General features: G+C 42.1%; 1 protein-coding gene and 1 long non-coding RNA gene across 10 annotated transcripts; both read right to left on the bottom strand.

Annotated features, from left to right (window-relative positions):
* Positions 1–8,611: 8,611 nt before the first annotated feature.
* On the bottom strand, positions 8,612–83,766 carry IRF2 (interferon regulatory factor 2). 9 transcript variants are annotated; one of them, XM_074329850.1, is made up of 11 exons: positions 83,560–83,760; positions 74,898–74,971; positions 48,775–48,870; positions 40,341–40,440; positions 38,843–39,019; positions 38,499–38,545; positions 29,569–29,686; positions 28,345–28,443; positions 18,709–18,873; positions 11,272–11,318; positions 8,612–9,955 (listed from the first exon to the last, which is right to left on the bottom strand). In XM_074329850.1, the coding sequence occupies exons 3-11, from the start codon at positions 48,859–48,861 to the stop codon at positions 9,647–9,649; spliced, it is 1,149 nt and encodes a 382-aa protein (XP_074185951.1). In that variant the 5' UTR covers positions 48,862–48,870; positions 74,898–74,971; positions 83,560–83,760; the 3' UTR covers positions 8,612–9,646. The 9 variants fall into 9 exon arrangements, with proteins under 9 accessions (XP_074185951.1, XP_019591679.1, XP_074185952.1 ...); XM_019736120.2 differs by lacking the exon at positions 74,898–74,971 and having other exon boundaries at positions 83,560–83,766; XM_074329851.1 differs by lacking the exons at positions 74,898–74,971; positions 83,560–83,760 and adding an exon at positions 83,283–83,406.
* A 5,532-nt stretch (positions 83,767–89,298) lies between these two features.
* LOC141571052 (uncharacterized) lies at positions 89,299–93,535 on the bottom strand. Its single transcript, XR_012495552.1, has 3 exons — positions 93,409–93,535; positions 92,555–92,674; positions 89,299–89,429 (listed from the first exon to the last, which is right to left on the bottom strand). It is a non-coding gene; the product is annotated as an uncharacterized LOC141571052 (long non-coding RNA).
* Positions 93,536–109,875: the final 16,340 nt, after the last annotated feature.

The raw sequence follows: 109,875 nt of genomic DNA, 5'->3' as shown, positions 1-109,875 counted from the left end.
TTCACAATGATATATATGTATGTAAATGCATCTTTTGCAGCTGTTTATGTTAACTAGCCATCTCCAAGCACAGTCTTCTTAAAATAACTACTAATTTTTGAGATAGAGGCTGATACCTCTTTAGCAGATTTTGTCCACAGGTTTTCTTGTAGATATCAATCGCTGCAGTCCCTTGCTGGATGGGAAACGTCTACAAACATTTTGTGCAAATTACATATTCATCATCACTTTCCTTGAGAATCAAAGAGATAGTAATCATTTTTTTTTCATTAAGCATGCACTTCTTTAAAAAAGAATCGTGCTCAAAATAAACAGTTCTAGATTTAGGCCACACAATAAATGATAAAAACCACTGCAGCAAGCGCATTCGGGGTACTTCGTAAATGCTCCATGGAAGGAGTGCTCAGCTTCTGTTTTCGACACACAGTTCATGTACAAATAATTTAAAATTTCCATGTTTCCCCCTGACCTTGCCACATGGCAATGTGATGACGTCGTACATCTCACAGACCACAGCACAGACCACACAGCACAACTGACGGGCATGGCAAGGAGTCAGCAGGAACAGCAGCACGAAACCCCTCTGCAGAGGCCCAGAGACTGTCTATCCCCAGACACTGGTGTCTGAAAGCACGTTTTATTTCAAGCATTCCACACACTGTCCTTAACAAGGAGATATTAGCGATGCTGTGTCTGGAAAGGGTCAGGGATACATGTCAAAGTGAGAACTATTTGCACAGCACATGCATCTCCTACTATGAGATAAAACCATGGAGAAACTACAATAAAGACAGAGATCTACCAAATTTATCCAGGTTAATTTAAGGTCACTATAAATATGAATATACGATCAATTTTTCAAATTCATCCTTGTTCATTATACTTGAAAAGAAAATATAATCTCTATTATTAAGGCAAAGAATTGAATATACATGCACAAGTTCTACCTTATTTATTGAATTATTTAAAACACTTATACCTTTATTTTCTTTCCATTGGACCTGCCATGCTGAGGGTGGCGTTAAAGTCTTGTTACTAATGTGTTTCTATCTATTTCTATTCTCATCTCACATAATTTCAGCTTTATATTGGTGGTTGCTGTGTTATTTGGTACATATATGTTTATAATTTATCTTCATTGTGAATTGTAGCTTTCAACCTTATATAGTATACTTTTTTGTCTCATTACAGCTTTTTGGCCTGAATTCACTCTGTCTGATATAAGCACCCCTACCCTGCCTTCTTATTGTTTTTATTTCTCTGCTATATCTTTGCCCATTTCTCATTTTGGATCTTTTGAATCATTGTTTGAGGTGTGTCTATTAAATATAACATGGGGTCAGGTTTTGTCTTGTGAGCCAATTTGAGACTTGGCTCACTTGTCACTATACCAAGAAAAGAGAACAAGCCTGCAAAGTCTATTCCATTTATTGATATGACTCATAAGTTTAGTCTCAAGACTATTATTTTATAATTACTGTGTGCATTATATCTAATGTATTTCCTTCTTTATTTGGCATATTTTCTTTGCTCTTCACTTTTTTTTTTTCATTTCTTTTGGTATCAGAATGTTTGTATGTTTGCTTCAGTGGTTGTCTCTGTATTTATTCCATTTATAGTGCCCTTAATCTCTTTTTTTTCTTACTGAGCATTTACTATCTGATGTGTCCATTTGTATTATTCTCCTTCACCTATTATTTATGCAACTGCCAATTTTACTGTTCTAACTTCCTGTTTCTGTCTCTTTCTTCCCCTCTTTTTTTTTTTGGTTGTATGAATTTTTCACTTTTCCAGAACATATAATATATAGATACTACACTTCAATCCGTGTGCTCACCCTTGTTTTAGTCTTAGCTATACAAGTAGTATAAAATTGTACAATTATACATATTTATATATAAAATATGTGTAATGCAATTATGTAATATATAATACATAATTAATATAATGTAATAATATATTACAATAAAATTCCATCATCAAATATATTTTCACCACCAGTCCTTTTATCTAATCAGAGATTACTTGGTTAGATAAATTTCATCCTCTAGAAGAGTCCTACTGCACATGTGCCCGGTATCCCCTGACTTACTGCATGTTGGAACTGTTTCCTTTAACCTTGATACTTGAAGGACAGCTTGGCTGGATAGAAAATCTTTGGCTCCCATTCTTTGCTTTGAAGTCTCTTAAGAAGGCGGCCCCATTATTAATGGCTTGATAATTTGCTCATGAGAAGTCTGATGCTAATTTAATATTCTTCCCCTTATAAGTAATTTGACCTTTCAGCTTGGAGGCCCTGTGGTGGATGCAACAGATATGTCCATGTCCAAATCCCTGGGACATCTGACTGTCACCTTTTTTGGGAAAAGGAGCTTTGCAGATGTAATTCAATTGAGGTTCTTGAGATAAGGTCTTCCTAGATTATCTAGGGGGTCCCTAAACTCAATGACAGTGTTCATATAAAAGAAAGGTACAGGGAGGCAGATTTGAGACAATGGAATAAATATGTGGATTCAAGAGAAGGCCCTGTGAAAACGGAGACAGAGATTGGAATGATAAGACCACAGTCCAAGGAACCCTGGGAGCCACCAGGAACTGGAAGAGGCCAGGAAGGATTCTCCCTTAAAGCCTTCAGAGGGAGCAAATCCCTGTTGACACCTTCCTTTTGGAGTTCTGGCCTCCAGAATTGTAAAAAAAGTATGGTTTTAAGCCACCAAATTTGTGGTACGCTGTTACAGTGGAACTAGGAAATTAATACAGGCCCTGAAGATTGTGTGTGTGTGTGTGTGTGTGTGTGTGTGTATGTGAAGCTTTAAAACTCCCTAGTTCACTAACAAATGTCTCAAAGTTGCTTTTTCTAGATATATAGTGGGCCGTTTCAATAGGTAGATTTATATTTTCTCTTATTTCTGGAGTTTTCTGGATAACCGAATCCATATTTGTGTGATTTCAAAAACCAAATCCCCTCCCAATACAGTTCCCATATACGCTGGAGTGTACAGGATGAAGATTCCATTCTCTGGATACTCTCACCTTAGATTGTTTACTTCCTTTGGTATTCTTGTGAAAGAATGGTTTCCTTGAGATTATGCATGTCCTAAATAGGTACTCAGTACCCACTCCCACCTCCTTCCAGTGTGCCTTCCTCTACTGCAAAGGTAGGAAATCCAGAACCATGTTTCCTAGACTTTCTTGCAGCTGGGCTTCTAACTATGACTTAGGTTCAACCAGTGATATGCACTTGCATGAGATTGAAGTAGGAATTGAAGCAGAAGCCACCTTCCTGCTGATTTGGCCGTAACCATTGGCAATTGTGATAGTGGAGACATTGGGACTCTCTAAAGCTGTGTTCCAATGTCCAACCACTAATTGAATGGGTGTGGAGACAGAGTTAGGGTGCGTGTGACAGGGATTTCCTGATTCTCACATGTCACCCACAGCAACATGTTCTCAGAGGCAATACTTCCAGTGGTGGCCTCCTGATGTCCAACCTTCATGGTATGGCAGAGGTGGAGGCAACCCCAATGTCGGCCCCTCCCGCCTTCCCAACAACATTGTAAACACCGGCTTCGCTCTATTCAATGCCTTTCTGCTTAAAATAGCTAGAGTGGTTTTCTGTTTCCTGCAACTGAACCCTGCTGATACACACAGTTTTCCTCTTTTCCTCTAACTGCTGCTCTTTGCAACTGCTAAACCTTTAATTGATCCTTTAAGCTCTAAAATGAAGGTCTTGAATATCTTCCTCACTCCCTATCTCCCTTATCCGGCTTTATTTTTCTCTATAGTACTTACTGTCACTCAAAGAATATTTATTGGTTGAACGTCCACCCCTGCTAGAATATAAGCTCCATTAGAACAAGGACTCTGTTTTGTTCACTTTTGAATAGCTCTCTAACACTTAGATTATTACTGGCAAACAGTGGGAACTCAATAAATAGTGTTGAATGAATGAATCTACTTTTCTTCACAGAACACTACAGCTAAATTAATGCATTAGTAACAGACTCATCAATAACACACCCTCTGTAATGTCTCCTCATGAAGCTTTCACCTGTGTTTAGAAAATCCCCAAAGAATGCAAAATGACATGCCATTCTTTGGATCTTAACATTGAATTGTAAGGTGACCAACTCTTCCCAGTTTGCCTGAGACTTTCCCAGTTTTAGCACTAACGTCCCATGTCCTGGGAACCCAGACAGTTCTGGGCAAACCAAGATGATCGGGTACCCTGATTAAATTCATGAGGTGCTCAAGAAAGGCCTTTGGAATTACATTACTTTAAATCAATCTTGCAAATAAACGTTTGCAAACATAAATCTACTAAACCAGCCTGTGATTTCCTTCCCATATTGCAGCCCTGATGTAAATGATCCCTGAAGCCATCAGGTGGAATCTGAGCAATGGCTTCGGGCTATATTTTACATTTTCACTAAAATTTCTATTTGCCTATCCCCTGAATATGTTAGGGCTCAGCCTGTGAAATCTCATCCGTGTTTCATAGTTCTATTGAAAACACAATACATAAGCTTCCCAGAGAAAAGACGCTGTGGCATTTATGTACTAGATCTTGCAGGGAAGCCCAGAGTCTCAGTTTATAATCTTGTTGGAAGACAGAAGAGTGAACTCTGTAGAGAATTTTTATCAATGTTAATTCTAGCAATAAATAAAGGCTTAGTCATCACTAACCATAAGGAACTCACCCCCTCTAGCTGCTAACGTTATCCTGAAACTCCAGACAGCGTGTCCAAGCATAATTTGTGGATTTAAAATGTCAACGCCTTTGAACTGGTCCATCAGAGAGAATTTGGGGAATATGAGCATTCTCAGATCTAAACGCAAGCTTCCGGCAGATAGAACATCATGAGTATTTTCTTTCCCCGAAGATTCATGTGAATGGACGTTTGGGTGTTTAGAGATTTTAAAACGTTCTTCTCAACCAAAACTGAAACTAAGAGCTGCTATCACCCTGGAATTTTTTTGCACCTGCAAAAACAGTTCTGTTACTAAAATCAACTGTTTTTGCTGCACAGGCTGTTGCATGTGACGGTGGTGTTCCTCCAGCCATGTGTGTAAGGGGTTAACCGAGCGGCAGTTGCACAATCCAGCACAATCCGTCCCACAGAGCCAGCAATCTCTGTTTGAACACGTTCATAAAGCAGATACAGAGAAACAGATCAAGCCGCCAAAGGGCAGCTTGCTTAGAGGAACAGAAGCACGCAGGCTGCTCTTCTTCTTAAGAAATTAGTCAGAGGACTCCAAAAAATGCTCTTTTCAGACTGTATGAACTCTGAAACGTCCTACATCTTCATCCTTCCACAGCATGACTCAAGTTCTTGGACAGACTTAACATTTTTGCTAAAACCGGCTATTAGCCCTGGCCACTTCCTTCCTTCCAGGCACTATTTTCAGTAGCAAAGACGTGGAGCCCCAGCACCTGTTGTTTCTGTGGCTGCAGAAGGCAGCCTCTACAAAACCCTCACTTGCCGGCAGAGCAGGGCCAGCAATGCTCATGCCAAGGCAGGGGATGGTCACAGTGTCCAGAGGGCTGGTCGGGGCCCAGAGGCCAAGCAGCCTTAGGAGGGAACGTCTCACCCACCATTGTCTGTGTCTCCTGACGCCAAGCTATGCACAACCGGCTCTCCAGCCACCGGGTCTGTGGCTGGCCATTTCTCCTAGTCCTGTTATTTTGACACTCGTGTGGTGATCCCAGGGGAGGACACGATCCTGGGGGTGACTGCCTAATATGTCGCCAACCTCATTCCACATGTTGGTAAGCAAACGTGACTGAGACACCGCCTCCAGAAGCTGACAGTCCTGTGGACTGTGACACCCTTGGAGGAGGGCATCTACTGCAGCCTGGGAACAGATGGAGAGCTGGCTCCCAGTCCCGTGGCTGGTCAGGTTCAGGTCCCATTGGCTCTGATCATCCACGTGCCATAGGATGGAATTTCAGGATGAGGTGGCTGAATACCACCAGGTAAAAACCAGTTTCTGCCTGCACTCTCTTCCCAAACTAAAACGGGTAGAGATATTGGATAGCTGACACTGTATTCCAGGGACCCATCTTGACTACCTGCTCACAAGCCTCTTCCTAGCATGTTTTTTTGTCTTTCTTCAGTAGAAATTTGGCAGAATGGCGGGGTTCTTATTTTCACCTTTTATCTGGGTCTGTTTGTCCATAGCTAGAATAGCAGGGGGCTTTTAAAGCCTACTGAATTCAGTGTTGGAAGAATGGTCTCAAGCAAATGGAATGTCTAATGTTCCACCTCTCAGGCTTAGGGCAGGAGGCCATTTGGGGCTTAACGTCTTTTTCATTCACATGCAAAATACTTCCCAAAAGCACACGTTTGAAAACACAATCCTGAAGCCGAATCACTCATCTTCCTCATTCCTAAGATTTTCATCTTGGTAGCACTTACTAAGTTGGTGCAAATTTAATTGTAGTTTTTGCAATTATTTTTAACCTTTTAAACCGCAATTACTTTTGCACCCACCTAATACTTGGTAGTTTAGTACACTTTAGATTTGGGGGGGGAAAAAGATACTATTTTAGGGTTTTAACCTCCAATGGACTTGTGTTGTATTTCTTATCCATGTTTATTTCTTCTTCTCCACAAATACACTGAAATACACTAAACACCTTCTTTGGCAGTTACTTCACCAAAACATGGAAAAAATGTTATGCTTGAGCATGGATTTATTTGGAGACTTGCAAATGGTGTTCTGGAAGCCCTTTGCGGTTCAAGGATGTGCCGGTTTCTCTCAACCTTATAACGAGGCGGAAGTTCCTGTCACTGGAGTCACAGTTTACAGCTGTAAAACGCTCCTTATTAATCAGGGAGGGACCTACGTGCTGGCAGCAGAGACTGGAGACTCTTGTTCCAAAGGTTGTCACAGTGCACTTGCTACTTAAAACACACACACCACCAAGCCCATCATAAAAGCGTATCAGCTCGCACAGATGCCAACCCAACAAAGCACGTGTCCCTAGTACTTCCTCTAACTGACAAAAATAAGATCTGAGGCTTGAGTCCTTGAGATGCCCCATCTCAGTGGTTTTTCTTCCTCATGTCACCCCTAGGCATTGCATTGTATAACTAGCTTGTTTTCCTACACTATAGGCAAGTAGCCCTTAGAAACAATACAGCCTTTCTCAGAAATACTTTAAAGGTGATTGTTTTTCACAGCCTCATTAGCAACGGATGGTCTTTAATACTGCAACTGTGCAGTTCCAAATCCTGAACTTTCTTTCACCTGGTAAGGTTCTATAAATCTGGTTACAACCACAGAAGTGGAGGAAGCAAGTGGGATGGACTTTGGGACCTGCACAGCCGCTGAAAGGGGAAGAATGTAAGCTGGGTGCTCCTTCTGTGTTTGGAAAAGGGAACAGGGACAGGCAACAGGCCGTGGGACTTAGGGCCACATTTGAAAACAGGATGATTAAAGAAAAGGATTTAGACATAAGTCACAAAGAACGGGACTGATTTATTTAGGACGTGAGAGAGGAGTAGGGCTTAACTGAAGAGTGCTAAGGGGGCTGAGTATCTCTGTCCTCCTCGTGACACCTCTAATCACTAAGAAAGTGAGGCTTTCCTGTGGAATTGACGTAAACACACGGTCAGCAAAGTACTTCACACAGAAGCAGTCAACCACTTATGCGGCATTTCAACGACAACATGTTAAGCAGTAAAATGCTTCAGTTAATTTTTGTTCAGGGTTGGATAATTTTATGACCCCTAATTATATCTACAGGCACACACTGGAGAGAGGAATAAAGACAGCCCTTTGTTCTTTCACTGAAGGCACCTTTTCAAATATTAACTTAGTAATCTCCTCTATAACACCCCAGAGGTAGTCGGTAGGCAGCTAAGTCTTAGTATCCTGATTTTATGGATATCATAGGAGCAGGAGAGGTTAATACAATGGCTTTCCCAAGGTCAGAGATACACCTTGAAATACCAGATGGGTGATGGAGTCTGGGTCTCTTCCATTCACATTTCTCACTTGAAAAGACATACCTTAAGTTCTGAGAGCACGTACTATGTCTAAGGCCCCAGGTTTTAGAAAGAAGACGGACATGGCGTAGGAACCCAACAAACATTTCCCCTTCTTGCAAAATATCTTATCCATGGGCCTGGTATGTGACGAAAATACAAATTTTAGTCATTCATGTAAGCCTCTGGATAAGAACAGGAAAAGCACAGAGGTGGGTGGCACTTGCTCACGGCAGAGGAGAATAGCGGAGTGGTTAAAAAGACTCCTTCCATAGTCACCCCAGACTCGGGCTTAATGCAGGCCCTTGACTCTCACTACATATGTAACCTTGAGTAAAGGCATTTTCAGTTTAAGTCTCCACTTCCTCCATGTGAAATGAAGATAAATTCCCTACCCTGTCCACAACCTTGATGAGTGCTGAAGGTAACTCTTGTAGAACAAACAGTGCAGCGCGTGGCTCAGGATGAGCCCTTAGTACAGGAAGCCATTTGTATCCTGGTTTCTTGTGGTGGAAAAGGGAAACATTTTTGGTCCTCAAGAAGAAAGGATACTTTGTCAGTCCTGTTCTATGATTGTGCTCTAAAGTAGATACAGACAAAGCCAGGCATGATGCCCATTAAAAATTTAACTATATATCATATTCATTTATTATCAATCCACAGGATAATTTGATTGCTACATGAGCTCATAAAAGCTTTTTCACCTTTACAAAATTAAAAAAAAAAATGTGCCACAAGGATGTAATAACAACTGCTGATAAACAAGAAAAGGAATCTTAAAATTATAAATTTGCTGTAGAAAAGATAAAAAACAATTATATTTTCTTTAGAATTTTACCTTGAATAAAATATTCCCCTGTATAAAAAATAAAAAAGCTTGCTCTTGTTAGAATTAGAGTTATTTTTTTGTCTTCAAATCTGGGAATTTGCATAAGGTCTCCATGACAGTTTTCCTTTGTACCGCGTGGCATTCAAGCATAGCAGACTAGAAAGATTTTCTCTTTTTTTTTTTAAAGCAGTCTTAACGTGGGGCATCTGTGGAGAAGTTCATTTTCTTCTTCTCCTCCTCAGGGATGTGGAACACAGCCTTTGAGGGAGGAAAAGGAGGAAAGGAACTGGATGGGATGGGATGGGAGGTGTGACGAAAGGCAGGGAAGGGGGTTGCTGACTGTGCTGTGAAATAGAGCAAGATCACGAGAAGGTCTATCTGTAAGTGCTTTAAGATAAGGTGCAGAAGCCGACTGCAACGTCGCTAGTACTGCCCTATGTACATATTCACAAGAATAAAAAATTCCAGCTAGTTCACATTTTCTCATCCATTCTGAGGCATCCACTCCACCATGCTGGCCTTGACCGCAGGCAATGCAGCACCTCGCTGCCCGTGTGGGTGTTGGTCCTATGACGTCCTTGAACTTGAGGGAGCAGCCCTGGGAGATCCAGCAGGCTCTAGAGATACACGTCTACCAATGGGCTGGAGTCCTGAGTTAAAAAGAAGCTCCAGTACTGGAGTTGGACACAGCAATCAATGTTCTATTGTCAAGGCTTTTTCCCTTAGATTTGTCTAAAACAGGTGTCAGAGAGAAAAATAAAATACAAACAAACAACAAAACAAAGCCAAGAAATCCCAACAACCACCAGGGGAAGTCAAAGGCTTAACAGCTCTTGACGCGGGCCTGGGTGATATCTGACGTTTTCTTGATGACACTGGCCCTAGTTTCCCGGTCTGGCCGACTGCTGCTGGGTGCTGGGGTCACGGAGGAAGTGAGGGGGTGGTCTGGGTAGGGGGGCCAGGAGCTGCTGAAAGGCAGCGGATAGCTCTCCTCTTTGATGGTGACCTGGAGATCAGGCTTGTTGGAAGTCACGAAGGTAGCCATGCTGGGCAGCAGGTAGGTACTCCGTGTCCCCATGTTGCTGAGGTACTGTTTGCCTTCAATGTTCCTCTTCCGCCAGTGTGGTCGTCCCTTTCAAAGAAAATAATTAAAACATATATGTTTTTTTTTGCCTTCTATTGAACGGCTTTTAAAAAAAAAACAAACAAAAAAAACGCACCACTGTTCCCACGTGTTGGTGTTTAACTCAATTTCATAAGAGTGGTGGAAGCAACAGAAGCTTAGCAACTCTACGCCCCTCAACTGAAATCCATACCCAGCTCTTCATACCCCAAGCAACGGTTTCTCTTCCCTTTTTATAAATTCCCATTTGCTACCTCCCAGAAATACAGCCAAGACTGTTCTATGAAGGCAGGAAAACAAGGCAGCAACTTGGTTTCCGGTTCCGCTCTACTCTGGCTGCCCAGCCTGGTCATTAGATAGGTTTTAGGCCATGCTGGCGGGTTTGTCATGGTGACTTGGTTCCTCATTGACGGCCCAATCTGAGCTTTGAGTCAACCTGCATTTTCAGGGGGAGGGAAGTGAGAAGCTCAGTACCAGACAGTGAATGCCCCTTGATTGCTTTCAAATGGGTGCAGCTTTAGAGCTCCAGTGTGCCAAGTAAGTAACTGGCCTCAAAGGTGGCTTCATTCAGAGAAGGAGCTGGAATTCTGACCTTGAAGAAACAGGGTCAGAATCTATGTGAGCCTCTACACCTAGTATTGTCTTTTCAGAATTCCTGGGCTATACTTCAAAGTATTTAGTACAGTGGGAAATCACTAATTCAAACAACCATTAGTCAGTCTCGCCCTCTCTCTCTCTTTCTCTCAAGCACAGACACAAAGCAGGCTTTAGCAGGAATATTTCCATCACCATTACAGCCATTTCCTGCCATTGTGTGGGCCCAGCCTAGAGGAGGGAAATGGAAGGGGAGAACTCAGAATCAAGACTGAACACACACCTGGCCTCTGGGCAGGGATCACAGGAGGAAGGGATTCCAGGTACTTGTGGAGATGCTTCTGCTTAGCACTTTCCGACATTTACGTCTGGTCACTGCTTTTGGCCACTTAGACATCCTATTTCTGCTTGTGAATTAGGATGTTTATAGTGGTGAGAATATCAGCATTTCCTGCCCTCCACTTCAGTTTCCTTTTCCTGCCGTCATAGCCTCTCTAATGGTAACATCTTACTCCCTTTCCTCCCATTCAGTTCCCAAAGCTTAATTTTATAATTCAAAATCCAAAAGTATGGTAAGTTTTATGTTCTGTATATTTTACCACAAAAAAAAAGAAAAAAAAGAAAAATCCAAAAGTAAAACTTGTGATCAAAACAAAAGAAACTTAACTAGCAGCAAGGAAACCACCTTCCCACTGCGTCTGCGGGAGCTGAGTGGCGGCAGCCATGCTTACCTCGGTGCTCTCTTCATCACTGGGCACACTATCGGTAGTTTCGCTTTCTGTTCACAGAGAGAAAAACACAGGGCCATCATTCCTGCCACGCAAACTGTTTTGAGGCTCAGGCAGTGTTTAAAAAAATGTATCAGCACTTCTTTTTTTCAAAAGAGAAATGAGTAACTAAACTCATTATCTCTGTCCCCTTTGTAAGGTTAAACACTTGTACTTAGGAGATACTAGAATGAATTAGATTTCTCTAATTTTGGCCCTTCAGAGGAAGGTTTTGGAGCTGAGGAGTAGCTCCCTTTCCATGGGCCAGGCTACATTTATTCACAGCCACCACTTCCCAGGATGGGGTGTTGGTCCCCGTAGTGCCAATCTGCCTCCACACCAGGCCTGGTCCTCACCACTGCTCTCTACACAATGGCCCACGCTGGTCCTCTCTTCCAGTCTGTCAATTAGTTCATGTAAGCCCCAACTCAGAGTCTTCCTAGATCACCCCCATTCGACTCAGATCCCTCCTTTACCTCATACCCTTCGATTTCTAAGTTCAATTTATACTCATAATTTCGATTTGTAAGTTGCATCTTCCACCCGGGTTACTGTGGGTGGACAGACTCTAGGTGGCTGCCAGGACCCTCATCTCCTGGTGTTTACTTTCTTGTGGGATTCTCTCCTTGGGAATGTGGGTGGAACCTGTGACTTGCTTTGAACCAACAAAACACCGCGAAGGCAATGGGATGTGGGTGATTATACAACGTAAGATTAAATCCTGTCTTGTGAAGAGGAGACTCTCTTGCTAGCTTCGAGGAAGCGAGCAGCCATGTTGGGAAGGTTTGCACAGCAAAGAACTAAAGGCTGTTTTCAGCCTTTGGCAAGAAACTGAGGCCCTTGGTGTGACAACCTGCAAGGAACTCCATTCTGCCCCAAACCCTATGAGCCTGGATGAAAATTGTCCCTCTTCAGTCCTCAGATAGGACAGCAGCCCTGGACTGTACCTCAACTGCAGGTCTGTACAGGGAGTACCTTGAGCAGGGGACCCAGCTCAGCCATGCCTGTATTCCTGACACTCAGAAATGGCGGAATAATAAATGTGTGCTGTTTTAAGCCACTAGGTTTGTGGGTTAGATTGTTATGCAGCCATGGGTAACTAATTCTGTTCCCATCCTGATTCAGCCTGCCAGCTGTGAGACACGGAACAGGGTACTTCACTTCACTGAGCGGCAGTTTCCTCATCTGCAAAACGGGAGCATAACACCTTCCAAAGAGGATTCTGCGATGAGTGAGTGAGAGGTAGGGGAAGAGGCCTGGCACACGGCCTGGCACACGGCACACACTCAGTAAATGTCAATGTGCCTTTGAACTGAGTTACTAGGCCTTGGTCAACATTGGATTGGCACATGCTAGATTAACAGAGTCAAAGTTAAGAGCTAGTGATTACATATCTCCTGTACAAATAGTACAGGATTTAAGTTAAAATATACATATATATTTTTTTAAGTAAACAATTTTTTTAAGTAAAAAATATTTTAATTTATTTAGCAATATTAAAAAAAATGGAATAGAAAAATTGATGGTGTACAGTTGTTCAGTGTTCATAGCTTTGAGAAACGAAAGTATAAAGGGTAGAACTTCTGAAATACACAGGACCTTTGAGATCCCTGAGTCTGGGTCATTCCTTTGACAGAAAGTCCGAAAGAGAAACTGTAACATTAATGAAGTGCCGTGTGCCAGGGCTGCGCCGGTGCCTTTGTAGGCAGGTCTCGTTCAGGCCTCCCCAAAATTCCAAATAGAAAAGTAGCTCCTATCATCCCCTATTAAGTGGAAGAGCTTGTGTGCTCTAGTGCTTTTTACCCCCTTTCACTCGAACCTACTGAGGGACTGGCCTCCAGTCTCACATCTTGCTGGTGGCATGTCTGGGACAGACCCAGCCCAGGCAGAGCCCTTTCGACTAGCCACAGACCAGGCTCTCTACGAATTAAAGGCTAAGGAACAAACAGACAAACTGAGCCACGGGTTCATTCCTTAAACAATGAAAGTGAGAATGCTGACCACGCCGGCCCCACCCTGGAGCCTTCCTGCACGTTTCTCAGTCACCCTTCTGCAGTGACTTCTCCTGGGCATGAGTGATCACCAAGGGGTTACCATGAGCAACTGGAGGATGGGCCTCTCCTCTCCTCTCCTCACCTCAGACTGAGCAGATTTCCCCAAAGCCTCCACGACTGGGAGCAACAGACCCTTGGCTGGCAATGGCACTAGCTATCAAGATAAAGTGGCAACGCCAGGCACAAGAAATGTTTCCACACAAAAACAAATTCAACAAAAAAGGAAAGTCTCCCCCTCATGTGACCCTCCTGGTAGCCTGTATCCTGAGGAGGCAGGAATCAGTCTACCACTCCCAAGAAAAACAAGGAACAGAGACGTTGAGAAACCTGCCAAAGTTGCAGACTGAGTCAGCAGAGAGGAGAAAACAAAACTGCACTTCTGATTCCAGGGTCTTGTGTACCGAACGCAGCAACTGCTTCCTGAAGCACTCCTGCTGCTCCTGCCTCTGACGAAATTTCAAGATCCCCTTTCCATTTTTATGCTTAGCTTTCTCTGCTCCGAAACCAAGGTTTCTCTTCCTTTCGTCTACATCTAGGATCCTCCACTCCTAATCACCCTCCACAGATACCATCATCTTCTGTTCCTTTCCCCTTCAAGTAAAAACAAACAGACGCCAACAGGCATGCTGGGGGGGGGGGGGCAGTTAACACCAAGGGTCTGGGATTCTGCCATAGCCCAAGTCACAGTAGCGGGGGAGGTTGGAAGGCAGGCCCTGGGTGAGACTCCTTGGTAAGAAGACCTTGCCCAGACCATGAACATGAGCAGAATGTTAACTGCCTTTAAGTTCCCAGTTTTCAACTTCAGGGAAATAGTTGGAGACAAGAAAAGACACAACATGGTTCTAAGCTAAGACCAACTGCCTCTGAAGTAGTTATGAAGACTCTCCACATTAGCAAACGTGAGATTTCTAATTGTTATTGTTTAGAAGAATGGCCTTGAGTGCCTTTGGCGGCCTAGGAAGAGATGCTGGAAGCTCCAGCCAGAGGACCCAAGACTCTTCTCTCTAGAGTAACAGTGGTTCTCACAGCTACCCCTGAAACATGGGCTCAAAGTGCTTTGCTGGGGGTACGCATGACCTTTTGCCTCTGTTTCCTTGGTTTTACTTCACCATTGCCATTTTCAAGGTCACTTCTTATACCACAAATGAGCTCACTGCAGCTGCTGCTTCCAGATCAATATCACTGCCGAAATATCGAGTTATTTCATTTTCCCTTTTGATCAGTTTGGATTTGGTTTTTAATTGACTTTGAATACAAGAGAATAAAAAAAAAAAATTGGGAGTTGCTTCCCTAGCATTGTCTGAATAAACTGAAACAGCAGTAACAGGTCGATGAGTAATTCGTTTCATCTTTCTGGCCTCAGTTTCCCTGAAAGCAACTGGGGAGGGAGGAACGGGGGAGATTTGGATTAGATGACCTCAAAGATTGTTCTTCCCGAGCTGGAGTTCCAGGATGACACTCGTCTTAGGTCCACACTCCACTTCCGCCCAGTTTTTACCGTCAAACCATCTCAGGAACATTAAGGAGGCGGAGATAATCTGTTTTACAATAAAGCCTTTCTGCACTTTGACATCCTGGTACATTTTCTGGAAGGCTCTTGTTCCACAAGTTTTATTAAGATCGACCAGGATTTCTTTCCCTTGATCATTTCCTCAATTACTTTCACAAGAAGTCTTGTTTAGAAGGTTCAAATCAGAGTCATGTTAATCTCAAAGCACTTTTATCTCTGCCACACCCAACAGAAAGCAATGGTTTCCATAAGGACCCAACGCAGCCACTCCTGGCTTCTGGTCAGCAGGCAATCTCTGTTCCTCGGTTATCACCAGTTCATCCTCGGCAGCATGCTCTCTTCCCCAGCTACGTAGTCGTCTCCGTCCTCTTCTCCAGCCTTCTCCAAAATGTGTGTGGCTTTCTTTTACAAAACGTCAACAGCTTAATAAAATTCTGGTGCCACACATCAGGCCAAAGGCCACTGTATGATAGACCTTTAGAAATAAAATGACTCTCCTCCAGCTTCTCAAGGTTGGGCTTTGGGACACCCTGCCCCAGGAATGAAAGTTTTATGAATCCAACCAGAATTTTATGTTGTCTTAAAACACCCAATGCAAGTACTTCCACTCAAAGAAACTGTCTCTTTTCTTGCTCACCATAATATTTAGACCATAGAGAAGACAGATTTGCAAAACTGAATGTGGTTTTGTAATACTGCTGGAATTATATTTCAGTGTTCAGTAGGGGGAAAAATTGCTAACAACAGCCTCCAAACACCAGTTTCCTAAACAAATGAATGGAAGTGGTTAGAGGAGGTTGAAATTCAGTTGAATAATCCAAACAAAAAAACCCTGTCATGGAAAACAGGCAAACAGCCAATCCTACTGGTGAACATGAAGGTAGAAAGGTGAATACAACCAAAAAGCTCCCTTTCCTAGCAGCATGCTCTAAGATTCCTGACTAAATAAGACAAACTAGCCATGGTCAGTAACAGATAAATTTCTTATGTGTCTGCAGACTCTAGCAAAGTAGCAGTGATAAAACATTTTGGCACCAACCAATAAGCCTCCCTCCAAAGGGTTCTGGAGAATTCAGACAATGAAAACAACAGAAAGAGCTAAAAGCCAGGCTCCAACAAAACCCTGCTGCCTGCCAGCCTGGCACTGAAATCCTTTTTTTCAAACCTATGCAAATGTCCTGAAAAGGGTAATGAAATTTTCATTTCTCTCTGCATGAATCAGCTGTTCTTGGGCTTCTTCTGCTAAAGCAAAATGCCACTGCTGGCAGAACAGCAAGAAGAAGTCTTTCGTGAATCCCCAAGAAGACTTTAGAAAAGTCTTAACACATAAACAGAAAAGTGTATTCTAAAGCTCCAACCCCTTAAAACACACACACACACACACACACACACACACACACACACACACACACACACACACACAGTGTGTAATGCCTGTAGCCGTTTCTTGATATAAAAGAAAGTCACAGATTTTTGGCCATAGCTATGTAAATATAAGCTGAGTACCTTAGTATTTCAAGCCTCAGTTATCTCCACTGTAAAGTTAAATCAGAAACATTCTGCTCTGCCACCCTTGGTGGGTCCCTGATACCCAGATGTGGCTATGTTCTGATGCCAGAGACCTGTGCAGCTGTGCAGGGCAGCATGAGGGTTAAGAGCAGAACTTTGGCATAAGCTACATGTGGGTTCTAACTATGCTACCCTGTTGTTCATCCCTGGACACACTACTTTACCCACATTGGCCAGAGATTCCTAATTCTTAAAAGAGGGAATAATGATGGTCCCCAAGCTGATAGGGTTATTCTCATGTTAATTAAGGCAGTGGATGCCAAGTACCAGCACAGTTCCCAGGGCACAACAAGCATGTAAGAAGTCGTAGGGGACTGGCCAAGATCAATGAGGGACTCACACATAGGAGTTCAAAATATGCTTGATGAATAAATAACTGATGACAAGTTTATCCTGTCTGACAGATTATAAGCGTCATGAAGCCAAGGCTTGTTCTCACATTCCTTAAGGCTCGTTCTCACATTCCTTTAATGTTCTTAGCACAAAAGCAAGTTAGGACCTTGAGGACATAATGCTAAGTGAAATAAGCCAGTCACAAAAGGACAAATACTGTATGATTCCACTTATGTGAGGTACCTCGAGTAGCCAAATTCATAGAAAGTAGAATGGTGGTTGGCAGAGGCTAGGGAGACGGGGGAGGGGGAGTTAGTGTTTAATGGGCAGACTTTCAGTTTTGCAGATGAAAAAGTTCTGGAGATTTGGGGGGATGGTGGGGATGGTTGCACAACAATGTGAATGTACTTAATGCCACTGAACTGTATGTACACTTAAAAATAGCACAAATGGTACATTTTATGTTTATGTATATTTTACCACAATTTTTTAAAAAGTTAAAAAAACAAGAAAGTTGTGGTTCAGGTTATTGAGTGACTGATAATTCACAAACAAACTGTCATTTGAATCAACCTAATTCTCATGCGGATTCTGTGCCAATCACTGGGTGGCACCTTATCTGAGGGACACTCTATCTGGCAGCACATAAAAAGGACACTGGGAAGAATTCCTGAACTATTTATTACAGCTGAATGTAGTTACTCATGACAGGGCTTCTGTTTTTTTAGTTTGAATGTTTGCAAGCAATAACAGTGGCTCGTAATTTATATTTCCTAATTATAATCGAGACCCAAACAATTAAGTGGAGATCACCGGGAAGAGAGGAGAGATATGATGATGTAATGTTGGTGGGAAAAAGAAGCCATCGCTTTATTCTGTAAAGATGGAAGAACCAACTGAACTGGGTTCTCATCCTCTGCCTGTCTGGGCGAATCCCTGCAATTACGTGGCCATGCCCTGAGAAATTAGAAATGGGCTCGGCTGCGTGGCCCAATTAGAAGCTGTACTAAATCGGAAAAAAAAGAAGGACACATGTGGAAGGGAAAGTAAACCTGGTGGAATGGTGTGGGGACAGAGTCCCAGAGAGCAGTTCCCAGGCACTCGGCCTCATGTGGAAAGGTGCTGGCTCGGGTAGTAGATGGCCGTCAGCTGTGGCTGGCTGGCCATCAGCTGTTACCGGTTAGCCATTAGCCACTGATATAACTGCCACGGCTGCACTGGTTGGTCAGTTGGTTGGTTGGCAGGCAGAGAAGTGGACAGCAGGTTGCAGGTCGTGTGACTCTAGCCTCCAGTGAGACTATAGTGGTATGACTCCCCTTCCTATGGCTCCGTGGGTGTTCCTTTTTGGCCTCACCATATCCTGCATTCTTATGTGGGGAGCGGGAGCTGAGACCTCGCAGGCTGCCTCACACAACAAATGGCGCAGCGAGAAGTGTCTCCCTAACGACAAATGGAATGGAGCGTGGGGTCTGAAGGTTGTGTTCAAGTCCTGACCCAAACACTTACTGGTTGTGTGACCTGGAACAAGTCCTTTCATCTCCCAAAATGAAAGAACTGTTAGAGATGATCCGTAAGGTCCCACCCAGCTTGGTCAAACTCAGATTCCATTCCAAGTGCCCTTCCCAATTTCTGATAATTTGTGCAAACAAAATAGAGTCAGATGAACTACTTCCCCAAAGAAATCTTATTATTTGTTAGTCATGCATTAAAATGTTATAGATGATCAAGGAAAGCAATGCCGTGACCAGGTCTTCTAACTGAGAACAAAAGTGCCCAAGATGGTGCTCGTTGAGAAAATCAAAGCAAGAACAATTCCCAGGAGAGAGAAGAGCTTCTTTGCTGTGTGGTGAAACGGGTGGCCTTAGACTAAAGGACTGCCCTCCCGCCCTCCTTTGTTCCTTGCTCAGTTCCAAAGTTTCCCTCCAACCTCCTTACCTGCGTAGGAAGACACAGGGGAAATCTGCAGAGGGTAGAGCTCACTCATGCTGACCGGCTGCTCATCGCTCTCAGTGGTCACCTCCACAACTTGGCAAATATCTGGCGGATTAGTGACAATCTCTTGATCCTCAATGTTGCTGTCCAGATGTGACTGTCCTACAACTTCAAAGAAAAGACAGCCATTATGCACCAACGTTGCCTGACTTCACAATTCTAGCACACACGCTCAGGACAAAAAAAAACACACAAACTTTCCCCCAAAAGAGCTAAATAGCCAGGAGTCAGATTCTCAGTCACCACATGTCATCTGCCATGAAACCGAAGAAAAAGCCTTAGCTTTGGGTTAATGTCTCCAGAGAGGCAACTTGACAAAAACCTGGCTCCCCAGGACTGTTTCCAGCATGCCTGCCAATGGGGCTTACATGTGGCAATGTCCCAAACTCAATGCAGTCACAGCCAAGGCTGTAGGACCAGAAGCTGCATCCGGACCTAGCCCCAGAGCCAGCCAGACAGTGCTTTGAACCTGACCCAGTTCTGTTCTCTGCTTTTGTTCTGAAGGAGGCTGCTGTGCTATTTTCCGTGTCCTGGGGTCCAGAGAGACAATATCAAATCTCAGTGAGGAGCAAAGACCAGCAAAATCCACCCCACGGTGTCATTTCTAGCTGTGGGGTGCTCTGTGCGTACTCCCAGCCCTCTTACTCTGCAGGCAAAACGACCTCTGGATGAAATACCAGAACAATGGACAGAATGGTTTCCCAACTCTAACACACATTAGTAGCATCAACTCCTCAGCACACTGACGAGATGCATTCTGACCACCTGGCTCTGAATCCTGCCTCAATTTTTTTTAAATCAAACTTTTTAGTTTGAGATTATTATAGACTCACATACAGTTATGAGAAATAATACAGAGATCCTGTGTACCCCTTTATCCAAGTTTTTCTCCTCCAATGGTAACACCTCACAGAATCAGTATATCGGGATATTGACAGCAATCCACACACCTTGCTTGGATTTCCTCAGTTTTACCTGTACTCTTTTATGCATGTGTTTATGTGTGTGTACTTAGTTCTGTGCAACTTTATCACATACGTAGTTTCATGTACCCACCGCCAGGGTCAAAAAAACTGATCATATCATCACAAGCATCTCCTACGTAACCCTTTGGTAACCACATCCACCTTCCTTCAGCTTCCTCCCCTTATCTCTAACCCATAGTATCTACTAATCTGCTTCCCATTTCTCGAATTTTTGTCATGAATAAATTCACATAGTCATCTTTTGAGATTGGCTTTTTTCATTCAGCATAATTCCCTGGAGATTTATTCATTCAAGTTATTGTGCGTATCAGTAGTAGTAGGTTTCATTGCTTGAGTAATATTTCAAGGTATGGATATGCCACAGCTTGATTAACTAGTCTTCAGGGTTATTTCCTGAAGAAGGACTACAGGGTTATTTCCATTCTTTGGCTATTACAAATAAGGCTGCTATGAACATTTGTGGACAGGTTTTATATAAACATAGGTTTCCATTTCTCTGGGACAAATGCCCAAGAGTGCAATTGCTGGATCATATGGTAATTACATGTTTAGTTTTATAAGACACTACCAAATTGTTGTCCAGAATGGCTATACCATTTTACATGTCCACCAGCAGTGTATGGGTGATCTAACTTAGGCACATTTTCGTCAGCTTTTGGTACTATGACTTTTTTTTTTTTTAATTTAGTCATTCTGATAGGTGTGTAGTAATATCTCAGTGTGGCTTTCATTTGAATGCTCCTAATGTCTTGCCCTACTTTTAAACAGAGCTGACTTTGTATGTCAGTTGGCAATTAATTAGATATACTTGAAAACTGGCACCAATAAATGAATGCGAACGATGCTGTTTTCCCAAGGACCTCAAAGCACATTGCCATCATAATCAATGCTTCACTCCTGCTTCATGTGTAAGTTTTTTTTTTTAACATTTCATCCCACGAGAATGGCAGGGAAAGCATCATTACCCTGCTATAAATGAAGAAACTCGGGCACAGAGAAGTAGAGTGACTTGTCCAAAGTCACGTGTTTGGATGATGTGCCGTGCTCCACGTCCCTGCCATTTCCTAGGCCGTCTGTAAAATGTTCAGGGTTGGGCAGGAAGGCGGCTGCATTCCAGTCTCCTTGAGAAGTCAGCCATCACGGATGAGTTCCTGTTTTCACTGCTCAAAGCATTCTAATTGCTCGAGTATTTTTGTTTATAAATGGGTTCCTGTTTTGATTGCTTTTTGGGAAGTGACAAAACAACTAGCATAAGGTAGGGAGAACATTACCTGATTTCTACTCAGGGAAGGTTTTAGAAGGGAGTGAGAATTCATGGGTTCTCTAATGAAGAAAGGAAAGGCACCAAAGAGGCTGGGAAAGGAGATTTGGGGATGTGATAAAAGAGTCCACAAAGCCACAGCATACAGAAAGGAAGGGAAATTGGATGCTGCTTAGGTTTTCCTGGAGGGGATAAAATGAAAGAAAAGGAAAGCAGGCTAAATATGGCAGGCAGACACCCAAATTCTTATTTTATCCTTTGGACTATCTATTTGAGCATGAGAACATCAATTATGCAGGCCACTAGACACAGGCTGAGTGCCGACACCGACCTCGCTCAAGTTTCTTCTGCCTCTTCTCCCAAATAAAACAAAACAGCAGGAAAACGAGATTTCACGAGTTCTAAGAAGCAGTTAATGGGTGGAGATAGAACGGGGGGGGGGGGGGGAGAGAGAGAGAGAGAGAGAGAATGTGTGTGTGTGTGTGTGTACAGGTACAAGCAACACCCACTCTGAGGCAATAAAGGTCTTAACACAAATGTGATTTACATCAAAGCCACTTTAACTCCCAATATTCCAAAGTTCATTTCTCTTTCACACTGTTACTCTGAATAGCAAGCTAACTAGGAGTATAAACAATGGCAGCCGTACAAGCATTTTTCTAACTATATCCCTTTGTTCTGGCTAACAGTTCCCTCCCTCACTGTTTTTCCCCACAATGCCTAACTCAGTGATTCAACTAATAAAGATTTATTTGAGCACCTACTTTGTACAGGACGTAACTGTCAAGTACTAGGAGGGGCAGAGAAAAGTCAACCCAGTCAAGGATCTGGTTCGTAGAAGCCCAGTAGGGCTACAGACCAGCACATACTAACCTAGAGAGTAAGTTTAGGACAGTAGTGGAAAAAAAGGGGGGGTGGGGGGAAAAGGCAGCGAGAGGCCATGGGATGAGCGCTGAGGAAGTGGAATTTTTTTCCAGTTCGAGGAATCAAAGGCTTCAATGAGGCAGCGGCACAGAGCAGGGAGGGAGTGGGGGGGGGGGGGTGAGCAACAGGCAGTATTCACAATGCCTTTTTTTGAGCCTTTTCCTGACCACCCCAGAACAGACTGACCTCTCTTTCCTGAGTGCCTCTCACTCACTGTCCCCACTGCTCAGCCAAAACTACAATGTGACACGACCTTGTGACATTTCTTGACTTTCTGCCTCGCACTGCAAGCTAATTCCACATAGCTTTATTTAACTTTTTATTTGTGTGTCATCTCCCAACCAAATTAGGGCTCCTGAGAGACTTGAGAACCTGCATTAGAACTTTTTGTATCAAGTATAGCAGACGCTGCCTCGCACCGGAGAGCAGCTCAGTAAATGTCTGCTGAATGTGTATGTGTTCATTTGCAGCTGAAGGAACAGACCAAGGCTCACTGACTTACAGCCACAGTCCTGCAGGCGTCTGGGACCATTTGCAAACACTGGATTTAACAATGAATGTTTTCTAGAAAATTTCAAGACCTCTGGCAAGTGGGCTTTTTAGACCTTGACGAAGTGATAAAGACATAGCAAGCTGTAGTTCCAGAATCTGGGGGTAGGAGGAGGAACTGTTTTGGGGTGATGAAAATATATCCTGTGTCTTGATTATTGTGGCGGCTATACAACAAAGTGCAACTGTCAAAATTCATTAGACCTCTATGACTAAGAGGGGTTAATTTTTTTATTTTTTTTTGAGGGCACAGCTCGCAGTGGCCCACGTGGGGATCAAATCGGCAACCTTGGCGTTATTAGCACCATGCTCTAACCAACTAAGCTAACTGGCCTACCGAAAGGGGTTAATTTTAATGTATTTTACTTAATATTCATGACTATGACAAAAAACTGGATAGGCACCTCTACTTAAATTTTAAGTGTATCCTGAATGCTGGTAACCAGGATACAAAAATAAGTTGTTTTCTGGGCTACAATCTGGATCCCCAGTTACGTTATCTCTATGGCCTACGGTCCCCTTAGGAGTGTGTCACTTTATGTCTCAGGCAGGGACAACCACTTTTCTCCATCTGAACATCACTGAGGGCACTTTAGAAACTTCCCAACTCATAGCCGCAAGCCCAAGGGAGAAACCCCAACATCTGAGATGCTCTCTGGATGTGCTGTAGGCCCCATCCCTAACTAATCAATAGCTCGTCTCTGTCTCTTTTCTCTCTCTCTCTCTCTCTCTCTCTCTCTCTCTCTCTCTCTCTCTCTCTCTCTCTCTCTTGTGCCATTTGAATTGATTTCCCTGAACCACCAAACTTTGCCCCAAGTGACAACATAAACAGTAACACTGACTCCTAACAACTGAAAAGATGTAAGAATAGCAAATCTTTTACAAAATCTGCTACAGAAGTGCCACCCATCCAGGCGCTCCAGTATCCTGACTGATAAATAACACAACCTAACATTTCCTGAGCCCTTATCTTTGTCTCCCCCCACCACCCACAAGACCTCACACCCCATGAGTAATGAGTACAATCATTATCTCCATCATAGACAAGAGGAAAAGCAGCGGGGAGAGTTAAATAGCTAATTCAGGGCAAGATCAGATGGTCAGTTAAGTGTCAGAACCAGGATTCAAATTCAGCTTTCCCTGACCTCAAAGCTCAACTCAGGTAATTTTCGCAGGACAGTCTCCCTTAACAGAAAGTTAATGAAGTTCGAACTGAGTTATTCTTGGCTTTCTAAGCCCCTCTTAGAATAAAAACTTTCAAATCTCACCTTAATGAGACTGGGCTCATAACCAATAGTGAAATTGCTTTTTAGCAGTTCTATATTGGGTGCCAAGGAAAGTCTCCAATGGTTAAAGGAGCTAGAAACCCAGTAAGCTTCTCCAGCTTATTAAGGTCAGCACATGAGGAAAAGAGTCACCCACAGGAATGCAATTTTATCTGGACCTAGTTGCTGAGAACTACAACAATATTATTCATGGCTAGTTACCGATGAACCGGTTTGATTCCTTAAAAGGTCACACTTACTTTATTAACAATTGTTGACTTAAAGTAGAGCTCCACCTGAGAAAGCAGTTGCCCCCATGCCTCAGGGAAAGGCTCTTAAAAGTAGAGACTATTAGAAATGGAAAGGTCTTTGAAGGTGGGTTGTTCCTTCCTACTTTACAGCTGAAGAAAGCTGAAACCCAGAGAGGCTGGGTAAGTTGCCAAGGTCACCAGGTAGCTGCAGGGTCAAGAATAAAGCTTATTAGGGAGGCATATAAAAGCAGGCCATCCACATGGTACTGTGGAGAGAAAATTCCTACTTGACCGGATCTGAAAGTTTGAGACTTGAAACTGTTACTACCAGCCTTGATGACTCAGCACAAATGGAGGCTACTTTTCTTACTCAAATATATTTTGATGATATCATATCATAATCATAATATTATGCTCGTGATGCTATCCGTTACACTCATTTGATCCTCACCACAATCCTGTGAGGTGCGCAGGACTGATATTATTATTTCTGTTTTACATATGAGGAAACTGAGTCTCAGAGAGGTTAGGGAGTTTGCCCAAGATCACATGGTAAATTAAAAAACAAAACAAAACTGCAGAGCTAGGTCTAGAGCCCAAGTGTTTTAACTTCTAATCTGTGTGTCTTATAAAAAAATAAAAAATAAAAAAATACGGCCATCATTCAGTTTAGTCCCCAAGAGTGATGATGGGAGAGACAGTTCTGTGGGGTCAGGAATGTCAGAGAATGGCGTTCTGTCCTTGCATGGGGAGACGGCCCCAGACTGTAATAGGCTGAGGCAGGTACAGGGTGAAGCAAGTGGGACTGGTGTAGTATATCCTCTTCACCCCTCCTTCCCCCCCCATTGCCCCGAGAAAACAGCATCACGTACAGGGGGGCACATAAGGTGTCCCAATCGAAACTCAGTAGAGATCATCAATATGTCTCAAGGGTCAATGGTCTGGGAGCAGATATGTAGGTAAGACCTCTTGGCACTTAACCAGTGGAACTGCCCAATATCCATTTCTCTCTGTGCTGTGCGGACAGAGCCTTTAGTGGCCTCTCCACAATAACAAACTAACTCACAATCAACCTCACTTTGTCTGGATGGACACATGGAAGTCAAGTCGTTCAGGATAATTCAAATTCCAAAACAGGTATAAAAGAGGCAGGCAAGGCCCAGGTCACCAGGACCCTGGAGCCATGAGGGAGACTTGGGTCTTTGTCCTGGGGGCAATAGTGAGATGGTGAGACGAGCATTTTTTTTTTTTTTTTTAAATCACTCTGTGTGGAGAATAAATGGGACGTGGACAGAATAGAAGCAGACATCAGGTGAGAGGGAAGGTGACTGGGAACAGTATCAGAAATAGAAAGAAGGGGATGGATTTGAGAAACCGAATGCAGGAAAACAGGAGGATTTGATAGTTAATTATAAACGAGATGGGGGTGATGAGGGAGAGGTGGTAGGAGAAAATATATACAGCCTCATAAAAAGATGGCAGGTTTCTTGGGTAAGTAAGAACTTCTTAAGCTTGAAAAAAACAACAGCCAGAACTCCGCTGCCCAGGGCTCCTGGCTGCACTTGGTGACTGAGTGTGCGTCCTCTGCAGTCTCATCTCTGTAACCAGGCTTTCCAAGTTCCTATCCGCTGAAGAAAAATAAGGTGTACTACTGGTTCTTAGTCTGGGTATATTGTGGTTATCTTAGTTTACATGTCACATGGTGTTTCATATTGCTCTGAGTTTTCTGGGGGTCCTGGTAAAATTGGATGTCTTGTCTCTGGCCCCCCGCTCCGGAGGGATAAACAGCTCAGCCCTCTCAGGAGAAGGCCTGGGGCACAGCAGACAGCTCAGTGAGAACCAGCACGATAGACCTTTACTGGCTCCCTCTCAAGAGGTGGTGCCTTCCATCAAACGATCCACCCTAAAGCTACTATATACTGTGTAGATGGAATTTTTCATATCTTAAGCATCAGGCAAAACGGCAAAAAGAACAGGGAAAAAGGAGCTGGAAAAGACGAAGACCTAGTTCTACAGCCTAGTGTCACCTTTGGCCACCCTCCAGTCATTATGGATCCCAGTGCCAGCGTCCCGCATGGGGGCCCTAAGGGTGGTCTCTAAGTTGTGAATCTGTTCTCCTGTAACTGCAGTCTTCCCTGTGAATACTTGAGTTTCTAAGCTTGGCTGAAAAAGCTACTCAACATTTACTTTAAAGTTGGTCAAAGTTGGAAGCAATTACCAAAAACAAAAACAAAAAGATTTCCCATAAAGGTGCATTTTGGGCAGCCAAAACCAAGACAAAATCCAAATGACACTATTTCCTAATTCTGTATATCTAGTCACTAAGGGGTGCTTGATTTACTTCAGAGTATAATGAATAATAGCCTCCTTTGTTTTGTAGCAATCTTTGCTTTATTGAAGGGTGGGGTTACCTTTTATCAAGAAATACAATGGGGTTATAAAGCACTGCCTAGGCAAGTCAGACAGAATGTCCGCACCTGTGAGCTTCTTACACTGGCCTGGAGATCATTTCAATACAGCTCAGCAAAAGCACTGCTAACCTGGGCAAGATGCCAGCGGGGTATTGTCAGAACAATTCAACATGTTGCTGGCTTCTTCCGCTTCCGAAAAACAGAAGTTACCACACACAAAAAATAATACAACGCTAAAGAAAAGTAAAAATAAAAAGAAAGAAAGAAAGAAGGCGTGTTTTCTCCCTCCCCTTAAAGGGAAAGCAGGGATAGGTCTTTGGGGGTGCGAACCTGTGCATTTAACTGTATAGGAGAGATGGAATATTAAAAGACATATGGTAAGTACTGAGATGTGGTAATCCTTTTCAGTGTGCACAGCTAGCTAAATGTGAAAGGACATGTAGTTGTTGTGGATGAGAAGGCAAGACCAGGACACAGCCTGCTGAGAACCACGTGTGTACGTGCGTGTGTGTTTTCCTGCTCTGATTTGTGGCAAGAATAGAAGTAAAACATAGCCATCAAGCAACAGTTCACTTGTCAGGGCAACAGTACACTTCACATTTTACACACTTACTAGATTCACTTACAAAACAGCCACCCTGTCCAGAATAAAATGTGCTGGGTGGCTGGCCTCCAATAGATTAAGTTACCAATTTTCATTCTATTTCCCTAGCTGAAAGCCTACAGACAAGAAAAAATACTATCCTTTTAAGTACTCATTTCTGCTCCCCGTTTTAGTTCTATGAACATATGCTTATACAAGTAGAATGGAAACACCTTGAAGCTTTCATCTTCGTGCCTAAGTACAAAACTGGAATGAACTGTGGGTTTAGAAACAAATGAACTGAAAGCAAGAAATGGTGTCATTTTTAAATAAAGCATTTTTAAAAGATTCAGAGAGACAGAAGGAGACTCTCTCAAGTTCCACAGTGGCCTTCAAATGAGCATTCCTGTGTTTCTCGTCTCTGTTCACAAATCTCAAAGACTGGGATGGCTAATGAATGGTCACGGGGGTGCGTGTAGAAACAGGTCTGCGAAGGGTTTAAAATCTGAGGCAGTGCTTCTGTTAGCAATGATCACAAATTACCCATTTCTTCAAAATACTTGGATGGATCCACTTCATGTGGAATTATATACCTTCGTAAGGGCCACCAACTACATAGAAAGAGATATTCAAACTCATTTTACTGCCATCCATTATTATGTTACTATTATGCCAAGGAAGAGAATCACTTAATCCAGTAGGTGACTTCTAACCAAACCTGCATTCATCTTGGCCCCAGCAGTAATGACTCCTTAAATTAGTATCAAGCCTATGTGGCACCAATTATAGCAGGGGCAAAAAACAATCTCTCTGACTGAGAATTCACATCCTGAAGACTCAACCAAATACATAAAAACCCACTGTTGCCCTGAGGAGAGGGTGGTGAAGTGGCCCAAGGCCTTGGAGAAAAGGGCCCAGGAGCAAGGAAAACTGGGCTTTGGGTCAGGCAAGTGGCCTCACTCCAGAGGGGAAGTGAGAAGAACGCTCAACCCTGATGACCTTTCTCAACTCAAACACGATTGTGGGACTAACTGCCTCCGTGCAAAAGTGCCTCATCTAGATGTGAGCGCTGGAAAGAAGCAAGGCCAGGCCTGCCCTGAGATATAGCACGCACCCAGCATCTGCTCCAGCATCTGCTTTCGCCCTGCATTCTCCCAAGGTCTCTACGCTTAAGGGAGTCCCCACATACAAGCTTCCACTTCCAAAATTCCCAAACCCATGGAAATGAAGGGTGACTGGCATCGTAGTGGCTGTGGCCTCCCATCCATATTCCACTGACAATCCAGAAATGAAGGCACCCAGACGTGAGGCTTGCTCTTGCCGCCCTGCTTCATCTCTCTGGTTCTTACCAGCATCAGGAGCCCTGACTGTTTCCAACATGGAGCAAGGTGTAATGGACCAGAAGGTACCTGAGGGCAGAGCTCCGGTTTTGGATTCTGGGGCTGGACCTGGAATAAGAGTTCACGGCTGGGCCTCCACCTTGCACCGAGTTCCCACCAACCATTCACCACAATATCCCAGTGGGACTTTATTGAGATATAATTCACGCTTGTCACCCTCCTGCCTAAAAGCCTGCGAGGGGTGGTATTTACATCGTGCGTGTATGTAAAACACATATGCACTCTACTGTCTGTTATACTTCAATTAAAAACAATTTTTTTTTGAAACGCACTCTCCAGCAGTTTAGAAATAAAACCCAATCTCCTTCCCTTAGCCTGCAAAGGGCCCCCATGACCCCACCTGGCCACCCTTTCTGAGGGGAACCTCCTGCTGTTCACTATGCTGTCACACAAACCTTCCTCTGGTTTTCCAAGTGTGTCATAGTCCATGTGGGCCAGTCCTGCTGCCTGCCCCACAATGTCCCTCCTCATCCACCCGGCTTCAGGGGAAACCTCAACTCAGCAGGGAAACCTCCAGTGGAAATCCAGTCCCTGGTTCTCTCTTATCTCCATTCTTTTCCTTTGCAGCATTAGTTATCTGTGGCTTTGTTTACTGTCTCTCTCCCTCCATGAAACTAGGAACTGGGCCTGCCCTGTTCCCCAATCTAGCTGCTGCTCATAGTAGTGAGTCTAGAATATGGAGGGTGCTCAAAACTCTTTGCGGAACCAAAATGGGTCCTTCGGCAACATATCTCTAAGCCTCCGTCTCTTCATCTGTAAAATGAACACCACCTTTGTGGCAGCTCTGCTCTGAAGCACGTGCTGAGAGGACAGTCTCCCCTCTCCTTGTTCCCAAGTTAAATAAATAACACTTTGTCCATGTAACCAATTACTGAAAAGATTGAGAACTGCTAATCATTAGCCACTAGGGAAATAAAACTACTGCATCTACTTGGAATCTCCTGGGATGTCACTCTCGGCCTATTTTCTTGAGGCTGAACCATCTGAATTTCTTTATCTGAACCTCAAAGGCTTTTATTTTTCAGCCCTGAAATCTGGGGGCTGGAACTTGCATACTGAGATGGTTCCAAGACCCCCTCCCACTGACTATGTTATTTCAAATCATGTTTTACAAATTTTAGACCCCAGAGGGCTGCTCGTGTATATAAAAAATGAGATGTCAAAACAGTTTACCTATGATGTTCACCGTACTATCCACTTCATTTTTTATAGCTGAAGTCAGGACCGCATACTCGGGAGAAAGATCACTTACTCCATTACTAAGCCCCAAAGATGACTCAACTGGTTCTTGCTAGGAAGAAGAAAAGAAAAAAGAATTGAGAACACTTCCTTTGCCCTCCCTTTTCTTAGCTTAAATTCTACCCTCTGTCTACTTTGACGCTAGAGTCCATTCATCTCCCGAACGCATTCCCTACCTCTTCAAATCAGCCTGGAGCTAAAGAAGCACATTTCTAGGTAGTGTCTTCCTTTGAGGAAATGGTACCAGTGCATCTAACTTGCCTTTCTGAAATGCTTCCACCTTCAGACAATAGCTCTAGGGTGAAGCAGAGTTGTGTAACTATCTATGTAAAGTACCGCACTGCCTCGATTCCAAGTCTTCCTTCTCTGAGGGAGGCAGTACTCAAAAGAGTCAATTTTCTGGCTTGAAGAAAGGAATCCTGCCACCTCTTTTATAATTATTTCTGAGGAAAAACTCTTTCCCCCATGTCTGAGGAAAATCTTCAACCGTTGGCCCAAGAACAGGAACCCAGAGGACGTTGTGGATGACTTCTTCTCAGATACAGCTTGCCCTGGACTTGGGCCACTTGAGTATCCTACACTGGGTGGGTGGCTGATAACACGGGTCACACTCACAGCTGAAGCCAGCCTCCCGCCCCCGATGGAGTCCAGTTGAGCAACCCCACACCCACAGCTTCATATAAATGCCTTTCAAGGGCCTGAATGTCCCATACAGCTCACTCATACTAATGAAACAATGAGAACAATTTCCTTTTCCTTAGTCTAGCTTCTCAGTTCTGCTTTGTTCACATGAACCCTCCAGGCTGAGAGTGCCAACCAACCCTGGGAGAGCTAGTCCTGAGGTACAGCACTTTGACAGGGGAGCTTCTCCTCAAGGTAAGAATGCATTTGTGTCTATGACAGCAATCGAGCCAGACAAAAAGAACCACATAGGACGACTCCTTCGGGAAACCAAAATGGAGAGGAGGCTGAAGGGCAGAAAGAATACAAGACGGGAGCAGAAGATCATATGAGGTCGACAGGACTGTGCTTTGAAAAAGCCCGTGCCGTACACCTCTATGACATGCGGGACATTCTTATCAATTTATTTATGTGCTTCTTGGAATCCATGATGAACCCCCCAAAAAAGTGACTTAGGAATGTCACATAGGGAAGGAGGGAAAAATGACCTCCTCCTTCATGATCCCACTTGGCAAAATCCCACCACTGTAACTATAACTTCAAAGACATCACTTCACTGTATAGCTCAATTAAAAAAAAAAAAAATCACACACTGCATGGTTGACCAGATGTACCAAAGGGTGAACATAAGGAAAAGCCCAGGACAGCCCCACTGGACAGAATTGTTGCCTTTGTCCTACAGCACCTTGCATTTTCTCTTCTTTTAAAAGCTCCAAGTAAGAAGTCTACCTTTCTAGGAAAAACTCACTGGCCTATGCCTTGAATCACCGTCTTTTCTCTTCCTTTAGAGCCAAACTTCTGAACAAGTGTCTGCCTTCCCCACCTTCGCCTGTCACCTGTGCCCTTGTTAGACCCTGTAGTCTCGCTGCCACACTACTTGTGGAATCAAACTCCTGGCTTCTGGGGGGTGGGAAGATGGGCCTCAGGTCAAAGCCTGGCTCTTCCACTCCTCACTAGTTGCAGAACTTTATTTACCCTCTTTAAGCCTCTCTTAGGGCATGGTGGACAGATGTAAACTGAGGACAACAGGACCCACGTCATAGGGATGATATGAAGATTAAAGGAGATAAATGTGCACCTGGCATTTACTAAAGAAACGCTCGCTATTATCTAAAGTCGCCAATAAAACTCTGCTCGCCCAAATCCAGTGACCTTTCCTCAAGTCCCTTTCCCTCAACACCGTACTGACACCCAATAGGAAGGTCTGCATGCTCCCTCTTGCCAACAAAAACCACCTGTTGTTGTGTAATTCTATGCTTTTCTGGTGGCACCTTCCTTCTCGCTGGTTTCCTCAAGGGCCCTTTGGCATCTCCCCCGCCCAGTCATGCCGCATGTTCATTATTCCACTTCCGTTTCCTCAAATCTTTCAAAAGGAACTAAGTACAGAACATCTGAAGGAATTATGGAAAAAAAAACACAATTTTTATGGGCTTCATGGGTTGTCTTACGTTACTTTTTTTTACTCATTCTGTTTCTGGGTTTCTTATAAAAGTAATAAGGCAGTAGGACTTGTATATATTTAAAAACATAAATTATTCTGATTTTTTTCAATTGAAGACCTCTCAGTGTTTCACAGGATCTAGAGTTTAATGAGTGGCAAGTGATACTTTTATCACTTTACACTTGATAAAACGATGACTCAGAGACAAATTCATTCTCCAAGATTACACCACTTTCAGCCTAAGGAGACACAGGAACAGAACTCAGTCTTTGATCATGCCACACGGTCTGGCTCCAGGAGCTTTCTGGCTTAATTACCCCTGCATCCTGCACTAATTCCAAAGGACACTGAGACAAGAACTAGTTTCCACATTGTTTACTACCCCACCTCTACCTTGTATCCGGCACTACTTCTACAATGGAATGGTATTTTCTACCAGTGGAGACCGAGTCAGACTAGTCTGAACACTGTTTTACTCCTCTCATCCCCTCCTCAAGAACAACCTGTCGATTTCAAAGTCTTCAGTGCAACCATCTCATCGGTACAATGGCTCTGGAAGGACAATATAGCAACTCATATAGTGAAATGCAGTCGGTGCCTCCCTGAGCGGTCCCCATTCAGGCTGCATAACAACAGGGACCTTCACTACACTCAGTCAAAACTTTTGAAGTGATTAGAATAGGGACTGCTAAACCTTAGCCATACATATTGTGACTCCAAATAAGAAAAGGGGTGTACAGTTGTCTGTGGAACATGTGCCTAGAGATCTTGCAGGTCATGAACGGCCTTTGCCCACAGTGTCCCCTGGCCCCCTGTGGTGCCCACTTCTGCCGTCCCCACACTGCTGCACCATAATGTGGCCTGGTTAATCCTGAACTAGCCTCCCTGTTCTATTCCCTTTCTTACTTTAGATGTAGGCTCTCCTGTTAATCAAGTCATCTTGGTTTCTAACCCTCACCTTGCCCCAAAGAAAACCAAGAAAGAAAAGATGGTGGTTGGGTTCAGACCCCTCCATGGTGCGTGAACTCTGCTAAATAGTTATGCCGGAGATGTTTGGCCTGTTCATATAGAATCCAAGATTTAGTCTACAGTTTAAGGGATTTTAGGTGAAAGCAGACCAGCACAAGACAGAGTTCGGGGGCAGGGCAGCCTTCTTTAGACCTCTAAAACAATACACCTTTGGTTGGTCTCAAAGCTATGCCTGCTGGAGGGGCCTGGGGATGGGCCTACATCACAGGACAGCATAAAGCCCATTATGTCTCATCCCTGTGCCACACAGTCCCTTGTCTAGATGTCCCCTCCCTGAAGCCAAATATAATGGCCATAAGAACATTTGCCACCCAAAGCCAGATTCCCGACGCCCAGAAATGTCCTAATTCATCTGTGTAAAACCAGTCTCCTTGAAGCCCAATTTAAGAGTATGTCTAGGTCTCTCTACTACCAAAAATTGCAAGCTGACAGCTGGGCTTCATAAAAGCAGCCCAGGGAATTGCATACTGCACATCATGGAGGCCATAAGGCCACTAGAAAAGGAGCTCTAGCCAAACAGGCGGAAGCCTCCTGCCTGGTCCTAGAAACACCTTCCATCCTTTCCTCCTTTCTGGGAACTAGACCATCTTCATTTTCTTTCTCCCACTCTCACTGCAACTTCCCTTTTGGCTTTTTTCCTCAGTTCACGTTTCTCTTCGGCTTCTCCTTCGGTCTCTGTCTCCATCTCATACAGCTTCTCTCTTGGAGAAGACATCTGTTTTCCAGGCCTCCAATATCATCCTTGAGTCAATGACCACACATCTGCCCTCCAACAGTTACCTGAGCGCTGCACCTGTCAGATCTCGCTTTCTACACACCATTTCTTTGCTTTAGAGGCTCTCTGTCATTGCAAACTCAACACATTCAACGTTCAACACACACCCTTTTCTCCACAAAACATGCTCCATTCCCACTAACCCCCTCTATGAGGATTGAAAACTCAGGGCCTCTTTCTTTGATCCACTATCTTCCCTTCTTTGATCCACTCCTATGTTCATCACCTGTATCCTCTTCCCTTCTCCACAGAAATATCTCCTCCTTTCCAGTCCAACTGCCACCATCTTCAGCTCTACTTTCTACCGCAGTCTCTCCTCCCCTCCATTCCTTCCTATCACCATGAGAAAGACCTCCCTTAAATATCAATTCCATCATGCTCCAAACCTTCCCCAAAGAGCTCAGCTGGGCCCTTACTTTATGAAATCATCCAGATAGGTTACTTAGCCAACGAGTTTTCAGACAGTGCTCTGAGCAGTCTCTCCGAAGCCAGCAGGAGGAGCGGAAGGCACCAGGGAGGCACGGCGACCCCCTTGTCTGCTCCATCCAAGGCAGCTCTGATTTTATGTTTTTCAAGTGGGTTATGTGTTTTCATCTGATGAAGGTTTAAAAACTGTACTCCCTCCAATATCAGCCCTGACAGGCGGTCGTCCAGCCTGTCGAGGGACAATGACAGGGAGCGCATTGCTTCTGAATCCAGCTCAAGTCACTGGTAGAGCCAACAGCTCTATTAGAAAGTTCTGCTAAGCCAGTATCTGCTTTCTGTAACCGCTACTCAGAGGGCCGTATTCAGAACTAATACAGACCAAGTGCCTTTACCAAGTGCCTTCAGAGGCCCTCCTAGGTTATATTTTCCACAACAACACCAATTCTTTGATCTGGAAGCACTTTATAGTTTTCAAAGCTTGCACCTTTCATCTGCAAACAATCCTATGAGGGAGGAAGTATTCATTGCTGACCCACCCTACCTGCACGCCTTTGTTTCCCTTCTTTCCCTCACACAAACTCCTACTCTAATTAAGACAGTTTCCTGACTCATCCAGTGAAGACCAAACAGCAACTCTAATCTCCAGGCGCTCATGTATGATGCTCCTGGGTACCTGAAAATGCCCTCCATTTCACTCCATCCATCCATCCCCCAGGGCCTGGCTCACAGCCCACGGCCTCCAAACAGCTAACAGCCCTGAGTGTGGTGAAAAAGCATGTGTTCTGGAGATGGACTAACTTGGATTCAAATTACGGCTCCACAGAACAGTACAACCTTGGGAAAAATGACTCAACCTCTTTTGTGTCCCCATTTCCTTGTATGCAAAAGGGAGACAGATAACCTGCCCATTACAGAGGGCACTAAATGAGATAATAATTAGAGCTTTGAACCTGGGAGGGGCTCAAAAATGTCAGCTACCATGCCTCTGTTTTAACCCACTTCTATCCTTATTGATCTTGGCCTTATTACATTTTTGAAATACATATATGAGTATGCTCTGATACTGTACAATCTAGTATTACTCACTATTGTGTTCCTTATTTATACTTCCTTAGTCGGTTACCTCCACATAGGTGGGTCTTAGTTCAAGTTGAAACGGCTCACTGAGTATGCAGGATATACTCACAAAGAGATCATCAGGAAATATCGAGGCAGCATTTCTGCACCTACTATGTGGCCAATGGGCCTTGGGTCTCCCAGTCTCAGGGAAACTATTTGCTCAGGGAACATATGACCTGGAGCTAAATTGCCTGAGTTACCCAAGAAAAATTTTGACAATTTCCTGGGAAAATCTTGCATGTTCTAAACATCCTTTTCTAGTTAAAACTCCCATCCAGCTTGAACTGAATGAAGACTGGTTAAAACTCCCATCCAGCTTGAACTGAATGAAGACTGGTTAAAACTCCCATCCAGCTTGAACTGAATGAAGAACTTGCTTCAACAGCAAATTTTCATACCTACTCGCTACACACAAGACAAATTTTCTCAGTGGAAGAAACCCACCTAGTCTATCCAGTTGCATTATTTGCACAGAACGTATTAACTCAGAACTGAGGTGTTTTCATATACAACAAAGAGTAAGGTATTAAAAGCTCAGAAAGGATAAGGTCCTTGAATTACAGTTCCAGACAACCTGGAGAGTGAAACTTTGGAGACATTCTACAGAAACAGGGAGAGAAGACTATGGCATTTGCAGTCACGAGCCACAGAATTTGGGAGGCCCACTGGCTTTATCCATGTTCCACCGCTGCACTGTAGAACAGATGTAAGCAGATTTAAATTCAAAAGTTCGGCTGTGCTTATTTCTGATGAGTCACCTGCCTTCTACTGAAGGAACAATGTCCCTTTGAGGGACAAGTTTCTAGTATTAACCATAGCTTCATCACAGGAAGATTTCACAATGTACACTTTGCTGGGTTGGAACTTGACCCACATGGTTGCACCTAAGAGAAAATCTCTCACTTGCTTTCCTCAGCCGATATGGCCAATTTCCACCTGAGGCTGGCCATGTGGAAGACACTGCCACTGCTGATTAGACTGCTGCAATTTGACTGCTGATTTGACTGTTTCTTATTTATGAGACCAGTACGTGTCATCAGTTCTAAGATGCACATTTCCACATCCCTGAAATAGGATGTGCTTTATAATCAATTATGTGTCGTGGTTTCATTGCAAGCAGTTTTTCTTGCTTAGAGATACATAAAATAATGGTACAGCTTATAATCATTGGCATCTGATAGTCAATGGAGTATGGTAGATATGTTTGAGCAAAGTCTGTTGAAAAGTGAACATCTGTTACTCCATTCTTATTTCTCCTTTAACTGGGCTTATGAAGTTAAATCTGCACACTAATGTAAAACCCCCACTCCCACCCAACATGTTATGTTTATTTATGCATCTCTTTGGTCAACAAACACTCATGCATGTATTCAATGATCAAATATGTACTAATTATCTGTTCTTTACCAGGCACTGAACTACATGCTGTGAAAACAGTAATAAATAGGGTCTAGTCGTACTTAAGATTATAGCAAATTCTTCAAAATCACGTATCTGTGGGGAAGTTATACTCTTCTAACTAAACGAATCAAAATGTAGACCCTAAATAATACAAACTGGGGGAAAATTGATATAACTAATAACTAGATTTTTTCAATTGCAAGGAAAAATTAAATTTTTTTAAAAGTGATGTACAGGAAACCTATAGATTAAAAAAAACTTAAGCGACAATATCCAAAACTCACAATCAGTGGATGTTATATACATGGGTCTTGATTCAAGTAAACAGACTATACAATGATGGTAACATTTATGAAACAACTAGAAATCTGAACACTGGATATTTGACGATACTGAGGAATTACTGTTAATTTTTTCACATGCAATAATGATACTGGGTTATTTTTAAAGAGTGCCTATCATTTAAAGATATACACTGAAATATTTATGGAAGAAATGGTATGTTTGGAATTTGCTTCAAAATATTGAGCTAAACCATAAAAAATTGTTTTTGTAAGTCAAAAATGATTGAATATCTGCAATTCTAGATTGGATGCAGGGAAGTGGGTGGAAGTGCTAATGAAATAATATAGCCATGAGTTGATTAATGTTGAAATTGGGGTGATTGTCTACGGAGTCAATTCTACTCATTTGTTTCCTTCCTATGTGTATAAACTTTTTCCACAATAAAGTTAAAACAAAATCGGGCCTTAATACTGTGCTATATTTAAAATATGTCACAAACTAAAGATATTGAAAATGAAACTGGAGGTATTGCTAGTAAAATACTCTGCCTAAAATATTTATTTTCCGTTGTAGAGGTAAATGTGTCTGAAACAACGATTTATTTAAGTTTCCCCTCAAACTCTAACTCCCTACACAAGTCTAACTTTATATCTGAAGTAAATTTTTTTATAGTTTTTTCCTGCTATTTTGACTAAGTGGCTTATATTTAAACATTGTATTGTCTGGACAGTTTGCTTTTGTTTTGTTTTTTTTCAACAGTTATTTCTATCAGGAGGTTAGAAATCAGAATACTTAACCTCTCCTTTAAGTTTATTTCTAAATAACAGTGTGACCTTGGCCACATGTCCCACAGCCTTTCGGTCCACGTGACTCAACTCTCGAGCTTCTCAGTTTCTTTATGTGTAAAGGGAACACAGAGAACTAGACAATCTTTTCTCTGATGGTTTAGGGCTCTGGGACTGCAATGTTTGCTCTTTGCCTAGGAACTGAAGCTCACCCTCGGTTCTGCACGGGGTATTTGGCTATCCTCTGGCTATTGAACAAGAGCTACCTATTCCACATACAAAGGTCCTCACACTGCAGGGGACTGCAGGCTTCCCAGCCTACTAGAAAGCTCACACACACACAAACACATCCCTATGCAAAACCTTTGGGAGTCATGAGAGTTGGTTTTGTAGTGAAGCAGAAAAAAAACAATTGAGATCGACACTAATAGAGTGTTTGAATTCATCACTGGGTCCCCAACCTAATGGCCTGTCACAGAACATATATATATATGTAAAATATAAGTAAACACATTTTAATATAGATGTATAATATTTAATGTATTTTAAAATATATTTAATTGCCTGAAAATGTACTTAATAGCCTCAGATAGTAGCTGGTTGCTGGAACTTAGCTGGTACTAAGTGACAGCTGGCAATAGTGTGGGGACCAGATGGAGGCTTGAGACTGTCCACCCCAGTATGAATTTGTGACTTCATTCATAAATTTCTCAGGGAAGCTGGATGAAGCAGGTATATGTGTCCTTGAGTCTGCAAGTGGGTACATGTCAAAGAGGAGACATGTAAAGCATATAAAACACAATAGCAAAAGAAGAAAGATTAAATACTTCACAGAGATCACATTTCTTGTTTTTATGAGACAGAATATGAGTCATTAATATTATCACAACTTTGGCCTTCTCCCTGAACAACCAAAGATTACCTTGATGTGCTTAACTCTGTCTTCTTTTTCTGTCTTTGGTTTCTTTCCTGTGGCAACAGAAAATAGTTGTGGATTAACTCATGAAGAACATACAGAGAAACATTTCGCTTAAGTTAAATTCTTTCCGAAACTCTCAGTGACCCTAACCATGCTGTAATCTGTACATGGCCTAAATTCCAAATGTTTTACTGCCTTTGGTGACCTGAAAGTCACTTTCCCCAGCCAGGTAAGGGCAGAATTATCATCCACGGTGTGAACTACAGATGTGGAAATAAAGAAATCACAAAGGTACAACAATGTATATTAAATGATCATTGTATTCGCCAGTAAATCTCATTATCTACCTTTCTTAGAAGGCCTCTCCGATAAGGGCAACATCCGGTAGACTCTGAAGGCGTTATTTCCTTTCTTTATACTTTTATCCTTGACTTCTTCAATATCAGGCAAGGAGTTCATGGCACATCGAAAATTTGCTTTCCATGTTTTTGGATCAGGTTTATCTACTCCTGGTTGATGCTTTCCTAACAAAATAGACAAAAGAATTAAGGTTCAGAGTAAAAATTGCTGGAAGCATAGGATTGCTGGCCAAGTAGCACAGAGAACCCTTTTAATTCCAGGCGATACCTATGGTAACCAACATCCTGGTCTGCCGGGGACTGGGAAGGTTCTTGGGATACGGGAATTTTTGTTTTAAAACCTGGACAATTCCGGGCAAACTGGTACTAGCTGGTCACCCTGACGCTACGAAACAGCTTGAGAGAAAATTAACAATCGTAGAAGAATGGAGAATCAATGTAAGTAATATAGAAGGTTGGAGGATTGGGAGATCCATAAGTACAGGTAACTGGAGGGTCTCTTTTTCATCTGACTTTCGAATATTAAACAAAAAATCCATGCCTGTAAATAGTTCCCTACTTAAATTTTGTTGTAAATAAATATATTCTTGACTACCTTTGAGGGAGATAAATTCAACCCAAGTTTAAAGCTGTAAAACAAGTAAGTTCTATATTACTTTGGTACACACCTGGGGAATTTAATCAGAATTCCGCATTATAGGAAATTTAAGAACTAAGTTTCTGTGGAATGGGTGGAATATCACTGCTGAGTGATGAAGTCTGTACCCCATGTGTCCTGGATGTTCCTGGGAACAAGTCACAGGTTTTTCAGAGCTACCATGTTTCCCCGAAAATAAGACCTAGCCGGACCATCAGCTCTAATGCATCTTTTGGAGCAAAAATTAATATAAGACCGGGTCTTATTTTAATATAATATAAGACCCGGTCTTATATAATATAACATAATATAAGACGGGGTCTTATTTTAATATAAGACCCGGTATAATATAATATAATATAATATAATATAATATAATATAACAAAATGTAATATAAGACCGGGTCTTATGTTAATTTTTGCTCCAAAAGACGCATTAGAGCTGATTGTCCAGCTAGGTCTTATTTTTGGGGAAACATGGTATCTTCATGAGACCGTAAGCCAGGAGATTTTATATATGTAGTAAAAACAAAAATTAACAGCAATTAACACTGTATTGTATAACTGAAATTTGCAAAGAGAGAACTTAAATGTTTTCAGTAAAAAAAAAACCCAAATAAATAAAAGGTAAATATGTGAAGTGATGAATGGGTTAATTACCTCGATGGGGGGGGAATCTTTTCACAAGGATTACGTATATCAGATCAGAACTTGTCTGCTTTAAATATCTTAAAATTTTATTTGTCAATTATACCACAACTAAAAGAAAAAAAGAAGGCATGAAAACAACAACAACAAAACAATAGGGCTGGCCTCTATAAACGATGCAGGGGGTTTCGTTTGGATTACCTGTATGGATTGCCCAGTTTCTAAAGAGTGGTGCATCTTTTTCCACATCCCACCCATGTCTAGCTGCATGCATCCAGGGGATCTGAAAAATCTTCTTTTCCTGAAAAGAAAAAAGTAAATAAGAACTGCAGCCATGGGTTTCAGAACTGCAGAGGGTTCTTGAGTTCTAGCTATTAGGTTGGTGCAAAAGTAATTGCAGTTTAAATGGTTAAAAATAACTGCAAAAACCGCAATTACTTTTGCACCAACCTAATAGTAAGAGTCCCCACTAAATATCATTGGGTTTTTTGGTTTCTGCAGTAAAATCTACTGTAAACCAAACCCACTTCCCCACTGGGCCTTAAACCTTGACAGTCTACCCAGGTGAGATTCAGAGTCCTGCAGAGTCTGGCAGAACAGGAATGTACTCCAAGGTCAAAGGTGAGGGTTTGGGATATGCCAATGTGTTCTGTTATCTATGCCACTTTTCTTTAAAGAACCACCGATAACTGGCCACTGACAGAAATGTCTCATGTTTATTCTTATCATTTACTTCCCTTATTTGGTAAAGAGGAACCCAGCTGCCTTAGTAAATTAAAAATTAGGCAGCTCTCCAAAAGATCACCCATTTGTACTGCTAAAGGGAAGTTGAGGGTATGAGGCCACCGTCACAGAGACGAAATATCTCAAAATCTGCTTGGGCAGCCAACAGAAACAGAAGATTCTGTCTAATGTTCTAATCTCTATGTGTTTACTGTCCTGCATGAAGTAGCAAAAGCACAAAGATATACCAGTTATGTGAAGCTCATACTCCTTTTTTGGAGAAAAGTCCCACCCCCCACAATTCTTCTTATATTAGATTCTTTCTATCTCTCTTACAGCCCGAGTGGTAACTCAGAATTGCTTAAATCAACCCCAGCAAACACATGACTTAGAAACCAGTGCTTTGGAAACAAAGTTACACTCATAGTCCAACTATGCATGTGAAACCTGGTTCTAATAGTAGCGCCAGCAGTTACTAAGGTCTGTGGCACTTGACATGTGACTACACACGTTCACATGGTCTTAGTTTTGGTTTTTGCAACAACTTAATGAGCTATGAATGTATATGTATGTATGTATGTATATGTGATAATTTCTGCTTCAGTTGAAGAAAATGAGGAACAGAATTAAATTATTTAACCAAGAAACTTATGAAAGTAAGTGACTAAATTCAAAACTGAGGTCACATGATCCCATCTTCAATCACTTAATCACCCCACACGTTGTCTCCCAGTGTTTAGATTTAGAAGATTGCTAGTCCTACAATAGACCTGTTGACTTCGATTCTGTGGCGATTAAAGCCCAGGAAAACTATTTTTTAAAAAACTCCCAAGCTAATTCTGATAATGTCCAGGTCTGGGGATTCCTGCACAATACATTGGGGAAGGAAAGAAAATGCTAGGAGGGATTTTCCGCCACGTTATTCTCACAGCAAAAGACAGAAAGGGTCCCAACCGACCTGAAAGGGGCTCGATGCTTCTCCACAGAGCTAATTACAAAGTCTGAACTAAAAGTATTTCAGGACACTTGAGAGTTCCCCAAAAACTGTTAAAAGGGAAAATTCTACTGTATTTAAAACTCAGTTAATAAAGAAGAACTGAAAGTAGGAGACTTTCATAAACCCCTCCTGTTCATTCTATACTATCCACTGAGACAGCAGGATTTGAGGTTAGCCATTTCTAAAGGGCTGTCATGAAAAAGGGGCTGAGTGAAATTTTATTTCTTAATGTAGATGAAAATCAGAGAGCAAATCACTTAATGCAGCTTTTGATGTTCACGTGAAAATGAACTAATTTCAGTGAAAGACTTTTTCCTGAAATGCACAACCAGAATCTAAAGGTTTATGCTTAAAGACACAGACCCTTAAAGAATTTACTGTTGTACTTTTTTTCTAGGTCAGGGGAGTTCTGTGGTGACACTATCTGAAATCTAACTCATAAGACACAGAGTTGATTCTGATGAAGTAGATCTTTTCAAGCATTTGCGTGCATGCAAGCAGGCGTGCACGCATGCGCACACGCACAACCAAACCCAGTCTTACAGAAACCATGCCAAAATCATGAAAGTAATGACTGAACCTAGCAATTATCTATCATGGATCCTCTTGAAATGGGCAAAGGACCTGATGAGACCAAATAAATGGCCAATAAGCACATTAAAAGACACTCAACACCACTAATCATTAGGGAAATGCAAATCAAAACAACAATGAAATACCATTTCACACCCACTAGTATGGCTAGAATCAAGAAAACAGAAAATAGTAAGTGTTGGTGAGGATGTAAAGAAACTGGAATCTTCATACATTGCTAGTAAGAATGTAAAATGGTGTAGCTGCTGTGAAAAACAGTTTGGCTATTCCTCAAAAAGTTAAACACAGAGTTACCACATGACCCACTAATTTTATTCCTGAATATATACCCAAAGAATTACAAATAGGTGTTCAAACAAATATTTATACATGAATGTTCATAGCAACACTACCCATAATAGCTAAAAGGTTAAAACAACCCAAATGTCCATCAACCGATTGACTAATAAAGAAAATGTTGTATATGCATAAAATGTAATATTATTCAGCCACAAGAAAGGAACACAGTACTGATACATGCTACAACATGGATGAAACTCAATGCTAGGTGAAAGGAGCCTTACACAAAAGGCCACATATTAATTACATAATTCCATTTATATGAAATACCAGAAAAAGCAAATTCATAGAGACAGAAAGCAGATTAGTGATAACCATGAACTAGGGGAAGGAAATGGGGATGGGGGGAGTGACTGTTTAATGGGTACAGTGTTTCCTTTTCAGGAGATGAAAAAGTTAGCAATTAAATAGTGGTGATGGTGGCATAATATTGTGAACATACTTAATGCCACTAAACTGTACATTTTAAAACAGTTAAAATGGTAACTTGAAAAAAAAAAAAACTACATGGAACCTTTAACTTAAGTTTTTCATATCAAAAAAAAAAAAAAAAGAAAGAAAAGAAACCACTAACAAGTGCATCACATATATCTTTTTTAAAGACCATGTTGACAGGTAAAGGTGAAATTCATTTTAAAACTGAAAGAGATTCTGATCAGTGACCATTTTGGCCATAGATCATTGTGTGCTCCAGGATGGTGATGGCATTACCCTGCATTTGTATAGACCAGGGATGTCCAAACTGCAGCCCACGATCCATTGTTAATCGGCCCGCAGCAATTTCCAAAAATATATTTAGTTTACTTAAATAAACCAGGTGAGGCAATACGTACTTCACCTCGAGTGAGTAGCCCGGCTGTTTGTGTATTTTACCGCACATGGCCCTTGGTGAAAACCATTGAAAAAAGTTTGGACACCCCTGGTATAGACTCTGTGACATCCGTATGTGCCATCAGAAGCCCTGAGTGCCCACTCCGCACACGCAATGGTTGTACACACTGTGTATGGAAGGAGTGCGCGTACCAGAGGCCACTCATGTTTACATATACAGAGAACTCTACGCATTTAAGGGCAAGAGAGATAAGCGCTGCTTGAGTTGAGAAGAACATTTAAGATTACCTTGAGCAATGCAGAACAAACATACCTTGGCCCCGAGTGAAAACCAGTTCTCTTATCTCCCTCTGCCTCTTCTCTCCCCCAATATTTATAAGATGTTCCAATTTCATTTGCTATTTTCACTTGGACTCCTTTGCTTGTTCCGAGAGGGCCTGATATTTACACAAGCACAAGCCTGCTTTCAAAGTGAATAGAAAGGAAAGGTCTGGAACTACCTGCTGGCCTATGCTTGGGGAGTGGCCTGGGCATCTGGGTCCAGGCACATCTCCAATCTGAAATAAGAACATCGGTAACCAGAGTGGGAATCAGTCAGAGCTAAGAGAGAAACAACCAATCTAGATGTGACTGCTTCCTTCCTTCCTCCAGAATTGGCCCAGGGAAACCACAAGCAAGCATGTGAACAAATCTAGAACTGACTTGGTCCCTTCAACAAGTCAACGGCAAGAAGGAACAAAAGGAGGGGAACAATTCACAATCAGGAGAGACTTCGAGTCAACCAACCAACCATAACACATGGACCTTCTCTGGATTCTCATTGAACAAATCAACTGTAAAAAAATATTTTGGGAATACTCAAGGCATTTTGAATATGAATGAGGCAGTGATGATATCAGAAACTTATGATTAATTTTTCCAATTGACAACAGCATTGTGAATATATGAAAAACTGTGCTTAAGTCTCATAGACGTCCACTGTCAGGGAGTTGCATTAAAATACCACACACATACATACATATATACACACACATATATACACATACGAAGATAAAACAAAATGTTGATTATTGTTAAATCCAGAAGTACATTATTAAATCTAGATGGGAATTTGTTATGCTATTCTTTCTAGTCATTAGGCTATTCAAACATACTATGTGCATTTGCAAATACTCATAATAAAAAGTAACTGGCTCAAGTCAAGGCCCCATTCATGAGTTACTTACAACGCTGCTTCACCAAACTTCTTCACTGCTCCTTCAGAGGAATCCAAAAGATCCATTTCATTACCACCCTCCTCCAAATTTATTGGAAATAAAAGATGGAAACAAATTTAAGGCATGAACCACTTATTTGTCTCTTACTAAGAATATAACGGATTTGATGGACTATCCATTTAAGAGAGATGTGACAACTGCAAACCCAGTATTCTTAAGTCTAATTACCTTAACAGAACAAAAACACAGCCACCAATTTTGCTCCATCTCAAGCACATATCACTCATCCGTTTATTCACAGACCAATATTTACCAAGCGCCGCTTACGTGTGAGGCACTGGGCCTGGCAACAAGTATGCAGTAACAATTAAGACACCTGCTCTCAGGGGGCTTCCAGCCTGGAGTACTTCACCACAAACACCAACACGTAAGAGAATGACAAAGCCCCACAGACAGTGCCATTCCTAAGACTGACAACAGTCTTCAGTGGGAGAAGAGATTTTGGAATCACCTCAAGCCACTCAAAACACAAAGAGGGATTCTTAGGCAGAATGTTTTTGAATGGGAAGAAAATAATATTAGGGTCTTAGTTAAATATTTATGTGGACAGACAAATGCCAACAAGATCGCAGAAACCTATAAAAAGATGCCCTGGGGTGGGGGTGGGGGACGGTACAGATATGGCAAGAAAATGTCCTAACTCCATCCGAGGTCTACAGTGACTGTGGCTGTTCTGTCCATGTGCACAAACACACACATGCCCACTCTGGCCAGGCCCAGTCGAGAGGCTGCCAGACAGGCCCCTCAGGCAGCCCATGGACTCCTGGGCCGGCCAAGTCCTAAGAAGCGCCATCTGCTGCAGCCAGGGGGATGCTCCTCTTCCTTCAGCCTGGCTCACGTCCAGCTCCAGCAGGGGAGCCGGATGTGATAGCAGAGGACTCGCCTTTCCCTCTCTGCTAGGGAAGACAGCTCACGAGCCACGAGCCAGATGCGTAAAGCTCAGTGGTTAAGGGCCACCTGAGAAGAGCTAAGTGTGCAGCTGCGCAAGGAGAAACCCATTTACTTTCTGGTCCTCTACCCAGAAGGCATGGACAAAGTGGATGGAAGGAAAGACGTCTCAATGGAGAGTCCCAGTCAGGAAACAACCCTAAGAGGGTGCATTAATTTCCTAGAGCTGTTATAACAAATGCCGTGTTTCCCCAAAAATCAGACCTAGCCGGACCTTCAGCTCTAATGCATCTTCTGGAGCAAACATTAATATAAGACCCAGTGTTATTTTACTATAATATAAGACCCAGTCTTATATTAATGTTTGCTCCAAAAGACGCATTAGAGCTAATGGTCCGGCTAGGTCTGATTTTCGGGGAAACACGGTGGCTACAAACTGGGTGGCTTACAACCACAGAAATCTATTCTATCACAGTTCTGGAGGCCAGAAATCCAAAGACAAGATGTCAGCAGAACCATGATCCCTTCACAGGCCCTAATGAGAATCTTTCCTTGCCTCTTCCAGCTTCTGCTGGTTCCAGGCACTTCCTGGCTTGTAGCTGTACCACTCCAATTGCTGCCTCCTTCTTCACATGGCCTCCTCCTCTGTGTGTGTCTTCTCTTCTTTCTCTTATAAGGACATGTGACATTGGATTGACCCAGCTGGATAACCCAGGATGATCTCATATGGAGATCTTTAACTTAAATATATCTGCCAAGACCTTTTTCCAAATAAGGTCACACCCACAAGTTCCACGGGTTAGGAGGTGGACATATCTTTGGCGGGGGTGGGGGGGTGGGGGGGCACAGTTCAACCTACTACAGAGGACAACTAACTGCAGTGTATCAAGTCCCTACTTGGTACAGGAGACATGAAGACATGGTAAGTTCACCACTGCATCAAGCCATCCAAAACTGATGGACATGTTTTAAAAAAAGAAAAAGCAAAAACAAATGTATTCTCTTCAGAAATCAGGAATATGTTTTCATTTCACACTGTAAATCAATATAGGCAACGTCATCTTGTTCTCCAAAATATAATCCCACTTAACCTCTCTGTGCTTTGATTTCCTTTTCTGTAAAATAGAAAAAATAGAAAAACATAATTCACATAGTAGGAATTATGTGAATGAAGGCATGTCCCTTGCTGAGGAGTGCGTGGCACTTAATAAATGTTAGTGTCAGTGTTATCATTATCATTATTGCGTACCCTACGTCTCTTCAACTATCCCTGACTACCAACCCCCTTGTCCTTATACCTCCACGTGTGCCCCTGTAACCAAGGCACAACCTGATTCTTGTTTGTTTCTTTGGAAGAGGCTAATTACAAAGCCCATCTAGGATACAAATCCGAAACACTATAGATAGAGCAAGACTAGAAAAATACATTGTTTGCCATAAGACCTTAAGATGTATGACAGGTCACGTGAAATGAGCATATGGTTTTCTTAAGTGACTTATTTACTTCATACCTTGTTTTGGAAAGGACTCAAACGGATACATTCAAATACAATACCATTAAATTAATAATATGTAAATAAAAATAAGTGGATGAGGGAAAACGAACAACAAGAAATAGGATTTGAGAGATATCTAAGACGATCAAATGAGGCTAGGAGTAACATTAGTTTAAGAAACAATTATGCTGTAGTATCCTCTGTACTTGCTCGAAGCAGGCCACAATCCGGCCCTGTACTCTTGGCACATGATACAAAGATAAAGCCTGACCAGCTAAATTATTCATCACGTCCTTCAGATGAAAAATGAGGGGGGAGGGAGACCAGGAAAAAGAAATTTGCTCAGAAGAACTGCAGTATTCCTGACAGTGGGAGAGCAACCTCTCTTGGGCCTTCTTGAAGAAGGCATGATACGCTCTATTTAGTTGCTTTTCTACATTATAACTATACAAGTTCAGGTGTTCTTTATTTTTACAGACGCTCTCTTCCTGATTCAGCCCTAAGAGGTAGGATCAATTAAATTGATAATTTGAGGTTGATAAAGTAAGAGTGTTTATGTAAATATGGAAATGGATGAAAATGATAAGACTGCTTCTTTCTCTAAGACAGGTAGGTACCCAAACAGGGTTTCATGATAAAGATAAAGAGAACACATTTTTAAAAGACAAAAACAAAAGTTTTCTCCACATAGTGAATACCGAGGGAGAAAAACCCATTCCCAATATAAAACCATACAGTTTCCATGTCCTCTAATTTCAGAAAGCCAGGAGAAGCAAGCAAGTAATTTAAAGAAGGAAGAAGGTAAGGATCATAAAGAAAAATACAGCAAGAAGCTTTCCATATAAACAGTCATCCAAAATACCAATGGCGAGTTGGAACTGTCAATCAAGTTAGCGACTACAGTCTGAGATAATGACAAAAAATCTTTCTCTTAGCATAATAATTATTATTATGCTAAGTGAAATAAATCACACAGAGAAAGTCGAGACCCACATGATTTCACTGATATGTGGGATATAAAACTGAAAGCAACAAGGGAACAAGACAAACAAATAAAGATACAAAAATTCATAGACACAGACAATAGTTGAGTAGTTACCAGAGGATAAGGGAGGAGGGGGGTGGGAGATGAGGGTAAACGGGATCAAATATATGGTGATGGAAGGAGAACTGAATCTGGGTGGTGAACACACAATGTGATATATAGATGATGTGTTACAGAATTGTACACCTGAAACCTATGTAATTTTACTAACCATTGTCACCCCAATAAATTTTAATTAAAAAAAAAATCTTTCTACAATAACGATGTTTTTATGATCATTTTTGCTTGGTTGGTTTTTGTAATTAATTAGCATAAGATTTTGAACACAAAGAACAATTTTACTTTCAAAGGTCTATATGCACAAGCTTTTAGTAAGGATCTCTCTCTCTCTCTCTCTCTCTCTCTCACACACACACACACACACACACACACACCCCACACTTACCTTGTTCAGCCACTTTAGCCCTGGTATCGTATTTGAGTTTATTTGTTCCTCCAGCCACGGGCGCATGCGCATCCTTTCCACCGGCATGGTGCCCCTCTGCAGAGAGAAACACACAACGTTAGGCATTTGTGCTACTGACTGTCTTGTCCGCACTGTAAAGCTCTATACCGCTGCCTGACGCTCTTCTATTGTCCCTTTCCTCATAACCACACAGCCTCTGTGCACGCGGGGATGGGGCTGAGGGAGTACCCTGAGGGGCTTTGCCTGAGAGCCACCAGCCCCTGGGCTTGAGCAGTCTACTCATTCTAGAGGCGATATCTCAGTGGGCGGTGCTATGGGCCAAGCGGGCTCTTCGCTGACAGGGTCCCACAGCTGACAGGGTCCCACAGTCACAGAAGACCTGGACTGGCAGAAACTCAGCTAGCCAGAGGGACCATCCACCTCTGTGTGACCTTGCCTAAAGCTAGGTTTTACCCTCTCCCAAACACGCTGTGTTTACAGCAGATACCTTTAGGCATTCAGAGCACCAGTATTGTACAATACCTGTGAGTATTATCCTCCCAAGGACCAAGGGTAGACAGAGCAAAACAACTGTAGGAAAGAGTTATTATAATTAATTCATTCCTTTGGGGTATCTGGGCTATAGAAATGCTTTGAACCTACTATTGGCACTTCAAAGCTCTAAAGGAACCAATTCACTTGGTTCCAAAGTCTTTCACCAAATAGCCATTCCCTCCTGATGTGTTCCATCTACTCTCAGAGCTCACCAGCATCTTGCTCTGGCTTCAGCTTGGCTTCCACGTTAATGCATGCTCTTATGCACCCCCTCAGGGATCCTTCTTCACCGCCACCCTCCCTCTCCGACCTGACACCATCCTCCCTTTTCCTTCAACTTACTTTCCCTCTAAAAATTGTTTCACGGGATAATCACTTTTTCTCTACCAGCCCAGACTATACCTCTCTTCCCTCCTTCCAGATAACATTTCTAGAAAGTCTTTCCCTTGTCCACCAAAATATATCTAGAGTGGAATCACTAACTACGTACGATCGACCACTCATCTTCACCCTACTTACAAGTACATTTAAATTTAATACAGATTTAAAAACTCAACATGCTGCTGATTCAAGCTTCCATCTTTAGGACCTAGTAGACAGTATGACGTAATCCTCTTTCAAACCTTTGCTGTCGCTTCTTTTTTACTCATTTCCTTCCCCAAAAAATGAGCTCTGAAGATTCTGTTCTGATGAATTTGGGCTGAAATGATGCAAGTCTTAATAACTCTCTCTTCCAGTTCACAAAGAACTTCCTCTTTCCTCTATCCTGCCCCCACCTCATGCCAGCGCTCATGCAAACACCACTACATGAACTATGTGGGGCTGCCTCCTTTGCCTGTAGAGCCAACATAATTCTAGAACTAAATTCTAGAACCTGCCTTTCCCTTGTACATCTCCCCCAGTTCTGATTCACTCATTGTTACAGATGCCTCCTGTTCCTTGCTCACACCATGACTTCTGCTCTTCTTTCCCGGGCCTTGCCAATACTTACCCATCCTCCAAGACCCAGGATCTACCCTCCTTCTCCACCGACCTTCCCAGATCACCCCTCCTCCAGCTCCCACAGTACTCACTGATCTTACACTGCTCATTTGAAAATCAAACATGGCTTTAGGGCAGCTATTGTAAGTTGTCTTTATTCTTATCTAACTCTTACCTTAACTATAAATTTTTAGGCTGGTACAACCCCCCTTCCTAACCAAATGGTAAGCTCCCTTCCTTACCAAACAGTAAGCTCTCTGTGAGTAGGAACTCTACCTGTCATAGGTCCTTTTATAATCCTACAAAGCCCAAATGTTGCCTTCTACCCAGGAGACGTTCACTGCAAGAGCCAGGCCATTCTAAATATCAGCCAAGGTGGGCTGCTATTCCGCCCGCTCATCTGGTAGCTTCAGGCCACCGTTCTCTTTGAGACAAATGAACAGAACCTCAAGGACAGTCCAAAAGGACATGGAACGACCACGAGGAGCCTCAAATGCAATTGCTCTTTGTGGTTCTCAAATCATTCCACTCATTCATTCATCCACCCATTCAAAGATCAGGTATGGAGAATGATATTCCAAGAACAGGAAAAGGTAAGCCATGTCCCACCATCTAGGAACTCCCCGCGTTAATAGGCAACAGCAAAGAACAGAATTACCAGACCACACAAAGAGCCCTGTGTACAGAACAATAAGGAGTTACCGGAGCATTCTGGGCGCGTTGGGGAAAACTATCCACAGAAGATCCCACCAGATGACTGACCACGGGGAAGGCTCTGCCCAACAGAGTGATGACCACCAACCCGGTTAGAGCCTCTCTCTTAAGAAGATCTCAAGACACAGAGAGGGAGGCAGCTAAGTCCAGAGCGGTACAGAAAGTAGAGGAAGGAGCAGAAGTAGAAGTAGCTATAGTAGTCACGAGTTCTTCTGAGGGGACAACATGGCAAACAGAACTGCTACAAATCGCTGCTCTATCTAAACTCAGCAATACGGGAAAATGACAGGTCTGTGTAAATGGCCCTTCTTCCAATCTGTCATTTTAATAACATAACAATCCTCCCATATTTTTTTCATAAACCTATTAGGAAAAAATGGTCACCTGAACTATTTCAAAAAGCTATCCATCTTTAAAACTAAAGCTTATGTGGGGAGATACAGTCAACCCTCATTATTTGCAGATTCCATATTTGCAAATTCCCTACTCACGAAAATTTATTGATAATGCCCAAATCAATTCTCATGGTGCTTTCATAATCATTAGCAGATATGCACGAAGAGGTGAAAAATTCAAGTTATCCAATGTACATGTTTCCGAGGCCCGACAAGACCTTCTGCCTTCTTATTTCAGCTCACACTGTAAACAAATGTCCTTTTCACTGTCTTTTGCATGCAACATTTTTCTGCTTTTTGTTGGAGATTTTACTGTTTAAAATGGCCCCCAAGAACGGTCTGTCTGAAGTGTGGTCTACGGTTCATAAATGTAAGAAGGCAGTGACGTAGCTTATGGAGAAAATACATCTGTTAGACAAACTTCCTTCAGGCATGAGTTACAGTGCTGTTGGCTTTGAGTCCAATTAATAAATCAACCATAATTAAATAAGGAGTCTTTAAACAGAAACACACATAAAACAAGATTATTGATTGGTGAATGAAAATGCTGTAATCAGAGGCTCAGAGGAACCTAATGTCCTTATAAGAAGAGGGAAATTTGGACACAGACACACACGGAGAGAACATCATGTGAAGACAGACATGGAGGGAAGACGGCCACATGAAGACAGAATCAGAGCCTGGGATGATGCTGATGAGGCAAGGAAAGATCCTCCCCAGAGGCTTCAGAGAGAGAAATCGCCCTACAAACACTTTGATTTTTGGACTTCTAGCCTCCAAAACCGTGAGAGAACAAATTTCTGTTGTTTTAAGCCAGTTTGTGGTACTTTATTATGGCAGCTCTAGGAAACTAATGTAGAAGGCACTCTGACGTCAGGTAACAGAGCCCCAACCTGGTCTACAGGTGAAGAAAGGCGTCCCAAGGTAGCGAGAAGGAAGGGGAGATACTGCAAAGGCCCTGGGGCAGGAGGACCAACTGCCAGAAGACCAGCAGGCACAGGGTGGATGCCAGAGACAGGCTGACCCTGCCTGTCAGGGGCCTAGAGATCCACACAGAGGATGTTGCTCATCATCTAAGACTGAAGAGAAAACTGGAGACTTACGTGAATGAAAGATTGAATCAGGTTTATTAATAGTAAACGTAAGAGCTGATTACAAAATCTAGACCAGTGCTTCCTCAACTTGAATATGCAGACTCATCTCCACTCAGTAAGTCTACGTAAGGCCTGTGATTAACAAGCTCCTGGGTCCTTGGGCCACACTGAGGAGCAAGGCTGTAGATTAACTTTTATGTTCACAAGTCACCTGGCTCTGTGACTTCCTGCAAATTCTGGTCATTCTGGCAGACAGACCTCATTAGTCTCAGCGTGTCAGATTCGGCTGCATTATCTACCTGTCGGCCCAACCCTTATTTACATACCGTGCCTTTCTAACAAAGCTGCAGCTCAGCCAAATCTCAACGTTTATCACTTACCTAGTCAAGACACTATGGCAATCACACAAGTAGTTTCTTTTTCCCTAGATCTTTAATCAGGACTGTTATTTAATTATAAGCAGATTTTTAGGAAAATCAAATACATCAAGTATCAGAGAAGGGAAGCTCTGATATAAGGGGCTTCACTTATTTCAGGTTCTTTTTTTAAATAGCTAGGACATCCCTGCTGATACATAATGAAAAGCTAACCTTTTTACATGAAGGCACTTCCTCTTTTTTACTTGATTTTATAGCCTGGTCTCTCCTCCCACACTGAACAGGTAATGAATTACCAGGGGCCTTGCCACATGACACAGAAGAGAAAGGGTGCAGTTTGGCATAGGATTCTCATGACTGTCAGAAGTCGGGTATGTATTCCTTCTTCTGTGAAAGAAAGCAAACGTGCAACTCTCCGTTGAGTCTAGCAGCAGAAACTCATCATTTGGTTTGGCACTAAAAAGAAATTCTATTTCCAGAGATTAAAAAGCTGGGACGATGGTCACAGAGGGTCAGAGGCCTGAGTACTGAGAGTACTGAAAAAAGGCACTTAACTCGACATGTGTTTTCTAGCTTCCATCAATGAAAATCAAAGTGACAGACTGTCTTCTTTCTCTAAGGCAATTTCCCACAGGCACCAACACCCCCGCCCACATGAAACTTGAAGAAGGCATGGCACTAGGCAGAAGAAACACAGAGGTGCTATTTTTGCCTGGAGAACCAAAATACACCAGAAATCAGGACACCTGTGGTCCAGGCCTGACTTTGCCATTGTCCCCGTGGTCCTTGGGCCAGTTACCCAATCTTTCTAGACCACACTTCGATCATCTAGAAAAATGAGGGGTTCCAACAAGATAATTTCTGAGGTCATCTAGGCATCCTTTTGTAACATAAAGGCTCAGAATCCGATGAATCTTTTTGGTATACTTCTAATCCTGTACACTGTGTCATTTTGAAAAGTGAAATGCTAAAATGCTATGGTTCGATAAACCTAAAATAGGAAGCACCTACCCTCGAGCCCGACAAAAGGCAGATTCTAAACTCAGGTACCATCACGCCTTTGAGATGTGGGGTTGGGATCATCTTCAAAACCATGGCGTCGGGCTACAAATCAATTCAGGACATGACAGGTAGTTAGAATATTACTGGCGCCAGGGCTTCTGCGTGAAGGCACACACGTTGTTCTCTGTGATTCACAGCACGTGAATCACGTCCCTCGTGAAGTGACAAGGCTATGGTCCTGAGGAGTGCCATTAACCGTGACCTTGAGTTTTAACCTAAATAAGGTGTGGATCTCAGAATAATAACAGCATTGGCGATGATTTCCTGGGCACTTGCTATATGTCAGGCATTCAAACCAGAGTTTTCGATGAGTTTTCCCATCTAACTCTGACAACCCTGGAACTTTATTACCCCACACTACAGATGAGGGGAGAGTTGGGGAAGTGCTCCAAGGCAACCTGCTAGTCAGCAGGGAGCCCAGACTCTCAGTCAGGCCTGTCTGAAATGCCCAGGCTCAGAAACCCAACCTGTGCTTTCATCTTACTTAAGAAAGCACTCAGTTCTGATGGCCTTTTAACTGTTCTAATTACCGGGGCCTTTCCCAACTCCTCTCTGTTCTGCATACCACTGACATATTAATCTTCCTAAAATACCATTTAAATCATGTTAATGTTCTGTTCTAGAGACTTCTAAATGTCCCTGCTGGACTTAAGATAATAAAATCCTTGACTGGGGGTGGGGGGTGCTTCTGGTAAAACCTAAGGAGACTTACAGTGACTACTCAACAGAAACAACGGAAGACAGAAGACAATGGAAAGATGTCTTTAAACTACTGAAAGAAAACTACTGCTATTTTTAAAAGTTATATACAGCAAATATTTCCTTTAAGAATGAGGAGGAAATACAGGCATCAGAGAAAAACTTAAGAGAATTTTCCACGAGGAGCCCCATAGCTCATCAGCTCCCGGTTACAGGGTTATATTAATAGAAGATAGGTCAAAACTGGGCAAGAGCAAAGGCAAGCGTACGGGAACCAGGACGCTAAGAACAGGGCTAAAGCTGGAGTCTGTATCACAGATGCTGACCACAGCCGTGCTTGGTCCCATCTCTTCTGCAATTGTGTCATTTGTTTTCAATATGCTTGTGAAGGTTCTTGTCACCTAATAGCCCTCCCTCCATAGCCATGGACCCAACCCCTTACCAACCTACAGAAATGTTACCCTTCCAGCAAAAGCTATCTCGAGCCTATTTTCATCCATTAGAACTTCTCTCACAACTCTAACCACTGGACCCTCTTCTCCTACGGCATGCATTGTCTGAAGTATCCAGTTATTAAACACATATTATTAGAAAAAGCTGTGCTGTGGAGGATATGAAGATGTGTGCTTACTAATGCTCAAGGAATTAATAAGTTAACTGGGAATATCACACATAAATCATGTAAAGCTAACTACTTACTACTAATAAAAGACTAATAGAGATGAGCAGGCAATATATGATTAATCGCCCACTAAGTGAACCAAAGAATACATAAATCGTTGTTAGATGGATTTGTAAGGGAAAGCTCTATGATCAAGGAAGAGCATATAGGAAGGGGAGGAATTGCCTAGGCAGAGAGAAGGTAGCCAGCAAGCCAGGAAAGATGAAAGCTGGTATCGATGGCCAAAGCAGGACCAAGGAAGATGCTTGCTGATGTGGGCAAAGCAACTGACTGACGCACCAACATGAGTGGGGCTTCCTAAGAGTCACTTAGCATGTGAGAGGCACGCACTGGATATTTCACATAAGTCATCTCAAACCCTCATAATAGCCCTGATCAGTTAAATTGTATCATCCTTATTTCAGAAATGAGGAAAAGTATAGCTTGAATCGGTAATTAAAAAGTAGAAAAAAGAAGAAGTGTCCAGGTCCCCAGATGAGGAACCAAGATTTGAACCCAGGTCTTTCTGAAAGGTCTCAAATGTCTAGCTAGAGACTGAGCTTGTTGACAGAGGATACTGAAAACTTCTGAATAGCCATTTGTCACTATCATGGACCAAGCAGCACTGTATACTGGGGCAAATGGAGGCAAGGACATAAGCTAGAAGCTACTGCTCTGGTCCCGGATGGTGGCTATGGAAATGCACAGAAAGAAAAAACCAAAAAAACAAAAACAGTGGTAATACACTTGCAGGAATATAATTGCAATTTTTATAGTCATTTTTCTGGGACACACAGTAGTCCTTCCAAAAATGCAAGTTCCTCTTACATGACTTTCTACATTCCTCACACCGACACTTGTGTACCCTTTTAGCAAAAGTAAGAATTTCAGCTCAATATTAGGTGAGCTGAGAGGAATCTGGAATTGAACATTGAAAATCATCCTCCTCATCCCCATTATCCCCATTACATTTGTTCAAGTGCTTCAGACATTAGGCCCAGGGCTTTTGATGCATTATTTCATGTCATATTCAAACCAGCTGCATGAGGTAGAGTAGCTTATCTCCATCTTACAGAAGAGGAAATGCTTCTTAGCAAGCTGCAGAGCTATTAAGTAGCAAAGCCAGGATTCAAATCCAGATCTGCCTGCCTCTGAAGAATATGCCGAAACCTCCAGACCAGTGTTTCTCAAACCTCAGGTTGCAACCCATCCAAGGGTCGTAGAATCAATTTACTGAATTAAGATCAGCATTACTGGGGTTAACACCAGCACTTTAATTTTAATGTATGAGACTACAGAAGAGAAATTATGACAGTCCCCCAAATAAGGGTAAGCACTGTTTTATTAAACTTTTGTTTTGATTTTATATGATATTATACTGGCACTGTAGTCAAAAGAGTATAAAAGAACATTGCACTAGGCTGAACTGCTTCCCAGGTGTGTGAACAGATGTGTGGGAGCATGTGGGTGGCAGGTGGAGGGAGAAGTAATGGTGGAACAGTAAAAAAGCAGAAGAGAAAGGTGTAGGAAGCAAGAAGCAGCAAATGCGTAGAACTGTACTGAAGACAGAAGCGAAATGTATGAGAGAAGTTTAACAGCACGTTCAGAGCTAAGGAAGATAACGTGACTCTGTATATTAGGGCAGGGCTTTGAGACGTACTCATTTGGCTCTACTTAGTACTCCTCTGCCTACGGTACTCAGATCACTCTACATACTCTGGTGGGACCCTCGAGGGTGAAGTCAGTCCTTACCAGTCATGAAACCAGAAAGATATTTAACATTTGGATGGAGCGCCAGACACAGAATAAAGCATGTTTCTCAGTGTAAGTATTACCTGCACCAATGCAAAACCAATTTTAAAAAGTTTTATTGAATTTCAGGGTAGTTAGTAAGCAGTGGAAATCAACGGTACAATATCAAATTGTATCACTGATGTGATCTTTATTTCATGCATTGACTGTTTTATTTTACAGAATTTTAAAAAGATGCATGTCATAGATTCATTCCAGAACTGTAGTCTCTAGCCCAGTTTTTCTCAAGGTTTTAAGCAATTCAACCATGAATTCTCCTACTGTGTGGATTTCTCAGGAACCCGACCTTGAAGGATGTGGCAGGATTGCTGTGAACGGCTCCCCTGAACACATCACGATCTGTAGTTATACTTCTCAATTCACCTGTATCAGCATCCCAAAACTGCCTGCGCCATGTTAGTACCTGGGGAGTTTAAAAAGAAGAAGAAGAAGAAGAAAAAGATTCCTGGCCCCATCCTGGACCTAGGGACTAAGACTCTCCAGGGCTTGAGCCCCAGGAAGTTACTGTCCCAGGGTAATTCTGAGAAGCGGCTAAGTATGGGCATCGCTGCCCTTTGGTGCCCATTAGCCCAATGGCCTTTTCCAGATCCCACATGTTTAACGAACCCCCCCGCCCCATGGAATCATGGAAAAACGGGGAGGCCAGTGATGAATACATTTCATCATGAATGGATATGAACGTGTATGAAGTTAAATTTCAAAAACACTTTAAATACCATAGACTCCCATCCTGAGAATCATCCAAATGATAGTTTTGCATATTCTCCATGCTACCCACAAGTTTCTCATTAGGCATGTTTTCTGTATCCTTTTAGGAGATATTACCATAGCTACTCTACCAAAATTACCCTGTCTCTGACCACAGACCACTCTGGTACCTGAAACAGCGTGATTTAGCCTCAGATAGTAACTTGTGCTGTATCACAACCCTAAGCCGACAAAGACACTCGTCACATATGGCCTCCACATGTGTGCTCGAAAGACACCAAAGTATCACTGGCTTTCAGTCCTGCGGGTCACCTCACGGGCATTCTAGGAAACAGGTCTCAGTGTAGCCTACAGAGAACAGGAATTCTGCATCCCGAACGTAATCCTGGAAACTACAGGGAACACGTGACATCCATACAGATGTGCACTTTTCCCAGAGACAGTACAAACCCTACAGTGCATCCTAACCAGCGAGCTTCACTTCCCTGCTCCCTCTCCCTGGAATGTCCCCTCTCTGGACCCATTCTCTTTCCCAACAGCTGTCCTACCACTTCCCCTTCACTGCCTCCCTCTTCTTCTTTGCTCATGTACAACCATTTATGACTGAGCTGAATAACACCCAGTCATAATACTAACGCCATGAGAGATTTATGGTTATCACCTCATCTGAGCTTTTGGTCTCTGCAGACCTTTTCTGCTTCTCCCTCATTAGTTCCCGTACCTGGTCCCCACAGGCACACGTTCAGATGTTTCCATCCTCACACTGCCTGCTTCACTTCCACACCTGTCAGTCCCTGCAAATGCGCTTGCCTCCAACTTCAGAGAGAAAACTAGAGGCCACCGGGCTCTTCTTTCTGAATTCCTTATCTCCCTTCCCACTTCAAACTTTTCTGGACTTCTGTGATCTCCTTTTTTCCTTCTTCAGACCGGGTGGGTGGTAATGCCATTCTCAGCAGCAGGGGCATGTGGGATAGCCAAAAAAGGTGTTGGGTGCGCAATTCAATATATAAGGCTCAGGGAAAAGTTTTAGCCTAGAAATAGCCAAGCACCCCTTTACATATTATTCAAATGCCGTCTCTTCCACAAAGCCTATCCTGGCCAAGCAAAACTCCCCTTGAATTCATAAAACACACTGTCTCTAACATGTATCTTATGATGCCTTCCTTTCATTTTTATGTGCTGTACTCCACTGAGACAAAAGCTCCTTTTCAGCTGTAAACACGGTAACACTGCTACACATGTTAACTATGTAGTCTTGTACTCTGCACCCAGCAAGCACCCAATAAATACAGACCAGCTCTCTCCAGCAACACTGGACATGTTCTATTAACATATCCTCCCTTCCCAGTCCAACAAGGTAGCCACTAACCACATGTGGCTACTAAACACCTGATTGTGGCTACTGTGAATGAGGAACCACTTGTCCCCAAAGATGCACCCGGAGTTTCAAGGCTGGTTCTAGTCTTTCAAATCAGTGAGGGGTCAGGTGTCTGGTAAAAACAAACTATCTGCATAGGACACCCCTGTGGGGTTCCTGAAGAAGCAGGTTACCCACCTGACATTGAAACTGTTCCACTTTGAGAAAAGCCAGGTGTTTACAAGCCTGACTCACACTCTGAAAGCTTAATCTCCTTCTGGAAGGCAACCTGTTGGTAAGTGGGGAGCTTCCATGGAACGAATCCTTATCCTGGTCTAGATATGCAAGCCCTTGAAAACATCACCAGCTGGCAGGTACAGAGCACACAGTATCCCGTGTTACACCATAACGATATTAGCAATGACAGCAAACGAGTAGTAAGTGCTTAGCAGGGTTAGGCAATCTCATTATGACCATTAGTTCACTTGATTCACAACAACTAAAATTCCCATTTTATAGATGAAGAAACTGAGGCACATAAGGTTAAGTAACTTGCCCAAGGTTACAGAGCTACTGACTAGTAGAGGTCAGATTTAGACAGGAGTCTTAGGCCCTCACTTAGCTTTTGGACCTTGAGGCCAAACTGGGGGTCCACATAAAGAAGCATCGAGGGACCCATGCCTTCCACTCTGACACAGCATCTGCACTGGGAACCTGTGCTAAAGGAGATCCCAGCCCTGGCCAAGACGGTTTCCACAGACACAAGTTTATGGTCAAGGATGTTCGATGGACCGTTACTTATAATAGCAAAAAATTTAAATTCATCCCAATACTAGATAGTAAGAAGTATAAAATGTGGTCGATTCAAATAACGGAATATTGTGACTACTATTTCTTGTGACAAAATATTTCTGTGACAAAATATTCTTATTATCAAGGAAAAAGGGTAACTTGACAACGGAGAAGCCTGACAGATACCTCCTTAATCAAACGATCAAAAGAATATCACCAATAAAGGAACAAGTCAAAGTCAAACACCCCCTGAGAGGATGCAACAGAGCATCACATCTGTGATATTCTTGCAGAAAATAAATAACCTGAATCTAATCACGAGGAAACCACCAATAAACCCGAGGGGATGGACACTCTATAATTACAGAAACTGGCTTGTAATTGCCAAAAATGTCAAGTTCATGGAAGTAAAGGAAGAATTCAAGAGGAATGACGCCTGGGCCTGGATCAGATCCTTTTGTTACAAGGGACATTATTGGGACAACCGGCACACCTAAATGGGGCCTGTGGATTAGATGGTACTCATGTTAATTGCCTGATTCTAACAGTTGCATTGTGGTCATGTTGGACAGTGTCCTTGTTTGCAGGAAAGACACACTCAAATATTCAGGAGTGATGGGACGTCGTTTCAGCAAGTTACTTCCCAAAGGTTCAGAAAAAAAATTCTTTGTAATAGTCTTGCAACTTAGTGTAAGTCTGAAATTAGCTGCAAAGAAAAAGACTAGGCAAGAAAGACAATAGCAAATTACAAGTAATTTACAGTCTAGAAGGGGAAATGACAGTATTTCTGCAAATACAACAAACTCTAGAAAATTCTCTGTTGTGGTACTGAAACTGCTGGCAGTTTTTTCTTTATCCAGGCATCGCGACTCTATTACGCACAGGCATCCATCACTTTATCCCTCCATCCATAAGGGGCAGCGCAATCAAGCAACAATTATCTGAACAAGGAGCCTTGCAGCTTTGTTTCCTGGGGAAGATGAGGAGCGACGGTGCATAATTCATTTAAATTGCTGGTTGTGTAGAAAACTAAAAGTGAGACGACCGAAATGCTTGCCTGGATGTTTTAGAGAAGGCTCTCAGATTTAAGCATCAAAGTTACCTCCTGTCAAACCTCTGTACGAATATTTAATTGAAGTTATTTAAATTTTAAAACACAAGCTTGTTTCCCAAGTGAATTGTCTCACTCCACAGGTTAAGTTAGCAGCAAAGGACGCAGGTCAGAAACACCATCCCTGGGCTGCCACTAATTGTATTTTTCAGATATTCAGCATTCGGGGGCCCCATACCACTGTGTTCTCTGCAGGGTATTTTAGGCCAGCTCCCAGTTGTCACCAGCGCTCCCAAAGCTGGCATTCCCAGCGTAGTTTCATTTTCTTTCCTGACAATATTCCCACTCCCACAGCCTTTCAGGAGCTTGGCTCCAAAAGGGCCCACCATGAGGAAGGGGTTTGGTTCTTCTCATTTACAACTTCTCCTCAACTGGTAGAATTCCGAGCCTGAATAACCTCCAGTTCTACTTGCTCTAACTTGGCTGAAGATTTCAGGAACTACTTGGGCCTCAGAGTAACACGCAAAACACATACTTACTATTCTCCCAGAGAGTAACTATAACCCTGCAAGAATAGAAAGTGAAACCAGAGGATCAGGAACAATTTCTTGTCCAACACAGTGGTACCCAACAGCCACTGACTGCTCTCCCCACTCCCAACCCCAAGCTGTCATCTTCCCTACAGCCAAAGGACCCTTGTAAAGCACAGATGGGACCTGCTCAGAGCCCACTGTTGTCACATGCACTGGCTCCAGCTTCACCTCCCTTCCTTGTTCTTACTCCCAGAACCTGCAGCCAGTGGTCTGTTCTAAGGCTTTGGCATCTATTTATCACCTAGCCTCAAGAACGTCCCCTTTCACTGGCTAACTCTTACATTCTTCAAGTCTTAGCTTCAAAATCACTTCCTCAGCAAGCCTCCTTAATCTCCCCAGGCCAGGCCAGGCCCCCAAATCTGTCTGCCTCACTGGACGCTAATCTCCAGGAGACCTAAGACCAATTTTGTCTGTTCACCACTCTGTTACCAGGGTCTAGAGTATGGCAAAGGCCTATGCTTAATAAATAAATTAAGAAATTATTATGTGTGCCAGGCACGAACGACAGTCAAAGCGGGAGCAGAGAGGGGACTTGCAGCCTGGTAAAAGAAAGCTGGTACACAAGCAATTACAATGAGGAAAATGATGATTGGCCATTAAAAAAGAAAAGGTATATATAAATGCTATGGGGAATTCCGTCTATGAAAGGAGTGGTGTATACATTTTAAAAATTATTGCTCAGAAACAATGCTTTATACTTCAGGTTTTCAAGATATACTCTGGATCTTGTTTATTTCAAAACTATATGTATGAGAATTCACTAGAAATTCTCATGTTTACCAGTACAGTGTTGCTAGTACAGTGTTGCCCATTACCCAGAATTCACAGATGCTCATTGTGGGAACCATATCAAAATGGACCACTTTCGAGTGCGAGCGGGCCTTATTAATAATTAGAGCTAGCCTCTAAGTGAATGTAAAGAGGGACTGTCCCGGGAAAAACCACGACGTGAGGGTCCTCTGATTACAGGAGATAGCTGCTCTGGGAACAGGTCGGACATCTTTTACTGAAAATCCTTGGACCAGATGTGTTTCAGAATTCAGAAGTTTTGGGATTTTGGAGAGTTAATATGGTGCATATATCCTATAGAGCAAAACACCCCCAGCAAGATCTAGAGCAGAACCCCTTAATCCAACACGGTGATATTTCTGCAGTAAAACGTGAACATCCACACTGAGTGGAATTAGTAACATCTATGAATAGCTTTATGCCAATTCAGGGCAGACTACACTGCCAAATGAGTCATGATAAAAACTTTCAGTTTTCAGAGCTATTTGGATTGCAAATGAGGATTTTGGATCTGTAATTGATTTCAAGTTATTTCTGTCCTTGGAAAATACTATTGTTCCCATGTTAGACAAGAAAATCAGTATCTTCTTCCTTAAGTTGTGCTTACATTATAAAGTAATCTGGCACGCACTATGCTTAAATTAGTGAATAACAGCGCATTTTTAGTCTTGAAATGGAAAAGTTTAACGCAAACTGCATTTGCATATTAGAAAGTAGGGAAATACTTTTGGTATTTTTATAAAATTTGAAATCCTAAGCAGCCGTTTAAAAATTATTATTGACTTTAAATTAGGTCTGCCTAGCAATATGTATACATGTTTCACTTTACCACTCTAATACATAAAATGTTTACTTATGAAATAAGAAAAGTTTTAAATAAGATTCAAAATTTCTTTTAAACATCCTCCCTAAGTTTCCTTTACAATGACAATTATAATGACATTGTTCCTTTTCCTATGACATTTTAAATTTTATTTCAAAAATTAAGTTTGTTGCAAGGAATACTTTTATGAGTATCAAGTTAAACTGAGTTTGTTTGTTATTGTTTATGCAGTGAGAGCTATGTCATCCATTGAGATAGGTATATAAGCCATTCTCCTACTTAATATAAGCCCTACTGCTCTGTGGAAACCTGACATGAAACAAAAAGACTACTTGTAGTGGCACAAATGCAAATGTACCCAAGGAATTTTCTGAAACATTTACCTCCCCCATTTAAAAAAAAAAAAATCATTTAAAATACTTTTGAATGAAAGGGCAAATGTGCCATTGAAATGTGAGAAGTATAACATACATTGAACTGATTAGGTTCTGTGGACTTGGGTAGAATTTCAGTTCAGAGATCCTTGGCTACATACCTGGCAGTGTAAAGAAAGGAAACACACTAAGGTTAAAGATGGCCAAGGTGAAGGAGCCCCAAAGACCCTCCTACCATAAGGGCCAAGGCACTTATACGGGTGTTTACATGTGCACTGAGCTGAATTGTTTAGAAGTATATGCATAAAAAGATCAAAACTTGCCTCTAAAAAAATGCTCCCCTGAGAGATAATTAATGATGGCGGTGGGGATGACGATGGCAGGGACTATTTACAGAGCACCCACGATATACACGGTATTTAGTTCTACGCTTTATGTATGAGGTCGGACAATGAAGTTTGCCAACTTGTTGCAACCATATTACTAACTTTGTTTGATATCAGAGGGATTATTCTTACGCATTTGTACCAACTGGACAAACAATTAAACAAGTTTACTATTTGGAAGTGCTGAAATGGCTGCGTGGAAAAGAAAACCGGAACTTTTCACCCACAATTCATGGCTCTTGCATCATGACAATGCACCAGCTCACACGGCACTGTCTGTGAGGGAGTTGTTAGCCAGCAAACAAGTAACTGTATTGGAACACCCTCCCTACTCACCTGATCTGCCCCCAGTGACTTCTTTCTTCACCCGAAGATAATGGAAATATAGAAAGGAAGACATTTTGATGACATTCAGGACATCAATGGTAATATGATGACAGCTCTGATGGCCATTCCAGAAAAAGAGTTCCAAAATTGCTTTGGATGGTGGACTAGGTGCTGGTGTAGGTGCACAGCTTCCCAAGGGGAGTACTTCGAAGGTGACAGTAGTGATATTCAGCAATGAGGTGTGTAGTGCTTTTTCTAGGATGAGTTTGTGAACTTAATTGTCGGACCTTGTACATTATCTCATTTAACCCTAACAACAAACCTATGAGGTAGGTACTATTATTTTTCTTGTTTTAAGAAGAGGAAGCTGTGGCTTAGCCTGTGCCAGAGCTGGTTCTTTGTCCTGGAGCTCGTTCTTTGTCCTGGAGCTCCAGTATCATGAGAACAAGTGCCCCAAAACAGGCTTTTACCCTGAGTAGACAGTACTCACCTACATGTGCCTTTGGGTCCTCACACATGAACACTAGAGAACTGGTGTGTTCCCCAAGCTTTACTTGGACATCACACTAATTCTGACAGTTGCTTCCTCATGGCAAGAACATTTCAGGAACACGAGGGTCATGTCAAAGTCCACCAGGCCTACAGATCTGAAATGTTGTGGCATTTCCCAACATTTGCTGTTCCTGTGGATCTTTGTTCTAGGGGAGGGGCAGTTAAGAAAACAAATCCCCCACAAACAGAGATGATACTCGGAGGTAAGTGAGTTGTCTGGGGCTTTTCCTAAAAGAGGAAGTCTTTTGACCCTGTATGACCCCAGGGCTGCACTAATAAAAACACTTTTTTTTTTTTAGTGATCTATCTCACCAGATCCAGCAGCAAGATAAGTATGGGTTTAAAACCTGAGGCCCCTAAGCAGAACTTTATACAACCTTCACACCTCTATTTGAGGTCCCCCCTGGGGAGATGTGGGTGACCACATGAGGCCCCCAAGCATTTTTGACACGGGTCTGGCAAACACTTCAGCATGAGGCAGGAAGAGGGCTCATAAAGATACAAGATATAACAGTGTCTCCTGCCTTTCTTAGCCTGGGCCAGCAGAACAGGGGGCAGTGGAGAACTGAGAAGAGGAGCTGGATCTCCAAAGTGACCGCTGCTTCTTTCTTAAAGAACACTTTCTGAATTACACAGTTTCCGAAAGAACATGGAGATGAAAGAACATGGAGACGAATGCTTTTGACTCAGGAAAATCATTCTGCACTTATCTTATCTGTTGCATCGAGAATGAGAGTTAAAAAGCGATCATATCCACACCCAAGGACTCACAGAAGGAAGGGAGAGTCTCATCACAGCATCTTGTGGTAATTTTCTGAGACCCACTGTCATGGAAGTAACACAGCAGAAAAGGCAACAGTGTGGGCTGTTGAGCCTGGCTGAGACGCCTGAGTCCAAATCCCAGATCTATCACTTATAAGCAGAATGACTTTGGGCAGGTTACTGACCCTATCTGTTCCCATGGGGCTTTGCAAGGATTGGATGAGGAAACATGTAAAACATCTAGAATAGTGCTTTACATCTCACAGGTACTTTGGGTTGGACTATAAATTGGTACAAATTTCCAGACAGCAGCCTGGTGACAGTATCAAAAAATTTAAATGACATCTTTTGACCCAGCCATATCACTTCTAGGAAATGTTTCCCAAGTAATTCAATCACGTGTGATACATGTTTTCTTTTCTAGAAAATCCACAATGATCATTAAATCTGCTGCAGATGCAAATGTAATATTCTGCCTTGTAAAAAAAAAAAAAATCTATGAGAAAGCTCTATGAAGTTGCACAGATAAATTACTCCCCAGATACATCGAAATTACGAAAACCCCAGAGCGTTTTTTTTGTAACCCGTCACCTTTTTTAAAGAGCATTTTCTAGAAGAATTTATAGAAGGTAACAAGGACCTAAAAGGTTAGACTGACTTTTAAACATATTTCATAAAGTTGAAATCATGCTGGGACCATTGGGTGTGTTTGGTTGGACCCAGACCCTGCCCGGTACCTAGATGGCATCAGATTCTGCAATTCAGCAAAGCAAGAATCATGGGCAGATTTCCAAGCATATGGAGTCACGCTCAGACTGCATGTTCAAACCTTCTTTCCATATGGAAAATGGGAAAAGAAGCAGCCCTACATTTCCCTTAATCAGCATGTCCTCTGAGCACTGCCTTTGCAGTACAGGAGTAAAGCAAACTCTGAAAGGCAGAGCTTCTCCTTTTGCGAGTTAAGTGGAGAGTTCATTTAAGACTGTCCCTCTTTCCAAGAATACGTTGGTATCCCTGGAGCCATCCAAATCAGCAGTTTGAAAGCCCAGAAAAGACATCTTAGTCCTCAAGTACACTGGGAAAGTACAGAAAATGTTAAATACGATGGTACACGTGAGAAAAGTGTGGACAACAGTGGACAAAGGACACACATACCCTAGCTCGGGGAGGGGACTGTAGCAGGAAATGGGCAGGACCTGAATTATCTGAGTTGTTTGTATCACCCAAGTCACTGCATCCCTTTCACTTCCTTTCCACACTCCACAGACCCACAGTGGCTGTGCTTGGTCCCACCAGGAACACAGAAAAAACAAGGGGACGTGGGGAAAGAGGAGATGGCAATGCTTTCAGCACTTAAGTTTGAAAAGTCAAATGACAAGGAAGTTTTAGAAGGGCCAGCATATTGACACTCCTAAGAAAATCTATTTGCATAAAATGACTAAATTGTTTGCTGCCATCTGATTTCCAATGCATTACTGGAAGACTATGTTGAAAACCAAAGCCTTCCCAAAAGAAAGTTGCTGAAAAGAATTTGCTCTGAGAAAAGGCTGACCTTCAAAGGATTCCCCTGGATGAGAATAAATGATTCTCTCCCTCACATCACAGCTACTTTCCTGCTGCCACATAGCCTTTGGCGATTTCCTTTGAGTTGTCCCCTCTGCCAAGAACCTCTCAATAAAAGTTACCTGTTAATATTGCTATTATTATTATTATTATTATTATTATTAAGCAATCCAAGGCAACTTTTTATGTTCAAAGCCGGCTGAAATTCAACACACAAACTATAAACTTATGCACTACGGTTTTCATGAGTTTGAGTCTATCCCTGCGATAAGCTATCCTGATTACCCATAAATTCCAACTAGAAAAGAGAGCCAAAATTGCTACCTTCTCTTAAGTACAGGAATACCTCTGAAGCAAAAACCCCTCTCTCCTCCGCACACTGCAGAACTGTCGTCAAATATTTTTAGAAGATACTGCTGCTACCCAAGTTCCAAATAGAACCTGGAAATTGGATTTGGCGTCTGCTGTGTTTTCACTATGCCCCACCCCCCTACCCCCCCACCAACCCTTTCCAGGACCACACTGGTTACCTTCCCTCTCCTTGTTGAAGCAGAATGTGCTGGAGAGAGCTCAGGTTTGGTATCAAGAACACATGGATTCGAACCTCTCTACTCACAACCTGTATCTTCTCCAAATTTTAGTTTCCTTATCTATAAACAGACATGGTAATAGCAACTTGGCAGAGGTACTGTGAGAAAGACATAGCAAAGGACACTTTATAGAGGAAAAGTAGGAGATAATTGCTTTGGTCTCCGCTAAGACTTCCACAGAGAAATTTCCAATAGTAGAGCCAGTACGCCACCTAACAGCAAAGTGGACAAAGCAGATTCTGTCATAAGGAGCAGGAGGGTCCCCAGGGTCCATCTTCTGAGTAGTAGCTTAGTCTCCACAGTGCTGGCCAGATTAATCTTCCCAGACATCTTATCACCTTGTTTAAAAGTCTTCAGTGGCTCCACAATGCCCACTGAATAAAATCTGGGTTCCCACCATAATTCATTCCCACCCCAACTTCCTGACTTCTTACCCAACTGATTCTCTCCACCTCTAACGCAACCAAAGCTCACATCTTCACGTATTTGCAAACAGGCATATCTCTGTACAAAGTCTTTGTGAGCAGGAATCCCATCTTATTATTCATCTTTGAACCTCCCAAAATATCAAGCACAGTACCTTGCCCATAATAATATGTAGTAATTATTTATTGATAAGAAAGTGGATGAGCGCCTCCTAAAGAACCCACTGGGGGGTGGGGGTGGTGGTGGAGGAAAAGGCAAAGGATATGAACTATAGGTTGTGATGGATAAAACTCATTGTAAACAAGTGATATACAAGCTGGGAAAATGATTGCAAAAAGCATGCAACCTAAAAAAGAATAATTTTATTATTTTCAAGACATTTTCCAGGTGAATCGAGCTAAGTATGCTAACGCACTTTTGACTTATACTTACTCAATGTTTCATTCAAAAAATCTTATTGAGCCAAGTACTCTGAAAAGCACTATGTGCCAAGCACTATGAAAAACTCGGGGTGGGGGGAAGCGGTGGACACAAAGATGAGGAAGACGAGATCACTGCCCTCACAGGGTTTACACTGCAGTGATGGAAGCAGGCACATAAAAAACCACTCTTAAAACAAGGTGCCGTGTCTTGAAGGTGATACTAGAGAAACAAACTGAGGATAAAACTTGTGATGGTACGCTTCATGATATAAAGCACCCCATGAAAAGTGAATACGGGCATTTGATACAAAAAGGCAATCATTGATAACAGAAGTACAACGTGGTATATGAAAATATAGCAAAGAAATATCTAAGGCCTTTGAATAAGACTTCTGAACCTGATCCCTATCTGCGCAGCCAGAGGACCAAGTTGTTACTGGCCTCCACACCTGATGGTGGCACCATTCTCACCTCAGTCATGATGTGATGCAACATGACTGAGCAACGCGGTTGGGAGAAGCCTCAATGTGGTGCAGTCAACACCACCGGCCCCCTCTGGACTTCCAGCGTCCTATAGTTTAGGCTTGACACTAAAGTTCCATGAACCGGCCCTTCCATGGTCTTACACGGTGTCCCTCGGAGAACCTCGTCAAGTGCACCTCATGCCGAGGCAGGGAGGGGCCCCCTAACCCAAGGGCCAGTCTCACTGTTGAGATGCCAGCAAGATCCAAGCACCCTTTGGGTCACGAGTGTGCCCTGTGCTAAAATTTTCTGCCTGGTTTCAGAGCACCTTGCCTTTTTCTTGGTTCTCCACCTCGAGTTTCTCCTCCATATTAAAGATAACTGTCTCTATCTCTGCCTCACTTGAATATTGCAAACCTATTCGCTTCACTCTCTTTATAAACCAAATCCAAACGAACCAAAGAAGAGTACAAAAAAGTAAATTTGTACCTGTGCCATCACTTCCTTTTAGAAATGTATGAAAGCACCTGAACACCAGGCCTGATTATTATCAAAAGCACAGTCCTGTCCTTTCTGCAATGCCCATCAGTCTGTGAATGACGAATGCATACCCCCTTACACGCAGCTGCAAACAGTCATCATCGTTTTCTAAAATGTATGGGGGAAAATGTTCCAAATCCTCGGTAATCTTCCCCCTACTCTCCTCAGAACGAAGTCCTTCCTTCCTAGTAAACACAGGAACACATGCCCTGAAGAAAGTATTTGTGGCCACCAGGAACTTACTCTAACACTCCCCCCCTTGATCTATCTGCTCCGGCCACACCAGAGAACTCTCCATGCATCAAGGGTGCAAGGAAATTTTCAACCCTTCATGTTTTCGCTCTTGCTGTTCTTTCAACCAAAGATGTTCCGCTTGCCCATTTGCCACCAACTGACACTCCCTCCTCCTCGTGGGCTTTAGGATGTCTCTCGTCAAAGACATACTCCTTCCACTTCCCTCCCCTAGCCTTTCGCTTTCTGGGCTTCTATTAAGTGCCCATTTCATTCTCTCTCTTAAACTACAGATGATTATTTACCTGCCAGTCTCTCTAACTAAATGGTAAATTCTCTGAGAACATGACATTTTCAACTTTCCATCTCCACAACACACAGTAGTTCAAAAATGTCTGCTGACGGAATTAATTCTCCTGAGAGCTTTATTTAAATATTTGTTTGCAGAAAGAAGTCTTCCATCTTAATTTCATCATTATCATATCTGTTTTCATACTACTTGAGGTTAATTTTAAGGACTTTTTTGAAGAGCCTTGGCCCCAAGCCTGAAGGGAATACAAATTTTTGCAATTCCTCTTACCATTCTGCCTTATGTCAAACAAAAACATTATGTATCTTCTTCCCAATTATTTATAACTCACTCTTAGTTATAGTCCATATGTTTTCTTACCAGACTATATTATTCAATAAAGACCAACTTTTCAAAAGGATTGCATGAAATGAAAAAGTTGAGTAAATCATGGAAGTAAACCAACAATAAATACATTACTGTAAAGTGGTGGATGAATTTCTTCATCTACTATAACTGTTATAAGAACAAATACGTGTAAATGGCTTCTCATTCTGGCAATAATTTACAATAAATACTCAAATGATTTTATTATTTTACTTAACAGATCTGTTATTACAGCAATAAATTCTTCATTCACTCAAGTAGTAGTATTGAACTATTATTGAATGTATTATGTTTAAATTCTCTGCCCCCAAATGTTATTCCAAAGCTGTTTTTACTCACTTTTATCCTAATACCACAAAAATGACGAACCCTAGTTTCTTTTTCATGAGCCCCAAGTATTGAGGGTACCATATGAGCAACTGCTGTAATTAATTCACTATCATATTTAAGCACTGCTAGAAATTTTAGGATTCAAAATGCAACAGAAGAAATTTAATTCTTTACTACAGAGTTCAACAAAACATACTGAGTACTTAATATGGACACAAGACCCTGAGCAGGCCACTTGATTTCTCCAGCTGAAAAAAATGAAGAAACTGAGATAATCACTAAGGAAACTTCCAACTCTAGTATTCTGTGAGAAGGTTAAATATGTTTATCTGATTCCCTATTTACAAATCCACTCTGATTTACTTCATTCGGTATAATTTAATTCCTCAGGAGGGCTTTATCAGCTTTACAACATCTCAAAATTTTAAAAATGGTTTGTGTCTCATGCTACACATGCTGTAATAAAGGAGAATCTTTATTAGTTTTTCAGATCATACTAATATGTAATTTTGGAACCCACAAAAAGAATGATTCAATCTATAACTCAACTACAAAAAAAACACGCAAATAATTCAAAAATGGGTAAAGAACTGGAACAGACATTTCTCCAAAGAAAAAGCTATACATATATATATATATATATATATATATATATATATATGTATATATATATTACATATATATATTACATATATATATAACATATATATATATTACATATACATATATGTATTACATATACATATATATATATAAATTGTCAAGCAGCACATAAAAAGAGGCTCAATATCGCTAGCTATTAGGGAAACGCAAATCAAAACCACAATGAGATACCACCTCACACCAATTAGGATGGCTATTGTCAAAAAAACTTAGAAAATAACAAATTTTGGCGAGGATGTGGAGAAACTGGAACCCTTGTGCATTACTGGTAGGAATATAAAATTTTCCACAGCCATTGTGGAAAACAGTGTGGTGGTTCCTCACAACGTTAAACATAGAATCACCCTATGATGCACTGAATTAACAGAATTGCAAGCAGGGACTCAAAAACGTACTTTTACAGTGATTTTCATAGCAGCATTATTCACAATTGCCAAATGGTAGTAACAGCCCAAGGACCCATCAATAGATGAATGGATAAACAAAATGGTGGGAATATTATTCTGCTAATATTCTGGAAAATATTCTGCTAAGTGAAATAAGCCAGACACAAAAGGGCAAACACTGTATGATTCCACTGATATGAAGTACCTAGAGAAGTCAAATTCATAGATACAGAAAGCAAATGGTGGTTGCCAGGGGCTAAGGAAAGCAGAGTTCTTGTTTAATGGGTACAGTTTGTGTTTGAGATAACAAAGTTCTGGAGATGGCGGGTGGTGATGGTTGCACAACACTGTGAATGCACTTAATGCCACTGGGTTGTAAACTTAAAAGATGATTACAATGGTAAACTGTATGTTATGTAACTTTTACCACAATTTAAAAAAAGAACTAGACATGTGTTCATACGTTTGGGAATTCACTACTTGTTGCCACTGTTTCCTTCAGTCCTGTTATGGATAATTATTCCTTAATTCCAGGCAACCTGAAGTGCTCACTGGCCAAACACATACACGTGCACAGAGAGAGAGGGAGGGAGAGAGAGAGAGAATGAATGATGGATTTTCAAAATTAAATAAGGGCCAATTTCCCCCTCGTGGTGATGTCATCTCACTGGACATACAAAGGCTAGACTCTCCCAGCACCAACCTCCGGGGAGGGATTTGGAGCAGTAGCACAGCATTTATTAGCAGCACTGCTAGTTACAGGGTCTACCCTGAGAGAAAGGGAAATAGATAACTACTCGGACTTACCCACATGGTTTTCCTAAATGACAAAAGACACCAGCCAACAGTTGAATGCGAGATGCCAAACTAACTATGGAAAAATTAGAGAAAAACAGCAACAATAAAACAATATGCTGTTTTATGCCTATTACGTAATTTATTAAGAATCTGACGTTGAGAAAAGAAAATGTGTACAGTTGGCCAAGAATTTGTCCTATTAGCACTGCTGTTTCCCCTACAACCTGAGACAGCCCTACGTGGCCTGTGGAAGAACCCTAGAAGGAGTTCATGGATATCTAAAATCACTTCTGGAACTGTGGTCTTAGTTATGCAGTTACCCAATTGTTTAATTTTGTTTTATCTAGCCGTATAAATTAGGCTCCTAACGCTAAGGAATACAGATCCTCTACCTAGCTAACTCAAATCCAAGGTGATTACTTTTTTATTTTTGAATACCTCCCTCTACATATAGTTAGCACTGAGTAAATACTTGTTCAATAAATGACTGACTGACTCAATGGTCAAACTGTTCCAGCTGAATGACCTTCTCTATCCTAGCTCCCAAATTGCAACCTGCCTTCAAAGAAAAAAAAAGCCTTAATGCATTAAAAGCACCTGTAAGAGGCAAATCCTCTGATAATATTTTAAATTCACCCTGACTTCTCAAATCACCCGTGTGACCACACCCAAAAGTGGAAATAGCAGTTCATCTACATTCCCTTCTGGGACCGCCCTTCCAGGTTCCCTAAATTTCCACTTTCATTCTAGTAACAGAGAAGAACAGGGAGAGGGCCACCTGTGTCTGTCCTTGGGTGCATTCAGGGCATCCTCTAGGGACAACAGCCTCATGTCTACTTCTCTATCCTTCTACCCTGAGGACCTTAACCTGCAAGGTCAGCTAAACAGTGCACATGAGTTAAGTTTTTCCATGCGAACAAAATCCCAGCATTCCTGAAAAGAGTCAACAAAGATTTACCTTCAAGATTACTATTTTAAAGTGAGATTATACTTTCCTATTCTTCCGTCCGTTGCAAATCCCCAAACCGACTAGAATTCACTTAAAACTAATCTACAATGTTTTCATTAGAAGAAAGCAATCAGGCAAACTCTGACCCACTGAGCAGCTGGGACTTTTTTTGCCGAAGGTTTGGTTTAGTCTTTATTTTTCTAGCTGCTGGCCCTGCTAACATGATTCAGTGAAGGTCGTATTTAATCTCGCAGAGAAACGCTACCTAAGCAGTTCTTAGGTAGGCGTCAGTAAAAATAAATTGCCTTGGCTCTGTGGGTAAGTCTGTTGCTTCGACCCAACAGTTACAGTTGAAGAGAACAAATGAAGTCAACTGTAAAATACTATATTTGATTTCAAAAGAATCTTCACTGTATATATGTAATGGGCTGAGTGGTTGTTAATAACAAAGTTATTGTTAATAATTAACTAGCCCAGCAAGAAAGTAGCAGCTCCCAAATGTTTATCTCCAGTTTATCAGCAAACATAGCTTATTTATATGTACAACAAGGTATTTGTATCACTGGAACTTAAATGTCAAAGGAATGGACTGACTGATAAGATTGTTTTAAAGTCCTAGGTGCAAAAGAGAAAAACCAAGCAATTTTTCACCCTGTGGAAATTGAAGCCCTAATGCAAAGTGACAAATCCCAATATTTATGTGCCTAACACATACACCATAAGGTTTCTAACACACAGTAGATCTGTGCCATCCTTCCCAAGCTGGAAGTCTGCCTTCTCAGCTAACCTTAGCTTTATAGCTGAAAATCAAATCAACAAATATGTATCTAGTTCTTACAGGGAATGCAAAGAAATCCGACACGAGCCTAGCTCTCAAATGACTTGCCATGTAGGTACTATACATGGAAAAATCCAAAGAATTAACAATTTTCCTAAGAGTTTGGGAAGCCAGAAAAAAAAATCAAGATGTTCATGACTAATCGCCATAGGAATGGCACACGTGAGTACAGTGTGTTGCTTCTCAACAAGTCAGAGCATTTTATTACTTTAGGCTGAAGAGATCAGGTAAGGTTTGCGGGTGAAAACACACGGCGACGCATGCAGTTATAATCAAAACGACTGCTCTAACACTGCTTTCCTTCAGTCCTTCTAAGTTTAGTCCCTGTGTTACAACTTTTCCCCATATTTGTCTTCACACTTTGCTTTATTTCCGAATCCCATACCGTCTAACGTGACAGCCGCCTGCGCCACGCAGCTCCTGCACACGGGAAATGTGACCAGGATGAATTAAGATGTGCTGTGGGTAGAAAACAGACAATGGCTTTTGCAGATGCAGTATGAACAAGGAACATTAATGATCTCATTCATGTTTTTATAGTAATTTCATGTCGAAATGGTAACATTTTGGATATACAGGGTAACATCAAAGATTATTAACATTAATTTCACCTACTTTTTGCTTTTCTAACGTGGCTACTAGAAAATTTAAAACTCTATATGGTACACATTATGTATGTACTGGATAGTGTTGTCCTAATCAATACTTTTTTTTTCCTTTTTGGCTGTGCTTTGGCATTCTGCCTTTCAACTCCTAAGAGCTATACCTAACCCTTGTTTCATAACAACCCAAAAATGTCTCCAATATCTCGATAAAACTTCCCTGGATGCATCAGTGATTCACCCTGTGATACAGCGTAGCCACCTGAGGCACAGGAATGTATACTATGTAAATATAGAGAATGTATATGATAGAAAGATAGGCAATGTCTGCATTCACTTCCTTGAGAAACATTTTACTCTTCACACCCCACAAGAACTGGATCTGTAGCCATTTGTCTACATTAATTACTCTGATCCAAAAAAGTAGTCAAACTTCTGTGTCTCCTCAAGAAGGCCAAATGGTTACAGCCTGGACCTGGTCCACAGGTTCAGTTCCCAAGGGGCCAGGAAGACCTAGCTCTCTAACCATGGACATTTCAAAAGAGATGGAGCCCAACATCACTCTGGCTGTGGACTTGGTTGTAAAGATCAGTCAAGAACGCTCTTCTCCTATGCCAGTGTCTTAAAGTCTGCAGTACTCACATATACAAAGGACGTATCTGTGAAATGGGGTAATAGCTCAGACCCTTCACAGTTCTTGACAAAACAGCGTGTCCCATTCTCACCGAGGATCCATCAATCTAAGGGTCATGAAATAGCAGGAGCTGTGATGGGATGACGGCAGCTTCTCTTGGTCCTGGCTGGGGAGGCCCTGATTCTAGGGCCTAGGTTCATACACCAAAGCAGAGAGCGCGCGAGAATGGCCAAGCCCATGCACATCCTCCTGAGCCCGTGCAACTCCCTCATCCCAACCCTACATTTACCAGAGGTGACGTCAGAGTAGACACTTTAGAACTGTCCTGAGAATATTCTTCTGGTTATAAATGTAATTGTGCTGTTGTATAAAATTTAGAAAATACAAGTGTTTCAAGGGGGGAAGTGGGGGAAGCCAGATCTCACAATCCCACCATCCAAATGTTTTCTTCTGATTTTTTTTTAATGATGTATATAAACATACACACACATTTTAAAAGTAAAATTAAGGTCACAGTTGAATGTCCTCTCTCCACATAACCCATAACACAAACATTGTCCCGTCATTAAACGCAAAAACATGAATTTGATCTATAATACTCAGGGTCTGGATGTGCTATAATTCATTTAAATGTGTCCCTACTGTTGGGTATTTAGGTTGTTTCCCAGTTTTCACTATAACAAAAGCTAATTCTATGAACATCCTTATACACAACCCTTTGTCCCATCTCTGGTTATTTCATGTGGGTAAATTCCTAGAAGTGGAATTACTGGAACAGAGGGTTTAACATTTTTAAGACTTCAGTATGTAACACCAAATTGAATTCCAGAAAGTTAACTTCAATGTACAATCCCAACTACAACATGGAGTGCTAGTTTCAAAATCTGCAATCCCCAGTTATGGTGTTCATCCTTCAGCGTTCATTTGTGCCATCTATTCTTCAGGGAAACCCAGTATTGACCCATTCATTCTATTCTCCTAATTCCCTAGTCACCTCCTACAACTTGACAAAAATAAAACAGCAGCAGGAAGCCCAGCATAGGAGACGAGAGGAGGTCCTAGGAGAACTAGTACAATCTTTCTGATCTATTTTATCAACACGTGCCTTACTCTCAGGGCCCATGGTTGCCTCCAAGGGCAATTGTGGACTGAGTCTGACGCCTCAGGTGGTATCAATTCCTCCATCCTCTCCAACTGCAAGGTGGCTTCCACCATGGCCCGGTGACAACCACTCAGATCCCCCTGCCCCATTCACTTGTCGAAAGTTGGCTGATGCCTAGCAGTTTTCCCATTAGACTTCATCATCCCAAGGATAAAAAGGACTAACTCCCGAGTTGGAAATGGAGAACCTTCCAGAATTTCACCTTCCCCTTGAGTGAACGATCAATTAACTACCAACTTGCTCCCACCACCTCCGAAATGCTGTCAATAACATTTGTGGTAAGACAAAAAGTCTACCTGCCTGATTCCCTCTTCTCTCTCTCCCACTCCGTAATTTAGGAGGCGCTATTCTACACTCCACCTTATTCTGTTTTTTCATCACCTCATCCCCCAACTGTCACTGTTCAGTGCCCTCCCAATCGTAGTGCACTACTCACACACTCACTCACATCCTAGCTCAAAGTGTGAGGACACTGTCTCCTCACCACTATAATTTTCCTCATTGTCTTCAATAAGTGTAGGGTAAGGAGAGGAAAAAAAGCTCTCTTCAAAAATAACACGTTAGATACTACTTAAAATAAAATAATTTGTATGCCGTTCTTTCTCACTCAATACATCGTCATGAAATTAGAAAGTCAGTAGGATTCGAAACTTATGGGTCCAGGACAGTATATTCAATCTATCAAGTATTTCTTTGGATCCTACAAAAACCTGACATTCATAAGCTTAATAAGAACATATTAAATGGCAAACTCATCTTTCCTTTGATCACATTAGGTGTGCAAGTATCAAATGTTATTACAGATAGCAACAGACTGCTAAGTACACCTGAAAGAAATTATTTATGAAAATAGCAAGTAGTTAACTCTCAAAAATGTTTGTTTAATGAAAACTGGGCAAGCTTTTATTGCACAAAATCCTAAATTAAGATATTCTGTTGAAAGAAAGTGGCCTTGCCCTTGAGATAAAAATGCTTAGAATCCATCATCAGAAAGAACCGCACAGCCTTCTGTTTCTCATAAAAATGGGACTACAAGACATGCACACAGGGCATGAGACATACGGAGACATTTTTGCTCAACTCCAGTTCTTTCTTGCTTATCGAAGCTAAATATTAAATTGTAAAAGGAAGATATGAGCCAAAACAGTAAAAAACAAAACAAACAAACCCGTAACTCTTTATGGCTTTCCTAGACAGAGACATGCCAATGACACAAAGTCCTTCTTGCCTCTTCAGCATGGAAAATTCAAAGTTTCAAAACCATAACACTAATACTATTTTTATAGGACAAGCAATGTCAACATGGGCAGAGCCAACAGCGAGTGACCAGATTCCCTATTCCAAAAGCCTTGTCTAAAATATGGATAACAGATTCCATCTGCTTACCTTCCTGCATAATGTAGCCTCTGAGCCAATGAAAAAATAAAAAGATTTGGCTCTGAGAAGAGATCCTTGATTCAGCAGTTCTCCACCTTTGCTCTCTGGCCCACACACCTGAGGGGTAGGGATCCAGGACACAGCAGTGAATACTAGGCTCACTGAGAGGAAGGAGAAGGGGGATTCCTTAGGGCAGGAGAGTCAAGGAGAGGAAGGGGTTTTAGATCTGAAAGTTACCATGTGGTTTCTAAAAGCTCCCACCCCTTAGTGATTTTGACACACACATAAATCCCATCCAGAGATGACAGAACTATGCAAGCCCATTTTACAGACGTGAAAACGAAGGTCCAAAAAGGGGAAGTGGTTGGAAAGTTAATAAAAGAGCTGAAAATCAAGTCCAGGTCTCTGGACTCTTGTTTTCATGTACCTCCACTAGTCTTGAACATGGCTGGTTGTCAGCAAATATTTAATAAATACATGAAATAAGGGAAAAATGTTTGTTCATTTAATAAAATAATTGCCTGGGTTACTACAATGGTTCATACCCTGAGGTCCCTGGATCCCCAGCAGAACTCAGTTACTGATTGAAGTGGGAAGGTCCTGCGCTAGTTCCAAAGCCTCAGAAAGCCTAGAAGGACTATAAGAATATCTAAAAAACAGCTGCCCAGCCTATCTAAAACATTAGTTTTTTGGCTGGAATTAAATCAACTAGATTTGATGATGCTAGTTCTCTCAAGTCAATCACGAGTTCTGAGGAAGACTTACGTGTTTCTGAGTAATAAAAATGAGCATATGAAGTATTCCTAACTAAATGCACGGTGTTTCAGAGACGGTGTAGAAAGATAGAGCTGGTGAGGGGAGAAATCATTTCAATGGGATCTCTGAAGGTAAAATGCTGGCAACTATGGGCCTGCTGCAAGGCGGAGTCCTGGAGACAGGTTACAGTTCAGCAACAGGACCCTGTAGGCTTGATGTCCTGCCTGTATATTCCCCTTGGTATTTTACATGAAATATTGGCTTCAGGTTTAAACCTGGATCCTATAGATAATTTATCATTCTTTGTTGAAAAGTCAAGATTTAATCAAACCTGCTCACTCCCATTCCCACCAGCCACCCCCACCATGAGGAACACTCCTCAACCCTGCCTTGAGTAAACATTCATCACACTCAGGCCAAAAGCAGGACACAAATTGGGCAGAAAGTCCTGTCCTCCTACCGTGTTTCCCTGAAAATAAGACCTACCTGGAAAATAAGCCCTAGCATGATTTTTCAGGATGACATCCCCTGAACATAAGCTCTAATGTGTTTTTTGGAGCAAAAATTAATATAAGACCCGGTCTAATTTTCAGAGAAACACAGTACCTGAGTGGGAAGGTACATGGTGTCCCATACTGACGAAAAAAGAACTGACTTGATTATTAACAACTCATATTTCACAGTAATTTATATTATTTTTATATACAAGTTTGTGTACTTCTGTGTCATATTAGAAATATAAACTATCTGGTCTATTTACTTTCACATACATTGTCACATTATTTTCACGTATATAGTGCTGGGCACATGATAAGTAAGCATTCAATAAATGCAAGTTAACTGAGTCCCTTTGAAGCTGTTACAGCAAAACACTAAATCAGTAAGGGCATGCCTGTAATAATAATGAATTATGTCTGAAACAATACTGAAAAAGATTCGAACTAAAGCACAATGAATTTGGGAAGATTTTTCTCTGGTCTCCACAAATATAATCTAACTGTTCTTCTGACAGAAAAAATGTTCACTGACAATGCCATATTTTATTGTTAAATACTTTGATGCTTTACATAAAATAGTTATTCGTGTTTAATTCCTTACCATTGTTTATATATTCTACCATTATATATACCATTATGTATCATAAGTAAATTCCCTTCTTGCTGAAAATTCTATAAGAGAAAAGTCAGTGTTTAATCTACAGTCAGGATTTCCTGGCTTTTTAAAATTAATAATAAACTGGTAGAATTCTGAAGGTTAATGCCTTACACATTGGTAAACTGCTGTAACTTACACAACCTTTTTTCATATGCAGTATTTCATCCATTCCCAAAAGCAACCTTATCAGATATACAGTTAAGTAATAAATTACCTTCCATAGAACTAACCCCAAATGCTACTTACTGCATTTATTTAGTTGTGTATAGTCAGCTCCCCAACTAGAATGCAATCTCCCTAGAGAGTAAAGAAGTTGTCTTCCTGTTCCCAGTTGAACACACAGAGCCTAGCACTGTGTCTGGGGCATAGTGGAATGTTCTAGGGAAATTTATTAAATGAATAAAGTCCCTTGTTTGGTGTAAGCCCTTTTTGGTATAAAGCACATAATGGAACCACGTCCCAGATACCCCATTTAGAGTTCAGTGGTCTGTTCTCTATGAAAAGGAAATTGTGTGAAAATGCTCTAAAAACAACAGAGCTTACACTTGAATAATACTAAGAATAAAAGTACAATGTCCTTGGAAACCTGAGAGTATCAATGAACATCAAATGTTAATCATCCAAAGTTTCAAATTTTCCACTACTAAGTTTAAACATCTTTAACTGGTTTTGTATATTGAATATTTGCCTAATATATCACTTCCAAAAGCAGAGTTAGAGAAAAGTGGAGTTATCAGGACTTTAAGACAACCATTTGTGTGCTATAATTTGCTTCCAATTTAACAACACTTACTTTTGATTATGACTTTTTTACAGGTAACCCTGAAATGTGGACTTATCTCTAACTTTTCAAGGTCAACAGAAAAGACAACTCATTGAGAATGCAATATGTAACTCTTTAATGTTAAGAAGCAGTTACAAATCATAACAGACAAGAACTTTTTTTATCTAAGAGGCCAAAATCTAACTTCTTACACAACCAGCTGAGTTATAAATTATAATCATTCACTAATGACAGTGAAATTCCAGACTGGACCACATCAATCAATAGATGTTCGTTCCAAGGTTACCCCTTAGAAATGCCAGTTTATATTCTAAATATTCTATCTCCTGAAGTTTCCAGAGACAAGTTTTTCTAGGATTTTTTAGGTTTGTATTTTCTCCTTCCCCCCTCAAAAAAAGGAATATGGGGGGCTGAGGAAACGAGAGAAGCCTGAATCTGTGTGCCCAATGAAGCGGGACAGGGATGACCTCCAGGTCCCGGTAAGGGAGCGTGCACCCAGACCCGTCTGCACCTGCCCTTGAGCACCAAAAACCTGCAGGTTGCTAAGTTCCAATGGTATTTGAAATCGGTCTGAAAAGTAATAAATGACTGCAGGCTTGACAGCAACCTTGGTTGATTCCTGAAAATCCACAACAGGAAATGTAACTATCCTCCACCTTCCCTAGCCATTCATCAAAAGCAGACCGACTCACAGCAACAGGGAGGCCAGTGGCAGGAGGCAAATGTCAGCATTTATCCTCATATAGAAAGGCTCTGCGTTTTCTCATTCCCTAACCAAGGACAAGGAGCCCTACTTACTACCCACACTGGAGGGAGGAGACTGAAGACGGAAGGAGCGGGTAAAATGTCCCCAAGTTCCAAACTCTGTACTATGGGGTTAAAAAACGAGTGAAAGCCAAGCTGCTAATAGGTGGCAACCTCTACAGTCAGTCCCAGGGGTGACATTTACAACTGATGAACAAGGGTCCGGCTTACAGCAACTGACCTGGGCGCCTCACCTCAATACTGACTGGCCCGGAATACTGTCATTGCGCCCGGCTCGGGCTGCCAGACTCCTTCCCTTCTTCCCTCTAACGGGGCAAGGAGGTGAAGGCGGCAAACGCACCAAAACCTAGAGCCAAAACAGAGATACGGGTGCATCCAGGGGAAGGGGACAAGTTACATCCAGAAGCCCTCCGAACTTGGAAAGGCCCCCAGGCCCTGGCACGGAGAGCAGCCGAGGGCTGGCGGGCGCCACGAATGGCCACGGCGGGCAGCGCTCGGTGGGCGAGCCCCGCCGATTAGGCGGAAAGGAAGTGGCGGCCGCGGCTTTGCACCAACCATGTTCGGCCGGCGGCCGAATGCCACTCGGGCGCCCAGAACGGGGTCGAAGGGCACGGGGCGGGCACTCACGTCCGCACCCCGCCGCGGCCTGTGCCCCCGGTTTCCCCGGGGGACGCTGGTCCCCCGAGCCTGCCAGCAGGGCGCCGCTCGGTCCCCGGAGGCTCCCCGCCCCCACCTCGCCCGCTCCGTAGCCGAGGCGGGTCAGGCCCAGCGCGCGAGGCCGGCCTGGGGGCGCCTGCAGGGACCCGGACGCGCCTGGCGCTAGGCCGCGGCCAGAGCAGATGACCGCTAGGCGCGGCGCCCTCCCGGGACGCACCACCGGAGCCCCCCGCGCTCCGGGACAAGTGCAGTGACAAAGCCCCTGGGCCAGGCTGGGCGCTGGCCGGCGGGAAGGAGGGTGCGGTGTCCCTCCCGAGCGGCGGCAGCGGTGGCCCAGCCCCCAGGAAGCCGGGCGCGCCGGCGAGGCCCGGCGCCCAGCCCCGCTCCGCGCCCGGCCGCGCGCTCGGGCCGCTGGCACCCGACGCCCCCGACCCTTCCCCGAGCTCGGCGTGCGGGCGAACCCTGAGACTGCCCCGGGCTTCCCATCAAGTTTCCTTTGACCGCGGCGGGAGGCGCCTCTCCCTCCAGGGCTCAGAGCGCAGGCAGCCGGGCGGACGGCGGTTCCTGCTTATTTACACTGGAGGCTGCCTGCAGAGAGGCGCCGCTGCCGGGCACTGAGAAGGACCTGCTCCCCTGCTTCGGACCTGGAGGCGACGGCGTCTGTTAACACGCACACACTCGCACACGGTGATTCTGTTGTAAAAGGAGGCCCGAGTCCAGCGGACCAGTACCACCCCCCCATAAACACACACACAACACCTGGGGCGCAGAATCACACAGAGCAGGTCTGTGTCCATGGAGCAACCTTTCCGCATCTGCAAATCCAAAAGTGAAATTAAACCTCCACCGACCTCCTCCTCCTCCTCCTCCCTCCCTACCTCCTCCTCCTCCTCCTCGCAGCCTCAGCGGACCCAGTAGCAGCAGCAACAGCAGCAGAACCTGTCTCCCCTAAAATCAGATGATCCATAACAGCGCCTACTGTTCATCCGAAAATCGGTATTAATATTTATGAACCCCAGCATTCTCAGTCTGCAACACATCGTGTCAAAACATCAGGACACCCACACACATAGCCCCTCCAGGTCTCATAAACATGCCCTCGAGAAACACACACACGCACACGCACAGTCACAACTATTATTTGAAAAATGTTACCTCTCAGGGTGCTTTGTCACGCTACCAATACAATTCCGCAAGGTTTAAGTGTTGCTAGGGTGTGTGAAATGGAAATGAAAGCCCGTCAGTTGAATAATCGCAGGAGCAAAACTAAAAGTTAACTCCCCGGCTTGCCTGAGAACAGTCCAGATCGAAAGCAAAACAAGGAGAGGAAACTGCGAAGAGCCGAGGCTGGAAATCCCCCCACCCCCCGCCCTCCTCCCTGCCTGCCTCCCTCCCTCCCTTGCTCCCTCCCTCGCCTCCCCTCTCCGCCCTCCTCCCTCCGCCCTTCCTCCCCAGTGTTTGTTTCAAGCTTGTGCAACCGGGAGGTGGAGGCGGAGGGAGGGCGAGCCACCCCGCCGCGAGGTGCGGAAGTTCGCCGCCGCTGTTCATTGGCAGGCAGCGCGGCTTTCATCATTTCTCGAAAAGTCAATTTCATTTTCACTTCCCCATGTCGTGGCAGCGGGAGCAACAAGCGGCTGCTCGTGAGTCTGTGGTTCGCACACCGGCGCGCTCACACTCGCCGCTCGAACACTCCAGTGGGGGGGTGGGGTCCGGAGGTGACAGGGCGCAAGCTTGGGTTCAGGCCAGAAGCTAGTGGCTGCAGGAGAGGGAAGCATCCTAAGGGTTATCTGAAGGTTGGGAAGGAGGGAGGACGAGGGCTTCCGGGGAAGCAAAGGGTTCTTGCCATCCAGTTGGTGGGGCAGGTGTAACTGGTGTTTAGCACCAATGTTTTCAGAGTGAATAAAAATTCACTCTGTAACACTACCCACTTAAGAGTAACAAAAGGAACAATTAACCGACAAGACTTAGATATTAATGCAAGAACCGGGTCAAGTGACTGGCTTCCTGAACCTTATTTGAAACCTTATCATAATTAAGGGTGTAACCATTTGAGGAGCTGCTGCCATCTCTAACACCACCTGGCGCTCAGTTTTTCACCTAGGGCGATAAGGAAGGCCTTTCCCTAGTAACTCAACGGTGGCACACTCCAAGACTGACATGGCCTGTGCAACATAAGTTACCTTATTGCAGGAGGAGATGTGAGAATTTTAATTAAAGATGTCTTGGTCATGGCTGGTACAGAAGAGAGACTTTATACTGTAGTACTTCCAGTTGGGTTCAAATTTGGCCTCCTTTAGTTACTAGTTGGGCATCCTTGGGCAAGTTGTGTAACCAAAAGGCTCCGTTTTCAATGCTGTGAAATGGGGATAAATGAAAGAATGCATGAATACAGGTACAGTGCCTGTCACCTTAAGGTATCTTAGCCCAAACTAATACAATTCACTTGGGACCTACTGGGTTTTGCTCCTTTACTTTAAAACCACAAACTCCCGTCTAATTTTACCTGTTTCTTTCCCTCACTTGCGCCTTTATCAGACTTCACCCAAACTTTTCTACCGAAAGTCCCTTCCTGAGATGCCATAGCTATTTATATGTAAACATGTCTTTAAAATCATAACAACATCCCTCTTTGTCACAGAAATATTGAATTCTATGGACTGGAAAAAGAGAAGTACCGAAATATGCAGATGCAGTGAGGAGACAGGTAGAGTTCAGGCTTCTGTTTTGTGGTGGTCTCAGAAGTAGATCTCACATTTCTTATCCTCTTTCATATAATCCTATCTGACACAGCCACTCACTTTCTAATTTTAGATAGCAGTGATCACTCCAGGCAATTAGAGTCACTATGTACAAACTCTGTAGGATAGTTGCCACTCTACCCACTGATGGACCCAAGTTAAAAACCCAGTCATTCTTGATGTCTTCTTTCCCCCAACATACAGTAAGTCCTCATCAACGTCCTCATCAACGTTGTGAATAGGTTCTGAGACTTTAAGTGAAACTACGTATAAATAAACCAATTTTACCACAGGCTAATTAACAAACAGTAGCATCTTATCAACGTCATAATGAAAGTGTTGAACTGAACGATGTTATTCAAGGACTTGCTGTACTTCCCATCAGTAGTATCCTATTAACCTGTGGGTGCTACACCCAGATATCTCTGGACCTGGCCCCTTTTCCTCCCCGTTGCGTGTCCTTCATTCAGTTATTGCAGTGGCCTTGTAACTGTGCTTCCAGTCTCCAAACTCTAAAACCACATGGCTGTCCCAGTTAAGGGGCAAATTAAGTCCAGATAAGGCTCAATGCTCCTAACTCCGCCCCTCAATCAAGTCCATTTGACAAAACATGTAAAGTCCGTTATAATCTGGCCCCAAACTCCTTTGCCAGCCACATGTCCTGCTACTATCCCACAAGCCCTACATCCCTCCCTTGTCAAACCAGTTGCCATTCCTTTTGTTAAAAATATAGCCATCCTTGTGTTCCTTGTTTTATCTTTAGCATGGCACCCAGCACATAGGCAAATACTTGTGAATTAATCATTCCTTGCCCTTGATTCTCATAAAATAGTTTAGACTTTATCAGAGTATTTATTTTCTTAATGTAAATGTAATTGGTATTTATTATACAGAATGCACAAAATACAGAAAAGTTAAAAGAAGAAAATCCGCGTGAAATCTTAACAGTCAAGAATAGACTGGTTGATATTTTCACATTGTCATGCAGGGTGGCCTGCGGGGTCTCTGGTCCCACTCCCCACACAAGAACGCAGAACATGGTGAGACCAAAAAGGAACACCTATGGAGCCATAGATAGAGGAGTCATACCACTACATTCTCGCTGGCGGCTGGGTTGGAGACACAGGAGGCAGGAACCACACTATCCACAGCCTGCCGTCCATTTCTCTGCAATCTGCAACCCACACTCTGCCGTGCTAACTGCAATCCGAGCTTGCCAGCCACCATCTTCTTGCTAGCCCCCATTTGCTGCTAGCGTAGCCACAGCAGTTATATTAGTGGCCAATGGCTCACTGGTTACAGCTGACGGCCAACGAGCCACAGCGGATGGCCGTCCAATCACAGTTGATGGCCATTTACTACCTGAGCCGGCACCTTTCCACGTGAGGGTGAGAGCCTGCAAACTGCACTCCTGGCTCTGTCCCCACACACATATTTCCTTCTAGTGGTTTTTCTGGGGAGCCATTTCCAGTCACTCACATCCTGCCCAGTCTTTCTCTATCATTTAGTAATGCCCATCAGGCTCCCTGTTTTCCAGGATGCCTGTGTGACATCCCTCTGTCCTGTTCTATTCCTTGTCTGTCTCCTCTTCTGCTGACAGCCCCCTAAGTTATGGTGTTTCCAGACCATCTATCCTGAGCTCTGGATGCATAACCTCCTAGATGTGCCTCAGGTGTAACAAGTTAAACACCTAAAACTAAACTGGTAACACCTTTCCTTGCAACCTTGTCTTTGTCGCTTCATTCATCAGCCAGGAAACTGGGAGGCATCACCCGACTCTAGCCTTTCCTGAGCCCCTGGGAGCTCCCTGAGGGCACAGGTATTGTTTCCAATTTTCCAGGCCCCTAAGCTCATAAAGCATAGAATGAATTTCACTCTGTTCTTAATGCCCTTAATGACATGTCACTGCAGACCAAAAATGTAAATACGCCCCCAAAATCCACGATATTGATGTACACAGAAATATTTCTTAGCCCTTTGATGAGATGCATATCGTCATAAATCTCTGAAAAAATGCATCGATATAGCCAAATATAACCATTTTTGAAAGTTTCTGGAAAAGTAACCTTTGCCATACCAAGGAAATCTGACCAAACACCTTGGTCTAATACAAAAACCACTGTCTGAACAGTATTGTGTAATGAGACTAGAGTGATCTCCTGTGAGGCACATTGATGTATCAGCTGTGGAATGAATGGAACATCCTAAAAAAAGATCTACCCGGATGCATTTGGTCTAATTCCTTTTTAGGGGAGTCGAGTAAGGCTAGTGATTACACGGGCAGTGCAGTAGTGCAGTAACTGATCTGTCCGTGAATGGCTATCAACTAGGGAAGAAATTTAAATATACATTCAAGGTTAACCCCTTTCAAATGGATTTTTAATGTACTTTTCTAAAAAATGAGAATAGATTCATAAAATCATTCAAGTAACAAACATTTATTGAGTGCTCAGGAATTTTGCACAGCCCTGGGAATACAGCAGTGAACAAAACAAATGAAAATCCCTGCCTTGCCAGAAGCTTTCTTACAGTCTAGTAAATTGGCATGTTAATTGCCGTTGTATCACCTCAGTAATGACAGCGACATCACCTCCATCTATAATCACAGCCGGTAGAACTGTACATTAAAGTTAAGAATGTAGAATATGATGGCGTACTAACTAAAGTGTTACGTATTTATAGCTGTGATGAAATGGGTGGCTCCTCATCAGTGTGTCAGTTGAAGCCCAAATTCTCTCCACAGTAGCACTGGTACCACTTCTGTTCTGGCCACTGAGTGTCTCCTCCATGGTGCTATAATTCTGGGGGTTATAAAATCAGAGCAGTTGGCCAATATAAAGCCATACATTATAGTTCTGCATTGCAAAGACTATTATTGTGAAGTCCACGTTGAATGGACATACAGCCAAATTAGATTTTAGTTGAGACAATAGAACTGAGACGTTGAAAAAGCCTTCAAGGTTCAAGGATTATAGGCATCAAGTTGGAGAACTTCTTGACGATTACCTCATGTAGTGGTTTCTTCCATCTTACTAGAAACTCTGAAATGAGGTTCATTTTGTTGCAACTGTTCTCCGAAAATTGTGAACTTAAATTGAGTAATATATTGCCTAATCCTTAGTAAGAAGTATTAATTTTGTCCTGTTCTCATGATGAAGGGGAAAAGACTCTTTAGAATATTTTTTTGCTGTAATTGCTCTGTTCCATCCCAAATGGCTTTAAAATATTCATTACTTCTCTAAGGTGACAAACTATAAAGTAGTGTTTTACGTGTAAAGTCAGAAGGAAAAAGTGTCGATAGTTTTGCCTTGAAGTTCTTTAGAAAGAATTACTATAGTAGTTTCAGGTATTAAACATATTTTAAACAAGAAATAAATGTCACATATGTAATGTGAATTCAGCAAACCACATGATTCACTGGATCTGAATATTTGAAGAATTGTTACAGCTTTCACTATCTCTTTGCAAGCTCCTCACTGGCAGCATGTGAAGTTTGATGACATAAAGTGTGTTCTGCCTCCCCAAACTTCCTAGCGTTTTGAACGATACACTTTTATTCTATTTGAAAATGTTTGGAAATTTGCCAATCAGAAAGACAGAAGAGTGTCATAAAACAAAAAATTGAGAGTATTTTTAAATTTCCTCAGTTCTTCAAAAAACTTTATCGCTGCTAAATCAAAAATGTGCATGACAATTAATATATACTCTTGGTGCTTTGATGCAACTCCTGAACATTTCTCACCCCATTTATTGAGCGCTGTCGTGTTCCAGACATTCTGAGAGCTGCTGCAAAAGCAATAAGTCCCTGGTCCCAGGGAGCTTACCTTCTAGTGGGGGTGATTTCAAAGACAAACAAGCAAACCAATAACATAGTTACAGATTTATGTTTGTGTTCTGAAGAAAATAAACAAGAGCTTTGGTAGAAAATACTGGGGGATCTAGGTTCAAGTTTCCTCAGAGAAAACAACATTTAAGCCAAGACTTGAAGAATAAGAGCATACTGTATTAGCTTTCTGGGGCTGCCATAACAAAGTACCACAGACTAGGTGGCTTAAATAACAGAAATTTATTGTCTGACAGTTATGGAGGCCGGAAGTTCAAATTCAAGGTGTCCACAGGGTTGGTTCCGTTGAGGGCTGTGAAGAAAGGATCTGTTCCATGCCTCCTATTGTCTGGTGGTTTATCAGCAATCTTGGGCAATCTTTGGCTTGTGGAAGCATCACCTCAATCTCTGCCTTCATCTTCACATGGTATTCTCCCAGGGTGTGGGTCTGTGTCCAAATTTCCCTGTTTTATAAGGATATTAGTCATTGGATTAGGGGTCTACCCTCCAATATGATCTCATCTTAACTAATTACATCTTCAAAGATCTATTTCTACATAAGATCACATTCTGAGGTACTGAGGGGTTAAGACCTCAACATATGAATGAGAGGGTACACAACATAACCCATAACAGGTTAACGGGTGCCAATTGTGACTGAAGCCCCTATGCAGGGGAGAGTGGGGACAAAGACCCTAAAGCAAAATGGTCTGGCATATTCTGGGAACTGAAAGAAGGTAAGTGTGACTTCAGAGTTGTGAAGGAGGATAAGAAGGACACGGGCAGAGGCAGAGGTCAGATCAAGGAGTTTGGATTTTATTCTAATATCAATGGGAAGAGTTTTGAAGGGTGCTGTGATTTTAGAAGGTCATGCTATAAATTTCCCAGTTGTCTCCTCAACATCAATGAAATGCGAGGATTTCTTAATTTGTGGATTTCTTAGAGGAAATTGCAACTGTTCTTTCATTGCCTTCTTAGTTTGTTACATGATGAATTTGCTGAGTTAAAATGCATTTTTGATATTCTGAAACAGTTTAGTCTATTTATATTCCACTTTTGAATTCCTAAGTTATGTACTTATTTTCCTTTAACTTTCTTTCTGATTTCCATCTCCACAACTGGAGCAAAATTTTACTTCATTATTTTTACCCCCCGAAAAAATTAAAAAACAAACAAAAAAGCAATAAACGAAGATCTGTTCAATGTGGATTCCAGGCGCACACTACACACTATTTTCCTCACTGTTTTGAGTGAAGTGATAGTTTTCAGAGATTATGTCACCACAAAATCAATATTCATTCCAAAATTTAATGGTTTCAAATGTAAGTCACTGTTTTCTAAAAATTCTCAGTCTTTTTTCCATCAGAAACTTTATGTAATAATTTTCACAAATCTGATTTTTTGTTAGCAGAACAATGAGCATAAGTAAAATCTTCATGATTTTCCTTGAATGTTTTGTAATTTGAAAGCAAATATTCGTTTAAACAGCCCATCACATATGGGCTGTGGATCCTGGTTTTTGGCACCACTCCATTCTTGACAACATGGAAAGGCCCGCTCTCTTCTGTTTTACATATTGAGGTTCTGATTAAGATTTCATTTAGGGAAAAGTTTCTGTTGTTAGGTTGCTGCAAAAGTAATTGCGGTTTAAAAGGTTAAAAATAATTGCCTAAACCGCAATTACTTTTGCACCAACCTAATACTAAAAAAAGCCACAAAAACTGGCTGTTGATTGTATTTCATTTTCAGATATTCAGATAATTAGGGTTAAAAACCAACCATGAGTGAAAACCTGTAAGACTGAAGGAGAGAAAGAAGTATGGATACCAACCAACCGAAGGCGGTGTGTGTGTCGACACAGTTGGGTAAGCTCCCAGGCAGGTTAGATGGGTTCATCATCACTTGAGTTGCTCAGATTGTCTCCATTGTCCTTTGTTTTTATTTCCTACCTTGATGAGAACTTTATCTTTCACGGGTGCAGAACCAAGAGAACCATGACCACTTGTTTCACAATGTACATGGTTGACGCTATGCTGTTGTAACACTTTGGACAAAACTTTTTCCCTCATTGAGAAATGAGAGGAAAATTATCCCTGACTCTGTCATCTTTCACAATGCTTATAAATATCTTATCAAACACATACTTTTCCTTTTGTTGGTATTTTTGCTTAGGATGAACTTAAGATCAGTATGATATTAGGAAATATCTATGCTACATTGAGGGTAAAAGAAAAATAAAGTTTTATATGTACAGTCTGACCACCCCAAAGATGTTCATATAAATAAGACCAAAGGGAACTACATCAAAACAGTAGTGGTTGTCTTTGAGTGATGGAACTATGGATGATTTCCTATTGAAAAATGCACATTTTTAATATAGATTGTACTTTTATTAATATAAAATGTTAAGTATTTTATAGGTGATTTCAGAAAATTATTTCTCGATACACTTATGATTTTATATAAATTACTTGTAAGTTTTACCTAGTTCTTTCCATAGGCTTCAAAAAAGAAAGCACTGATTAATACATTTTATATCTCTCACTACATTCTTTTAAGAATTTTTAAATCTTTGTCTTTAAGTTATATAAAAGATAATTTTTTTCCTACCAATGCTAAATAGTTTCTCCCAATCTTTTATCAAAATGTTCATTTTTAAAATGCATTTGTGTTTTTCTGAGCATCAAATATTGACTCCAAAAGAACATATAAGAACAAACTTATAAAATCTTTCCTAATTATAAATTTTCATTTCCCTTACATGCAAATTTCAGGTGCTATATTTTTAGCCATCAAATTTAAATTCTTAGATATCACACATGAATGAGAACTCTAAGAAAAATAAACTTTTATGTCAAATTTGTTCTTTTTGCCTTCCTTTATTCTTGCTCTTTCATATTTAGTCATCATATTTCCTATTTTGTTTGCTCAATTGCCACATACAAGCAGATTAACAGAAGGGAAGAGAACACATCTCATTTGAGGACAGTGGAGAAAAGGATCTCTCTCTCTCACACACACAGAGCAGAGTAGGGTTCTCTGCGTGCAGATACTCATTTGGAATTCAGAACATTATTTTCCCACAGAAATAATAAACTATAGTAGGGTAAGTATGCATATATACTCATAGTTGACCTTCATTATGTGTTAAAGTAAAGAGTTTGTGGGCTGACCTGGGAATACACTATTTTATAACATTGTACACATAGAACATTTTCATTCTGAAATCTAAGCAGCTGGTTTCAAAAGAAACTCGGAGAGCACACTGGTTGTGTAGGTCTGGGATAGCAGCTTCGGCAGGGCTGTGCTCAGCAGTTTGGAGGAGACAAGGAAGAAAGAGGCCTGGTTCCTGGTTTCCAGGCATTTCCAGTCTACATTGGGAGCAAGACCCACAATGAAAAGAGTATGTCAAGACAGAAATGATATTAATATGTGGCCCCATTCCCAGGCAACATTTTTATACATTCATTTTTCTGTTCATTCAGCACCTGTTTCTTGACTTTATAGTAATTATCTCTCTTTTTTATCCTTCAAATGATATTTTCTGATATAAATAATATAGTATAATATTAGAGCAATACAGACTTACTAGTAGTGATGAAATCAGAACTTGAGTGTCTGTCAGAACTGAATGATTGAATAAACTGTGGTTGATCCATTCTATGGGATGTTATGCACCAATAAAAACATATTAAGAATATCTGTTGATCTGGAGAGAGGATTAGGATGTATTATAAAGAATAAAAGTCAAGATGCAAAGAAATGTTCACATTATGATCTTTTTGCAAAGACAACTGTGACCATCCCCCCCCAAAAAAAGTTTGAATTAAAGAGGACGAAGGTGTGTATACAAAGCTGTTAGTACCGCTCACCTTGAGGACAGGTGGATTACTAATTTACTTCTTTACCTTTGTAGTGAAAAATGATAATTTTAAAACTGAAAATTTGGAAATACATAGCATATTAAAGAGAAAAATTAAAATCGCTTTGGTTATCTGATTTCTATTTTGTTAGGTAATATGTGGGTGTGGGTGTGTGCGCACGTGTGAATTGCTGGATAGTTAACTATAAGTAGATTTTTCTTGACTGTCCGCTATGTTTGTGTCACTTCAGGAGCCGCCTGGCAAGAGTGCTTTAAGCCAAAGCCACCCTAGAGACCCATGATGGAGACATTTTTAAGCAGGCAAACATTTCAGTTCCTTATGGGATCTGCCTGTGCTCCCTGTGGGAAAAGCCCATTTAGCCCTTTCTGTAAATCTCTGCCATCTCAATGGCAAGGAAGGGTTTCCTAACGTGTAAAACTGGGGGACTAAAGGACTGTTGCTCTCATGCCTGCATGAGCCCTGCTCTCATTAAGGGTTCTCTGCTTTATACTGATGAATTCTCCTCCATCATCTTAAAGAACCAAAACAGCTCCCTTCCGGGCCAGCTGGATGTACTCACAGGAAGGAAGCTGGGGAGTCCAGCCCCCAGAATGCGCTTTCACAAAGTGCTGTGTACATTTCTGCTCAACACTGCTCACGAGCCCATGACACCAATTCAGCGGCTTCGGGAAAGGTGGGGATCTTAGTCCCGTGTTCCCTGTACCTCTTCTGAAGAATTATTCACCAGGAAATAGATGGCCATTATGTCAACATGACACTTTCGTCAGTCAAGCACAAAAGTAAACAATTCCAGATGGTAAACAATGAAGCATAGTGAGGACTACGAAAGGAAAGGCTCAGCAGGCTTCCCACAGGTAGTGGGATGGAGCTCTACCTTAATGAATTGGTTAAAAATTAAATAGAGGTGTGTGTGTGTGTAATAGCCAGCTCTAAAAGGCCTTCATAGAAGCTTTCAGACTTTAAAATGTCCTCGTATCCCACAGAGAACACCCATCTAACAAACTCATCTGGTCCTATACTCCAAGCCAGCTCTGTGTTTAGGCCAAAGGGATTTTGTTGAATTAAACATTAAATATATTGCTAGTTAAGAAAATAGTTTTTTTTTCCCCCATTAAAAATTGGAGATGAGGGTTGGGGGAAGATTCATAGGTCCAACATGTGGAAAAAATATGCCCATTTAACAAGATCTCTGAGGCAGCTCTTCAGCCTCTAAAACTATAGATTGAAAACTACTTTGTTGTGATAGTTTAACTGATTCCTTAGGAATGAAAAAGTTAAGAGTCACCAGATCAGTGCCTGCAGATGTGAATTCCTTGGACCCTCTTAGGGCGTGCCTCGGTGGACCGGCTATGTGATGATGGTGGACGTATTCATGGGCGCATTCTGGATGCACAGAGGAGTAGCCTCAAGTTAGCTGCTAATTCAGCATTCCACTCACAAGTTACTTTAATTACATGGCTATGTCTGTTCCATGATGCAAAACATCTGGTGCAAACTAAAGAAGGAAATATCTCATGTCCAGATGTTTAGCTTGTGGTCATGTACGCAGAACACCTGTGCACTAAACTTGTATTTTATCCAGATGTTTGGTGGTGCGTGCCTATAACCCTTTTGCTATACAGTTTATTTCTTCCTGTTAGTCAGTCTAAAGCCAAAATTAGATCAAAATTTAATTTACCTCCAAGTTTAGGCCTTAATTGAACAAAAGTAAAGGGATTATAAGAATCTATACCATGCTTAGTCATGTTTTCTGCTATAAAAATATGAGAGACTCTGTTTTTCAGAAAGACATACCCACCCAACCACCTTCTTTCTTGAATTCACCAAGAAACATGAAGGAGAACAGGTAACAGAAATACGTACCCATCATTAGGAAACTAAGAGATGTCTGTACCTACACTATATGGAGACAGAATTCAGAAAGAGGAATAAGAAACTGAGCACAGAGAAGGAAGGTCAAACTTCAGTGCCTACAAAGAGAGTTGGAAGTTTATTTATGACAAGCGAATTTGCCAAACAGAACCCAGAAAAGGCATAGGAATAGAAAAAACCGGGCAGGGGGCAGCAGGATTAAATTAAATGTCTATATAAGGAGCAGTCAGATCCCTCCAGTTCTCCACCCCCATCCAGTTCCCAAGCAGTTTGTTGACTTGTCCTCCCCCTCTATATACTGAGTTTCTCCCAAAACAAGAAGATTGAGGGAGTCTGTATGCTGAACAGTGAAATTTCCACCTCCCTTTCACTGCTGAAACCCAGAACACCAATATCCAGAATAAAATTGCCAGAGAAGAGACAGGAGCATGCTATCCAAGAGAAAATACTTGCAAACAGTGATATTTGGAAGGCCTCAGTAAAAACAACAACTAGTCCCCCAGTGTGCCTCAGTGAAGACCACCGCTCTGTACCAACACATGTACACAGAACTTCTGGTCAGGTCAGTTTACTCTTAAGAGGGAACAAACACCAAAGGTTAAGAGATATTCTAACATAACCATGATGAAAACAAACAATAAAGAACTCAGAGGAAACAAAGGTGATGCAGAAAAGAAAACTTAAAACTTTAATATCATTTTAAAGATGTGAGAGAAGATTTTAACTGCATTTATGAAATTTTAAAAAATGATATAAAAAGGAACAATTAAAGAACAAGAAAGGCTCCCAGAAATTGAAAGACAGTAAATTTTAATTTTATAGAATAACTGGAACTCAAGTAAATCTCACATAAAGCATAATAAGGAAATGGGTAATAGAAAAGTAAGGAAAATGGATGCTCAATCCAAGAGGTCCAATATCTAGTGGAAATTCCAGAAAATGAGAATTGAGCTAGCAGTGGACAGGAAATTAGCAAAGGCAGAAGAAAATTCCTCAGAAAATGTTGAGGAACATGACTTTCCGAATTTAAAAAGCACTCCAATGTCTCGCACAACATGTGAATAAAGGTAAGATGTGAAGGTCTACATCAAGAGGATCATCGCAATTAAGAACTAACAGGACAGTTTGGCCATGAAAAAGTAACAAGGACTGGACTTGACCTCCTGCAGTAAACAACTAGAAAACTGGACAAAACATATGAAACAACTGTTCTTAGGCGTTGAGCAATTGGCAGCATTAACTATGATCCTTGAGAAAAGGGAAACAAATGACATGAGCCCTATGGCCACCTGTACTTTCTGTTGGAGGCAATTTCCATAGAGCAGCTGCAGTATTGGGGAGACCCAAATAGAACCAAGAAAGGGAGTGAGGAAATGAAGAAAGATCAGAGAGGCTGAGGCAGCTGGAAGTTGTAAGGCTTAAGTTCTCAGAAAGATGTAGTTTACACAGACTTTGGAATTGATCAAGTTCCCAACAACCAACGTGAAGACGCCTTACCGATCATCTGACTCTCTGGTTGGGCTGAACAATCCCTGAAGTGAAAACTTTCTATGAGTCTCAGCAACGCTTAAACACAGGTCTTAAAGGGATAAAGCTGACATACAAGCAAAACTGCCTGCCTAAACAAAGCCCAAAACTCATTAAAGTAAGACAAAAAACAAACACACAAAAATCCAGACGTTCAACAACATAAAATACACAATGTCTAAAATGCAATAAAAAATGACTAAATATGTCAAGAAGTAAGAAAATATGATCCATAATCAAGGAAGAAAAAAAACTATCAATAGGAAAGGACACAAATAAAAGCCACAGTTGATGGAATTAACAGAGAAGGATGTTTGTCAAAAGCCATTATAATTGTGAACACCTATTTAGAGGAAAATATGAACCTAGTGAAGAAATAAATGGAAGCTATTGAAAAGAACCAAATGAAACTTCTAAGATTAAAAGGATACCAGCTGAAAGGAAAGTTTCACTGGATGAACCCACACCCAGATGTTGGTTTCTAAATCCACTCTCCAATCAAAGAAGCCAGGGCTCCTTGGAGAACTGATGGATTCTAGGGCTGGGGCTGGGAATATGCAAGGTAAGCCTGGTGCCAGAATGTAAGGAAGTGCTCAAAAAACAAAATGAAGGATGTATGGCCAAGGGATACAGGAGCCAGCTGAAAGGCCTATGCTGCTGAAACAATTTGAACAAACAAATAAAGAAGTATTAGATTATAGCAAAGTATAAGTGTCTATGAGCCCATACTGATATAAATCGATGAGAGAGAGAGAGAGGGAGAGAGAGAGAGAGAGAGAGAGAGAGAGAGAGAGAGAGAGAACCCATATAGAAGAGTAATAAATAATTTTATGTAGGTACTCTTCCCTCAAGAAAGTAGAACATAACTCCCACCCCTTAAGGGTGGAATGCACATGGTGTCTTCTTCCAAAGAAGGAAATAGGAGGGAAAGGAACTTTACAATGGAGAAACCTTACAAACACTACCTCAGACAGGTAAATTAACATCACCAGTGATAAATCCTGTTGACAGCATGGACGCTTAATATGATGTGATGAGGATGACACTTTACCCCTGTGGTCTTCCTCGTAACACCAATGTGGTAGGCAGAATAAGGGCCCCAAAACGTCCAGGTTCTAAACCCCAGAACCTGTATATATTACCTTATGACAAAAGGAACTGCAGATGAAATTAAGGATACTGGACTTTGAGATGGGAAGATTATCCTGGATTATCTGGGTGGACCCAACCTAAATCTCATGAGTCCTTAAAAGTGGATACGATCTATCCTTACTGGCTCTGTGGTCAGAGAGAGATGTAACGATGGGGAAAGGGTCAGAGAGATGGAAGGATCAGAAAGAGTTGCTGGGTTTGTAGATGGAGGAAGGGACCATGAGCCAGGGAGTTGTAGATGGCCTCTGGAAGCTGGAGAAGGCAAGGAAACAGAATCTCCCCAGTGCTTCCAGAAAGGAACACAGCCTTGCTGACACCTTGATTCTGGCTCAATGAGACTCAAGTCAGTCTTCTGACCTATAGAATTGTAAGTAATAAATTTGTGTTGTTTAAGCTACTGAAGTTGTAGTAATTTGTTACTGCAGCAATAAAAATCTAATATGTTTGGTTTACCATGAGGAAAATAGCAGACAAACCTAAACTGAGGGACAGTCCACAAAATACCTCCTCAAAACGGTTAAGCTCATCCAAAACAAAGAAAGTCTGAGAAACTGTCACAATCTAGAGTAGCCTAAGGAGACAGGATAACTATTAGTTGGTGCAAAAGTAAACCTAATACATATGATGTGGCATCCTACATGCGAAAAAGGACATTAGGTAAAAACTAAGGAAACCTGGATGAAGTATGGGCTTTAGTTAACAGTAATGCATTGGTGTTGGTTCATTAGTTGTAACAAATGTAGCACAGTCACGTAAAATGCTAACAATAGGAAAAACCGGCTGAGGCATATACAGGAACTCTCTGTATTCTCTTTGCAATTTTTCTGTAAAGCTAAGACTTTTCTAAAATAAAAGTTTATTTTAAAAAATTCATTGGATAGGATTAGCAACAGACTAAATGCAAACGACCAGGAAATATGAGGTCATAGCAATACAATCTATCCAAAATCAAGCACAAAGATAAAAAGAGACTGAGAGAAAAAATAAACAGAGACTGAATGACCTCTGGGACATGCAAAGCAATCTGACATGCATATAACTGAAGTCCCAGAAAGAGAGGAGAGGGGAGACCAGAAAAAAAATCTTTGAAGAAATAATGACCAAAGATTTTCCAAGTGTAATGAAAGCCACAGATGTAAGAAGCTCAACAAACTTTAGACAGGATAATCAATCAACAATCAATAAAACACAGTACAATAAAACATACTAAGGCATATCATTAACAAGTTTCTGAAAACACATGATAAAAGAAAAATCTTAAAAGAAGCCAGAGAAGAAAAACATACCACATATATGGATATATAATAAGATATATATATATATCTATCTATATCTATATCTATATATATAGATATATATATATATATATCCCATAAACATACCTCATCCCAACTTCATGGTCCTATGTGGTCTTGGATGATTTATCCCTTTTTCCAAGTTGATAATTTGCCAATATCAGGCAAATTCCTGACTATGGTGTTTCTTACATCTTAATTCTTATTCAATGTCAGAAGAGATCAAGAGATTGGGGGGAACAGAACGGCACATTAAGACTAGTTTTGTTTGTTAATGATGACGAAATGACCAGGTAAGTTTGTTTTTTCTCTCTTTACCTAAGGATAATTTTTCCAAACCTTTTTGACACATTAGTACTTTTAATGATGACAACTAAATAGATTAAAACTAAATGTGTTTTTCAGAGCAACAATAAGTCCAATGATCTTGGCAAACCTTAAACAGTAGAACATGTTTAGCTATTTCATGTGGCTCAACAAAAATATAAACATACACCCACATATCCTATCACAGGGTTAGTAACAAAACTGAAGCACAGGTCTGCTCACTTTTAATTGTATTATCTGACCTATTTTTAGTAGAATGACCCATTTTTCTGACAGTGGTGAGAGATTTGGACCAAACCAATATTCCCAGCCTTTTTACCACCAAAGAAGGAAGGAGAGCATACAGAGCTAACATTTGCTGCGTCCTTACTGTGTACCAGGCACTCCACTGGGCGCTTAAACCCCCATCACTCCACTAAGTCATCCCCTTTGAGGCTGGGGATCTAATTCCCATTTTAGAATTTTATCTTCTCTGCCTGGTCTGCTGGAGCAGGCTCCTTCCTGGTATCTGCTTCTACTTTTGTTTCCTGACAGTCCATTCTGGACTCAGATGCAACAGAGTATTATTAAAACATATCAAGCCCTTCAGGCATCCCCGTAGCAATTAGAATAAAATCCACACTCCCTTCAACAGCCTACAGAACTTCTGCAGATGGTCTTGCCGTGCCTACCTAACTCTATTTCTTTTCACCTGGAACTACTGTCTTTCCCACTCACTCACTATGCTTTAGCCCAGGGGTCAGCAAACTGCAAACCCCCAGGCAAAATTCAGCTGATTGCCTGTTTTTGTACAGTCCCTGAGCTAAGAATGGTTTTTACATTTTTAAACAGTTGGGAAAAAAAATCAAAAGAAGAACAATATTTAGTCACATGTGAAACTGATATGCAATTCAAATATCAGTGTCCATAAATAAAATTTTATTGGAACACAGCCACACTCATTCATGTATGTATTATCCAGAGTGACTTTTGTGCTACAACAGCTGAGTAGTTGCAACCAAGCCTGGATGGCCTACAAAAGCTTAAAATATTTACTACCTGGCTCCTAGCAAGAAAAGTTGGCTAAAAACTGCTTTAGTCACACTGGTCTCTTTTCTGTTTCTAAAACTCATCCTGTTCATTCTTTCTATTTCCCATTTCCTCTTCCTGGAATGTTCTTTTCCAGATCTTTGCATGGCTGGTTTGCTCTTGTAAGTCTCACTTAACATGCACAAAAGCAACAAAAGAGATACAGCTATCAGGCTGGATCCTATACCAGGATGAGTCTTTAATCCTTGGATCGAGAGATTAGATTTGAGATTCTTTCCTTCCTCTCTGGCAGTAGCAAGAAAATGAGCAGCTTCCTGGAGAGCGGGGTCGTGTGTCGTCTCTGAACTCTACTGACCTGGTGATTCCTTCTGCAGTCGGTGTGAATGGATGTTCCTTACCTGTTGCATGCAGGAGACGGAAAAAGCTGGAGGAAGAGACTGTGTGTTCCATCTCCCAGACTCAAGGGGACAAAGGAGGCCTCAGAGGCTCTCCTCATGGTCATTTCAGCCACATCTCCATCACATTATAGCCAGCAAAGCTGTGTTCACAGCCCAGAATTCTCGGTGTAATTTGGGGACGTGGGAACTACAAAGGTTTTCTTTCATCATAGCACAGTGGTCCACAGGAGAAGTCAGTAGTCAGCCTGGATAAAAGGTAAATAAATTTAGCATGTGGTGTAGTCAAAGCTCTGAAGATCTCCATTCTCCTTCAGCTGCAGGACCACGCAAGTCATTTGCCCCTCTGAGCCAGTTTCCTCTTCAGTAAAATACTAACTTAGAGGTTCTTAAGGATCAAATAAGAAACCATTTGTAAAACTGCTTTGTAAACTATGTCTTAAAGAAATAGAAATTATTTCACTTGCCCTCTCCTAGTACCATGAAACAGAAATGCCAAATTCTAATTAATAAATGCCACTGTGACAATCTCCATAATTTTGCACGTATTTTAAAACTATGAGTTAAATTGGTATGTCCTTAAATGTATTATTGTTTTCTTAAAATATATAAAGAAAAGATATGAATACGATTTTAAAGGATGTAGGCTTAAAATGCAAACACATTCTGTGAGATGCAGGGGGCAGTCTGTCCGAGGCAGAGGAGAAAGGGAGATTCTGAATAAAAGCTGCAGACATAACAGATTAAAGCCAAGGCAAGGAGAGAAAGGCATCGATATTTCCTCTCACATTATGTCACACTTTTAATTTAGAAACAATATATTTCTCAAAGCAATTCGGGGAGTGGGGTTCACTGTAGGAGTTGTTTTAGTGCAACTGAAAGTACCGAGTACCAAGGGGAACATTCCGACAGAGGCTACTGAGCGAACTTTTGAATTGAGATTAAGAGGAAAATACAGTAAGTCTGCAGAGAATGAGGACAATTAGGCTGCTTAGGTTGTGCTTAGGCTGCTTTTAACATAAACCAGCATCTCTGTTAAGACCTGTGTGAGGGCCCTGGCCCTGGAATAGGGGGACATGGGTCCAAGTCAATGCTCTGACACGTCTGAGCTGTGTGAAGTTGCTCTCTGCAGGCCAATTTTCTCATCTGTAGAATTGGGACTGGATGCTGTATCTCAGGGTTGTGGTGAGGAGTAGAGATGATGGATACAAAGCAACGTGCCCTGTGCCCTGTTCACGGGGAGCTGTTGTGACTGTTCTAACGTGCCGGGCCAGTTACTACAGAGATGTACACTTTGTTAAAATAATACAATCTTCACTAATCTGCCAACACACCAGTGTTAAAGCATAGCTGATATTAGAAGCTAACAGATCCTATCCCGGGTACCTACAAATGATTCGCAATAAGAACTACAAGAGTAGACAGAACCATCTGCATCCACAGGTATCTAGGAGCAGTGAGAATCTTCCCTTGGCTAAAGCGTGGAAGTGGGTCTAGGGTCTGACTCAGAAAATTCTTGCAAGGTCAGAGCCACAGGAATTATTCAAAATGAGACCCAGGACCTCGGGAAAGAAGAACCTAACCATAGTCAAGAAGGAAAGCCAGGGGCGGCTGGATGGCTCAGTTGGTTAGAGCACGAGCTCTTAATGACAGGGCTGCCGGTCCCATTCGCACATAGGCCAGTGAGCTGGCGCCCTCCACAACTAGATTGAAGCATAACGACTTGGAGCTGATGGGCCCTGGAAAAAAACACACTGTTCCCCAATATTCCCCAATAAAATAAAATAAAATTAGAAAAGAAAAAAAAAAAAAGAAAAGAAGGAAAGCCAAACGCTGAATTAGAACAGTTGACTTGATCATTGGGTTGGGAGGGTAAGAGCAGGAAGCAGAAAGTAGGCCGCAGCCGGGAGAGGCCTGAGTAGGTGGAGTACATGGGCGGCTGGTGTGGGATATCTGGAGCTAGGATGTGGCAGGGGCTCTTGCTTCCACTGCCACTGGAGAACTAGCTGACTGTGCAAAGCCAGTAACACTTATCAGCCATCCTTACCCACTCACACCTGCCCACACATTCCTGGATGGATCCTTGCCCAGCTGCCTGTCACAATCCAGCATCATCCACAGCTCTGCTCTTTTTCTCACCGGCAAAGACCAAGACTACAAAGAGGGGAGCAGCAGCTGGGTCGGGTTAGAGGCTACTCACCCTGGCCAGCAGCTGTAGGGGAGCAAGGAAACTCCCGTCCCCTAGCAATCTGGAATGTTCCCTTGGGACAGATGGAAGGCGCACTTCCATGTGGCAAGGGCCAACCCTCTTGGCAACTCACAAACCGAATTCTTTCAACACTGATCTCTATAGCAACTCACCAAGAATCTTCAAAATTTGAGGCTTGTAAGTGGTGAGAGACCAACACAGGGTCTGACGAGAGACAGACCCAGGTCCAGTTTGTGGTTGCTATCCTCTGCCTCTCATCCATCCTCCCTTCCTGACCACCAGCACCAGCTGGCAGAGAGGATTGCCACGCAACAGTTCGGTATTACCAGCCAACATATAAAAGGTAATAGGTTAGGATTATCAATAATGAATAAAGCAGTGTGCGTGTGAAAGATGAAGACTGGATATTTTTCAAGACTGTGTAGTCTTTCATATACAGTTGTATTTTGTGAATTTCCAAGAAGAGAATAAGCATGTAACATGTTTCATACCTTATTGTACGATAGAAAATGTTGTGGGCTGAATTGTATCCCCTTCCGAATTCATATGTTGAAGTCCGAACCCCCAGTACCTCAAATGTGATTGTGTTTGGAGATGGGACCTTTAAAGAGGTCACTAAGGTAAGTGGAGTTATCCGAATGGGATCTCATCCAATGACTGAGGTCTTTATAAGAAGAGGAGTTGGGACTTTGAGACACCAAACACATGCACGCACAGCGAGATGCCCATGTGAACACACAGCAAAAAGGCAGCCATCTGCAAGCCAAGGAGAGAGGCTTCAGACAAAAACCAACTCTGTCAGCACCCATGATCTCAAAGCTCTAGCCTCCAGAACTGTGAGAAAATAAATTTCTGTTGAACCAGCAGTCTGTGGCACTTCCTTATGGCAGCCCTAGCAAACTAACACAGAAAACCTGTTAATATCTTAATGATTACTTTGGGATCTGCTGGAAAAGTTTTAATAATCATTTCAATACTATTTGGTTAAAATTTACTCTGACATGTATTCATTTTTATTTGTTAGTTATCTAGTGTCACTGATTTTTTTTTTAAAAGATTTTATTGGGAAAGGGGAACAGGACTTTATTGGGGAACAGTGTGTACTTCCAGGACTTTTTTCCATGTCAAGTTGTTGTCCTTTCAATCTTAGTTGTGGAGAGCGCAGCTCAGCTCCAGGTCCAGTTGCCGTTTTCTAGTTGCAGGGGGCACAGCCCACCATCCCCCGCGGGAGTCGAATCGGCAACCTTGTGGTTGAGAGGACGCGCTCCAACCAACTGAGCTATCCGGGAGCTCAGTGGCAGCTCAGCTCAAGGTGCCATGTTCAATCTTAGTTGCACCATCCCTTGTGGGAGTCGAGGAATTGAACCAGCAACCTTGTGGTTGAGAGCCCACTGGCCCATGTGGGAATCGAACCGGCAGCCTTCGGAGTCAGGAGCATGGCGCTCCAACGCCTGAGCCACCGGGCCGGCCCGTGTCACTGATTTATATGCATTAACGTTCCCTACCTTTGTGTGAACTCTTTGCACCTAATTCACACAAATCCTTAAATGGGCAGTTTCTGCCATTACAGATAGACAAACACTTACTGTGCATTCTCAGGCTCTACTCCTAATGCCTGGCTTGGGGCTTTGGGACTGTGGTGGCTTTGTAGCACGTCAATGCAGTTAGGCTGGAACTGTGTGTTCCAGAAAATCTGAGCAGCATCTGGAAAGCAGAAGTGAAATGGCAGCCATGTTTGTAGTCAGAAGGTCAATGTAGGGTCGGCGTTGTCACAGCTCATGCATAACGCCGTGCATGTGCTGATATAGGGCAGACTCTCAGCCTACAGTTCCTCCACTGCTTCTTCAGCTCCCCTGAATCCTTGTCAGGTTTGTGAGTTACCTCCATGGCCAAGTGGCCCAGCTCTTCTGCAGGTCAGCTTTGTCACGGAAGCTGGAGGAATGACAGACCGATGTGGGACACGTGCGTTCTAGTCCATTTGCACAGATTCCAGTGTGTTTGCTCTCTGCACATCTCCACTTCGCGGCCATCTTCCCCTCGTGAAGTCAGCCTGTCCTGCTGACTATAGACCCAAGTCTTGACACAGGGACAGCGGGGACACAGGGCTGCTTAACCGGCTCCCATCATCACCTACATTCCAACCCCTTCTATACATTCCCTGTCTCACTTAAAGTTGTTTTGCTTCTCTAATCAAACTTGAATGGATAACAAATTTTTGGAACCAGAGTGGCTGATGCTGTAATAAAAACCTAAAACGTGTGCACTGGCTTTGGGACTGGCCTTGAAAAGTCTGTTCACGAAGGCTTACATAAATACGAGGAAAATGTTATTGGAATCTGGGGAAAAAAAAGACATGTTTTTGTAGTGGTCAGAAGTTTAGCAACATTGACACCCCTGGTAACTTGGAAAACAGAAAATGTACGAATGAACTATGTGATCTAGCTGAGGACGCCTGTAGGCACAGTGCTGAAAGGGCCACCTGGCCTCTTCCAGCTGCCTACTATAAAATGAGAGTATAAAGATAAGTTAAAAACCAAACAAGACCTGCAAAGTGTCAAAATAAAATGGTCTCTCATTCTCAGATGGCAACCAAATCTAAAATTAAGCAATGGCTTCTGGGGCTGGTTCCAGTAAAGATGCAGTGAGCAGATTCCACTGATTACATCTAAAAACCCTGTTCAGAATACATAAAGCAACTAATGAGGACTCTGAAAGGAAATAATAGCAGGTCGGTTCGGGAGGGAAGTCAACACTTCAAGAAAGATTGATAAGATGGTGGGTGAGTGTCCTGAGTTTTTTTTCCTTCCTCATCTCTTGGTACAGACTCAGGATAACGTGAAACTCAGAACTGCTTAAGTTGCACAGACAGAGAAAGATCCAAGAGAAGCCCACTCTTTAAGATCAAAGGAATAGGGATGGGAGTCCCAGCATGACAGAGAGAGTTATGAGGGAAACCCTGTTTGTGTTCCCTCCTGCCCTGCCCTGATGCATTAAAGCATTGAGACTTGGAGGTCTTGGCAAGGGGGGCAGTGCATTTTGCATGTGGGAGAGGTGTGAGTCATTGTGGACAGAAGATAGACTGTGGCGGACTATATCACCCAAAGATCGCCATAAGAGTATCTCCCACCCCACATACTCTTTCGGACAGTGTGATTTTGTCATCTTCCATCAAGAGGTAGAATCTATAGCTCTGCCCCTCAAACCTGGGTGGCCCTTTGTGATTACGAAACCAATAGAGTACAGCAGACTTCCAAGACTAGATCTTAAAAGATAATGCAATTTCCTCCTGGTTTTTCTTTGGATACTTGCTTTTGGAACCCAGGTGCCATGCTGTGAGGAAGCCTTGACTCTATGAAGAAGACACACATATGTGCGCTGACTGACTCCCCCAGCTGACGTCTGAGCCAACAGCCAGCATTAACTTCACATTCCAGCCCTAGCAACCATCCAACTACAACTGCATGAGAGACCCCTAGCAAGAACTGCCTATCAAAGCCAAATCAACCCCCACAACTGTAAGAGATGATAATAACATGTTACATGTTTTAGGCCCCTAAAGTTGGGGTGCTTTATTATATGGCAATAGGTAACTAGAACAGAAACCATAAAGCTAGCTGTTTTGGTTTCTTGTTCACCAGCTCTCAGACGTTCTCAAAATCTTACATCTTACCTCCCACTTGGAATCACCAGCCTTTCCTAGTGTTTGTTAAAATTTCCCCACCCTATTGTTCTCACACCGTGATTTACTCTTCTCATCTTGGTCTTCAGGAAGCTACACCTTCCTCATTGACGAGAGAACCCTATATCCCAGACACTGACACTAGGAATTGCCTCCAAAGTCCACCCTCAGTAACCTCACCCGTCAGAAGTGGGACAAGCAAAGTAGGAAGGGGCTCTCATGAGGTGGGAATAACAAGCCTAAATAGATCAGAAGCCTAACAACCCCTGTGAAAGTGGGAAGAGGAATGAGTGTAATTTTTATAATTGAAGTGTCACATTATGGAAATCTAAAGACATGTTATAGAGAAATACAGAATACAGAATAAACGGAAGAGAGAAAATAAGAAAAAAGAGAAAGGACAAAATTAAAGGGAAGTGGGTAAAAAAAAAAAAAGGAAAAAACAGCACAGGGTCAGAGAAATAGGGAGGGGAAAGAAGACCGTGAGGTAAGAAATAGAAAACGAGTAGAAAAATGACCAAGCACAGTCCCTAATATTTGAGAGGCATGTCAAATTACGTGCTGAAAGCATGCCGACATGAGTCGAGTTCCAAGACAGCCAGTGTTGTCCATATGTATAATCAATACTTCATTTAAAAAGTGAATAATAAGAAAAAAAGTACTAACCAGACTACTATATACTGATCATCTATCTCTACTGTTACAAGTAAGTTATTATCTATTAACAATGCAAAGTTATGAGATTCGGCAACTGGACGTAAAATATTCAATATGTTACAGGAAAAGACTCTATAAGGATGACTCTGCTTTCTATGGTACTTATAAGAAGATTGATAGAATTTATTAAGTGATGGAAGTTGGCTTCCTGACCATCTGTTAGGATGTTAATCGTTAAGGAACAAAGTATGTTATACCCTTAAATACATCACATTGAAAGAAGACAGTAGTCGTGATAGATGTAGAAATAAGCAATAAAGAAAATAAGCAATACAGTAGAAACCAAATATCTATAGAATGTGTCCTCCTTTACAGATACCAAACAAAAGCAGCCTGTTTTTTTTCTAGCTGTAGCCCTTGTCCAATAAACCACCGCTGTAAAATGGACAACAAAGGGAAGTTGGGACCGGCATCTCTAGTTTAGGATGAGAAGAAATTATTCTACCAATCAGCGGAAGATCCCAAGAAGAGAACAGAACTTAATCCAGCTTTGCTCTTGGTAGCACCAGGGTTTGAGAGGGCTTGTGACAGAACATTTCAGCCAGTGTGTTTGGGAACACAGGTTACAGGTGGGCCAAAATATTGAGTCCCTCTTCCTTTGGGGTGGCCATGTGCATGCATTTATCCCAGTATGCAATATACAGACATCATTTTCCATCATTATTATTTTCTGTATGTGTCCATGAGGTGGTGACAGTTGGGAGACTGGGTTATGGTTGGAGTTCATTCTTTATTGACGAGGCCTTCATATAGGTGACAAAAGCTTACACGTAATCTACCCTGACTCCAACCTAGTTAAGGAGAAGGGAAATCCACTTCAAACTACCTCATTATTCACTTGCCCCCCCACCACCACCAACACACACACACACAACCCAGCCTCTACTCCCAAATTTACAGAAGTAAAAGTAGAGTAAGGTAGGGAGAGGGTAATGGGATAAAGGGTCATTTGTCCCTGATCAACAAAATGACCCTGGGCAAATTACAAAGATTATCTAATGAAATCCGTTCACTATATGGATGAGAAAACCTAGACTGAGGTTAAACAGCTTGAAATAGCAGAGGTACGGCTAGTGATAACATCAAAACAAGAACCCCTATTCTTTCCTGTTTCACTATGGGGCTTCTGTTGCCCTTGAACCAGACTACTGCTACAAGTAATAGGTTGGTGCAAAAGTAATTATGGTTTAAAAGGTTAAAAATAACTGCAAAAACCACAGTTACTTTTGCACCAACCTAATATTTATTTAAACAAAGAAAAAAGTTCACCGTCGGGAGATCGGCAGAGCTGTGGTCCAAGGAAACTGGCTGGCCACCAGACAGGACAGTCAAAATGGGCAAAGGGCCTTGGCATCCTCCTCACATTTAAGATCAGGGTTCTGTTTTGCTGACCCAGAAACCCCAGAATTGGTTGCATCACGAGAGGACAGACTCATACCAGATATCCCCCAGAGGCCTGAAATACAAACCAGAAAGCCAGTTTATTACTTTATAAAGGGGAACAGGCCTTTCCAAAACTATTTACTCCATCCTCAGCAGCCCCTTCCAGTTAACCAGGTCCCTTACAGGCAATATGATGGGCATGAAATCAGGGCACAGGGGTCCCCAGGCCCAAGACCTACAGTCTTACCACACGGTGGGGAATGGAATTTCAGCGATTGCCACTTACATCCCTCTCCCGACCCCTCTGAAGAATTCCTGCTGTCTACCTCCTTGCGTGAGAGGGTAGCGGTCAGCCATCCCCCTCCTTCTTCCCTAGATAAAATAAACACAATTGATTCCTATTTCTCCAGGTTAATAACACTAATTATGTTCAGCCTCAGATAAGTTAACACAGATGTGCTGGAATAACACATTGAATCGGACATCTCTACTTGCAAAGTCAGTAATTTACTGACTATATTCCTTAGTCTGATTCCATTCATTATCTTTTGCTGCATCTTTGTTTAGTCCCAGAGGTTAACTGTATCTCAAAGTTGTGAGTATCCTAGTGTTACCCGCGTGTACTGACTACAGTATCTGCTAACAGCAATGCCTAGTGACTAGTTTGGGTGCCACACGAAGGATTCTCAGGGGCCATATTTTGAGAAATCATGACATTTGGCACATAGTATAATTGCTCATTTAATATTTTCATCCTATGGCACATGGGGCTGATTTTGCTGCACTGAACCACTCTTTAGTATAACTTTGCTAGTTATTTTCAACCCCTTTTAGTCCATTTTCCATTTCTTTTGCTTCCTTTTCAATCTTTTGGCTACCTTTCTCCCCTGTACTTACCCCCTAACACTCACACACAAGTATTAGCTGTACTGACAAACTGCCTCAGTTCATTCTGCAAAGTGTCAAGGGTGAAACCGTTACTTTAAGTGCTGAGCTCCACTTCCGGTTCTCAGCCATGAGACCTCTTGGAGCCTCAGTGTCCTCATCTGTAAAATGGTGACAGTCGCTTCAGTCACCTGTTTTAGTCACAAGATTGCTGTGAAATTCAAATAAGATAATGTAGGTAAGAATACTGAGAATGATTTGGCAAGCCACACAAATGTAAGAAAAATATGCAGAGAATTTGCAACAAAAATAATTAGGCATTCACATTCATGTGTTTAAATTTGGCTTTTGTTCCTTTCTTGCATCTAATTGAATCAAGAGAAATGTCAGGTACGAGATTCTTAGGGACCAGGATTTATGTTTTTTGTTGTGCAAGAGAAATATGCCCTCAAGTGCTGTGGGGATATAATTAATTTGGTTTTTCTATGCTTTAGGATTAAAGCCCTATCTGGAATTCTTATGGCTTTTTCATCCTTCCAACCATTTTGATGCTAAC

The sequence above is a fragment of the Rhinolophus sinicus genome, linkage group LG04 (genome assembly GCF_036562045.2).
Source record: "Rhinolophus sinicus isolate RSC01 linkage group LG04, ASM3656204v1, whole genome shotgun sequence".
Taxonomy (NCBI): domain Eukaryota; kingdom Metazoa; phylum Chordata; class Mammalia; order Chiroptera; family Rhinolophidae; genus Rhinolophus; species Rhinolophus sinicus.
This window is presented reverse-complemented; position numbering and strand designations above follow the sequence as displayed.

Bases quoted from the DNA above. Each gene is read 5' to 3' on its own strand.
- IRF2 (XM_019736120.2), bottom strand. From the start codon at position 48,861: ATGCCGGTGGAAAGGATGCGCATGCGCCCGTGGCTGGAGGAACAAATA. The intron at 39,020-40,340 runs GTAATCCAAACG...CTATTTTGTTAG, and splicing joins AAACTGGGCAATCCATACAG to GAAAGCATCAACCAGGAGTA. The intron at 29,687-38,498 runs GTAATCTTTGGT...TCTTCTTCCTAG, and splicing joins ACAGAGTTAAGCACATCAAG to CAAGAACCAGTTGAGTCATC.